At 52.6% G+C, this 141,036-nt stretch overlaps 2 protein-coding genes, 1 long non-coding RNA gene and 2 other non-coding genes across 10 annotated transcripts; 2 read left to right on the top strand and 3 right to left on the bottom strand.

Annotated features, from left to right (window-relative positions):
• Positions 1–5,285: 5,285 nt before the first annotated feature.
• Positions 5,286–5,414, bottom strand: LOC123636277. Its single transcript, XR_006734469.1, has one exon. It is a non-coding gene; the product is annotated as a small nucleolar RNA SNORA25 (small nucleolar RNA).
• A 6,216-nt stretch (positions 5,415–11,630) lies between these two features.
• LOC123636146 lies at positions 11,631–11,735 on the top strand. Its single transcript, XR_006734356.1, has one exon. It is a non-coding gene; the product is annotated as a U6 spliceosomal RNA (small nuclear RNA).
• A 30,836-nt stretch (positions 11,736–42,571) lies between these two features.
• Positions 42,572–65,427, bottom strand: KCNC4 (potassium voltage-gated channel subfamily C member 4). 4 transcript variants are annotated; one of them, XM_045546752.1, is made up of 4 exons: positions 64,423–65,427; positions 52,650–53,586; positions 50,329–50,532; positions 42,572–44,366 (listed from the first exon to the last, which is right to left on the bottom strand). In XM_045546752.1, the coding sequence occupies exons 1-4, from the start codon at positions 65,098–65,100 to the stop codon at positions 44,278–44,280; spliced, it is 1,908 nt and encodes a 635-aa protein (XP_045402708.1). In that variant the 5' UTR covers positions 65,101–65,427; the 3' UTR covers positions 42,572–44,277. The 4 variants fall into 4 exon arrangements, with proteins under 4 accessions (XP_045402708.1, XP_045402711.1, XP_045402709.1 ...); XM_045546755.1 differs by having other exon boundaries at positions 42,572–43,732; XM_045546753.1 differs by having other exon boundaries at positions 42,572–43,670.
• A 1,129-nt stretch (positions 65,428–66,556) lies between these two features.
• Positions 66,557–68,146, top strand: LOC123634588. Its single transcript, XR_006733965.1, has 2 exons — positions 66,557–67,419; positions 67,768–68,146. It is a non-coding gene; the product is annotated as an uncharacterized LOC123634588 (long non-coding RNA).
• Positions 68,147–76,659: 8,513 nt separating this feature from the next.
• On the bottom strand, positions 76,660–123,337 carry SLC6A17 (solute carrier family 6 member 17). 3 transcript variants are annotated; one of them, XM_045546748.1, is made up of 12 exons: positions 122,926–123,337; positions 107,042–107,414; positions 102,404–102,561; positions 100,499–100,625; positions 99,576–99,757; positions 97,835–97,945; positions 84,063–84,304; positions 83,625–83,817; positions 81,610–81,802; positions 80,667–80,826; positions 78,867–79,029; positions 76,660–78,386 (listed from the first exon to the last, which is right to left on the bottom strand). In XM_045546748.1, exons 2-12 carry the CDS (start codon positions 107,325–107,327, stop codon positions 78,018–78,020), a joined length of 2,184 nt encoding a protein of 727 aa, XP_045402704.1. In that variant the 5' UTR covers positions 107,328–107,414; positions 122,926–123,337; the 3' UTR covers positions 76,660–78,017. The 3 variants fall into 3 exon arrangements, with proteins under 3 accessions (XP_045402704.1, XP_045402705.1, XP_045402706.1); XM_045546749.1 differs by lacking the exons at positions 76,660–78,386; positions 78,867–79,029 and adding an exon at positions 79,090–79,642; XM_045546750.1 differs by lacking the exons at positions 76,660–78,386; positions 78,867–79,029; positions 80,667–80,826 and adding an exon at positions 80,994–81,117.
• Positions 123,338–141,036: the final 17,699 nt, after the last annotated feature.

Here is a 141,036-nt window from a genome sequence, read left to right as displayed (position 1 = left end):
CAGTCAGCCAGGGGACAGTGGGGAGTGGGCCGGGGATGGTAGATAGAATTGCTACATAAAATATAGGATAACCAATTAAATGTGAATTTCAGATAAACAATGAATAATTTTTTAGTACAAGTATGTATATTCCATGTGACATAATTATACTAAACAATTATTTGTTGTTATTTGAATTGCAAAGTTAACTGGCCATCTGTATTTTTATGTGCTAAATCTGATAACCCTAATGTTGGGGAGACGACTGGGAGGTCGTGGAGCAGTGGGCTGGGGATCACGGGACGGTGGACCAGAACTACATCCGCCCTGGACCTTTAAGGTGGGCCCTTCCCGTCGGGGGGTTGTGAGAGTTGGATGCTGAGAATCTATTTCCTATCCAGGCCATCTCCATGAGACTTGTTTCTGCCTCCCCTAAAGTCTCAGGCCCTCAGCTTCTCTCCACTCTGCGCCCCCTCACTCCTTCCCTTGGGGTTTGTCTCCTCAAATGTGGCGGAGACGTGGGGTGCATTCTCCTCCCAGCCTGTAGCCACCAAGCACAAACACACACAGCCCCGTCTGAAGGGCTTATATGCTCGTGTCGCAGCCACACTGGCCTGTGGTGTGAACCTGAGCCAGTCATCCACTAGCTGTGCATCTGGGCATGTAATTAACTACTCTGTGCCTTGGTTTCTGAGAAATGGGGCAAGAAGAGAAACGACTTATTGTCATCATTTAGTGGGTTAATGTTTGGAAAGCTGTTGGAACACAGCACTCAGTAAATGATAGCTTAAAAATGCCTAAAGCCCTTAAATCACTATAGGAAACCAGGAAATGGATAATAAAAAATAATAAATGTGGGGAAGTGACCCAAGTACCCGATTCTTTCAAAGCTGTCACTGACAGCTCTTACCCTTCTTTTAGAAATAATGGAAACCATCAGTCCTGCATTCCCCTTTTGTACCTAAGACTAGAGCTCACTAAATCACTTTTCTTCCTTTAAATCTCTCCTTCCCCAGGACTGCTCTATCCAGTGTTAGTCCAGATGGCAGGCTATGCATTGGGGTCCGTTCACTCCTGGAGCCAAGGGGGCAGTGTGCATCTCATGGAGACCACAAGCTGGGGGGCTCTTCACTCATTCAGTGAATTTTTATTGAGCTTCTCCTGTGCATACTGGGGGTAGACTAGTGAATGAAACAGAACTTGTCCTTTCCTCGTGGAACTTACAATCTAGTTGAAGATCTCATCTCATTGCCTCTCCCAACCCCTGCCATCCTCACTTGGATGGTTCAGAGAATGCCAACTCTGATTAACTGGAAGTGGCTATGTGGACGGCTGTGTTCAGCCGTGCTCCAGCTCAACAGGGAAAAGTTTTGTAACTGACTAGCAATGTCTTCCATGGGTGCAGGAAAGAGAAATGATACCATCGTCCCACTGATGTGCATATTGAGAATTTCCTTGCATTCAAAATCCTGGACTAAAAGCCCACAGCTTGAATCTCGAGGTTCTGTCTAGGACTATGAATCCAAGCCTGGGGTGGTGGTGGCAGTGGTGAAGAACTTCAGTCCCCAGCTCTGGGGAAGGTGGATCTTCAGAGCTGGCCTACCTAAGTCCCAAAGGAGGAAAGCAATAGACACGAGACTGTGCAGGAAGATTGCAGCTGGGCCCGTGACATGCTGACAGGCGTGCTGACAGATGGGAGCAGAGTTCACCAGATAATGAGAGAAACCTGGCAGTGAGAAAAGCCCAGTGACAAGTGACAACCCAGCGGACCGATGGACTGATGCCACTGTGGACTCTGTCCCCACTCCAATCAAGTTTCTCTAACCGGGAATGCTTTGCTTGATGACAGATGTTCTGCTGACCCTGGGCGTGGCAGATTACTTGGCAGCAGGTGGCCCTGGGTCTCTTTGGCATGGAAGGTGAGCTCAGGAGGTAGGCACAGAAAGAAGCAAGATGCCCTCCTGGTGCCTGAAACAAGTGCCCTGAGATTTGCCACCCAAACTCAGAGGTTCCAATTATACATGCTCATGTGAGTTTTTAATACTCATGCAAAAGGGAAGGTATTTTTATAGCTTGAAGGGAACTTAGAGATCCTCTACTTCAGGGTTTCTTAACCTGGGCATAATTTACATTTTAAGCCAGATACTTTTTTGTTATTGGGCACAGAGAGCTTGTGAGTCATAGGCTATTTAGCAGCATCCATTGATGACAGTTGTGCCACACACTCCCTCACACTGTTACTACCCAAAATATCTCCAGATGTTGCCAAATGTCCCCTAGGGAGCAAAGCACCCCTTGTCGAAAACCATTGACTCAAGTCATCTCAATATATGGATAAAGAAATTGAGGTACAATGAATCAATCAATTAATAAAAATTTAAAAAAACCTGAAGTCCAGAAACGTGACCTGCCCAAGGACACGTGGTATGTTTTTTGGTGACTCTTCCTGGAGAATTGTTCTATAACACCCCCATCCACAGAAAGGATCTTATAAATACGCACTTGGTGTGATCATAAAACATAGAGTACAGCTATATAAAAACCTTTGGAGCTAGCCTACATTTCATTAGAGGAGGGCTCTGCTCCTGTCCAGCCTCCTGGGGTAGCTGGGTCTGGGGCCTTCCACAATGTTGCTTTCCTCTCAGACGTGCCTGGAATCTGGTTTAGAACAAAATGTACCAGGCTTTGGAGATGGCAGCACTGTCACTCTCAGCTCCCATGGCAGTGCTGCTGACTTGAATGCCAGACTTTACAGGTCTTGGTATTGAAAGGGGATAAAAGACCTAAGTTTCTTCCAAAGGGGAAGAACTTCAGGGCTGGTAGCAATGAGCTATCTCAGGAACAGATAAGGTGGCAGTAAGAAATGTGGTGGGCTGTCCATTTCACCAATAAACCTTATTTTCTTTTTCTTTAAAGAAAAGAACATCCCACTGTTAATTTGCTAGAGCCCAGAGTTGCCCAGGGCATTAGAAGTGGCACAGGGAGTAGCATTACATTTCTATTATCTTTCTAACGCAGGCATCCAGACCTGCTCCCGAGCTGCTGTTTCACATCTCCAGCTAAAAAGCAAGCAATTTCAAAGGCATTTTGCTGGCCCTGAACATTTTTAATGATGTGTGTTCTTTCTTGACTTCACTTATAATATCACCCCTATCAAGTAAGCCGAAGTCCCTGTGATTACTGAAATAGTGAAAGGAGATGGCTAAATTTAGATTTCGGCAGGATGTGGGGTAGTAGACAGCAGAGGCTTCAGAAGAAAAGGACAATTACAGGTCCTTTGCAATTTAGTAAAACTTGACTCTCAAACTGATTAAAAATACATGGGTTACATTGGTAAATACGTAGGACGTAGGTCTTAGCACTGTTGAGAACTTTTTGGGAGAACTGTCTGTTACCCACTCATTTTTGCAGTTTTCCTCCTAAGATCCACGTTTGTCAGTCTTTAGTTTGTTTCTGGCTCGGTGACATGATGCACTATTCCTGCGTGAGACACTAAGCTGTTGGGGCTGGTAGGACACTTGTTTCTGGGATGTGTTGAACACAAAATGTCCTGCTCTCTCTGCCCGAAGACGATGCTCTTGCATTTAGATGCACTATAGGACTAACACATGCCGACCAGCCTCCTGAGAGATTGATGGTAAATCGGAATCGTTATGAGAAACGTAACTCAAACAACCCGGAATCAGGAGTGGACTGGATGGTGCTGAGGCAGAATGTGGGGTGCAGGAGGTTGATTTGTTTTTAATGATCACTATATTGTATGATGAGAGCCGGGTACCTACATCTCCACGCCAGAAAAATTCCTGCCTGGGAGTCCAGGGACACAGGGGGCTGGTGAGGGCTTCCTCTCCTCCTGACAAAGCTAGAGACACTGATCCTCTCCCTCCTTCTCTGTCTGATCCAGATGTCCTATTTCTCTGGACGCCATGAAAACCACTTTTACTAAGCCATTCCTCATGTATAAAGGTCACAAAGCACACATTAAGTTCCTAATGACATTTTAGTCCCAAGGAAGTATCTTATGTCCCTGGGTTGGTCATGAGAGTGTCTCAGGTCCTCTATACCACCAGTGCAGACTCTCAAGTGTGGGGTGACTCCCTCAGAAAACTCAGAGCATCCAGTGAGCTTTGGGACGACTGAGGTGAGTGGCTTTATCTATAAGTCCCAGGGCACCTCCCTATAGACACCACTCACGCACTCCTGGTAGGCGTGTGCTTTGGGTTCTTCCTCCAAAGTGGAGTTGAGTGGCTTCACCCTCATTTCTCAACCCTACCTGGGCTCCCCCTGTGATCAGGAGCACATATTTCCATGATTTGCTGGTCAGGGCCAGGGTCGCCATCAGTGGCCAGTACAAACCCACAGTCTAAACCAATTCTAAGTCAATTCTCCAGTCACTCTCTGAGTGCCAGGCTCAGCACTGGTCTCAGTGAAGGGAAGGAGAGATGATAACTCAGGGTCCCCGTTCTTTCTGGACTCTTCATCTCATAGACGAGACCTGCACAGACATAAATAACGCTCATGGAAGGCAGGCCATAGCAAAGTCTTAGCTGCTATAACAATAAATGATAAAATGTCTCCCTCACTAAACCATGAAAAGAAACTGTGTCTTATTTAGGTTTTCTCAGCACCAAGCTCAAGATCAGGCCCATATCTGTGCACAATAAATGTTTATGGAATGAGCAAAGGAACCAGTTGAGGAAACACAAAGCACTTTCTCTCTAGGGACCACACCAAGTCAATGAAAGACACTTTGCAGCTCTAACTCCATGCCCTCTTTTGGCTCCCAAGCTCATTTTCTCCAGGGAACTTTATATGCAGTTACAGAGGTGAAGCTTTCCTCCTTCCTCTCCTCGCTCAGCTTCCTAATGGTCTTTTGTTCTGCCAAGGCCAATTGTCATGGGAACTGTGGAGACTTAGACACCACCACCAACTCCAGGGCCATCCCTTGGAGGTTGGGGAGGGATCATTTTTATAATAAAAGAAAATCAGATTACATGAAGATAAAGGCATTTTAGGATGGATTTACTGAATGCAAAGGACAGAAAAGCACTCATGCAAGCCAAAATAAAGGAGGTAGTTATTGTAAGGATCTAGGGCAGCTCATGGAAATAAAGCACAGCCCAGTCTCTTAGAAATTGAATCTGGGAAATCTGAATTGTTAGGGCTTGAAGTAGACTCTGACTCTCTCTCTCTCTCTCTCTTTCCTGCTATCTCTTTCTTTTTAAACTTTGAGACATCTATTCACTTTCCCAGATCTCCAATCATGGATTATTAAGAATGAATTGCCATGAGTGTGAGTGGCTAAGTCTTGTACCTCCTCAGGAAAACAGCACTACTGAATGATGATGGCATCCTATGGAGAGCTTCAGTTTCTGACCACGTAACATTTAGAGCTTGTGGTTTCATAGTCATACAAGCCCTCTTTGAAATGACCTATAATCCCTCTCCTTGATACTCTTTCTTTGGGGCCCCCATGGTGTCTCATCTATTTAAATGTGTGGCCATTTTTCTCTCTGCAGCTTACTCAAGAAGCTTCTCGGTCTCCTGATAACCTCAGCCTGTTCTACACCTTTGACTGTGTTCCCAATTCTCAGAAACCTCTGACCTCTGATCAAGTTCTGGCTCTGTAGCACATAATTAAAATTCTTGAGAGGGTGAATCTGATTAGTTGCTGACCAGCCAATAGATTGTTCAGTATTGAGACAGGATCTGATTCTGTTCTAATCAGCTATAGCTGGATGGTCACATGGAACAAATATGGCAGCTGAGCCTGTCCCTGCAGTAGGGCTTATAGACCAAGACAGATCCCAGAGACAGACGGAGCGGGTCAGGTACCCCAGAACAAAATTAATATGTGAGGTCAGTTTTGAGATCATCTAAAAGGTCCACAACGTTAGGGAAAATTGTGGCAGGAAAAGGGGATCTGTCCATCATGGTGCTGATCATTTAGATGAATATAGGATAATTATGGGTTAGTGTATAGAATAAGCTTCAGGTTACTTTTAGCCTTTTATGTGTGAGGAGAGCCTCCTTCTCCCAGAGTCACTATACAGCTTGCAGCAAGAGGGAAGATTCCCGAAGCATGTGGTGGAGACAGTCTCCCCAAGTCCGCACCTCAACCCTTTCTGCCATACTCTACACTAGAAACAGTCCCGTGTCATTATCTGCTTCCTAGTGAAACTGTGTCCAAATGTCTCCAGGAGCAGCTAACACACGTTTTGTTGCAATGGTCTTCTAAAGAAGGAGAAAGCTGTCACTGGTCTGCACTTGCAAGTTTAAACCCCCGTAGCCAGAGGCTACACAAGTGCAGGTACTTCAGATAGGAATGAACCAATCCAAATAGATCTGCCTTCAAATGAGTCTTGCTTCCCATTTTTAACTTTTTGCTCTTTAAGAGAAGTCTTCTAGACTAGATTTTCCTGATGAGCTGCCAGGATTCTGGATTCAAAACTAGTCTCAAAAGAGTCCAGACATCTGGGTTCCAGTTTTATCTCTGATATTAACTAGCCATGTGACCATGGGCAAGTCCCTTCCCCACCCCAAGCCTCACATCTCTCTCCTGTTGAAATGGAATTTGGATAGATGATCTCTAAGGCTCTTCTCTTCTCGACCATCTCTTACCCAGCCTTTACCCAAGCACATCGTCAGCCCTCAGCTGTCCTCACCTCAGCAGGGACATGCCTTGAACTCACATTCCCACCTCTGAATGTTGTTTGTTGTCTGTTTTTACAATATAGAGTCTTTATTCAACAGCAGTTGAGAAACCATGCCTCAATCCTCCGAGAGGATGCCTTTCCCCCTTGTTCTACTTTACTTCTTTCCCGTGCATTTCTGCACAGGCAGGTGCCTGAGGACCAGGGCACAATCTCCACCTGGGCAGTCTGGCGCTTTAGGACCAGCTGGTGGGCCAGGCAGCCTGGGAAGGTACCCAGCATGAACTTGCGAAGGAAAACATTCCCCACCATTCGCTGCAGGGTGGTCCTCCCCATCCAGGTTATGGGTAATGTGGTGCGGCGCATGCGCCTCCTTGTAGCTCACTGGCCTGTACCCTTTGCTGTCGCAGATTCGCAGCATGTGGTTCTTGGCACATTCACCGGAGGTGTGCAGGGCGCGCCAAGCCTAAGGCCACCCTTGGCTCTGGGACCGCACCTGTGGCCCCAGCAACCAGCCGGCACCGCCAGCTTGGGCCACCTCTGAAGGTTTCACTTCTCTTTCCTCTCTGCTCAATTTCTCCCGGATCTGGTGGCGAGAGGAACTGAATGTCCTTAACTCTGGAGTTATTCATTGTTTGTTTCCTATTTCTACCCTCCTTCAGAACTGTGGTTGTCAGGATCCCGCCACTTGCCCCCAGGCCCTTGGGAAAAGATCCTTCTGGTGAGTTCCATTCAGCCCCCCAGTGTCTAAATGTACTGTAGGGCTGAACTTCCACGTCAGTAGACTCCTCCATTGTCCTGGGGTGTGTAACTGCAGACGATGACAGATGCACTGTGGCCAGAGACTAGGCCAGGCATCCTGTGGTCAGGCCCTCAGGCCCTGACTGGCCGCTGGCCTCCCTGCGGTGTGGTGGGGGCAGAAGGGCCAGGCCTGCCCCGCAGGTGATCCCCTCCCACCTTGCTGCCTTGCTTCCCCCAGCACTTGGTGCTCCTGCTCGTAGTCCTCACCCTGAGCTCCCTCTCAGCCATTCCTTTCTTGGAGCTTGTGCTCACCCTCCAATGAGCAGCTTATCTCCTTAAAGAAGCCTGGTAGCCACACTGTGGGGACAACCTGCAGGACTTGCAGTGCACGTGTGCATACAGGGTCACCAGGCTGGCTCTAAGTCCACCCTGAGGTTGTCAGTATATCCTCATCCAACCCCTGAGCTTTGGTTTGAACCTTCCAGGCAGAAGCAATTGTGCTTCATAACAGTTTCCTCTCAATCCCTTGTATCTCTCCAGTAGCTTGTCCCTTGGGATCCACTGGCTATAACCTGACACTGGAGGGGAAGGCCCTTGCTGCACTCTGTTTATTCCCTAAGGAATGACGCTCATGGAGCAGGCAGCACCCAGAGAGAAAGGACCCTGAGAGGAGGGTCTGAGGGCGGCATAACTTCAAGAAGGGATGAGAACATGGGTAGAGCAGGAGCTGCCCTTGACTGAGGGAAGTTTGTTGGACTGAGATGTTAATAGCATAGGAGGTGGGCCTTGGGTACTTACCTGTCCGAGCCTTGAGCCAAGCTTAAGTCTGCTTATAATACTGAACACAAGCTTTGAAAATGATTAACACCCACCTTCAAGAGAAGGTAGTTCTGCCTTCTTTAACAGGACATGGCAACCATTGGAGCAGGGGGCCACCGACCCCAGTCAAAGCCAGCACAAACTGGTTACTGCCGAGATTAAGCCCAAAGCTGGCCACTCATAGACCACTTGCCTCATTTTAATGCTAAAACTCACACTCAAGGGTGGAGATTTAACATGCTAACGAAACATGTGATATATAAAGAAGCATGATCGCCAAATAGGCAGCTGCCAGCAAAACTCCACCTCTACATGCTATGATTTCAAGGCTGGCACTAAACTTTCTCCCTCTACCCTTTAAAAAGTCCCCAGCCCTTTGTTCTGAGAGCCAGTCTGGTTGCTCCTTAACCAGCACCGTCTCCTTTTTGTTCAAGCAAAACCCCACCCCCACATAAAGCCTTGCCTGTATAAATTCCATTTTCAGTCTTGTGCCAAATTCTGTCCCTGAGTGGACCAAGAACTGTGAGGTCAGTAACAGGACCTCAGTGCTTTTCCAGATGAGGAGGATGGAGCATCAGTAGCTCTATCCTTTAGAAACTGCGAGGCAGCCTGCAAAGCTTCCTTCATTCGTTGATAAATATGATAAATATATATACTGAGTTCCTATCTTGATATAGTCTGTGTAGGCAATCTAGAAATAAATCCTGTTTCCTGCCTTTCGGACTGCCACCTGAGGGAAAGAAACACAGGTCATTACAGTGCCATGTAGCACATCGTTAGAAGGGAGGGAGGTCGGAATGGGGGAACTGCAGTGCCTAATCCTACTAAGGATGTGGAGTAGTAACTGGATCTTTCCTACATTGCTGGTGGAAATGCAAAATTATACAGCCACTTTGGAAAACAGTTTGGCAGTTTCTTAAAAGTTAAATATATACTTACATTACCACTCAGAATCCCATTCCTAGGTATTTACCCAGGAGAAATGAAAACATATGTCTGCATAGAAATCTTTACAGGAATGTTTATAGCAGCCTATTCATAATTGCCCAAAACTGGAAACAACTCAAATGTCCTTCAGCTGGTGAATGGGTAAACAAACTGTGGCACATCCATACTCTGGAATACTATCTAGCATTAAAAAGGAAGGTGCTGTTGATGCATGCAGCAACATGGGTGAATCTCCAAAGGATTATGCTGAATGAAAGAAGCCAGACTCCAGATTCCATTTATGTAACATTCTGGAAAAGGCAAAACTGGAGAGGAATAATAAAACCAACACAGACTGGTGGTTGTGAGAGGCTGGGGATGGGGGACATTGTCAACTTCAAACGTGAGGGAACCGTTTGGGGTGATGGAACTATTTTGTATCTTGGTTGTGGTGGTGGTTACACAACTGTATGTGTCTGTCAAAAATCTTAGGCTGTATTTTACTTTGTGTAAATTATACCTTAATAAACTTGACTGGAAAACAAAATATTATGTAGTTTAGATACTAGGCTCTAGGAAAGTCTGGGGGGATTCACTTCCCCAGAAAGTGGACTTTTCCTGGGGGTGAGGCATGTAGGGAGTGGGGCAGGGATAACTAAGAATGACTGGTGGCCAGGCAGGTGCAGTGGTGGCTCACGCCTGTAAGCCTAGCACTCTGGGAGGCCCAGGTGAGAGGATCGCTTAGGTTCAGGTGTTGGAGACCAGCCTCAGCAAGAGCAAGACCCCATCTCTACTAAAAATAGAAAAATTAGCCAGGCATGGTAGTGCATGCCAGTAGTCCCAGCTACTCAGGAGGCTGAGGTAGGAGGATCACTTGAGCCCAGGAGTTTGAGGTTGCTGTGAGCTACAGTGATACCACTGCACTCTACCCAGGGCAACAGTAGATTCTGCCCAAGGCGGCAGAGGGAGCCTGTTTCAACACCCCCGCCCCCCCCCCAAAAAAAAAAAAAAAACGGCAACTGGATTTAGAGGGCCACATCCTGCTAACAGGGACAGCTTAAGATGGTGGCTAAGGGCATGCAGGGCTTAAAGCTAGGAAAGGCTGAAATGAAGTTTTACTGGCCAGGGAAGGAGGCGGGAGCCAAATTCTCAACGTACTTACAGGTGTGCTTGCGTAGGGGGTGGAGGCGTAGGGGGATCAATGGCCTCCGGAATGTACAGATTCGGGAAGGACTTGGAGGCAGCAGGGGAGTAGGGACAGGCCTTGTCAGCTGCATCTGCGTGTGTGAACACAGCACCGAGCCAGGAAGGTACTTAATGTGCCTCCTGCCTGGAGCTTACCAGTTTGCTTCAAACTGCAACTGCAGAATAAATAGCAAACAAGCAAACACACGGCTTCTCTGCATCAGAATGGAGCAAAGATGCGCCCAAGCAGCCTGAGGGCATGATGAGTCCAGCAGCTGCCCCACTGCGCCCCAACCCCTCCCAGTTGCCCCTTGGCTCCCAGAAAGCCAGTGCCCTTCCTCCCAGCAAAGCCCACCCTACACAGGCACGTGGGCCACCTGCAGCCTAACAAGTGAGGAACAGCAGCCCTTTCCCCAGGGGCTCTGCCCACAGAGGCGTGCAGGCTGCCTGCCAAGTGGAAGCTGGGAGACCGCTGGGGCTGCTGTGGTTTGTCTTGCTGCGGGCCCCTTGGCAGATGGTGTTTGCTCAGCCTGCCCAGCAAGCCAAGGTAGGAAAGTGCGGTACCCCAGGAGAACTAACCAGGAGGTGGTAAGGAAACATCAAAAGGAGCGAACACCCCCATGACACTGTCACATCAGGGCCCAGGGAACACATGACCTCAGGTCTCTCCTGGTATTGAGGTCCCTTGGGGTACAAATGCCAAGGACTTAAGTGGAAGAAACGGGGCCCATCACCAAGAGTGAATGTTAGTGAGGGGCCAATCTGGGCCAAGAATGGCAAGAACAGCTGTGGCAGTCGTACAGCTGGGAGCAGAGACTAGAGCTACACTGCTTGGGTTCAAATCCCAGTCCAGCCACTTACAGGTTCTGTGCCCTTAGGCAAATTAAACTCTTCCTCATTTGCAAAATGGGAATAGTAATAGGACCTACTTCTCAGGGATGCTGGGAAGACTAAGTGAATTATCCTATGTAAAAGCCAAGCCTGGCTGTTTGTAGTGATTCAGTAAGGGTTACCAACGGGGGTCTCCATGGAGTTCCAAGAACCTAGCTGAATTTTTGCTGCTCCTCAAGAGGTAAGTGACTGTCTGGGGCTGGACTTACTTGTTGGACCAGGTGCTCCAGCCCTGCTCCCTCCCAACTCAGCTCTCCAGGGTGCAATTTCAGCCCTGTGGCTATGAATATTTCAAGGTCTGTTCCTTTTATTCTGCTGAGACTCTGCATTTGCATCCCTGATCACCCACTTAACTTGCTTTCCTGCCCATTATTTCTCCCCCTCCTCCCCTGGGCTGTTTGGGGATTGAATGAATTGTACTTAAGAGTGGTTCCGTGCTCCCTTCAGCAGCACAATACTAAAATTGGAACAATACAGAGAAGATTAACATGGCCCCTGCACAAGGATGACACGCAAATTCGTGAAGCGTTCCATATTTAAAAAAAAAAAAAAAAAGAATGGTTCCATCTAGTAAATGCTCCATCTTGCCTCTTCTGTCTTCGTGGAGCCCTGGGAACCAGTCCTCACTGTCCCTAGCTAATACCCCTGCACCATTGGTCCAATCTCTCTGTGTTTTCAGCAGAAGAGGGTTTAGGCCCCACCCTGTCCTGTCCACCTCCAGGGGCCTCTCCTCTGAGTTTCTCTTCTGGGCCCCAGAACAGGCTCCTTGGTGCTAAAATCGAAGATAACTACTTGGGCTTTCCCCCCAAACCAAAGAGGGTTAACATTTGACTTAAGTATTGTTTTAATCCAAGGAACTCAAGCAGCAGGGGAGAAGAGTGTGAGAGTGTGAGTTCCCCAGTGTTGCCTGGGGACAAGGGCCCAGATGACCTCTTGGGCCCTCTTCTCCAAAAGCTCTTTTGGGCTCCTAGCCGTCTCCTAGCAGCCTAGGACCTGACTGCTAGGGGCTATCATCTGGGCAGGGAATATTTTATTTTATTTTATTTATATTTTATTTCTGCTGCTGGAGAGTCAGGAGGACCAAGAGTTCTACTGTTCACTTGTAAGCCACTTGCCAACCTGTTTCCCAAGACCTCCAGCCTACCAGGAACCTAAACACTATAAAGAAGAGATTTTTCTGGAGATACTCGAAGAGTGTGGAGGAAGGAACAGAGTAAAAGGAGTTACCAGTATAGCATCAATAAATTATGTTTTGACATGGCAACTCTTTTTGTACTTTATTTTCTTTCTCTCTTTTACCTTTCCTCTTCCTCTCCTCCTCCTTCCTCCTTTAATGTGTAAAGTCCCTTTTGAAATCCTAGTCTGCTTTAGTTGTACCGAAGACAACAGGGGAAAGAGACATTTCCCCCAATCCATTTGATCAGGAAGAATAGGGGAGCTGTGTACCCAGGGGGGAGGCAAAGCCAGAGAGGAGGAGATGCTTGAGGACTCTTCTCAAATGAAGACCCCATTCCAACCCCCTGCTCACTCAAAGCTTGGGACAGCTTGGTTTGGTTTTAGAGAGGGAGGTCATTGCCTTCCAGGACTCTATCTGTTCCCCACTGGAAAAGCTTTTTCTTAGTCTATATATAAAATTGGATTTTGAACTTATCAGTCCCCAACATGAAATATGCCCCTCTAACGTGGACTCCTTTATGTAAGGACCACTTTGAACCCCAGAAACTACTGTGGGTCAGATGATGACCCCATTTGGAGTTGCCCATATATTTCTGGGCGTCTGTCTGTTGTAAGGTTTTTGGATGGTCGGTGCCAAAGAAAGAAAGACGAGCAGAGTTGAAAGGGGTAAGCAACGAGGCTTTATTTGAGCGCTCCCGGGCGAGGGTAACAGTCCCAAGAGAGGGGCCCGGGCGAGGTTCATGGGTCCCGAGAGAGGGGCCCAAGAAGTCGCGCCGCCCAGTTTTGTGTGGGCTTATATATGTTTTAGAGCTGGGGGATGGGGTTTTTTTGGCCCCAAGAGTTAGGAATTTTCCATTACAGTTTTAGGGTGGGTATTGAGAACTAGGAGGGGCTGGTGGTATGTATGGATTCCAAGAACCGAGACCCTTATCAGGGTAACCATCCAGGTGTGGCTATTCTTTAACTTAGCTGGGCCTAGCAGGCATTGTTTTCAGCAGGTCTCGTGGGCTTCTTCTTTTTTTCATTAGGGAGGGGAGGGATGCCTGCCACCAGCCTTACATTTGTGTTGTCCAAACATGCTCCTATTTCCCCTTGATAATCCTTTCTGGATGTAGGATGCCAAAATATCAGTCATTCTGTCCCTAGTAGCAATCTTAGATGGCCAAGGAAATGTTAACCTTAGGAAATAAACAGCCCTAATATTAGCCTAGATGTGTGGACATGTTTCCCCAGCAGGTGTGGGTAAAAAAACTCCTTAAATTCTCATGTATTTTTAAAGCATGCCTCATGCACCAAAATCTCCCAGGATGTCACTAAATGTATTTTGGCCCAGAATAGCTGCTATTACCGTAACTCGTACCCAAGGGACGAGTCAGCATCCAGCCCTCAGTTCCCTGGGCTCAGTTCTCTGAGAGCCGGCTGTCCCCAGAACAAGCTGAGCAGCCCCACCCCTCCTGACCCCACATGTCCCCTCTGCCACCAGGCAGACAGCAATTCTAAGGCCACAGCACATGGCCACTGCCTCCACCTAGAAAAAAGTGCAAATGACAGATGTAAACAGCTCACCAAGCAGACGTCAGAGGTCATGCTATCACCAATGAGCATTTTCTGAATGAGGCCTGTGTATCGCACGCTCTGCTGTTCACAGGGCTGCTCTCAGTGCTGGGACGACAAGGAGTCTCTCAGTCTGCCACTCGCAGGTTTGACAGGTGGAGAGACAGGACATCCTTCTCATGATAAATACTTATTACAGTGCCTGATTGTGCAGGTAAGTGCTGTAGGAAAGCACTCAGAAGAGGGAAAGCCAGAGAGGATGGAGGAGGTCAGAGGGCTGACGAGGAGCAGGAAGGAAATGGGACCTGAGCAGGATCTCGGCACAAACTTAAACCTCAAATAAGTAGGAAGAGGAAGTGCTCCCGGAGAAGAATCAGGAAAGGTGAGTTCGACAATGTTGATAGATACCAGGTGACGCAAAAGCACAGCTGTTTTGCAAAGAAGTTTTGAACTTATCCTATGGCCTTCAAGGAGACAGAGTAGGATAAGTAAATAGGCCTCCAAATGTTGGATACAAGACAAATCCTTGCTGGCCTGAACTTTAAATTCATTTTCACAAATGCAGCACCTGTAGAACAAAGAGGTAGGCACTGGGACAGGGTAGGGTGCGGGAAGTCAGGGAAGAGGAGAGGAATGGAAAGAAGAATAAGAAATAGTCACCGAGCTTCCAGTCCCAAGACAAAGTGCTCTGTGATAAGAAGTGAGCAGTCTAAGGCAGTATACAATAAGTGTCATATAATTGTTATAGTACCAAAAGTCTGTTCTTTTAAGCAAACAGAAAGATTTTTATAACTATATATTTTATAATTATTTATTATGTAATTATTATGTTATTCTAATTTTAATAAAATGGAATCAAAACCTATGGTGACTTTCATTTACAAGATTTTAAAACAAAGTAGAAACTTCTGTTTCAATTATTTTTTAAGTGTACGGGTATGAGAGATTTAGAGGTATTATAAAGCAGGGTTTTGGGCAAAATTGTGTAATGATGGAAACATCCAAACATCTGTTATCAAATGTTCTTTCGTTAGCATGGGTTTAATTTTTGAAAGATGATAAAGCTTCATCTTTATCTTGAAGGAACGAACAGGTTAGGAGTGCTTTTTAAAAAAAACTGACATGGGCCGGGCATGGTGGCTCACGCCTGTAATCCTAGCACTCCTAGATGAGGCAGGAGGATAGCTCGAGGTCAGGAGTTCGAGACCAGCCTCAGCAAGAGCGAGACCCCGTCTCTACTAAAAATAGAAAGAAATTAGCTAGACAACTAAAAATATGTAGAAAAAGTTAGCCAGGCTTGGTGGTGCATGCCTGTAGTCCCAGCTACTCGGGAGGCTGAGACAAAAGGATTGCTTGAGCCCAAGAGTTTGAGATTGCTGTGAGCTAGGCTGATGCCACTGCCCTCTAGCCCGGGCAACAGAGTGAGACTCTATCTCAAAATAAATAAATAAATAAATGAATAAACAAACAAACAAACAAACCTGACAGCCATTTATCACCACAGAGAAGGATAATGAAAATGGAACACTTCTGTCTGATTCTGCTGAAAGAGGGCAAAAAGAACAAAAAAAGGAACACTTATCTTTTTGTATAAGACATACATGTAACTTACCTTTCTTTGTCTTTTTTTGTGTGTGTTTTTGGTTTGTTTTTTCTTTTTATTTATTTTATTTAATTATTTTTTTTTCTTTTACATGTAACTTATCTTTAATTTTGGCAACTCTTTTAAGTACTTGCCATGAGAAAGCCAGTGAACCTCTATGTGAGTCAGAAGATCTTCCTGGTCACTCTATATCCCATTACAAAGTGTTGTAAGGATTCTATAATATTACATTTTACAGACTTTATTTTTATAAAATTAACAACATGAATGACAACACAGTGTTTTATGAACATTTGAATTTAACTTCTTTGCTGCCCAGTAAAGGAATATCAAGTGTGGTTCTATTTCCGTGGTTACACCAGACCCCTGTTTTTATTCCAGTCAATAATTTTCCCATAAAGCATTTTATTAAGGAAGTCATTTGCTCTTCCCCCTCTCATCTTTCTTATAGTGGCTCAAAAAATAGCTCTTAGCTCTTTGTCGTATATTTCTAGTATTTCAACAAAATCTAGCAAATTCCATTAACTGAGATGTTAGAAATCCCTATAGTTTAAATCAAATATATAGCAAATTTCCTATAAGGCATACTTTGTCCTAATATTCATTTTTCATTTTTCAGCTATGTTTTCTATGCATCTTTCAACAATGCCTGCTGACAAAAGATTGCATTTTTTAATTGCCATATTGTTTTTCATGTATTATTTCAGCCATTTTTCATGGTAGAAAAAGCAAGTGTCCCCCTAAGGGCATATGGCTTTTTGTGTTTTGCAATTACTAAGAACGTCAAAAGATTCTTGTATATGTTTATCATTAGATTTAATGAAATGTTGTTAAATACTGAATTAAGCATTGTAATGACTTTAAGCATCAATGAAAAAATTGAGAAAATTTATCTTCATGGTCTAGATGCTTCTGCTATCATTAACTAATATCTCAAGGGAAAAACTCCTAGGACAATAACCATCATTAGCAACAATAAATGTCAACTGTATTTCAGGGAATTATTTTGAAAATGTTGAACTTTTTGTCAACTTCTTTTCAGATCCAATTAGATTGTCATGGCTTTTGCCTTATAAGGTGACAAATAAAGAGCTTCTAAAGAAGGAAGAGGGTCATTCCAGATATTTTCTTAGTGTATTTCTTATGCTTTCATTATCGATATTAGCTCCAATCCAGATCTCTTTGCAGGAATCTTTTAAAGACAATTGTTCATTTTGTGAAGGTTATATAGACACATAGTAGACACTTAAAAAGATGTTGATTGATTGAGAAAAATCTGATAGATGATATATTCATCATTCCGTCTTTACAAAGCCTTAAGATCTTATAGATCCCAAAGGATCGAGATCCACGATCTGTGGGGTGGTCAGTGGGAAACATCCTTATGCCCTCAATAGTTTGAAAGGGGGAAGGAAAATACTGTGTTCACGGTTTGGGAGGACCAAGTTTTTAATTCTCAGCCGGGTAGGCGCAGTAACTGACGCCTGTAATCCTGGCACTCTGGGAGGCCAAGGCGGGAGGATTGCTTGAGGTCAGGAGCTAGAGAGCAGCCTGAGCAAGAGCGAGACCCCACCTCTACAAAAAATAGAAAAGACATTAGCCAGTCACCTAAAAATAGAAATAAAAAATTAGCCGGGCATGGTGGCACATGCCTGTAGTCCCAGCTACTCGGGAGGCTGAGGCAGGAGGATCACTTGAGCCCAGGAGTTTGAGGTTGCTGTGAGCTAGGCTGATGCCACTGGCACTCACTCTAGCCTGGGCAACAAAGCAAGACTCTGTCTCAAAAAGAGAAAAAAAAAGTTTTTAATTCTCAGAGACTTCTCAGCCAAGTGTTTTCCTGTGTGCCACATTCTCTCCGGGCAGGAGTGAAAACAATCCATGGGATTTTATTCTTCACTTTCCCCAGAGTGATAAACACAGAGGAGCCATCAAGGAAGAGCTCAGCCCTGTCTGAGGTGCACGCCCAGGCCTGTGGGGACTTCTGCTGGGGGAATTCAGCCGGTCCAGGTTCTCACGGCAGAGGAAGTCCCCCTGCGGACAGAGCCCGGACAGGAACTGCCGGCGGTTGGAGAGTCTGCGATCACACAAACAGACACCCCCTCTGACAGTTTTTAGGTGTCAGTGAGGCCTGCATTTGGCTCCCTGTGACAGAAACCCAACCACACTGGCGCACCCACATGGGGCTTTTATTTTCGTCACATAATAAGAAGTCAGGAAGCAGCCAGTCCAGGGGTGTTGTCAGGAAGGTCTGAAGGACCTCAGATCCTTCTGGCTGCCTGCCCTGCCATCCTAGCACGGAGTTTTCCTTTCAGGAGTATGAGGCAGCTCTTCATTCCCAGGCTTCTCCTCCTCCAGGCAGGAAGCAGGGGAAGGGGGAAGCCAATCGCAGTCTTCTCCTGTTGGCCCTTTGCCTTTTTATTCAGGGACAGACATCCTTCCCAGAGACCTTCACCTATATGTCATTGTCTAGCGCTGTGAACATCTGCAGGTGAGCCTGAGAGATCAGGTACTCAACTGAGCCCATTATGGCCCCAAGTGGAATTGGTGTCCGTTTAGTAAAGAAGAAGGGGAGAGAGGATTCTGGGGTGACTAGGAATGCCTGGGCTCATCTCATGAAGGAATCACCCCTGCTTCAATTCCATATCGAATAGACGGATCCTTGGTTTTTCACTGTCCCCTCTCAAAAACCTTTTCATCATGTCTTGGACAAGCACCCCACTGGGAGAAAGTCTTGGGGTGGGCTCCGTGTGCACCCCAGCCACACCCTGTAGCTATTTCCAGTGGGGTGGCAGGGGTCAAGGGGCCCAGGCCCAGGCTGTGGTGTACTGTGGGGAAAGGAGACTCCTCCATGTCCTTGGCCTACTTGATGGGTACTTGAGGAGGACACCTGTGATTCATAAGTGACTGGAGCCATCTGTGACAGGCTGTGCAAAGGCAGCACCTCACTGGCAGACCCACAGAGTCCGCCCCTGCTAGCAGCGTGACTCCAGACAGGCGCGCAGCCCACGGCCCTGAGGCCATTGGATTTCAGGTGGAGCAGACCTTGCCAGGAGCTGGGGGCTGGTGGAGGAGAGGCTGGGACGGGGAGCCGGCCAGCTCTCCAGCTGTTTGGTGGATTCGCCACTTCTGCTCCGTGCCTCTCCCAAGGGTGATGTGGTCTGTAGTTTCCCTTCAAACTGAATTGAATTGATATTAATGTTGCTCAAATACTGCTTTAAAAATTTTTGTGCCATCTGTAGTATTTCCATACAGTTCCTAGCCAAGTGTCTATGGCAGAAATTGCTGGTTGCTCCCCATATGATTCTTCTTTTATTTATTTATTTATTTTTTGAGACAGAGTCTCACTCTGTTGCCTGGGTTAGAGTGCCATGGTATCAGCCTAGCTGACAGCAACCTCAAACTCCTGGGCTCAAGCAATCCTCCTGCCTCAGCCTCCTGACAGGCATGTGCCACCATGCCTGGCTAATTTTTTCTATATATTTTTAGTTGTCCAGCTAATTTCTTTCTATTTTTAGTAGAGATGGGGTCTCGCTCTTGCTCAGGCTGGTCTCAAACTCCTGACCTTGAGCGATCCTCCCGCCTCGGCCTCCCAGAGTGCTAGGATTACAGGCGTGAGCCACTGCACCTGGCCTCATTCTCCTATTCTTTATTCCTATCACAAGCCCAGTTTTATTTAAGGTAGTAACGTGAACAGGAAAAGACAACATTTCTTAACCTCCCTTGCACTGCCAGGCACTAAAAGGTTATACATGGAACTTAGATGAGTTTGCAGGGAGATGTCTGGGGGTGGGCAGGCAGGTCAGGTATGCATGTCCTTTGTCCCTCTCTCTTCCCACTTTTCCTGTGTAAATGTGGAGGTAGTGGCCAGAACTCCAGCAGCTATCTTGGGCCTGCGTGCTAAAGACAGTGGTGCAGAAAGCTGGAAGGAGCCTGCATCCCTGATGACTTGGCAAGAGCTAACATACCAGCCCTGGAATGCCTGCGTCTGGACTTCTTTTATGAGAGCGAATACACCCCTACTTTGTTTAAGTCACTGTGGTCAGGTTAATCACAACTGAATGTAATTCCTGGCTGACTACTGCCTGACAAAGAAGGAGTGTCCAGGAGAAGTTTGGGGCGGCACGTTTCTCTGGAAATAGGCTTGGGTGACAAGAAGAGCAGGCAAGAGAATCTTAGTCCTGCTCCACCACAAGTCTTTGGGTGACCAAGTCACATGCTCTGTCTGGGCCTCAGTTTATTTTCTGTGAAGTGTGAGGGTCAGACCAAGTACTCTGTAAGAGCTGCTCTGGGCTGTTATCCCTCTGAATCTAGGGACCGGACACACCTAGGTACCCTTCTGGTTCCATCTCTTACTAGCTTTGTCACTGCAGGTGGGTCGCTAAGCCTCTGACAGCGTAGGGTTTTTCATCTCAGTTGTCTACCATATCGGGTACACAGGAAATGTCTGTTACGTGGAGATCATGCCACTTGGCTTAGCTGCTTTCCTGGATGAGAGAAAGGATAGAGTAAGATAATCTTGTACAGTGCCATCCAGGAGAGTGGACTATTATAATTCTAATGGCTCCAGGACTGAGGTGACCTGGCCTCCCCCAGCCACATGCAGAGCTTGTGTTCTGCTGTTTGCCAGAACTGGTCTGTACTACAAAATGGCCCACTGCTTCTTGGGTGGCCTAAGCCCTATGGGGAAGGAAGGTCCAGAAAGAGAACTAAACCAGACCCACGGCAGGTATGAGTGAGAAACAAAACCAACCCCTCCCTCCCTGAATGCAGTTCCAGAGACAGTGCCCTCCAGCCTCTGGCTGACCCCTCTGAGGGGCCAGAAACTTCTGCCACCATTTGCCTTCAGGAGAGCAAGCTGTGGCCATCCAAGGAGCTCCTTGATTCCCATTGGCCCAGAGCTCTACCTGTGCCGTTGCTTCCCAACAGGAAGTTCGGTTGTTCTGGCACTCAATCTCCATGGCAACCCCTGCTTTTGAGACACTGAATGGAAACTGCCGGGTGTGGGGAGGCCAGCAGCAGAATACTGATTTGCCGGGGTGTCTGTAACGATGACTGCATCTCAATACCTTTCCAGATACCCAATGAGCTAAAAATACACTGGCTCTGTCAAGGGCTCTCCAGCCCTGCTAAGCATCTTAAAGTGCATCTGCGCCAACTCTGACCTGCTAATATTAGTTATCTTCAGCAGCATGGGCTTGGGGGACATGGAATGGGGTGTTGAATGCAGAATTGCAGAGCCCAGGTCTGGAGGGGTGTATTGCAGAGGTGAAGAGGTGAGGAGGACCTCCTGAGAGGAAACCGAGGGGTTTTGGGGCGACAGCCAGCACCAGGTGAGAGTGTATTGAATCCCAACTCCCTGCAGAGCTCTGGAAAACTTGCTGGTTCAACTCAGACGATCTAGGCACTTGCTCATTCGCTCATTCAGCAAACGTGTATTAAGCACCTACTCTGCTCCAGGCTCTGTGCCAGGCACTGGCATTACAGGTGCGAATAAAAGAGCCTGTATGTTTCCTGCTCTCACTAGAGTTTACAGAATGTTTAAAATCGGGATTAGCTCTGCGAGTCCAGAAACACCACCTGTATACCTGGATGTCTCCTCTGCTACACAGTGAGCCTCGTCAGCCTCAAGATTATTTTACTTATAACCTTGGCACCATTTCCAGAACATAGCAGGTGGTAACCTAATACAGGACCGAATGGAATGGGATGGGCTGGAATGGAACAGCGTTGCTGCTACAGCTCTCTCTGGGCCCCCCAGAGGCTCCGGCGGATGCTGCAAAGTGAGTGCTCAGGCTGTGAGGATTCAGGATAGACGAGGTGACTGCTCCACTGACACCTGCTAAGGGAGCTCAGTATAGAGTGACAGATTGAATTAATTCCTAGTCTCCTTGGCAGGATCTACAGACAGTCCTCCCCCCACCCACCTCCTTCTTCCCGTAATCGCTGCACATGTCATTCAATTAATTCTGCATTTCCCAGAGCAGGAAGCTGTACAGAGTTTAGAGCAAGCAGCCCGTGGCAGCCCCAGTCTCCAGCTCCAACCCAGCCTCCTCCACAAGGTAGATAAACCACAAGATGGAGAAATAGAAAATGACCATGACTCCTTGGATTGTTCTTGGACACACAGTAGGTGCTGTGAGGTGCAAATGATACAGTGGGTCACATAAGGATGCCACGATGACCCGGACTGCCCTCCTGAGCTTCAGGGGTCAGATCCTGTGGCTGGCGGGTTGGCTTGCAGCAGAGAGAAGGGGCTGGGCTCCTGGATGCACCCTGAGTCCTTCGGGCTGTCTGGCTGAGAAGGAGAATGGTTTCCATGCAACCCAATCCTTCTTTCTGGCAAAGCCGCTCCAGATATGTCTGAAGGCGGGGTTGGGGGGGGGATCCACAGCAGGGCTGCTTGGGGTTCCCTCCTGGAACTCTGTGGGCAAAACAACAACAGCACCCCCTTCTGTCCTCTTTCCTCCTTCACTGAGGCAGGCCAGGTGTCTGGTGGTTTTTCTTTCCCTTCCTGCTAGAGGAAGGATCCCGTGGCTACCTGGGGCTTGGTCTGTAACTGATCACCTGCCTCTATTTGTGGCTCCCTGCATGGCCATGAGGTGGGGCAGGGACCCTGTAGACACAAGAACCCTTGAAGGGGCCTGGAGGGGTCCTCTCTTGACCAGGACCTCCGCCTGGCCAGGTGGCTGGACTCACTCAGAACTTCACCTGAGATGCTTTTACCACCCCACCCTCTGGCTTCAGCTGCCCTCAGAGCCAGTCTGACGACCCTCCTCACAGGCTCCAGCGGGGCCCTTCTCTGACTCTGTGGAGGATGAAATAGTGCGAAAATCAGCTGATCGGGACACGGTCCAAGAAACTGTTGATTATCTGTGGCCTCTGCAGAGGAAAAAGCCCTAAACTCAGGATGGGAAAAGCTGGGTCCCAGTCCTGCTCTCCCACTAACCAGCTTGTCACCTTAGCTAAGCACCTCAGAGTCTGGGCTCCCATCTCAGAACTCCCAGGAGGATCCATCAAGGCAAGGGATGTTCAAGGGCTTTGCACAATAACACAGAAGTGTAGAATTCACTCAACACCTGCCTTGTGGTTGGCACCGTGGCAGATGCGCAAGGGGTGGCCTCCACCCTTAAGAAGCTCGTATGATCTGGAGTTGACAGCTCAGGGCTGTGAGCCATGTGACACTTTGCATGATTGTAGTTATTCTTTAGGGAAGACCAGAGTGGGCAGGAACAAGGTGTACACACCAAACGACAAGAAGACACACAAACAGACCTGAAGTGCCCACACAGTCAGTAATGCCACTGGAGACTGGCAAGAGGAGAGTGGGAGGGTCAGCATGGGCCCAGGTGCAGGGAAGGCCCAGGTGCAGGGAAGTCCCCCTGCAGGGAAGGCCCAGGTGCAGGGAAGGCCCAGGTGCGGGGAAGGCCCAGGTGCAAGGAAGTCCCCCTGCAGGGAAGGCCCCAGGTGCAGGGAAGGCCCCAGGTGCAGGGAAGGTCCAGCTGCAGGGAAGGCCCAAGTGCAGGGAAGGCCCCAGGTGCAGGGAAGGCCCAGGTGCAGGGAAGGCCCAGGTGCAGGGAAGGTCCAGCTGCAGGGAAGGCCCAGGTGCAGGGAAGGCCCCAGGTGCAGGGAAGGCCCAGGTGCAGGGAAGGCCCAGGTGCAGGGAAGGTCCAGCTGCAGGGAAGGCCCCAGGTGCAGGGAAGGCCCCAGGTGCAGGGAAGGCCCCAGGTGCAGGGAAGGCCCAGGTGCAGGGAAGGCCCCAGGTGCAGGGAAGGCCCCAGGTGCAGGGAAGGCCCAGGTGCAGGGAAGGCCCCAGGTGCAGGGAAGGCCCAGGTGCAGGGAAGGCCCAGGTGCAGGGAAGGCCCCCTGCAGGGAAGGCCCAGGTGCAGGGAAGGCCCCCTGCAGGGAAGGCCCAGGTGCAGGGAAGTCCCCCTGCAGGGAAGGCCCCAGGTGCAGGGAAGGCCATTGGAGTTGGACTGGGAAGAATGCAGGCTCTAGAGCACTGGCTGGCAGGAGGGGGGTGGGGAGGGTGCTGAGAGTGGAAGGGACCTTTGAGCACAGAGTGGAGGCCCCGCTAAGGACCTGGTGAGGGAAGACAGCCTGCCTGAGAGAGCAGGGAGATAAGACCACACACAGGTTGTTTCTGGGCTCCAATTTTAGGTCTGTCCCTTAGGTAGCAGTTGTCTGCCTTGTGGCAAGCGTAATTAGCCTATCTGAGTCCCAATTCCTTCACTGATGAAAAGGTGATAACAAGACCCACCTGAAGTGACTGTTGTGAGGCTTACCCTAGATCCGGGCCATGGTTCTGCAACGCACTAGCTGCCTGACCCAGGCAAGCCAACTTCCCCGAGCTGCAGATTTCTTTTTTAGAGTGGGGAGAACACCTCCTTCAAAGGGTGGTAATAGGATTAAACGAGATGAGATATGTAAGCATTTGGCACAGGGGAGATGCCTGATGAATGCAATACTGCACCAGACCCACTCTAGGGGGGCAGGGCGTTGGGAAGTTTCTTGAGCAGAGGGGAAGGGTTTGAGCTGAGCCGGCCAGCCTCTGCCCTGTGGCCAGGGGAGAGCATCTCTGAGTGCTCCAACCACACAATGTTCCACCTGTGCCCAGGAGGGAGGGCCCAGTGGGGAGTTTGGCCTCTCCCTACCTCCTCTCAGGCTTGAGTCACTGAGTTAACGAGGACCAACCACACCCTTATGGGGCAGAATTTCATCCCATGAAACCCAAATAACCAATTTAACAGCTATAACCAAGGCAGGGAAAGAATTTGGAGAGAACTCTGCTCTGAAAACCAGGGATGGGTTGTGAACCTTATTTCTTTGTTGGAAGGCAAGAGAAATCATTTTAGTGCATTTATTTTCTTGTGGGCACACTGACTCACAGAACCCCTGCATCCTCCCCTAGCCAGGAAGCTGCTGAGCTCCCCAAGCCACCATTCCAATGCTTGGTAAGATAAATGCACTCAAGTTCCGGGGTCCCCGGGTCCTGGGCACCCTGATTAAGAGTGGGGGTGTGGCCGGGCCTGGTGGCTCATGCCTATAATCCTAGCACCCAGGAAGGCCAAGAGACAGGTGGATCCTTTGAGCTCAGGAGTTAGAGACCAGCCTGAGCAAGAGCGAGACTCCATCTCTACTAAAAAAATAGAAAGAAATTAGCTGGACAACTAAAATAATATATATATATATATATATATATATATATATATATATATATATATAATTAGCTGGGCATGGTGACACATGCCTGTAGTCCCAGCTACTCGGGAGGCTGAGGCAGGAGGATTGCTTGAGCCCAGAAGTTTGAGGTTGCTGTGAGCTAGACTAACGCCACGGCACTCTAGCCTGGGCAACAAAGCAAGACTCTGTCTCAAAAATAAATAAATAAATAAAAATAAAAAAAAAAGAAGCGTGGGGGTGGATGTGGTGGGCTGCACAGGCCCGAGGTGACTCAGAGCCTGTCCCCTTCCCCCAGCTGCCTCCTTGGGCCCATCCTCAGAAGGGCGACCTGGAGCAGCTGGACAGCTCACCACTGTGGGCTTGCTCTCAAAGCCCCCCTAATGTGGGGCTCCCACTGGACCCGTGCAGTCAGGGAGCAGCCTGGATGGGCAACGACCCCAGACCAAGGACAGAAACATTGGGGTCAAACCCCAGCTCCTTTACTGATGAACTGAGTGGCCAGCAATGGCCTCAACCTTTTGCTGTCTTGTTCCCTTTGCCTGCATAATGGGATAGTTGTTCCTGCCCGGCTCATCTCATAGGGTTGATGTGAGGACCATCTGAGTTAATGTTGTCAGCCTAACACCTTAGCAATAATCCTGAATGACCAAGTCACTTAACTGCCTCCTCTCTGGGCAAATAATCCCAAATCCTCGCCCTTTGATCAGATTCAAATTCTGTCTCTCTCTGCTACACATTTCATGTTCTTGGCTTGTGGAGCTTGAAGTCCTGTAAATAGACTCTCTAAGCCAACCTGGACTAGGGTGCAGTGGTAGGCAATGACCTCGTGACCCCTCACATGGAGGTCCTCTAGGGACTCTGCCCCTGCTCTGCAGGCACTCCCCTGTCACCCTCTGGTGTAAGCAGCTGCCACACAGGATACCTGGCCGTGTTTACCTGTGGCCTCATCTCCCTTGTCTGCCTACTGCTTGACCCTCGTGCTGTCCTCTAGTCCTCACATCGAAGGCTGGACTGCTAGCTGAGCCTGCAGGAGGCGAGGCCAGGCCTTCCTGGTAATCTAGGGGCTTGGCTTCAGGAGCAACCACCTGCTTCCCTGACCAGTGGGCTTGGCCTCCCCTCCCCTCCCAGCCTCTCCTGTGTATGAGCACACACACCTCAGGAAGGGATCTCTCTGTCCTCTTTTCGCTCACGTGTCTCACGGGTGCCCCACTCAGAGCAAGCGCCACTGTGTGTTTGTGGGATGACTCGGGGAAGGAAGGAAGGAAGGAAGGAAGGAAGGAAGGAAGGAATAACTGTGCTAAAGGTCACAAAAATAATTCATCCCCTTGGGATTTGCTTTTCCTCAGGACACAGATCCCCACCTACATTGAAAGCACCCCTGCCCCTTCCTTAGGCCGACCACGTAGGCATGTTTCTCCCAGAGGATGATTCCATTGCTTTTCCTGGGAGTTTCCAACCACAAAGTGGCTCAGGCTTGCACAGTGGTGCCAAATGTGGCACACAGATTATTCTAACAACTCAACAGCCCGGTCTTACACAAACAGTGAAGTAGAGGAGGGTAATTCTGGTTTTCTCTTTCTTTGTTCCTGTCCTCCCTACTGTCATTGATTGAGTGATTCATTCATTGATTCATTGACTCAAACTGTTACAGAGCGTCAGACATTGGAAGGGACAAGCTATACAAAGGGACTGATGTGACCTGTGCCCGTGGGGAGCACAGCCAAGAGCCAGGCCTAGAAGTCCAAGAAACCGTGGGGGAGGGTCCCCTCCTGGGGGCGCGTCTGGACTTCTGGGTGGAGATGAGGGCCGAGCTGAGCAGGCGTTAGCCTGGTGAGTGAGGGAGGCCTGGTGATGTGGGGGGAGGAGGGGTGGAGAGCCTGGGAAAGGGGAGCCGGGTCTGGGAACCATCTGGAAGACAGTGTTTCATTTGGCATGAGAAAAGGGAGTGATGACCCATTCTTGTTGTCAGCAACTAATTCCTGCTAAGGTGTTAATTGTTAATTAAGGAAAGTGTTAGCTCATAACAGCATCAAGGTGGGACTTGAAAATTACACGATTCCCCTTATATGAAGTCCTTGGTCAAATGCATAGAGACAGAAAGTAGAATGCTGGCTGCCAGGGACGGGGAGAAGCGAATGTTTAATGGGTACAGAGTCTCAGTTGGGAAGATGGAAAGAGTTCTGGAGATGGATGGTGGTGACGGTTGCACAACAATGTGAATGTACTTAATGTCACTGAACTGTACAATGAAAAATAAGAAATTTATGTTATGTATATTTTACCACAATTTTTTCAAAAAACATTTTTATTCTCCTCCAGAAGCAAAGCCTCTACCAACTTTTAAGGAAAGTGAACAAGGACAGACTCAGTGTGACACTTCTAAAAGGTCACCAACCCTGAGCTTGATGCCTAAGTATCAGCTGGTCCTGCCCAGACCCCCAGAGGGGGGATCAATGAATCAATGTTCTGTCCAGGCCGAGGAGTCTATACATCAGGTGCACTGGAAGGAAGCTGGCACTGGGGCTGGGGTTGGGCAGAGGGAGGGGGAGGCAGATTAGCATTCACTAAGCATCCACTGTGCACCAGGCAATGTGCTAACCAGGTGCCAGGCATACAAATGAAAAGCTTCTGCCCTCAAGGAATTTGCAATCAACTTCCACCCTCAGTTGCCATCCCCCATTGTTGAGATGTCCAGGAGGGTAAAGGGGAAGAGACAGACTTCTGCAATTGTCTGCCAGAACTCAGGACCCAAAGAAATTTTTCTAGGGCCCCCAGAAGACCTGGCTTCTGAAGCCAGCCCTGCTACCCACCTCTGACAACACAAGTGCCTCTGTGTCCAGACCTTGAGAAGCAGTTAGGGCTGTCTGACAGAATCTTTATAGTGCTGTAGTTGGCAAGAGCCCAGGCTATGGGGCAGGAAGGGACAAGAAACCTATCTGGCCCCCACTTGGGGCAGCACCCTGGATGGGTGGGCAGGGCCAGGAGCCGGGAAGGGCCTCACCCTTGAGCTAACAGAAGGGACTTGCTTTGGCCAGCATCCCCTTGAGATCACAGGGCCTAAGAATTGGGGACCCAAACAGTGTGAGGTCCTGAAAAGAAGGTTTCGAACTTTCCTACATCTGCCACTTTCCAGGTGTGTGGCCGAAGGGAGTCCCACTGCAAAGTGTGGTTGGCAGATTAAGGTCCCAATTCCAAACAAGTGCTTTTTCTTCATTCAACATTTATTGAGCTCCTACTTAACACTAGATATGTTAACAGTTCAGTCTGTACCTTCAAGCTGGACAGGAGACAGAGGTCTGTCAAAGTATAATATCCAGAAAGTTAAAAACATGAGTCTCTCATAGATATGGAATAAATATGTGCGAAAGGTTTTACTGAACTCATTAATTAACAAGGGAACCAATACGATGATAAAATTGGTTCAAAGAGCATTTGAGAAACTGGGATTTAAAAGAAAAGCACACCAAAATAATTTTTGTTTTAAGTTAAAGACAAATCTGAGGCCAGGCCCAGTGGCTCACGCCTGTAATCCTAGCACTCTGGGAGGACGAGGCGGGAGGATCGTTTGAGCTCTAGAGTTCAAGACCAGCCTGGGCAAGAGCAAGACTCCATCTCTACTAAAAATAGAAAGAAATTATCTGGACAACTAAAAATACGTAGAAAAAATTAGCCAGGCATGGTGCCACATGCCTGTAGTCCCAGCTACTTGGGAGGCTGAGGCAGAAGGATTGCTTGAGCCCAGGAGTTTGAGGTTGCTGTGAGCTAGGCTGATGCCACAGCACTCTAGCCAGGGTGACAGAGTGAAAGTCTGTCTCAAAAAAAAAAAAAAGACAAATCTGCTTAATGTCCTACAGGGCAATAAAACTGGAGTTATTTTTCCTACTGGACAGAAATCACTTGAATCTCTACCAGACCAGAAAAATATACAAGTCGATATGTAACTTCACAGTCTGAGCCCCTAATTGATAATAGCAAATAACAAAGTCAGACAATTATACAGTCTTCTAGAGCAGCACTTTCTAATAGATACACAATGTGAACCATGTGTGCAATTAAAATGTTTCCAATAGCCACATTAAAAAGTAAAAACAGACTGGGCGCGGTGGCTCACCCCTGTAATCCTAGCACTCTGGGAGGCCGAGGTAGGAGGATCTCTTGAAGTCAAGAGTTTGAGACCAGCCTGAGCAAGAGTGAAAATAGAAAAATTAGAAAACAGAAAAAATTATCCAGTCAACTAAAAATAGAAACAAAAAATTAGCCGGGAGTGGTGGCTTGCATCTGTAGTCCCAGCTCTCGGGAGGCTGAGGCAGGAGGATTGCTTGAACCTAGGAGTTTGAGGTTGCTGTGAGCTAGGCTGACGCCACAGCACTCTAGCCCGGGCAACAGAGTGAGACTCTGTCTCAAAAAAAAAAAAAAAAAAGTAAAAACAAAGAGGTAAAATTAATTTTAATAATTTATTTAAGCCACCATATCCAAAATATTGTCATTTTGACATGTGGCACTAGCCATGTTCCCAGCACTTAACAGCCGTCTGTTGATAGCACAGTTCTAGAGAATCAAATAATCTTCCTGTGGGTCTGTAAGACAGAGCTTCAGTATGACACTGAAGGGACATGCAGTCACCTTCTTGGCCTTATCTACATTTCGGATCATTTTTTCCAACATATCTACATAGGTCCCTGTGACCTATTCGGCCGGGCCTACAGGAAAGGTGAGTCCAATCTACGGGCCTTGAAAAGGTTGTTCAAGGCAGTCGAGTAAACACGTCGTGCAAGAAATGCTCTTGCAAAGGCATATCAGGGCTGTGAGGTGCAACATTCTGCTCGTGGGATGGTTGGATTAGAAAAGACTTCACAAAGGAGAGGTAGGTTCACAGGATGGAGGAAGGGGTGGGGGAAACTCCAAGCAAAGGGAAGAGTGTGACCCAAAGCAGGGAAGTGTACAAGTTCAAAGAACACTCACGTGTGCTTGTGGCTGGAGTATGGTTAGGTGGGAGTTAGAGGCAGGGACTGACAGGCCTGAAAGACGGGCCGGGACCAGATGGGGAAGGGTCTGGGGAAGCCATGCTGAGGCATCTCACCCTTATCCAGCAGGGAGTCAGCGAAGGGTTTTCAGAAAAGGCCGGAGCATGACCAGACTTGTCTTTTATTAATAGCAAGCTCCTTCAAGGAGCTATTAGCCCTTTGGCTGGTGGAATCTTCTCCACCTTCCCTACCTATCCTCTCTTCACCCCAGTTGTGAATTGGGATGAAGTTTGTGTCATGGTTAGTAGCTAAAAATATTTTCTGGGCATCAAGTGACAGATGGGATGCCCAAATCCAGGATGAAGAAAGCACTGGTAGAGGACACAAGGCGGCTTCTGAGGTCAAGACACAGCAAAGACTGCATGGGGTCTGAGGAAGGCTGCACAATGACTGTTACAGATTGGTGACTGAGTAGCTGATACTCTGGCAGCCTTTAGGGCCAGGTTAGTGAAAAGTAAGAGAAAGCTGTTTGGTATAACTCAGCCACTGGCCAAGTGAAGCAAGAAACAGGCTTGGACTGTTTTTATCCCCATCATCGGGTGGAGATAAGAGCCGGCTTTGATTTCACTTGCCCTTTACATCTGAGAAGCCCAAGAACTTTATGGGCATTCCCTGGGATGCTGGGCTCTCATTCCTGCAAGAAGCAGGTCAGACAAGGGCAGGTAGAGCTGGAATAGACACAGAGAGTAGGAAGAACAAAGAACCCCTTAATTCTCTGACACATCCTCCTTGATCCCTACCCCATCAATGTCAGAAAGAGGAAACTGACTTGCTTTACCTCTAGTTCTACCTGAAAACAATAGATATACATGCACAGGGCAAGCTCCTTTAGGCCCAGAGTTCATGGCCAACAGGAAGGGAAGAGGCAGTGTGGAGGGGAGATTCCAGGACAGCTCTGCAGTCAAGCTGCCTCTCCTGGGGGTACGAGCACGCACGTGCATGGGGTCGGGGCCAGGGGTCTTAAATCACTTCCTTAGGGCTGATGCTGTTTCTAGGTGGCCAGTCTGGGAAGGCCGTGGACTCCCACTTGGGGTTATACGATCACCGTGTGCAGGACTAACCACCCAGAAACAGGAACATTCTGATCTGATTTTCTTAGAGATAAGACTTCCCCTGGCTTCGTGCGAGTTGATCATGAACTGATCACGGGCTGAGGCTTCCTGGGAATGCCTTCTGATGACAGGAGAGGAGGGAAAACTGAAGCCCAGAGCAGCAGAGGGAACTGAGTTGGAACTTGGGGACTAGACCTAGGCCCGCCGGCTCCAGCCTCGGGTTTAGAACCGAGCTCCACAAAATGTCAAATATTTGGTTAGAGCCAAAATCCAGTCTGATAGCCAGCTGTGTTCCAAATATCACATATGGGCTCGGTTGCCGCTCTGCCACACAATCCCTCGCACTTTCGCTGAGACTTTCTGATCACTCATCTCTCCCTCTTCCACCCTCTGCCAGATCTACCCCTCCCCCAGGCCCTCGCGGGGAGGCTGGGGCTGGCCTGTGCTCTTTCTCTCCCCAATTTAGCTTTTCTCAAAGGTCCTCTAGTGCAGTCTACTTATTAAGTTTGGAAAGGGCCTTAGAGTTGGTCCAGGAAAGAAGGAAGAGAGGAAGGAAGGAAATGAAGCTTTATGAAATGTCAGTTACTGGGCTAAGCAGTAGGGACACAGGATCTCATTTGAGCTTTGTGAGAACCTGCTAAGATGGGCAGTGTTGTCCCCAGTTTTACAAATGGGGACCTGCAGCTCAGCCAAGTTAAGCAAACTACCAAAGGTTGCACAGCCGGTGCAGGGCTAGAGCTCAGGACATCTAATTCCTGTCCACATTTGGTCCCAAGTAGAGCTGATTTGAGATCTAGAGAAATGAGCGATGGAGCAAAAACCCGAGTGAGGACTCCTTGGGATGGGCTAAAAAGGAGCCATCAGGGGCCACCTGGCTCCAGCTATGTCCGTAACCTGTGTGGCCCAATGTCTAACTTCTAGGCTGACAGTTCTTCATATTGTGGGGGACACACTCCTCTGAGACTCTGATGAAAGCTCTCGGTCCTGTCTCTAGAAAATGTCTATTTACCCACACATACATACAACTCGGGCTGTGATTTTAGGGGGCTCCTGGGCCCTAAGAGTTAGCAAATTCTCTTTGAAATCCAGGAATCTCCATGAGGGCTTAGGTGGGGAAAGAGAGAGAAAGCGAAGTGGAGGAAGACAGAAACAAAGTGCTACAGGAGGGGAGGTGATCAGGAGAGGAGCCACCGTGGCAGAGCCTCAGGTGGCCTGGGCACCTCGGGGGTGGAGTGTGCATGTCATGCGAGGTCATCAAAAGGCCTGGCGCAGCTCTGTGGGGCTGAGAGAGGCAGGTCCCCCAGGCCAGTCCCGACCCACGTGGGGACTGGGCTTTGTTCTAATAAGGGAAGTGGTATTCCATTACACGGCTCTGATGCCTAAGTCTCCATTTGGAAAGTTGATTAAGCTCTTTCCCTGAAGCCAGTAGCATCTGCAGTTGGACTAAAAGCGCAGAGTGGTCTTGGTCTCAGAGTATAACCCAAACTTTCCACCTGCCAAGGATGGGGTGGTGTCAGGCTCATCCAGCCACCAAGCCGGACTATTAAAAACGGTGATCACATAAAGAAAATATCTCCAGGAAAAGAACCCTGACTGCTCTCTGCTGGACTGGAATAACTGCCGCCTGTTCTGACCGACCTCTGGGGTGACTGGTCCGTTCCTTCCTCGAATTGTCACCCCTGTTCTGTTCATTCACGTGCTTGCCCAGCAGACACCCAAACAGAGCGTTCGGGATTCGCCGGCTGTTCTATTTCCAGCCTGTTCAGTTCATTTTAGGCCCCACAGCCTCTGCCCACAACCGGGCCCAGTCCCTCCTCCTTCCCTCCTCCTCCCGCCCCTTCCCTGCCTGCCTTTTCTCTCACTTCTCCTCCTGTTCCTCTATCTGCCATTCTCCCGCTCCCCTCCGACTCCTCCCTGCTCCCTCCTCCCTCCTTCCCCCCTTCCTCTCCCTCCTTCTGAGGTCCTGCAATCAGTCTTCTCTTGGGCCTCCTCAGATCCCACTCCCGTAGCTCAAGGGTGTGTGTAGAAAGGTCTTGGGGGCAGCTCCTGTCCCCAGGGCCTTGGGGAAGGGAGGAGGATTGGAAGGCGGGACGGGGCATCCCAAGCACAGGGAGCAGTCTTGGGGGCAAGGCCGCTGTGTGGGTCTCCTCTGAATTCTCACCGCTTCAGGAAGCAAGCACACAGGGTAGCACTGCTTCTGGGCCACCAGCGGGAAATGGCTATGCCACTGCGTCATCTCATGAGCATTAATGTTCCAAGGCCCTGCTTCAAGCTGGACATGCTTCCATCCCATCATCCCACAGTGAACGGGACTAGCAAAGGGTTTCTGAGAATGGTTTCCGCTGCTTCTGCTGTGAAAGTTAGGCCTGCCATCCCCTAGCCCCTGAGGTGGAAGGACACACATCGAGCACTGTCACCTGTCTGGGCGTGGCTAGCTGTTTCACGTATTCCACCTCCCTTTGCTCCTCTTGGCAAAATCTGGAGGAGATGTATTAATTATCCCCATTTCAAAGACCATGCTCAGAGAGGTTAAATCACTTGCTGAGGTCACTCACACAGCTCAAAAGCGGCAAAGCCACTGGAGCCAGAATGAGCTACCTGGGCACGGGCAGTGAATTGGTGGCAGCGGGGGTGCTGGTGCTGAGGGGCCGGCTCCCATCTGTGCCATGTCTGGCCGCAGAGCCAGTGGTGGAGCGTGGTCAAAATTGGCCTGTGAAATCTGTGAGAGCTCCATCAAGTTACTCTCTGTGCCTTGGTTTCCTCATCTGTAAAATGCAAGTAATGTTATATACACAGCACTTACCTCCTGGGGTTGTTCTGAGGATTAATCCATGCAGAGGGCTTAGCATAATGCTTTGGCCTGTCGTTAGCCCTTGATCGATGTTAGCTATTATTGCTTCCAGAAGCACCTGCTCTCTGACTCTGGAGGAACACCCAAGTCCCTAAGAGAAGGGCAGGGGAACGATGACCCCTACTTCAGGTGGTGCTTTAGGGGTTCCGGAGGACCCACCTGTCCACTTACTCATTTAATCTTCATACCACCCTTGGATGAAGGCAGGAGAGGTTTAATTCCCATTTCACAGATGTCAAAACTGAAGCCCAGCAATTATCACAGGACCGGCTTGAACCCCTATGGAAATAACCCTTTCCAACCTTTTTCTCTTCTCTTCTCTTCTCTTCTCTTCTCTTCTCTTCTCTTCTCTTCTCTTCTCTTCTCTTCTCTTTCCTTTCCTTTCCCTTTCTTTCTTTTCTTTCCTTCCTTTCTTTCTTTCTTTCTTTCTTTCTTTCTTTCTTTCTTTCTTTCTTTCTTTCTTTCTTTCTTTCTTTCTTTCTTTCTTTCTTTCTTTCTTTCTTTCTCTGCCTCTCTCTCTCTCTCTTTCTTTCTTTCTTTCTTTCTTTCTTTTCTTTCTTTCTTTTTTTTGACAGAGTCTCACTCTGTTGCCCGGGCTAGACTGCCGTGATGTCAGCCTAGCTCACAGCAACTTCAAACTCCTGGGCTCAAGCAATCCTCCTGCTTCAGCCTCCCGAGTAACTGGGACTACAGGCATGCGCCACCATGCCCAGCTAATTTTTTCTATATATTTTTAGTTGTCCTGCTAATTTCTTTCTATTTTTTTAGTAGAGACGGGTCTCACTCTTGCTCAGGCAGGTCCAGCCTTTCTTTCAATGGTCCACTTATGCAGTGGCGACACTGTCCAAGAGCACAAACCCAAGGACCTGACTAGCACTCAGAGAGTTGGGGAGGGCGGGAGGCTCATAGACAAATACCCTTAATGAAGACTGAGAAGGAAGAAGATGGAGAAGGAAAGGACCCAGGACATGAGCCCCTGGCTATTCCCAGTGGACTCTGATGCAAATCACAGCCACAAATACCAGGAAAGAAAGGCCCAGATGGTTGGAGTCTGGGAAGCTGGGGGAGTGGGGGGCCTTGGATGGGAGCACTGACGGTGAGGGTGGGTGGGTGGGAGGAGACTTGGCTGGCGCATGGTGGTGGGGTGGTGAAGTGAGAGGTGCAGCATTCCAGGGAATTATTCTGGACAAATTCTGAGACCCAGACACAGGCCGGAATGACAGGTGTGAACAACAGAAGTCAGCGGTGGGCAGTTAATTCATTCACTACCTATTCACTCATTTCTTCATTCCCTCGTTCACCACTGAGCCCCTGAGCACTGAGCAGGGCTCAGAGACAAAAGTATTAATAAGCGCAGCATGCATAAATGCTCTACTTGTAAACAGGCACCAAGTTATCACTGGGATAAATGCTATAATGGGGGAATATACAAGGTGCTGTGAAAGCATAAAGGAAGGACAGAGAAATTCTACCTGGGAGAATCCAGGAAGGGTGCTCAGAGTAGGTGACAGTTGGGTGGGCCTCGAGGGATGAGTAAGTGTTCACCATGCTGAGGACGCCATAATGGAATGTGAGAAAGGGACAAAAAGGAGAGGGAGGATCTTCCAGACAGAGGTAACTTCTATTTGCCTATCACTTCCGATTTCTCTTTTGTGCTCCATTTTCTTTTTGTTAATCAGAGCCAGGATAGAATTCCTTACAGAGCTCTGGACTCTAATTTGACCCACGCAAGGATCAAAAAAACTACCTGCCCTGCTTGGACTCTGGTGCTAGGATTTCCTGTCACAGAGACTAAGGCTCTTGCTCCATAAGTTGGGAGGAGGCCTAGCAATCCTTTCTCCTAGGAAATAAAATATACATGGACCCTAATTCATACTAGAGTGTTGATGACTGACAAAGCATACTTTCTTGTGTATAGATTGGAAAACGAAGAGAAAGTGAAGAGAGCAGAAGGCCCCTGGAAATGTGTGTGTATGTTTGGGGGGCATTAAGGGGGTGGTAGGGACAGCCCACTGGCAGGGGTGGAAAGAACCCAGGAGGAGAGATACAGAGTATTAGAGACCAACTTTCCAGTCCTGTCCAGTCACAGTCTAGCACTGAGGCCCACAGGGAGACTGGCAACACTGGAGCCTTCTTACCTCCCCCCTACCCTCACCATAATCCCCCTGCTAGGCTGCCTGGGAGCTGGCTGCCACCTCTAGTGGGGTCCTGAGAGAAATAAGGTCCCTAATCGATTTGCCAGGAGTGCAAACAGTGTTGTCTCCTCAGGGGAGGAGGAGGTCTTGGGGCACAGGCTGGACGTCGCTGGGGTGCTGGGAAGAGTGCTGGTTCTGACTGCTGTTCCCTGGGGCTGCGGCCGCCTGGTGCACTGGGGGGATGGCACAGACTGTGGCTAGTTAGGATTAAGGAAAGGGAGCAGCTTTGCCGTGGTGGCAGCCCTGGTGGTGGTGGTGGTGGCAGTAGCACAACTCTGCTCTCCATGGCAACTTGGGAGCCGCCACCCCAGGGAGGGCCACTGTGGCAACGGCTACTCTAGAACAGATCCTCTGGGCCTCCGATCCTCCTGGGCTCGCCCCCTGGTCTTCCCGAGGGGCAGCTGGGCGTGAAGAGAAGGCGGGAGGCCTCTTCTCCGAGCCTAGCCTCTGGAGGCCCGAGGGCTAAGGGCATGGAGGAAAGTCTGTTTCTGTTTGTTTGCTCTGAACATTTGATCCCTGATAATGAATTTGGAGTTAACTGGCCTTGGACCAGGGGCTCAAGCTGAGGAACTGAGGGCAGAGGTGCTAAGGGAGTCTCTAGGGACATCAGCCATGGAGCTGTGCCTTGAGTTAAGGAATCCAGGGCTCTGGTCCCTGCAGAGGTCTCCTCAGGGACAGTCTTGCCCGCCCCGGGGTCTGTGAGCCCAGAGCTCAGGGTGGCACAGCAGCCCCGCTGCCCCCCCCCCACACACACCCTGGGGCCTGGGCAGACCAGGAGGCTCCATCCAGGAAGGCTCTGGGCAACGCTGGGCCAGGCAACCCCTGGCTCTGGTTCTCTCCCTCTTTCCCACTCCCCAGCCTCAACTCCCTCCCTCCTTTTTTGTCGCTTAGCCACTCCCTTTGTCCCCCTTCTCTTCCTCTTTCCTTCTCTGCTCCCTCACTCTTCCTTCTTACTCATTTCTGCCCTTCCCATCACCTTCTTCATTCACTTAAAAATTTCACTGAGCACCTACTATGCATGGAGCACTGGGCTGGAAGGGGGAGCCAGGATGAATCAGCAGCCTGGAGCAGGGGAACTTGACAAGTACCAAAAATACCAGGTAGAAAATGGTAAGTTCTAAAGAAGAGGAAAGAGGGAGAGCTATGGGAACTCTCTCTCTCTCTTAGCCCTCCTCATTACGCTGAAGGTTCTCAGGCAGGAAATGCACAATATAAAAAGAAGAGCTTTCACATTATTCCCCAAGGACTCCCAGGAATGCCCTAGAAGTGAGGAGCAAAAGCCAGCTGGAGGCAGAGCTCGGAGGGATGAGAGGGCAGAGTTCGGCAGCCACCCGTGCCAGGCCCATCTCCTGCCCATCCATCCACCCATTCATTCATTTCTTCATAAAACATTCATTGAGCCCGGCACAGTGCTCGGCCCTAGCTACTTTCAGGGAGGCAGGCAATAAACAAATATATGTTACAAAGAACAAGGAGTACCGAGAAGAAAAGACTGGCTGCAGTGACAGAACATGACCCGAGGCAGAGGGTGGGTGTGGTGAGGGGAAATGGCCTCACCAAGGAAGTGACATTGACAGCCAGGCCCCAAGGGCAGGACTGAGCCGGAGGAGGAGTCGGTGGGTGGGGCTGGGTAAAATGGTCCACCTGGGGGCATCGCATGGGCAAAACCACGAAGGTGAAGGAAAAGGAGCTGCCGGTCCCAGAGGCTGAGGGCAGGGGCTGGAAGGGCCTTAAAGGCCCCCCTAAGGAGTTTGGGTTTTATTCGAAACGCAGTGGGAACCGAGCCAGCAGGGCTCTAAGCAGGGGTAACATGATCCGGTTTCCATTTTAAGAAGCTGTCTCTGGCCGCCGCTGGGTGGAGACCGGGGTAGAAGGGCAGGTGCAAGCCGGGGGAGAGCAGGGAGGAGGCTCCGCAGGCATCCAGCTTCCGAGGATGCAGAGAAGAGAGCGGGAACGGAGAGTACGTGACATATATTTCAGAGCTAGAAACGCAGAACTTGTTGATGGGTTAGAAAGTGGGTGGGAGATAATATATTTTTCATCTACTGGCCTTTTGCTCTCTCCCCGCCATTAGAATGTGAGCTCCATGAAGACAGGGGTCCTGTCGGTTTGATCACGGTTGTTTCCCTAAGGACAGAGTACAGGTGTTTAATAAAGATCTAGTACACGATAAATGAGTGAATTAAGGAATGGCAGGGTGGGATTCACAATGACACCCTGGTTTCTGGCTCAGCCCCAGGGTGGGTGGTGGCAGGTGGTAGGACCAGGAGGCAGAGGGTGATATCAGCACTCAGAGTCAGGGAGGCGCAGCCAGGCAGGCGCGCCCGAGAGCGTGGAGAGCCCGAGGGGCAGGGGTTGTCTATTGGGGCCCCGTCGCATGCTCAGCATGTAGAGCAGTGCCTGGAACAGAGGAGACTCAACACGTGCTTGTTGAATGAATGAAATGAATGAACGAATGAAGCTGAGAGGGGATTTCTGGACTGGAACTATAAATGCAGATGTCACTAGCACATGAAGAATGTCGAGGCCATGAGAACAGATGAGGTCACCTAGGAAGGTGTGTGGAGAGAGAAAGGAAGCAACCTGCCCCCCTCTGCCAGCAACCAAAGATCGCTAATTTAGGAAGCAGGGACCGTCACTCAGCAGAAGCCCCGTGCTGAATAGCCCTAGCACATGCTTGCTAACCACCACCCTTCCAGGAATCCCTGGAGAAGCGGGCAGATACAAGGGGCGTGGGCCCACAAGCCCCACAACCTTGTGGGGAAAGGAGAGGCTTCCAGGGCCAACATCAGAAGGCCTCTGGCCCCGGTGACTTCGAGCCTCAGCCCTCCTGTTGGCTCCCTCCCCTCAGCCTCTGATGCTGGGTTGGCCCAGCTGAGGGTGTCCAGGAGTGACCCAGGTCCCCGCAGCCCCTGGCAGCCCTCTGGAGTGATGCATGCTGTCCGGGGCCTGGGTGTGCTCACCGCAGCCCCAGGTGACTGAGCCAGCTCACGTGCCACCTGTTGCATGGGTGTCAGTGTGTCCATACACAGACAGGGCTTGGAGCTGGGAAGTGAAGGAGAGTGCGCACTGCAGCGAAGCCACAGGGGCGCCAGGAGGGTGGGCAATGGATTGCATCCCAACCCAAGCCCGCCCCTGATGGGCCGGAAAGAGGCAGGGAGGAGTCTGAGGAAGACACAGTTGGGAAAGGAGCTCATCGGGGCCCTGCGTCCTGGACCTGCCTCCGCACTAACTGGCTCGGGGGGCACAAGTCAGTCTTAGAACTGGCAGAGGCCTTCCAATCCCTCCTACCGCACTGAGCGGAAATTCTCCCTACGCCTGGCACAGCACGCTGTCATCCACTGTCTCTGAACACTTCAGGGACAGGACCTCTACCCCCCTGCAGGGCGGCCCATTCTGATTTGGTAGTTTTGTTAGAAAGCGTTTCTTCTTCCAAAAGCCAGGAAGGACCCACATCAGATGCTAACAGTGTTACCTCCCAGGAGGAGAGTGGGATTGAGGGAGGGTGACAGGGGCTTCCCTATTGACTTGGTATGGGATGCTTTCCAATACCTTGTATTAAACTTGGAATAGCCAGGAAAACAACAAAAAATAAGGTTCTTCTTTACTTAAACCCCATGTGCTTTCCTGACATTTCTGCGTATTGGCCCCAGATCTGGGATCAGAGAATAATCCAAACACGCTTCTCCCCTGGTGCCCTTCCAGCACCTGAAGGTGGGGATCGGGTTTCCACCCACTCTTCTCGGGGCTGAGCCGTTTCTCACGTAACTTGGCTTCCAGACTAGTCCAACCCCACTCTCTTCCGTGTGTCAGATAATAAAACTCCAGTGGGGTCACAGAGCGAAGGAGCCCCTCACCCCCTGGGCTGGGTGTTACCTCCCACTTTTTGATTAATGAAGCCTGAGGAGACATCCTCTTCCTTTGTGTGTGTGTGGGGGGGGGGGGCGTGTGCACACAAACATACGGGAGAATGAGTTTAATCATTCACTTCCCAAGCCTTGGTTTTCTTTCTTTCCTTCCCCCCGCCCCCCCCCCCCCAGACAGAGTCTTGCTCTGTCGCCCGGGCTAGAGTGCTGTGGCCTCAGCCTAGCTCACAGCAACCTCAAACTCCTGGGCTCAAGCAATCTTACTGTCTCAGCCTCCCGAGTAGCTGGCACTATAGGTGCATGACACCATGCCCCACTAATTTTTTCTATTTTTAGTAGAGATGGAGTCTATGCTCTTGCCCAGGCAAGTCTTGAACTCCTGACCTCAAGCTATCCTCCTGCCTCGGCCTCCCAGAGTGCTAGGATTACAGGCGTGCGCCACCGCGCCCGGCCTAGATTTTCTTATCTATAAAGGGGAAGAACAATATCTCTGTTATGAGAATCAATTAAGATCAAGGAAATGAAAAACATTAAAGGCACAACCCCCTACACGCGGGGTTATGACTCATAAGCCCTATTCAGTTTGCACAGTGGCTAAGCACTGGGCTCACAGAGCCACACTGCTTGGGTTTGGATCCCAGCTTGGCTACTGATTGGCTGTGTGACGTCGGAGAAATGATCTGACATTGCTGTGCTGCGGTTTTCTCCTCCGTGAAACAAAGGTAATGACAACACCAATCTTGGAATGTGTTCTTCCGAGCATTAAATGTATTGCCGAGCACTCAATAAATGTTAGCTGTTTGGTATCATCACCCCCACTCTTCCTCCTTCACAAGGAGGTAAGTAAGGGCTTCACTGAAATGAAGGTGATTCCTTATAAAGTGGGGACATGAAACCAAGCTGGTCACCCGTTCCTGGAGAGCGCTGCTCCACGGTACTCCCCACTCCCTACTATCTGCAAGCAGTGATTACATGCCAGGCACTGTGCTAACGCTCTTACAGGCACTTGCTCCTATACTCCCAGCAGCTCAAGGAGGTGGAGACTGTTATCACTCCCACTTCAAAGCTGAGGAAGTAGAGGTTCAGATAGGTTAAGTAACTTGCCCAAGGTCACACAGGTAGGTGATGGAGCCAGAACTCAAACCCAAGTCTGCCTGACTCCCAAAGTCTGTCTCGATCACCACGGTGTCCTGTTCCGTTAACCAGCTCCCCACCTTGGGCTCAACTCAGCTTCGGGGGCCAGAGGAAGTCAGAGCTCTTCTTCCTGGACAGCACTGCCTGCTGCTCCTGCGAGGTGGGGAGGAGGGGCAGTCTGCTTCTCTCGCCGCCCTCCCCCCTGCTGCACACGGCCCTCTGCTCCTCTAGGGGTCTTCGGGGGTCACTGGGGACCCCAGCTGTACCCTTCAGTCCTCTCAGGACCACTGTGGCATCTGGTGCCCCCAGGCTGCTGGCCAGGTTCTTAGCCCCTGACCACGAAATGGTTCCACATTGATCTGCGAGGAGAACAGCCATTCTGGACGTGGGCCCTGATGCGTAATGTCATTACGGAGCCAGCAGCGCATCCCATCCCATTATCGCCTGGCCAAGCTTCTGCGAGGCGAGCCTGGCTGCAAATGGCTTTCTCCTGTCTGGGGGGGCCGCAGCCTGTTTGCCCTCCACTGCTGGAGGAGAGATTTTATCTTTAATTGACACTGGCTGCCTGCCACCGCCTTGCCCTGCTGCCCAGGCTCTGAGCCCGATTCTCTCTCACGCTTCAGGAACAGGCTTCCCCGGGCTTCTTCCCTCTCCTCGGCCATGACATCCTCACCCCGCTGTTCCACGGGGTTCTATGCTGTCTTCCTCTACCCCGCCCCAGACAGCTCCCGGGTGTGCTCTTGTCCTTTCTTGGTGTGACTGCACGTGGAGATCTCAGACATCTGTGGAGAAAAGCCCGAGAGCTACAGGGACGGGGTGGGACATCCGCTGCATGTCAACTGCAGCAGCCGACACTGCGCCAGGATCCTCACGCGCGCTGTCCCCGAAACCGGTGCTACCGTTAACCCCGCTGACACACAGGGAGACAGGGCTGGCGAGCGGCTTCCAAGTTACCCAGCCACCAAGTGGCAGATCCAGACTTTGAACCGGGGCCCCTGTGACTCCAAGTTTATGCCCTGAGTGAGAGAGTGGGGAGTAAGATAAGGATAAGGAGAGACAAACATGCACGCAGATCTGGCAGAGACTGGTGCCAAATGAAAATGCAGGGCCCCGTGTTCAACAATTATTAATTTCATGATGGCGACAGCTGAACATTAAATCCAACATGGGGCTCTTCTGAGCAACTGCACAGGTTGCACACCCACGAAGCCGGCCCTGTGTGTGCCCAGCGTCAGTGTGAGAGGGACAACAGGGAGGGTCATGACCCATCCTATCTGGGCCCAGGATGTGTTCATTCCCCATCCCTAAGTGGTCCCGGGTCGTGCTACGGGTCCCTAGTTGGCCTCAGTACCTCAGCCATCCAGTCACTGCAATGACTTCGGCATCCCCAGGGCCTTGGCCCACTTAGAACTGGTGCAACTGCAGGGAGGAGGGGAGGGCTCCTGCACAACAGGCAGGGATACAGAGTCATTCCTTAAACAGAGAACGCTCTTGTCTTCCACGTTGCGGCAGGGGTTCGTTCAGGGGCAGCAGTGGAGATCGGAACACTGCCTGGGAGTCAGGGGTCCCGTGTGGCCTTGGGCAGATGACTTTTCATCTCTGACACTAGTCTCCAGTTGTAAAATGCAGGGGTGGGGCAGGGTTATGCTACGAGTGTGTTGCATTCCTCAGGTGTTGAGGGTGGGGGCCCAGGGAGGTCCCCACAGACACAGAGCCCGAAAGGAGAGGCGGAGGCAGGCGCTCACACAGCAGGAGCGGCAGGACGCTCCGGATGTCTTTATTGGGGCTCGAGCACAGCATGACAGCTGAAGGCATGCGGACAGGGCGCGAGGCCCGGCCTAGGCATGCCTCGAACACACACAAGGAGACAGCTTTAGAAAAGGACTAACCAACACCAGGCGGGGGCAGGGAGGAATGGGATGGGGAGGGAGGGCCGAGGGAGGGGCAGAGGCCGAGGCTGAAGGGGTCGCCTGGCCTCTGCTATTGCACGCATCCTCTGGCCACCGGCCAGGAAGTACAGTATTGCAACTGGTCTCCTCTCGCCTGAGGCTTCCCCTTCTCAGACCCCTGAGCCAGAAGGGCAGACAGACCCCTTCCCTGCCCGTCTGCCCAGCAGCATCTTTGAAAACAAACAGACAAAGGAGACAGAAAAATAAAAAATAATAAAAGACAAAATGCCCTCCTCAGTCAAGGACACAAATAGGGGTGGAGGAGTCTGCAGAGGAGTCCCTGGAAGTCCCCCCACAACTGGGGTGCAGCTGGCTGAGCAGTGACCCTGGAGGGCAATCTGGCCTTCAATAGACTTCAACAGGCCACCTGCTGACAGGGTAAACACCCCCAAGAGAGAGTAGCCTGCGGCCACCCGCTGAACTGGCAATTCCCAGGTGCACTTTTCCTGGGACATTCCACACACATGGTCAGGAGAAACAACAAGGAATCAGAGAAGGGGAAAGGGATGGGAAACTAAGGGAAGGGCAAGGGATTGGAGAGACACAGCCTAACAAAGACAAACCACCAATAGCACGTGCACTACACACAAGAGTATAGTATGTATGAATATAGATACTATATGTGCATATATATCTCTTCAATGTACAGTAGAACATCAGACCCAGATGGCTCCAGGCCCCGAGGGTTGCATGGGAGGTTTTCCACCAGTCCTGTGCAAACAAGGATATCTGAGTCTTTCCCAGCGAAAGATTCTTGCCTGGGTTCCAGAGTTTCCCTAAGCCTCTGGCTTTCTGTCTGTCTGCCTGTCTCTCTCACGTTGGTGCCGCTTTAAGAGAGGGTGAGGACTTCAGCCTGGGCATAGTTGGACGAGAGGGCGTCTTGGCAGGTCTCTGTGTTTAAAGAGCACAGGTGTGAGACACTGGGACGCACACTTTCGGCTCAACATTGCCTTCTGGAGGGGGGGTAGGGAGTTCAGCAAAGGAAAGGTAGAAACAAAGAATGAGATGTTAGAAGGAAGCCAGCTGCTGACCCACTGGCTGTGGGCTAAGGACAGGCCAGGAGCAGAGCTGGAAGGCATGAGGAACCCAGGGCTAAGAGGCCAGGAAGAGCAGGGATGGGTCAGGGAATGGGGTGAGCACTTCATCACCCCTCTGCCACCCCAACTCTAGGCCAAGATGACTTGGGTGATGTTGCAGCTCATCTCCATACCTGTTCAGGTAACCTCTAGCTCCAAGAACCACTAGCCTCTCAGGTCTTCAAAGCTCCAGTGCAGTGGAGAGAGGGACCACAGCCCTGCAGCCTGGCATGGAGGCAGTGGGGAAGGTTCCTGATGTGGCCTGTGGCTCATCAGCCATCACCCCAGCGGGTGCCTGTCCAACTTGTGCTCTCCCCAAAATAGCTCCATCTGCCATTACCACCCTGGGATATTCCATTGTCCCAAGGAGCTGCTGAAGAAGGCTCCTGAGTATGGTGCCATGTCGTGCCCAGCCCCCTTCCTCACTGTGGCAGGAACAGAGTCCCAGCAGCTGGAGGGCATGCAGCCTCAGGTGAATGCTGAAGGGGAAGGTCACGGAGGACGAATGTGCCTGTCTCAGGAGAGAAGGTCAGGAAATAGCATCTTAGTGAGAAACCGGACTCCTCAGAGAGCTCTTATCGGGATCCCATCCTCAGCCTGGGATGTGTGTGACCTGGGCCTTCCCTTCCGAGACCTCCCCAGTGGGGCACAGGCAGGGCAGGTAGGGATGCTGCTGTCTCAGCCACAGAGCTGGGTCAACAACACGGGTGGCGGTTTCAGCCCCCTCCAGGTCACGCTGGGACAACCCCTGCAACCATTAGGTCTGAGGTCCAGGGCCAGGCCTCCCGTCCAGTGGGGCCAGATTCGGCATCCAGACCTCACAGCTTCCACCCTGGCTGCCTGGCCACCTACGTCACTTTTCTAGGGAAAGGGTACTCTCATCTCAGGGCGATGCTGTTTCCATCTCCTTCAGACTGTGTGCCCCAGCCACCTCCTCAAACCCTGCCCCTCAGCCCACTGGTGCTGTGGGCCTCTGAGTACCATCCTTGAGGAAATCAGAGAAGTCTGAGGTTCTTAGAGCCCCATTTCCAAGGACAAGCAGCGAGAGCTGTGGTCTTGCCTTGTACTCCTAACACCAACCTGTCTGCATAGGTTAAGCAACACCTTGTCACCACCAGGGGATGGAGGGAGTGCCTCTGGCCTTCCTGCTGGCAACTAGAGCCCAAGATGCACTGGTGAGAATGCCTGGGCTACTGAGGGGTCTGGGATGGGCACGAGCGAGGCAGGAGTCACAGCAAGGCTGTGAAGTGCTGGGAGCTAGGGAGCAGAGCACCCCATTCTTGCTGGTAATGGCCTTAGGCTGCCTTTTCACTGGTGTCCATGGACTCCCCATCCCCAGGGGCCTCAGAGTTGGGGAGGGGTCTTCCTAGGAATCAAAGGGTGCGGCAGGGATTTCAGAGGGTGAAATCTCTGGCCAGGGCAGAGGCCCTCCTTCCCCAGGAAGCTCTGTGAAAGGGCAGCCCTGGCCCAAGGGCTGCCTTCCCTCTGGCTCCTGCAGCCCAGGCCTTAGGCTGCAGCCTCCTCCCCTCCAAAGCCCTGAGAAGTGGCCTCTAGGTTTGTGCAGCTCTGGTAGACTAGAAGGTGAGGTTGTGAACTCCCACCGGGCTGCCCCCCTGCTCTGTGAGAAGGGGCCGGGCCCCAGCTACAGGGAGGGACTTCTCCAGTGCACTCCAGTCCAAGGAACACAAACCGCACTCCCAGATGGTGGGTGAGAGAAAGCTTCTCCCAGGGAGGGAGGCCGGAGGCCCGGGTGAGCCCGAAGCCTGTGCAGCAGCCCCCTCCCTTGCAGAGCCTGGTGTACAAGGGGGCTCTGTAGTGCCAGGACTCACTGACTCACTCCGCCCTTTCCCAGCGCCCTGGGAAGGCCCTACCCAGTTCTCCCATTAGCTGGGTCCCGTCTCTCCCCTATGAAGCCAGGGAGCCGGGAGGGACGTGTGAGAGCCCACCTCCCCAAGGCATTAGGGGCTCCAGCCTGGCACTGCTGCATCTTGTCGCCCAGGGACATCTGTGCCCACCACAGGGGTGCTGTGAGCAGGCCCGTCCCTGTGGGAGGGAAGGAGGCGGTGGGTACCGTGGAAACTTGGGCTTCTGACAACTTGAAGGCTGCCACAGAAATAGCGGCCTCAGTTCCCCGAACCAGAAAGGCAAGTCAGAGGAGAAAATAGCTGTGGTACCCGTGCTAACCTGGAGGCCTAGCTCATCGTGTCCCTGTCAGGGCCAGGACACCTGGCTCTTCACGTCCCCGTCAGGGCCAGGACGCCCGGTGCTAGGGAGCCCTGCAGGGGCAGGACTGGGCCTGTCAGCTGTAGGGGAGAGAGGCCCATCGTCCCCATCGTGCTCCACAGGCTTCCCCATCCCTGTCACTTAAAGGGGCCTGTTCCCATCTGAAGGGCAGCTGCATAGAGGCCCCTGTATCCCCCCTTCTCAACTTCGAGGGGTCACTTCTTCCTGAGAGCAAGAGGGAGGCAGGCCTCGCAGACCGCAGCAGGGCTGGGGTGTCCCAGTGCCCTCCCTGCACAGACCTTCCTGGAAGGGACATTCTTGTCTGCCTAAGGCCGAGGGAGGCGCTGACAGGGGGCACAGGCTCTGCACAACACCCCCAACTGCATGAAATAATCTGATCTTTCTTCCCAGCTCACCTTTTGGGGTGGCCCCAGATTTCCCAGCCTCTGCTGCCTCCCCGAATGCTGTCCTGCCGTCCTGTCTGTGCCCACCGTGGAAGGAGCAGATATGGACCTTACTTAGTCATTCCCTCCCCAAAGTTGCATAATCTGACTCTAAAAATTGCCAGGCGCATGGCTCTGTTGTCAGGTCTAGTTCCCATCAGGTGAAACAGGCAATGTCTTGGCTGAGGCACTCCTCCTTCCTCAGGCTGGGAGGGCCCCTTCCCGGAAGTGGCAGCACCAGGTGAGGGCAGGACAGCTTCTGTTCTCGCGCGTCCCCTCAGCTGCCCCTGCGCAAGGTGTACCCCTGCTCACCCAGTGACTCACAGACCTGTTGTGCTCCGGGCTCGTTAGGTAAATGAATACACTTAATTATAGAAATTAGATGAGTCTCCGGTTCTGGCAGGAATACAGAGCACAGAGGCTGGGTGGGAGCGGCAGGTGACTCAGAGGCAGGGCGGGGAGTTTGAGGGAGCGGGAGAGGGAAGAAACACTGTTGCGGAAGCAGAGGAAGCAGTGTGGAGAGAGATGCCGCAGCTCGGGGCACAGATGGGAGGCCGGGCGCCACCGCTGGGCGTCACCCGCTGACTCTAGGCAGGGGCCCCTGAAAGGGAGGGCCTCCCATGTCTAAGCAGTGTCCCCATGGCTTGCACCAAGCCTGGGGCTACAACTCTAGGGACCCCCAGCTGCGCCCTCGGCCAGAGCTGGAAGACATCAGGCCTTTTCTCCCAGCAGCACTGCCCGTGAGCGCTGCCCTTGCAAGGAGTCAAACCTCCTTCACACCAGCAGAGATGCCCCATGTGACAGCCTTTTCCTTGCTGGTCTGGGTGTGGGGTGGACAGACAGACAGACAGACAGGCTGTTTTGTTACTGATTAAAGGCCACGAGGAATGGAAGTACATTTGCAGTGATTAAAAATATTAACGCAAGCGTGGCTCCCCAGCAAGGCTGACCGGTCCCGGGCGCAGTGTGTACCGCCACATACGCGCCTGGCTGCTGCCGTCGGCCCTGGTGGGACCCTGAGAGACAAGCAGGGCCCAGACACAGGTCCTGGCTGTGCTGGCACCTATGGCTCCGGAAGAGGCCGGTATGGGTGGGGATGGGGTGGCAGCCCTGGGAGTAAGCTCCTCTTGCTCTCGGGCTCCGGAGCTGAACGCTGGGAGGGCTGGGTGCTGCGGGGGAAAGACTCAGGGGCCTGAATTCGCTTCCATCCCTCCCGCTGCTCCCTTCAGGGCCCAGGAGGAAGGAGGGCTGGGAGGGCATGTGAGTGTGCCTGTTGGTGTGTGCGCGCCCGGAGGTGACAGAGCCCAGGGTGTCGCTAAGTGGCAGAGTGACCGGGGGGTGGGCTGGTGAGGGGGTGGAAGGGGTGGGCGAGCAGGAGCTTTCTCGGAGGGTAGGGTGAGCTGTATCGCGATGCCAGTGGAGACAGCCCCAGGCTGGTTCCAGCTGCTCCAGCTATGTTGTTTAGACTCCGGGACTTTTCACAGCCTTGGTGAAGAAAAGGCACAGGGGTCAGTGAGGCCCAGCTCCAGAGATCCACGCTCCAGGGGACCCTGCAGGGCAGGTGGCCCTGGGCTGGGCTAGGGGGGTCTGGCCCTCCTTGACTCTCCCTGACCTCTGGGTCACCTGGGCTTCTGAGGACAGACTGCAGGGTCCTATCTCCAGTTGACCTTTTTCTTGTGCCATCCCCAGGTAAGCTTCCCTCCACCTCCTTCATAGCCCAGCTGCACAAAGACCCTGCAGCCTCCAGCATTGGCCTTCTTGACCCTAGAAGCCCTAATTAGCACCTGGCCCACCTTCGTCCCAGGGAGCGGACACCGTGACACATGGGCAGCTACAGGTTAATGATGGGGTCTGTGCCGGTGGCTGGCGGAGGCCTGGGCCCACTCACTCCTGGTCCTAAATGTAGCCCGAGAACAGAGAAGGGAGGCATGGTGTGGCGTGGGGAAAGTTGTCAAGTGCGCACTGGGAGTTTGGCGATGTTAATTGCCACACTTGCTTAGCAAGGCCTGTTTCCCAGCAACCCACCTGTTCCCTCACGAAGGTCACTCTAATTGGCTGAGCTACACGCTTGTTGCCAAGAAGCAGTGCAGAGGCATCTTGAAAACAGAGCAGCCGGGGCCCACAGGTACCCCAGAGACGGAGGGTGGGGGAGCGCAGGCGCCCTGCCCGGTGCACACACACGTGCAGCCCCTTCCCCAGGTGCGGCCCACTCCTAGTACCTCGTGGTCCCACACAGCCTCTTCCACACCTACCTCCACTGAGCCCGGCAGCTCAGGGAGGAGAGCAAGCGAGCCCGGCACTCAGCTCTGTGTGCTTGAGTCCTGTGTGGGGATGGGGTCCCTTCCCCGCCTCAATCTAGGTTGTCCGCTTAGCGTGCTCCAGCCAGAGCAAGGCTCTGGGCCTGAACAGGCGCGCAGTAGAGGCGGGTAGGGAGGCAGAAGAGAAGGCCACATCCAGGGCCCGAGGATAGGGGCATGGCGGGGAACAGGGGAACACAGGCACGGTACAAGGTCTGGGCTATTTGGCTGGGGCCTCTGGGCCACCTGTTTCCCGGAGCCCGATCACTGCTCCTGCTCCTGCCACGCCATGGAACCCGGGCTCGGCACAGCTGGACACACGACTCTCGGGGCCTGGGTGGAGTCAGGGTGGTCTAACCGTGGGAATTGTGGTGCTGAGAGGGCCAGGGAAAGGGCCTGGGAAGGTGCCCCACGAGCCCACATGGCCTGGGCTGGCCAGGGGACATCTTTTAGGGGACACAGGGATTATAGGCTATTCCTGCAGCTGCCACTGCCCCTGCATCACTCAACCCAGTCTGGGATTTAGGGTCAGTGGGGAGTGGAGATCGGAAATCTGGCTGGCTAAGAAGTGGCAGAGGACCCGGGAAGAGCTCTGTTCGAGGGAAGATCAGGGTCTGTCCTGGAACAAGGCAGATGTTTAGGTAGGTTAGGTCACAGGCACAGGGCAAAGGGCAAGAAAGACAAAAAGGTGATCGAAAACTGGGTAGAAAAAGCATCTGGTCTTAAGGCCCTGGTTCTCAGCCGCCACGGGCCCTTGACCATCCTTGATCACTTCTATGCCCTTCCCCAGGCCAGGAACCCCTAGCTCCACAGCCCAGCTTCCGCCCTGTGCCTGGCACAGGCTCGGGGCTGGTGACGGGACTTCAGCCTTCCCTGACAAGCAGAGAATGGCTGCTCGTTTTACCTCTCCAAATCCTTCGGAACATCCCTCGGGTGGGACCCACTCTCCCTGTCACCCTGCCCCCTGGTCACCCTGGCCCTGCCTCAAGAGGACAGGCACATCCCAGGGGCTTGCAGATCGGGGTCAGCCCATCCTGGGCTCCAGGACCCCCCGCACACGATGGGAGGATGTGGGGCCTGTGCCAGGCTCCCTCACTCCCGAGTGCTGCTGTGTCTCCTGGCACGACTGATCGGGAAGCCTTAGCCGTGTTGCACGGGGGCCTAGGGAGAGGCCGGCAGTGACTCTGTGGAGCAGGGCCTGAAGGTGGAGGAGGTGACGGAAATGGAGGTGAGGGGCAGAGGCCCCTGTCATGGTGTCCCCTCAACCCTCTAGCACCACTCTTCCCTGTGGGCACCTGGCGGGGAGGGCTCCGGGTGCCCTTTTGGGATGCTGGCGGCCTTTCTAATCCAGGGACTGGGAAATCAGGTACCCATTCTAAAAGTAGGGGCACACGAGACGGAGGAGATGGTAGCCACAGTCTTAGGGGTGGGAGACCTCAAGCTCTGTGGGGGGCACTGGGGAGCCTTAGCTCTGCAGGGACTCCCCACCTGCCGGCCCAGGGAGCCATACCTTTCCGGACACTACCGTCAGCACAAGCATAGTCCCCAGCGCTGAGCAGGAAGCAGGCAGCTGCCTTCTTGTTTCTGTCTCGAGTGGCAGAGCGTCGCAGGGCCCGGCGCTCCTCGGGGGTGGGGGCAGAGGCCAGGGGCTGGGTTAGGCCGGCTCCCTCCTCGTCAGACAGCACTGCATTGGCATCACCATTCTGCTTAGAGTCTGGAGGGGCAGACAGAAAGGAGGCTGCATGAGGGGCTGCCTGGGCCTTGCTCACGGGGTCAGCTGGGGTCTCTTGGGTCTCAGACCCAGGGTGTCACTCCCCAACCTGAGCAGGATCTACCTGGGAGGGCGTGTCACCAGAGCCAGGGAGGAGGCTCGTGCCTAGGGGCAGCGGCAAAGGGCAGGATGCTGTGCTTGGTCTGAAGGTTGGCTTCCCGCCCAGCCTTGGCCTACAGCCATTCCTAGGGGAGGAAGCCACAGCACAGATACCCAACAGCAGGGACCCTTGTCTGCCTGCTGAGGACTGCCCCGTGAGATCAGCCCTAGGCAGGTGGCAGACCCTACTTCTTCCTCAGATCTGGCTCAGGCTGACACTTGGACGAGGGTGTGCTCCCGAGGAGAATGTGGGGCTTGCTGGGATGAGGGTTAAACCTACAAAGCGGTACCCATGGCTCTCTCTGGACCGCCTGGAGGCAGTAATTCTTGTTCACTAGGCATTTAGACCAGAGTCCACTCCCCAAAGGGCTTAGAGCCCCTGCTCCCAGGGCCAAGCTGTCTCTGGGGAAGACACGGTGGGACGAAGCCGCAGTTCAGCTCCCCGCTGCTGTGGGCGTAGTCCCAGCCCCTTGCCTCTGTCAGGCAGCAGCGCGGGTGAAGCTGGGCCCTTGGATCCGGAGAAGGGGAGCCTACTTGGCCTGAAGACAGTGGCCCTGGCACTGGCCAAGCAGGTCCTCAACGTCGCTGAGCAGTCAGGGCCAGCCCAGGGGTATGGCTGATGGAGCCACACACAGTTCCATGCACACTGAGGAACTGACCCGACTCCCACATTTGGACATTAGGATTCTCTCTAAGCTCTGAATGGGCCTCAGAGTATAGCTGAAATTCCCTGGGAGAGTTATATTCGGGGATTAGGAAGGGGTACCACTTTGGTGGGGGAGAAGAGGAAAGCCTGACCGGTGCTGTTCAAGCAAGATCTTTGGAAGATCCAGGCCCCTGAACGACCCCAGGGAATGAGTGGCCCCCAGCATGTATGATGGACACATGCCAATAGGCCACCAGTGGGTGTCCCCAGTCAGGCACCTCCCTGGAGGACCCTTCCCACTCTGCCCCAGAGCTGAGCCAGGAGCTGTTGTCTTAGTCTCCTGGCCCCAGCCCAGCTCCCCAGTGGCCTTGTCCTGGCATCCAACGGCTCCCCATACCAGGAATCCCATGCCCTCCCCGGGAGCCCAGCCTGTACCCAACAGCCAGATGCCTTTCCCACTCTGCAGCCTAACTCCATGCTGCTGGGGATTCAGCTGATTTACAATCTCTGTTTCTGACAAAGGTGGCAGTGGGCTTTCTTGGGGTGGCCTTTCCCGTCCTTGAAGGACAGGATTCAGATGCCCAGGCCCTCTCCTTCCAAGATGCAGATGCCAGTTTTTTCCACCTTCCTCCCTGTCCTAACACTGTCTGGGCCACTCCGCCCTTGGTCCCCTTCCATCCCATGTCACACCCTGAGCCCAGGACTCGATCTAGCTTGTGCTGAACAGAAGGCAGCCTCCCACTGCTGTTACGTTATCACATTTATTAGGCCAAAAGACACCAGACTTGAATGTTTGGAAAGAAGTGATTCATGTGTTGATGTACCTTGGAAGAACAGCTGCCCTGCTCTCTGGCTAATAATGACAGTGCCTGACATTTATAAAGTGGTTTTAACTTCTCAAGATGCTTTCGTATCTGTCATTCATTGGGGTCTCTCAAAGTCTGGGGGGTAAAATGTTGCTATCATTCCCATTTTGCAGGTGAGGACTCTGTGCCGAGGGAGGGTGAGGGACTGGCCTCAGGGCACACAGCACAGTGGCCAAGATGGGATCAGAAACCAGGGCGTCTAATACAGAGCCCCATGCTCCACGCGTCACAGCCTACACTGGGTGGCACACTCACTCCACAGATCCGATGTTCAGGAAGCTATCAGAGAGCCAGCCAGAGGACAGAGAAATTCGGCCTCTATACTTTATCCTCATAAAGGCGCATCTTATACTTAGGAAAGCCCAGCACAATAAAGCACACCCCCAAGCTCCAGGGGCTGAGGTTCACCTGGGGGAAGAGGGGCCTTCCTTCCCAACCCCTAGTCTCACCTGCCCGTTTCCTCTCGACCACACCCTCCTCCCGGGCAGGGGGGCTGGTGTCACTGTAGGTGCTGTCCCGGGGCGAGGTCTCCTCAGACTTGCAGTACATAGGCGACTCGAGCTGGGCTGGCCGCGGCACGTGCTTCTTCCGTTTCTTGGGCAGCTTCTGCTTGGCCATGGCCAGGGAGTAGTACATGCCGAAGTTGTTGACAATGACGGGCACCGGCATGGCGATGGTGAGCACGCCTGCCAGCGCACACAGCGCCCCCACCAGCATACCCGACCACGTCTTGGGGTACATGTCCCCATAGCCCAGCGTCGTCATGGTGACCACGGCCCACCAGAAGCCGATGGGGATGTTCTTGAAGTCGGTGTGGTCATTGCCCCGCGGGTCGGAGGGCCTGGCCCCGATGCGCTCAGCATAGTAGATCATGGTGGCGAAGATGAGCACGCCCAGGGCCAGGAAGATGATGAGCAGCAGGAACTCGTTGGTGCTGGCCCGCAGGGTGTGGCCCAGCACGCGCAGCCCCACGAAGTGGCGCGTCAGCTTGAAGATGCGCAGGATGCGCACGAAGCGCACCACGCGCAGGAAGCCCAGCACGTCGCGGGCCGCCTTGGACGACAGGCCGCTCAGCCCCACCTCCAGGTAGAAGGGCAGGATGGCCACGAAGTCGATGATGTTGAGCAGGTTCTTGACGAAGTCCAACGTGTCGGGGCAGCACACGATGCGCACCAGGAACTCCAGCGTGAACCACAGCACACACACGCCCTCGATGTAGGTCAGGATGGGCTCCGTTTCCACCTCCCGCCGGAAGCGCACGCTGGTGATGTTCCCCACTCGGTGGATCTCTGTCACGTTGCGGTCGATGTTGAAGGCCTCGTGGGTCTCCAGGCAGAAGGTGGTGATGGAGACCAGGATGAAGAAGAGAGAGGCGAAGGCCACCACCTGTGGGCAGGGGAGGAGAGCAGGGGCTAGCTGTTAGACAGGGATGGATGGGATAGCTGGGGACATGGCCTCTGCACGAGGGTCACCAGGCAGCATGTTCGAGGGTGAGAAGTGGGGTTAAGGTACAGTCAGGGGCTGGAACCCCCTCTTCAGAGGGGCCTTATCCACCTGCTTGGGCGCTCTAGGGCAATGCTTCGCAATCTTTGTCACGGTGCACAGAAGACAGAGGCTGCTCCGGGCCGGAAGCAACCGGCCAGGGAACTACAGCTGCCTGGCCCTGCCTGCGACAGCTCTGCCCACCTCTAACCCATTCACGTAATGGGTGTACAAACTCTCTTAGAATCTTGTTATGATTTTGATCCAAGAGGTTTAGGGCAGGGCTTGTGATTCTGCATTTCTTTTTTTTTTTTTTTTTTTTTTTTTTTTTTTGAGGCAGTGTCTCACTCTGTTGCCCGGGCTAGAGTGCCGTGGCATTAGCCTAGCTCACAGCAACTTCAAACTCCCGGGCTCAAGCAATCCCCCTGCCTCAGCCTCCCGAGTAGATGGGACTACAGGCATGTGCCACCATGCCTGGCTAATTTTTTCTATATGTGTTTTTAGTTGCCCAGATAATTTCTTTCTATTTTTAGTAGAGATGGGGTCTCGCTCTTGCTCAGGCTGGTCTCGAACTCCTGACCTCGAGTGATCCTCCCGCCTTGGCCTCCCAGAGTGCTAGGATGTAACACTGCATTTCTAACAAGTTCTCACTGAGGCTATTTGTCCACAGACCACAGCTGGAGTAACCAGGCCTTAAGGCAGTGGTCCTCAAAGTGAGGTCCTGGACCAGAAGCATCAGGTCCTTGGTTAGAAATGCACATTTCAAACCCCACTCAAACCTACAAATGAGAAGCAAGAAATCTGTTTTAACAAACCTTCCTGGTAATTCTGATGCATACTGAAGTCTGAGGTCCACTGTGGTAAGGTAAGGACGCCCAAGGGCAGGCAGCCGCGAGGAAGAGCAGGTTGAGCCTCTTCCTGCTGGCTGAGCCCATTGGCCACAGCCCCTTTCTCCCACCTCTCACCTCGGGATGTCCCCGTGACTGCCTACATAAGCCCCTGAAGGAAGACAACAGGCACCATGGCAGGAGGCAGGGTGGTCTGCCCAGAATAACCAGTCCCAACCCTTCCCACGAAATAAGATTTCCTGGGACTCTGAACTCTGAAGAAAAATGAACCATCCAGATCAGAGAGTGGCAGCGGCTGATCCGGACGGCTGCTAGGATCTCGGCTAGAATGATGACAGCAGCACCCGGCAGAGGAACGGCTGGGTTTAAGTGTGCAATCATTATAAATGGAGATGAAATGCATGTGTAATAACACCAATTACGCAGCCTTCATCTATTATTCATGCCCTGCCATTCATCATGGTCAGGATGCCCGCTGCTGGGGTCCAGTCTTGTGCGCCCTGCTGCTGCCTGTCCTGCTTGGTGGGTGGGGCTGTGCTTCCTCCCCCACCAGAGGGCTGAGCCTAAATAGGCGTGGGTAAGGGAGATCTGTGGCCCCATGATCACCAGCAACTTCCATACTTGCCCCACCCTGATTCCCACCTGGCTGTGGCCTTAAGGGCCCCCTGTCCAAGGAAGACTCAGAGAGGTTTTCCTCCCTGGGAGTCTTTACCAGGAGGAGAAGGACACACCTTATTCTTAGTACCACAAAACACCAATGAAGACTACAGGCGGATCTGGGAAAATGAGGCAAGTAGCAGCACCTCCAGGGCTTCTGGAGCAGGAACAAGTCTGAGAAGGGAACTTTGGGAATGAACACTCATCAGCTGTCCCTTCTGTGCCTGGCACTGTTAAGGACTCTGTATATGCTTCAATTGCCTTCAGTCCTCCCAGTGACCATGGCGGGCCTCATCAGCCCATTTTATGCAGGATAAACTGAAGATCAGAGAAGCTACATACTTGCCTAAGATCACACAGCCTGGAAGGGGTGAAAATAAGATTTGAACTCAGAACTGTTTAACTTCAGAGGACGTACCCTCTTTTCCTACTACTCTGTCTTTACCACCTCCTGGGCTAGGTTAACTCACCAGCCCAGGAAAGCTGTCTCTGAATTGTTGATCTTGTTCCCAGTCAGTTCCCTGATGCCTGCTATTTTACCCTTAAGGATGTGCGTACCTCATTTACACTTGAACTTGGATGGATCGAACAGAAACAGCTGGGGTCAGGAGATGGACAGCAGACATACTTTCCCTACATTACAATTTTGCCTGGAGCTTCTCCTGCCTGCTTCTCCCCAATGAAGGTAAATTTCACGTGCCTTTCTGGCCTCATTTTTCCTCCTCTGATAAGTGGACTGCTGAGATAACACAATCTGATATGGACGTTATGCAAATGGCTCCAGCCCTTGGGCTCTCCAAGGCCATACAGAGATGAGCTGGTGAAAGGCGTGCCCGTGGCTGTGGCAATGCTGGGAGTCCAAGTCCTGGCACCACCCCTGCCCGGAGAAACAGAAGGGGCTGGCGTAAGGGTGGGGACAGCATATCCCAATTCTGCCAGGAACCATGGGAAGCAGGAGCTCACCCTCTGAGGAGAAGTTAGCCAGGAGAGTTGGCCCACCTGGGAGCCTGAGCGTGAAGTTAATTAGTGATTTGGAAAAACAAGTTCAGGAAGAGCTGCCAGAGAGCTGAGCACAGAGAGCAGAGGGAGGGAGGGAGGACGGCCCAGCCCCAGCCACCCTCACCTGCAGGGCAAGGGGCCTGCCCGGCTGCCAAAGCCACTTGGGCTCGCTCTGCAGCAGGCAAGAGAATCCTTCAGGCCCAGTGGGTACAGACCACCCTCCTGGACTATGAAACGACCCCTGTATTCCTGCTTTTCACTCAAGTTTGCTTTTTTTTAAAACACAGATCTGTTCCATCTATTAACTTCTAAACTTCACATCCACCCTCTCAACAGATGAGAGCAGGAACATGGCAGCCACACGTGCCCAGTTTCCAAGGGAAATAAAGATACAAGAGGGCAGATGACATGCTCAGGATCAAACTGGGGCCAGGTCTCCTGACTCTTGGCTCAGAGCTCTTTCTCCTCGGTCCCTCTGGCCAAGCAAGCGGGGACAATCCGTCTCCCTTCTTGGTAGGGCCTGTCCCTGCTGTGCCCTCTCTAGGGCTGGGCAGCAGGTGCCCAGCAGGCCCCAGGAAGCCCTCACTCTCCAGGGAGATGGAGCTGGGGCCGAGCTGTGGCATTTCCAGTGGCCTGGGCTCTGGCACATTGACCTGGGTGGGTCCCGAGCTCACAGGTTCCCCTTCAGGGCCCAAATCTTTCTTTTCTCCCCTAAGTCATTCCCCAAACTGAAATATTTTGTAAGTGGTTGACCCTGCTTCCAATGGTGCTTTTCACCCTCTGAGGGCAGGGATGCTGCTTTCTTTCTCACATCTCCCTTGATCAAAAAGGACAAAAAAGGCCCAGGGAGGAGGTGGCTGCAGCAACACCACTCTGCTTAGAGGTCAAAGCCTCCGGCTGGAGCCTTCTATTCAGGCCGTCCTGCAGAGCTGGCAGCGCACATCCGAGGCTCGTCCATCCATCAGCCACCGCACTGACAGCCTGAGAGCAGAGAGCAGCTGGAGTCCTGGGCTAGAAGCCTCGGCCCTGGGGTCAGATTTCCTGGGTTCCTCATCCTGGCCCTGTCACCCAACCAGGTAAATGGTGCCCTCTGTACTGTCTCCGTGATAAAAAATGGGACAGTACTAGTACCCACCTCTAGTGGTACTGTAGGATTAAATGAGCTTCTAAATGGCAAGGGCCTGGCACCCAGTAAGTGTCTGATAAAATGGTGACAGAGCTGAGGAGGCTTGGGGTCCCCAGGGGGACCCATGCATGCAGCTTCTGAAGGTGAGCTGGATCTGAAGCCAAAACGTCACAGAATCCTTGCTTTTCAGAAGTGAAAGAGACTCAGAAGTTTACCTAGTTCAGCTCCCTTTCTGCTGTTTGATAGATGAAGAAACTGAGGCCTGGGGAGAAGTGACTTGCCCTGGTTTCCATGGCTTAAGCTGTCAGTTCTTTCCACTGCAAAGGGGATGGAATCTGCTGGAAGTCAAAACTGCCCAAGCAGAAAACTACCGGTATACACTGGCTCTGCCCGTGGCAGCTCCTGCCCTGCTGGGTGGACAGGCGGGTCTCGGCCTCTGTGCAGGAGTGCGCTTCTCCTCCATGCTCCCTGCTCCGCTGGGCTCCTCAGACACACGCTGCCTGGCTGTGTCCTGTTCGGGACCCACCCACCTCCAAAGGCACAGGTGTTTCAGCTGCTGGCTCAGCCCTTTCACTGGCCTCCTCCACCAACTCCACCCTAGAACTTTCCTTGTGGAAATGTAAAGTCACACACTTTGGGGTTCAAGCCGGCTTCTGTTACTAACTGTCTGAGACCCTGGGCAAGTTTCTTAACCTCTCTAAGCCTCAGGATTTTTATTTATAAGATGGAAAACTGAGCACCGACTATGTACCAGACACTGTGCCGAGGAACAGCAGGAAAAAGCCAAACACCCTTGCCCCTTACATTCTAGTGGAGACAGACTTGCAACAAATAAACAAGCAGAAAACATAGTATGCCAGAGGGTGTAAGGGTCACAGAGTGTGAAGAGAAAAAGGAGATAAGGGGTGTGAGGGTGGGAGAGTTATTTCAAATAAAGTGGTCAGGTAAGGCCTCAATGACAAGGTGACACCTGAATAGAGACCAGAAGGAGTGAGGCAATGAGTCATATGAAGATCCAGAGTGTTGAAGAGGCAGAAGGAACAAGCAGTGCAAAGGCCCTGGGGCTACAGTGTACTCGGTGCGTGTGAAGGGATGAGAGCAGTACCTACGTTATAGGCTCGTTTTGAGAATGGAAAGATACTTGTAAAACTCCGCACAGAGCCTAGAGTATCTCAGGAACCAGGCACAGGCTGGGTGGAGGGGAGATGTGACAGACACCAATCACCGGGACCGAATACAACCAGCGGGGGCAGGAGGGGAGCCCGAGGAAGAAGGGCCAGGGAGACAGATGGACAGATAAACATAAGGAGACTCATGCCCGAAAACCTATATTAAGGATGAAGTGTAGGAGAAGGGAAAATTGAGAACACAGCCAAAGACACTTGCAGAGTAAGATCTGTGGGGATGTGGTGAAGGACTGAGCCTTCTGGCGAAGCGAGATCCTAGTGCCCAGGCAGTGCTGGAGAGGAAGTGGGGCAGCCCTGGGGTAGGAGGCGGAAAAGGAGAAGGTCTGCCAAAAAAAGGCATCTCTGAGCTGTCCCCGGGCTCCTGGGATAGCTCCCGGCCTGCATTAGGGCCCAGATCCCAGCAGAGGGACATCTCCTCTTCTCACTCCTATGGGCTCCCCTAGGAACAGAACCTGCCCCTGCCCCACCTCTGGCTTGTGTCCGGAGCCAGCTCCTACCTAGCTTGTCCTCTGCTGAGCTGACACTTGGGGCCTCTCTGGGCCACTGGGTTGCCCAGAGTGAGTCCCAGCCCTAGAGAGACTCCGGTCAGCCCAGAATGTACTGTTCAAATGGAATTCCTGGTCACTGCCCATCTGCATCCCACGCTGTCCTATCTCTGCTTGGGCAGGTCCCCTGGCCAGGAAATTCCCCCTTTCCCTAACTCTGCATGGTTTAGCACTACCCACACTGGGAACTTATTTATTTATGTATTTATTTATAACCTGCCTCCTTCTAAAAATTACTTAAGGGAGCTAAGACATTATCATACAAGGCCCACCCAAGTCAACTTCTGTTTCCTTGCCGAAGCGTCCCTGAATGCCCCCACACCCCGACCCCATCCGACGTAGGGGTGGGATTGATTCCCTCCACTTACCTCCTATTGAACTTTATTTGTTGTGACTACTGTGGTACCTCTCATGCCATTTCTTGTCACTTAATTTCCCTTGACCGCCACCTACTCCACCTGAGCTGGCTCTCTTCAGGAGCAGGGACCACCTCTGACTCATCTTTCGATTTCTAGAACACAGCATGGTGTCTGGCATGTAGTAGCTGCTCAGCAAATGTCTCCTGAATGACAGGAGCCAGGGTGACCTGGTCCTGGTAAGCCTGTCATGGGGAGAGATCAGGCCCACTGATAAAGGTATTCCCAGTAATACCTCCAGGTAGGGGGGCCTGGAACCTTTGCTGCTCTCTGGGGTGGGACAGGCCCACTTCCTGGTAAGGTCCCCCTGCCTGGTGACAACCACCCCCTAGCCTGAAGAAAACCACAGCAGGGAGCCGGGCCAGAGGTTGGTTGCACCCAGGGCACAGGCGTGGCAAAGTGCTCCGTACCCAGCATTCCAGGCTGACACTGGCCACGGGTGGAGGTGCATGGCCTGGGGGTCTCCTGGCTCCCAAGGCCTGGCTGCCTGACTCTGCTCCTCCCTGCACTTCCCCCCATGCTCCAAAATAGCCCAGGTTTACCTTATCCCCCTCCCCCACTCCACACCCCACCCCAAATGCTGACAAACAGAAACACCTCATCATCCAGAGACAAGATGTTCAGAGGCAAATGTTGGTCTGTTCAGAACAAGAGAGGAAAACAAAACACTTCTAGGAGGAAAACTGGGAGGTTGCCTAAGGGTAGGATCTGCAGGGAGGCTTGGCCCCCCTCCTGCCCTCAGGAAGGAGGCAGAGGGGCTGCCTGGAGCAGGCTGGCACCGCCCTGCAGGACACAGGCCTCCCGGGCTCAGGTTCCGGCTCACCCAGCTCAGAGGGCACAGGACCAGTAAGTCCCCCTCACTGCAACGTCTGTCATGATCACTGCCCGGGGCCCCAGGCAGCGCCTGGACCAGCGAAGCCAGGGAAACTTCAGGAGGGCAGGCAGGAACGAAGCCCTCGTTTCTTTCCTAGAAGGCCTTGGTTTCATTCCTCTGCCTGGGCGGGGGAATCCTGGCTTCCACTCCTAACAAAAGCTCCCTTCTTTTTTCCTATGAAAGACCCACAGTGAGAAAAAAGAGAAAGAGTTTAGACTTCAGCAATTCTAGGGAGTGAGGAGAAGTGACGGTAGGGGTGGGAGGAGAGTGGAGGAGGAAGCTTTCGAGTGAGGGGCTGCGCTCCGAGCCCTCCGGAACCAGAGGCCCTCGCTGGGCAGCAGCTGAGGGAGGCAGCGGTAGGAGCACAGACTCGGACTCATGAGACCCGGGCTTGGATCCTAGTTCTTCCATCAGCTGTGCCACCCCGAGCAAGCCCCACTGGGCCTCGGGGGCCTCGTGTGTAAGTGGAGGTCAATGATGCCTGCCTCACCGGGGCCAGATGAGCTAGTGGTCAAAAGCCTAGGTCAGGCACCCGGCACACGGCGGCCGCTTAACAAAGGCAAGGACCAAGCTCTAGCTGCCTTCCTGGAGCAGGGGGTCCTGCGGGTCACTTCCTCTACTCACAAGGCAACATCGTGGGAAAAGCAACTGATTTAGCCAAAGGACTATAATCCTGAACAAGGCTGATCACTCAGCTAAAGCCAGCCCAGCCTCTGAGACCTCTGGAAACTGGGGTCAGGGAGGGGAGTGCCCCAGGGCCCCATTCTTCACGCCTCCTATCTGCTCTCAGAAAAGGAGGAAGGCAGGATTCTATAGCTCTGGGTGCTGCCAAACCTCCACAGCTCCCCCTCAAGCTGTGAAGCCACCCTGGTGTGCACTCACTATGGCCTGGGCAGTGGGAAGGTGGGGGCAGGATCAGTCTTCCCCTCGTGCCTGGCCCCACCTCAGAAGCACAGCGGCAGCTGCCCCTAGGCCGGCCACGGTGAACAGAGCAGGGTGAGCCTCCCAGCAGGGAGTGAGCCTGAGCCAGGCAACAGGCCCTCATCACCAGCCCAGCTCACTTTGCATCGTTACAATGCACCACTCAGATGACCATGTTGTGTGTTGGAACACAACCGTGCTGCTCCTCTGCCCTCCTTAGCTCCCCACCCCAAAGCAGTCCCCTGGGTGCCAGGGACCAGGCCGGGCTAGGAGGGACAGCACAGTCCCAGCACTCCCATCACAGCACTGTGCCCTCAGGCCTGGAGGGGTGGCAGAGTAAGTGTCCCTTCTGATGTCCCCATCTCCCCCAGGGTTTTCTGATGCCATCCACAGGGGGCACAGAACCTCAAAACACCTCTCAGGCCAGAGTAAGAAATGAGCCACCTCTCCACCTCGAAAACAGCCTAGGTTCAGTGGAAAGAACATGTTGTAATTGCAGGAGCAAGGGCTTGGGAGTCACAGATTCTGGCTTTGATTCAAAACCGGCCACTCTCTGGCTATGTGATCTCAGGCAAGTTGTTTACTGTCTCACGGCCTCGATCTGTTAAGTGGGGATAAAGGCCCTGTTTTAAGTTTATTGGGAGGATTAGAGATTAAAGCATATACCGCAAAATACCTACATGGAGTGCTTAATAAATAGCAGTTACTAATTCATTTTTAAAACTTATGTATTTCCATCTGTGTGTCCCAGGCTTGACTTCACCTGTGTTCCTAGGCAGGTGGCAAGTCCTCTTTTGGTGCCTGTGCCAGCCAGCGCCCTACACAGCTATTCACATCAGTGCTAACAACCAGAGGCCGCAAACTAGGGTTGGTTGCAGATTCTGCTATTAGTTAAGTGTGTTGACAAATCTTGGTTTCTTCATTGCTTAAATGAAAGAATTAGCCCTGCCTCACCACAGACTTTTAAGACCTAAACTGAAATGCCCAGGCTGATGATTCCACATCAAAAGGGAAAAGATCTTGAGTTCCTGGAGGGCTCCAAAGGGCAGGCCAGGCTGTGGGCTTACTCAAATAGAGGCCATTCTGCATTGAGTTGAGAAAATAAACTCACTGATGGTACAGCCCCTTGGAATCCCAGAGGGGAAGAACCTGAGCAATTGTAAAGTCCCCAGAGATCCTAGAGTGTTCAGAAATAGGGGCTCCCAACCAACCCATCTCATTCCTGCACCCCTGGCTTGACCCCTTTCCCCGTCTCTATCAAGCTGAACCCACCTACCCCGCCCCCCCCCCCCCCCCCCCCCCCCGCCAACGTTGAAAGAGTCTGAATCATTTGTGCTCGTCTCCCTCCCCTCCTGCAGACAGCCAAGCGCTAACACTAGCAGCGTGAGTAAACTGCACGAGAAGCCCATGGAACTCACAGCAGACTCAGGCCAGGGGTATTACTGTGCCCTCACCTTCTGAGCTGGTCTCAGGGCTGCAAGGAAAGAAACCAAGGCAGCTGAACTCTAGCTTCATTCTCAGTCCCAAAAAAGATTCCCACCTTCCAGTGGCTGCCTGCAGCCCAAGCTTGGTATCCTATGGCCCTGAGACCTCTGCTCCTTCCTTGTCTTCCAGGCAGGAGATGCATCTGCCCTGGTCTGGCATTTCTGCCAGCCCGGCCCCTCCCTGCAGCCCTACTCCCCAAGCCCTTGCCCTCCCCTGGGTAGAGAAGTGGAACTTTTCCTTTCAGACTAGAATGAGGCCCAGCACAGGGAGGCTGAGGGGTGGGGTTACTGAGACTCATTAACACGGTAACTTAGGATGCCAGAGGTACAACCAGCTTCCATAGAAAAAACCGGTCCCCAGACCCAACAAATTACATTGCTCTTTCCCGTCTCCCAGACAGACCCCAGTCTGGCTTCAGGCTGCCAGCCTTGAGATCAAACACCAGCCCCAGGGGTTTTCTTTTTATAAACAATCTAAAGCCATCCTTCAGGGTTGTTTTTTTTTTTTAAGCTGCCCACGCATAATGGGGGCATCCCCCATCACCCCCTTTCACTTAATGGGGTTAAGGGAAGCTGGATCTGAGTGATGGACCTACTTATAACTTTAACTCAAACTGCACAAAAGTAATTTATGTAACCAAAACGCTTGTATCCCATAATATTCTGAAATTTAAAAAAATAAATTAAAACTCATTAAAAAAAAAGGAAACTGAATGAATTTGGGGAGGGGGTGATGGGAACTGGATCTTGCCTAAATCTGTGCTTCCTCCTGCCCCCCCCCATACACCCATCTCAAGCAGTAACCTGAACCAGGGCTTTCTGGGAAGCCAATTTCTGCTGCAGCAGAAGGAAAAGAAACGGCAACAAATCTGGTATCACCAGGAAGCCTGTGGCTGGCCGCGGGCTGTGGGAGCCCGAAGGGCCTAGACCGGGGTGGGGAACCTGGGGCCTTGGGGCCATATGTGGCCTTCTGGATCCTTGAGTGCAGCCTTTTGACTGAATCTGAATTTTAGTCCTTTCTGTCTAAATCTCCTCTTATCCCGGCTGAGGCCAGGACATCACAGGTGTGCAGGAAGCCTTGGGGCATGGCATGCTTCCTGAAAGAAAGGAGGTCTCTCCTAGCCTGGACAGGAGGCTGGGTTCTGGCCTAGGCTTTGCCTCTTGCAAGCTGAAGATGCTGAAGCCTATGCCCCCCACCACTAAAATGCAAACTTGTCAGCACACCGAGCTGCTGGGAGGGTTTAAATGAGGTGGCCCAGCATGGAAGCATCTAACACAACACACCCCAGTTGTCAGTCCCCAGCAGAGGGCCAAATTCCAGCTGCCCAGGACTGTGGTCCTGGGGAGGAGTGGAGAGAGCTGAAGATTGGGCAGCCTGTGCAGACCAAGAAGAGGGTGGAAGAGCTGAGCTAAGGGCACCCCACTCACTGCTAGGGGATGCGGCAAAGCAGGCAGCTGGGATTGGGTCCAAGTAGTAAGTCAAGTGTGTGCAATCTCCTGATGGAGCGTGCAGGAGAGAGGGTGGGAGTGTGTAATTCCCCTGAGAGCCATGGAGGGGAGTTGAGAGGGAGGCGGGAACAGCCTGCTGTGGTAAGTGTCGGTCCGCTCCTCCCCGCCCCTACCCATCACTGCTACGCGACCCTTGCAGACCCAAAAGGGGGAGACCCGGGCTGCTGCACTCACCCTGGCTGCCCGAGAGGAGTAGGGATCCTCGAAGAGCGCCCACATGCGGGGTTGCCAGCCGCGGCAGCCCCCGGACCCGGCGCCCGAGCCCGCACCTCCCTCGTGGGGGCCCAGGCGCTGCAGGGCCAGCTCCCTCTCGTCGTCGCCAGCCTCGTCGCTGGGCCCTGGGCCGCCGCCGCCTCCGTCCGGGCTCTCAAAGATGTCAAGTGCTTCCTCGGCGTCCCGGTGCTGCCGGTAGGTCATCCAGCAGCAGGGCTCCACGTCGGTCTCGTCGATGCCCCAGAAGGTGAGCTCCTCCTCGAAGAGCGGCCCGCACACGTCGGCGGGGCAGTGCAGCTTGCCCGTGCGGTAGTAGTTGAGCACGTAGGCGAACACACCCGGGTGCCTGTCGAAGAAGAACTCGCAGCCCCCGCCGCCGCTGCTGCCGCTGCTGCCCGCACCGCCGCCATCGGCCTCGGGCCGGCCCCCGCCGTCGGGGTCGGCCAGCCAGGCGAGGCGGGTGCCCGGTAGGGTGCGCAGGGTGCTGCGGTAGGTCTCATGTCGCGTGCCGCCCACGTTGATGATGATCTTCTCCGACGCCTCGCCCTTGGCCATTTCTTCCTTCAGACATGTTTTGGACGGAGGCTTGTTCCCCGACTTGCGCCCGCGGTAGGAGGAGACACACACCGAGCTGATCATAAGAAGCGCTGCGGGGCTCCGGCTTGGGGCGGCCGCTGCCCTCCAAACACCCTTCCCGAGGAGGCAGCGTCAGACGGGGGAGGGGGAGGAGACGAGGAGGAGGCGGGAGGCGGCGGCGGCCCCTCTGCGGCGTGGCCCTGCCCCCTGCCTACCCCCCCGGGGCGCGGAGCCCGAGGAGTTGGATTTCTTGGGTGCACAGGTGGTTGGGGTTAGGGCAGGCAGCGCCGGGGAGGAGGCAGGAGGCGGGAGAGGAGAGCCAAGGGCCCAAGCGAGGGTCCCGGGGAGGTAGGGGCAATCGCAACACGGTCCCCTGCTAGGATGGGACACGCCCCCCCCACCCCCTAAAAGACAAGGAAGCGCACAGTCCGGGCGCGCTGCGAGGGTCCGGGGCGCGCGCGCTCACACTCACACGGGCCACCCGCTGGCTCCCAGACCGCGCCGAGCCCCGGGAGCAACCGGTTTTCCCGCGGCGGCAGCGCAGCAGCAACAAGTCCACCAAGCGGCTGCCGGGACCGGGCCGACGCTCTCACGGCAGCCGGAGCTCCGCGGGCCCGGGCTGCGTGCAGTCAACACGAGGCGGCGGCGGAGGCATGTGGCCTCTTCCCCCCATTCATAAATCCAGCGCAGGACAAGGATGGCGGGCGGGGCCGAGCTTAACGCGGCGGACAGGCGGGCGGGGGCTGCGCAGGGCCAGGCGGCAGCTGGAAAACAAGCGCGCCTGCAGGAGCGAGCCTCGGGTCCTGCGTCCGCGGCCGGGAGCGGCGCCGGGCCTGGCGCAGCGCTGCGGGGGCCGCGCTGGGGCGGGGGGGCCTCAGACGGGGCGTCCTGCGCGGCGCCGAGCCGGGGGGGGCGGGGCCGCTCCGGGCAGCGGGGCTGTGGGCACCGGCGAAGGAGTCTCCCGGGCGGCGGCCGAGCGGCCAAGGACACCTGCAGGCTTCCCGGGCCGCGCGGAGAGGGAGCCTCAGCGCAACGCCCCGGCGCCGGGCTCCCGCGATCTGGCGGCGCTGGGAGCCACGCCATCTACGCGTCTGCCCATCTCCGGGCGGGGCGCTGGCCTGGGCTCGCGGCAGGGGGCGGGCGCGAGGTGGCCTAGGGGAGGGGGCGCCTCGGCACTGGTGGGCTGGGGCTCTACGGGCTTTCGGTCTCCCTCCGGCGATGGCCGCGGACGCTACGCTCCAGTGGCGCCTTTTCCTCCGGGCCCCGCCTCGCCCCGGCGCGCCCTTCGCGGGGCGGGGTGGGCGGGGCGCGGCGCGAGGCCGACTCGGCTCCCTGCAGGGCCCCGGGCGGCCGAGCTCTGCCTTCCTCCGCGGAGCCCAGCGCGGCCGAGGCGCGTAACCCGCTCGCCGCCGGCGCCCAGCCCAGCGCACCGCCCCTGCGCGCCTCCGCCACCATCCGCGCCCGCGCCCCGCTCCCCGCCTCCCCCGCGCCCGCAGCTCCTCCCACTGCAGCCCCGGCGACACCGAAGCGCTCTGGACCCCTGACTTCTAACCTCCGCCCGCTGCTGCTTGCTGCATCCGTCGCCCCCTCGCCGCCAAGCTGGTCGCATCGCTGCCGTTTCAAGAGGCTGACTGGAGGCCGGCGAGGAAAGAGAGAGAGACGGCGTCGCGAGGAGGCGGCTGCCCACTCCTTCCCCAGACACCGTTTTGGGGCCTCCTGACCACCCCGCCCCATCCTGCGCCTTGGACTGGGCCCACGACGCCCACGGTCTTGACGCTTTCCGCCTCTGAAACAGTCACCAAAGCCCCTGCAATGGAATTGGGGGACCGGTTGGCCTTGGGCAGAGAAGCGGCTCCTGGGCTGGGTGGAAGGAAACCGTAGCCTTGGGGTTGCCACCAGAAATATGGTATGGGTGTGGGGTGGGTGGCCTGTGAGATCAGTAGGTTAAAGCCCTGGCTCATCGTTGCCCTGGGGCCACATAGGAAGTGCGGGTGCCCGGCCTTGTGACCTCCTCTTGCAACAGTGAGTTGTTCCACTCACTGTAATTTGACTTTGCCTATGTTTATGTCCTCTCCCTTCTCTGACCCTGTGCTCCTCCAGGCCATTGTGCTTTTTCATCCTGATGGCTCCCACAGTGCCTGCCTCTGAACCTGTTTGCTAAGTGATCGAGAAGCTGCCATACCCCGAACATTAGGCACCAACCAGACTTTACTGGCCCTATCCCAAGAGCAATTTCCAGATTTATTTGTTTTTGTTTTTAAGTCCAGAACCTCTTTTACATCTTTAAATTAATCCCCACTTTTTTTTTTTTTTTTTACAGCTTCAGGCAGCCTCCATGTCTCTCTGGATGATGTAAGGAGGATTTTAAGGCAGAAATGCAAGGTAACTGACACACCTGCCTTGGACAGTTGTGCACCAATTGATTTCTAGATCAGGCAGTACTTAACCATCCAGGGGAAAAATAAGACAAGGGCCTATGTGTGCTCTCAGAAAAGGTTAAAAGCCCAATGCAAATGCAAGGGATTTTTATAAGCGAGATTCTCATCATTAATGAGGTCAGAAAACCAAATGACAGTCTTTGGTGATCTGCACTAATGCACAGGGGAGGTGGGGCCCATCCTGGACTGAGTCAGAAACACACATTTGCTGGAGCCCCCTTTGTGCCCAGCTCCTGCTCCTTAAATCTGATGTCTGCATGTCAGAGTTTAGCTGGCTTTGAGTTTGTTACAGCAAAAAGAAATATCCCAAACGTGACTGGGAAGAGAAGAGCCAGGACTGACCAGAAGCTGGAGTGAAGATGAAAGAACCACAGGATATTGAAGAATTGGCCGTAATGAATAACTTTGAAGTCCTGTCTGGTCTGTGTCCTCGGACTCCCCTGGGGTCTCTCCCCTGCTTTCCATTCGTCAAGCTGGCTGAACTCAGGCATTCAGAGCAAAGGGAGAGGTTGGTGGAGGTGAAGTAGGTGAGGGAAAAACATCGCAGTATCCCACACCTGATTCATCTGTTCACTCAGCAAATATTTATTGAGTACCTACTACATCCCAGAAGCTGTTCCAGGCACTGGAATACATCAGCGAATAAAACAGAGTCACTTGCTCCTAGCAAATCTGCCCTACTGGCACTTCCATTCTGCAGTGCTTGTGTGTGGTGATGTGCACCTGGGGAAGTAGGTGGAGGGAGGGAGAAAGCTGCCAGGGAAAAGGAGGCCAGGAGGGAAGGAAGGGGGAGCAGAGAGCTGGGGTGGGGGCAGGGGAACCTAGGAAGAGGTGATGAAAACAGAGGGCCCAGCCTGGGACAGGCAGCCAGGTGAAGGTGCATGGGACAGGGCCCAGCTCAGCACTCCTGGAAAGGACAGCTCAGCCTCAGGCCAGAGGACTCCAGAGTAGGCCTCATCACTTGCTGAAGGTTTTATTCTAGAGCTTTGGACTAACCTGTTACCTGGGCCTTTCTGGGATATTCAGGGGGAGTCAGTGTGCTGCAGTTGGCATCATGGGGCTTATCCCATCAGTTCTGTGTGTGTGAGGCCGTGCTATACACCCAAAACCCCGAGCCCAGGAAGGAGGGGACCACCCCCTGCCCAGCTGGCTGTGTGACAGCCCACTGTGGATGGGAGGGTGCTGCCCCCTGGTGGTGTGAGGACATCCTGGCTCGGGACCTCACCCTTAGCTCTGGGCTGCGTTGCCGAGCAGATGGTCTGGGGTGGCAACTGATTCTGGGCTTCCTGTTGATTCCAGGACCTCAGATATCTTTCCTAGCATGACGCTCCCATCCAGGACTCTGCCTGCTCTCTCCTCCATTCCTCCAAGACCTTGATAACCAACAGGCTTAACAAGACTGCAAAGCAGCCACAGTTGGCAATTCCTAATTCCCCAAGCTTCTTTCCCACAGTCTCACCTTTTCTGCACCTTCCTGTCCAGGTGCCCTGGTTTCTTCTGGATGTCAGGGAAGAGCATCCATCTGAGAGCCAGTCCACAAGGAGTGTCAGCCACGGTGGGTTTCCCTCACCAGGAACAAGGATATGGCAAAAGAACAGGAAGAGAGGGCCATGGTTGATTCCAGAGTGGCACTGATGGGGGCTGTTGAGCACCTGTAGACTTTCTAGAGCCCCTCCAATAAGACCTTCACTTTCTAAATGCATCTACCCGTCCCCTCTTCCCACTGGGGGCCTTGTGTGGGCTTAGCATCTTTGGGCTGACACATCATCCAGTCTCCTCTCTACCCTCCTTCTTCGGACCCTCCTTGTTTTGAGGGTCTCCAGCCCTGGGAGCAGACCCCATGGCTGCCAAGGCTAGGTGCTATCCACTGGTGCTCACACCTTCCCCTTGCGGCATTCCAGCTCCTGTCAGGGACTGACCCCTCCTCCTTCAGGTCAAGGCCAAGGAACTAGAATCCTTTCCCAGTATGCCTTGCTCTCTCCCAGCCCAGGTAATTGAATTGCTTTATCAGACATCATCACTGGGGAAGAGGGTGATAGGGCCTTTTCCCTCGTGGGGGAGAAGAGAAGGAAGGGGAGAGGATGGCTGGCAGCCTCCTGTGTGCTTCTCAGCTCATTTCATCCTGCTTCCCACCCCACCCCACCCCGCCTGCAGAGATTTGCAGGCTCCAGATCAGATGTGAGAGCCTTGCAGGGGTGGCCGTGGGGTGTCTGGGGGGAACCCAGCCATAGAGGACAGCCCAGAGCAACCCAGACCTTGTGAAGGTCAGTAGAATGGCTCTGCCCAAGGGCTGAAGGCAGGGTGAGTTGTATTTGGGGCTCTGGGGCACTTCAAAGGTGGCCTTTGATGGCCCAGCTTTTAAAGAGAAGAAACCAGAAGCAGCTCGGACCTGGCCAGGACACAGGGCCTCTTAAACCATGGATTTGGAGTCATAGAGCTAGAAGGGACCTGGGTGCCAGCTCACAGACACATTCCCCTGGAGTCTAAGCAGGAGCAGTGAACTAAAAGACTGAGCTAGGAGGTTGGGCCCAGGACAGAATGATGTGGGGACCCACGTAAATGCTTGTAAAACAGCATTCGTGGGAATCACAGGACCACGCAAGCTGAGTGGACCTGTCCATTGGTGGCCTCCTTGCTTAAGGCTGCTGGGCTGGGGACGCAGCCTGGGCCCAGAGAGCACCCCGAGCCCCTCACACACCCTAGCTCAGAGCCCAGCTGGCAAGACTTCTTGGCACTCAGCGTTTCTCCATCTAGAAAAGTACAGATTCCACCCATCTGGGCCAAATTCCAGCAAAACTGGTTCATTCCATTAGGGTAGTTAATTAGTCCTGATGGGTCCAGTCCCCTCCAGCAATGTCCTGGGGAAAGGGGAAGCAGCTGTCTGGGGAGGCAGACCAAACTCAGGCTCCTCTTGGGTGCTCATGAAACCTGGGGATCCTTCCCTGCTTGGATCAGCCTGGGCAGAACGGAGAGACCCAGAATCCAGCCAGCTCGGACCCAGGGAGCCAGAGGGCAGACCCCCTCTCCCATTGAGTCTGCTCCGCAGCTGGCACTGTGCCTGGCATGGAGTAATCTTTAGGTTTGTTGTTGCATGACGGACACTGTCTTCTCCCCATCTTTTAGGTTTCTTCCTGCCTAAGACAATGCACATGAAAAAACGCAGCAGTGTGCTTGACACCAGTGGGTGTGCCAGGGGGGAGAACACTCCAAGTCAGATTGTGACTGCCTCTGCAAGGCGAGGCCCCCTGCTTGGTCCCTCTTGGTGTATTCTCACTGCTTAGCACGATCCTAGGCACTGGGAATACCTGGTTTATGCTGGCGCATGGAATGAATGCAGCGGGAGAGGGGACCAGGGTGGGAGAGGGTGCCCTGGACTGGGTGTGAAGAAATGTAGGCTTCAGCCCTAGTTTTCTTCGTGCTTCGTTGTGGAAATTCTGGTTAGATCTCTTCCCCTCCTGGGGCCTCAGTTTCCCCAATTGTTATATGAGAGGTTGGGCCAGATAATCACTAAGGTTTATTTTCTGGTCACTATTGCCATGAACTAACTTACCCCCAATATCTACTGGTATAAATCCAATGGCCATTTCATTTTGCTCATTTTATTGGTGAGCAAGTTAGGAAGGGCTAAGCCGGACAGTTCTTGCTTGGGGCCTCTCATGCAGCCACAGTCTGATGTCAGCTGGGGCTGCAAACATCTGAAGCTCAGCTGGGCCAAATGTTCAATATGACATGTCCATGTGGCTGCCAGTTGACACTGGCTCCTGGCTGGAAGCGCAGCTGAAGCTGTCAACCTAAGCATCCACAAACATACAGCGTCTCTAGCACGGCAGTCCCAGGGTGGTGAGACTTCTCACACGGCAGCTGGTTTCCCCCAGAGCCAGTATCCTTAGAACACCATGTGGAAGTGGCGTGGCCTTTCCTAATCTAGCCATAGAAGTCCCGTAGCACCACTTCTGCTGTACTTTTTTGGTCAGAGGAGGCATTTGCTCACCCAGATTCAAGAGGAGGAGCATAGACTCCACTCTGGATGGGAGAAAGGTTAAAGAATTTGGGGCCTTTTCTTTAAACAAAACAACAAAAAAGCAAAAACAGAAGAACCATATCCCTGCAGTCTGTGGCATCCTGCAGCCTGGGCCCACGTCCCAGTGGCTGGAGCTGGATGAGGTGGTGGCCAGAGTGTCTGATGGTGGCTGCTGGGGGAAGAGGATAACGTGCAGGATCAGTGAGACCCCCACACTCGGAGAGGCCTCTTCCCTGGAAAGGGGGCCTTCTTTGCCCTCCTTCCTTGGCTTCTCTGGATTTTAGGCTGAAACTGTCCTTCATGAATAGCTCTAGGAGATGGGTCATTGCAGGGGGTGTTGGGGCCCCCAGAACGAAGCAGCCCCGTGGGCTCGCCAGGGTTGCAAGGAGGGAAGGTAATATTTAAGGAGCACCTGTTGTATCCCCATGTGGAAAGAATTCTAAACTGTATTCCAATAGGTGTTACAGATGAAGTTCACTTTTCCCTCATAACATTACTCAAGGAAGAGGTTTTATTGTCATTCTCTTTTTACAGATTAGAAAACAGGTTTTGAGGGCTAAATGGCTTGCCCAAGGTCATCTGGTTGGTGACAGACCCAGGATTCAAATTACCGCATGTCACCTGCCAGCGGGACAAATGTGAGGCAGACGAAGCTGCCTCCCGTGTCGTCCTGCATGCCCTTCTCATCTTCCTGCCTGGCTGCTCCGTCCGCCCAGCGCCCAAACTTAGCCACTCACATCCCCATCAGAACGTACCTGTTGTGTGTCCCAGGTCTGTGTCACACTAATTCTTTGCCTCCCCCCGCACTGATAAGTGGGGTCTGCCTGCCCTCCCCTTTATTCTGGTGACCCACAGCATATGGTGGAGGTGACATGCCATTTTCCAGGCCTAGGCCTTAAGAAACTGGCAACTTCCATGTTTTGTCTCTTGAAATGGTCTCTCTGGATGCCCTGACCCATGAGGTAGGAAGTCTGGCAGGTCCCACTGAACCGTCTTCCAGCCATGCTCACTGAGGTGCCGGACATTTGAGTGACTGTGCGAGCAGCTGCCTTGGACCCTCCAGACTAGCTCCTCTGCAGCTGGATATCACTGAGTGACCTCAGTTGCCACCAGAAGTATTGCTCGGGCAAGTCCTGCCTGAGTTCCTCACTCACACAACTGTGAGATGTAATAGATGGTTGTTTTAAGCCACTAAGATTTGGGGTAACTTGGAACACAGCAGTAGATACTGGACCAACATGCATTATCTCATTCAATCTATTCATTATCGCTATTTTACAGACCAGGAAATTTAAGCTCAGAGGGACTAAGTAACTTCCCCAAGGCCTCCCAGGAAGCAGGAGGCCGTGCTGGCATTTGAGCTTGAACTTGGGAAGTATGACTCCAGAGCTTCTTCACACCAAAGCCCTTGTTATACCGCTTCCTGGTTGGTCTGTGTGCCCATCCTGGCAGGAGTGTTGGCTTTTCAGCCGAAGGATGGAATGACTTCCAGTGCTGGGACATTGGCCTGAGAGAGATGTTGGGAGATTTGGAGTCATGGGGGGAGGCTCCTTCCTCTGCCGAGCTCAAGATGCTATCTTGGGGCTGATTTTCTTATGTATCTGTAGCTAGCATGGAACCTATCCACGGTGGGTGCTTAGTAAATGTTTGTTAAACGAATAAACGAACCCGTGAGGAAATAAGTGACACAGTGGCACAGGAGGGTAAGTGGCCTTAAGACCTGAAGAGAAAGGTTTTCCTGCCATCTGGTGGCTGCTCCTGGAACAGCACTTTCCTCTCTGTGGCAAGAGAGGAAAATGGATGGTTCCTTTGGGGACGTGGGCAGTGTCTGAGATCAAGCAGCATTATTGCAGCCGGGAGGAGGGTGGAAAGGGGTGAGGTGTCCCCGAGGAGCCAGACTTATTTCCTCTCCCGATGCCTGTGCTCCTTGAGGGCGAGACAGGAAGATCTTCCCCTGCCACCAGCTCATTCAGTTCTTCACGGTGCTGAGCGTTCAGCAGATGCTCAGTAAATACATACTTGGGACTGAAATTTGAGAAGAGAGGTGATGTCAGATCCCACAGTTCCTCTTTACATTCTACTGGGGGTTGCAAAGGAGATAGCTACCTTGAAACAAGGGACGGCGCTCTCAGAACTCAGAACATGGCTTGTTCTGGTGGAACCCACCTCCCCACCCTGAGTCCCTGCTTCCCCCTCCTCACTCTCAGACCTCTGGACACGGGCACCCTCCCTGCGAGGGGCCCCCACGCCCCACCCTTGCCAAGCTGACAGGCATAGCTTTTCCCTGCGGGGCCCTGTGCAAGGACGCCAGACACCATCCTCACATCGGACGGCCTCACCTGGGCTAATGCAGACAATCAAGGGTCTCCCGCAGAGACTTGTTCCAGAGATGACAGGAGATTAGATGTATGGAGTGGCTGGAACCCAACAAGGCCTACAAGTGTGCGCATTACAATAATACTTAGGACAAATCCTAGGAAAACACATGTCTGTCCCTCCCCACCCTCTTCAGCCAACCGTGCTGTCCCGTCCACCCAGCCCAGCCCATGCTCCACACCCCCCGCCATCTTCCCTCAGGATCCCTGGCTGCCTCCCCCTTCTCCCTGATCCCAAGAGCAGGTAAGAAAGGCAAGATGGTTTGGTAAGAACAGACACTTTATTGTACACGATGGTGGGGGAGAGAGGAAGGAGGGGTTCTCGGGTGACAGTGCCTCATCCCCTCCCCTGGGCTGAGCAGGCCTGACCCAGGGCTCTGATCAGCCGTGGGACGCGTGGACTTGGATTGTTCTGAACTTGAGCCAGGACCCAAGTGACAGCCTGGCATGTGTGCTTGGGTCTGTGTGCACGCAGAGTTTTCAGTGACAAGGGGCCCTGGGCCTTCCTCCCCGAGCCCCAGGCATTGGGCCCCTGGGAGGGAGCCGCAGACTGCACGTTTCAGGGCCTGGTGATGCTCAGGGAGTCAGGTGCTTCTAACCTGTTCAGTTTCACATCTCTTTTCGCAGCAGGGTGTACTGGGGGGCGGCTGCGAGGAAGGGCGGAAGAGCAGTCCCTGCCTGTAATACTGCAGGCCTGTGCAGGGCAGGGACCGTGGCTTCCAGCCCCCAGCCTCACGGCCTGTGCAGGCGGACAGGGAGGGCTTCTCCTGGCACTAGGAAAGCAGCAGCCTCTGCAGATTTATTGCTGGAGGACAGAGGCCAACCTCACTGGCATTAACTCGCATGCCCTACCCGTCCACCCCTCCTCTGGGCCTCCGGAAAGGACGGAAGGCTCCCTGAGCAAGAAGCTGGTGGTTGGGGCTGGAGGGCAGGCAGGAGCAGGGGACCAGGGCACTCTTTTAGGCACGCCCCTGCCCTGTCACTAATTTAGTGACTCATAACCCTGGAGTCCCCTCTGCCTTCTGGTGGGTACTGCACGGACAGCACCAAAGCCAGCGGGGGTGGGGACCATGTGAAGGGACTTAGGGGTCTGCCCCTCCCTGGCTTTCCTGCTCCTCCAGGCTTCTGGGGCTGGATCTTAGCTTATCGCGTGACCCCACCTGCCCGTGACTGCCCTGAGGAGGGAGCAGAGTGTCAGCAGCACAGTGGAGGGCAGGCATTCCTTTCTGAGCACTGTCAGGACTGTTTCCAGGGCAAAGGCAGGACAGAGGTGCTGCGAGATGCCCTCTTGGGGTCTCATCACCTTAAGAAATCCAGTCCATGTCCTCTGGAAGAAGAGCTCTGTGACTCCAGTGGGAACAGCAAGAGGCTGACTAGAAAATACATTTGGGGGCTTTCTTCCCCAACACCCTCCTTCCCTGTTTCTGGCAAACCCAGTGGTGTGAAGCCAGTGAGTCACCAGGAAGAAATACATGTCTTTCCCCACAGCGGGAGACTTCCTGAGGGACCCTGCCCCAGGCCTGGCCCAACAGAGCCCAGAGGAGGAGGAAGAGGCGGGGAGGGCAACGTGACTTGAGGAAGGTGGAGAACACTGGGAGTCACAAGCCAGCACCCTACACACACACACACTCACACGTACATATGTGCACACGCCACACACACACACGCGCGCACACACACACCAAGCTCCAGGCCCTGCGTCTAACACACAGCAAAGACAGCGGGACAGGGCCCAGCCTACAGCAAAAGGCTACGAGGAACACTACTGAGCCCACACCCAGCAAGCAGACAGCCCAGCTCAGCCCCTCCCGCAGGCTCATGGGCTGGGGCCTGGCCCAGCCACACGCTACAAAATTAAAAATATATCAAATATACAATGAAAATAGATCTGTACAGCACTGAGGATGAAAATAGTCCACCAGCCACAGTATAATATTGGGTTTGTCATTTAACAGCATTTACACCCACATGTACAGATTGAATATACAATAGAAATAGAATATATAGAAGAGTATATATAGTAGAGTGTCTCTCCTGGGGCCTTGCTTTTCCTGTTGCTAATTCTGCTTGGGATCAGGCATGGGGCCAGGCAGGAGGTGGTGTTAGGTGAGGGGGCCTACGGCAGGTTGTTGTGCCCCAAAAGCTCATCTCTTTGGGGAGATGTGGGTCTCTCTCCCTCGCTCAAATGCTCAGGAAGGACAGGTGGGGCCAAGAGGGCTAGAAATGGGAGCTGTGGGGGAGGGATGAGTAAGGGAGATGGCAGGGTGGGGGTGGACCCCCCAGCTATGGGGGAGACCAAGGGACTCAGAGGTAAAGGAGGGAACCCTGGGCATAGTCTGTCCCTTCTGGTGACTCAGGACCCTTTATAAAGGTGTCCAGGCCTAGCACTGTGGCCTGCTCCTGCCCTGCCCACCAGAGCTCTCAAAGATGGAGCCAGTCTGCCTTCCTTCCATCCACCCATCCACCCATCCACCCACCCATCCACACATCCATCCACCCATCCACCCATCCATCCACCCATCCACCCATCCATTCATCCACTCATCCACCCATCCACACATCCATCCACCCATCCATCCACCCATCCACCCATCCATTCGTCCACTCATCCACCCATCCATCCACCCATCCATCCATCCACACATCCATCCACCCACCCATCCACACATCCATCCACCCATCCACCCATCCATCCACCCATCCACCCATCCACCCATCCATTCATCCACTCATCCACCCATCCATCCACCCATCCATCCATCCACACACCCATCCACCCATCCATCCATCCATTTCTCTGCAGGCATTTATTTTCAGGTCAGGTTCTGAATCCTCCCAGGCTCTGAGGACATTCCCTCCTCCAGGCCCTGGAGGTAACAGTGGGTGGGGATGGAGCCTTCAGTCCTAGCCTCCTGCAGGGGCAAGGCCTCAGGACAGAGGCTCAGCCTTTGCCCTTGGCAGCCTCCTATGTCCACAGCACTGCCTGCCATCGGCCCAGGAGGCTTGGGAAAGGTTTCCTAGGGGTCTGCACACGACATGCACACTGGGGGGCTGTGCTTGTGCAACAAGGAGTGAGTGGTGGCCCAAAGGGGCAGTGAGATTATCTGTCTTTCCCCAGGAGCGAGGCTACCTGGGGATGAGCCCCTGAACCCCAGGGACCTCTATTCCAGGGGAAAAGCTGCCACTAGAGAGAAAATTGGGCCACAGGTGAGGGGAGGAGATGTGTGCTTCACAATTGTGCTCCAAACCATCTAAATTGTGCTGGGAACCATCAGTTTGTACTCTGGAAACCTCTCTTTGCATTGTCCCTTTCTCTTTCCAGGAGAGAGGCAGAGGCCACCACTCTAGGCTCTGGGGGTGGGAGGGCAGGGAGATGGCTAAGCCCTAATCCAGGTGGGGAAGGGTTCTGGGCCCAGTCACTGCCCTCCCAGGCAAGATGCAGGAACACTCCCCACCCACCCCAGGCAGGGGCAAGGACATCTGAATATTCCACCAGGAGCCCAGGAGCCTCATCCCTGATGCCAGGGCTCTTACTCAAGAGGGCCCCCCCCAAACTCAGGAAACGGAACTTGCTGGCTTCTGCATACCCCTCCCAAGTCTAAGCCCCGAGCCCTAGCGCACCTGTTCCCAGGCTCAGCCTTCAATCAGGGGCTCTCAGCCCAGGAGCAGCCTGGTCTGGGCGTGGCAGACTGAGCTAGAGCCCACCACCCATCCCCAGCCCCAGTGCCTCTCACCACCACTACCTGGCAGCACAGGGGGACCCCCAAGCCCTAAGAACTGCAGACGGCAAGTCACAGGGAGAGGGGGAGGGCGGAGTGACTCCTACAGTGGCCACTTGGAGTCTCCCCTGCCCTGGGAATCAGGACTTCTGCAGTGTTCCGACGACAGCTGCAGTTTGGTGAGAGGCTCTCAGAGGGTTAGATGGGTTGGGGGCTTGAACTGGGGGACAGAGCTGTTCCCGCCCCCTGCTCAGGGCTGGGGAGCAGAGTCTGCTGGAACTGAAGGAGGGAATGAGGCAGGGCGGACCCCCTCTCCTTGGGCAGCAGCCTGGCCTGGGCCCAGTGGGCACCATGGAGGAAGAGGCCAGGCCTGGACAGGTGGGTGGGCTGGATGTAGGGGCAGAGGTGGGTGGGGTCCGGGCGGTGGTCACAGCTCCGACTCAGGGGTGCTGGCCAGGAGGTAGCCGCTCCCATAGCGTCCATTGGGGTTGCCACTGTTCTCCAGGGGTGATGTGCTGCCCGGTCCTAGGTAGGAGCGGTGGGTGGGCATGGGGGAGGGAGCCTCGCTGGGCACCTTGCTGAGGATGAAGCGGGTCTCGTCGTTCTCCTCCAGGTTGGAGATGTCCTTCATCATGCGGCCCTTCTTGTACGACACAGAGAGGGTGTTGGAGCCGTCGGAGAGCAGGTGGAAGTGCCGCAGGATGAACACCACGGGGATGGGCAGGGTCGCCACGACGATGAGGGTGATCAGGAGGGCCATGGCCCAGTTGGGGAAATACAGGTAGCGCTCGGCAGCCTGGAGGTGGGTGGCGGTGAGGGCTGCGGTGAGCCCTCCCCTCCCAGCCCTCCAGGACTGCCCTCCTGCCCTCACCCAGGCCTTCCACTCCTCTCCCCTCCCGCCATCCTGGCCAGGCACCGGCAGAGACGGGGTCATCAGGGGTTGCTACTTGAGTTTAGCTGGTCACCTTGGTTAAGGGGTCTCAGTTTCTACACCTGTAAAATGGGCAGGTAATTCCACTCCACACACACGAGAGAGAACATGGGTTAGAAAAACTGGACAGGTGTGTTAATCTTTCTGAGCCTCAGTTTCCCCATTTGTGCCACAGTCATAATGCCACCTCTCTCTTTGGGTTGTTGTACAGATTGTAGATTAGGTGTGCAGAGCACCTGGCAGGGCCTGGTACTGCCCCATAAAGGTTAATCCCTATTGGCTGTTGCATTAAGTTAGGTCTGGGAAGATGAAATGTCCCTGCGGTTCGGGGGCCCCACCCCTCACCTCCTCCTTGATCCAGGCACTGTAGCCCGGGGGTGTGACCCCCAGCTGGATGATGCTGGCGGTGGTGAGCACTGCCATGCACAGCGGAGACACAAACTTCCACATGTAGAAATAGAAGCGATAGGGTCGGAAGCCCAGCATCTCCGTCAGCTCCTGCATGAACCTGCCAGGCATAGCAGAGGAGCCAGCAGTTGCCCCCCGCCCAGCCCCTGCCACCGTGCCTCCCTCTTCCCCCACTGCCACCTCCTCCAGGAAGCCTTCACTGACCAGTCCCTCCCTCCTGGGTTCTTCTAGTCTTCAAAGTCCCTGGCTCCTCTGGGAAGGCTCTGCCGTCCTCCTCTATCCTCCTCTGACTCCGTCACATCATGCCCCACCCAGGGACGTGACAGAGCCATCAGACACGCCCTGAGCAGGTGGACAAGCACCAGAGGGCTTGTTTGTTTACGGAACGCCCAGACCCCCTCACACTGGCCGAGCTCGAGACTCCCCCTGCTGGAGAAGGTGAAGTGCACGTACGTCCCTGGCGTTTAAAGGCAGAAAGCTGCCCAGACTCAGGGGTTTCTGACCCCTGGGTCCCTGAGAAATCCCTGAGGCGGGCAGGCTATGTGCTTGAATGGCATACCGAAAAATCCTCTTTACCTCAATAACACCTAACTGACACCTGGAATTTCTATTATAAATGCAAGCAACCACAGTAGCATTAACAATATCCGTGGTGTTGTCACCAGTAAATTAAGTCACACATTTTCATATCACATTACAGTTGTTGAAGATACCTAGAAACAGCATTTATATTCATTAGTACTTCAAAATTACCATTGTTATTAGATCCACAGCTAGATCTTGTAACTTAATGCATTAAAATAAAGTGCACATACATTACTACACGTTTTAAACAATATTTTGCTATTTTTCAATGTAACTAGTTTCTTATATAACCCTATATATTTTACCTTATTCATTTAAAATAATATTCTGAGAGGGAGTACAGGGGCTTCGCCAGACTGCCCAAGGAGCCTGTGACACAAAAGAGTCACGGTCCCTTCCAGCTATGCTCCCAGCCCCGGCTTGCAGCCGGGAGTGCTCCTTTTCTGCCCCTCCCTGCTGCCCTCTCTGCGAGACAGGCCCAGGGCACGGCCAGGGCAGGCACCTGGAGCGTTCAGACAGAATGGGTTAGCGGAGGTGGGTCTTGCCAAGGACAAGGGCAGTGTGGCCACAGCCAACGCTGACTGAGTGAGAGGGACCTAGTCCTGGAGCCTCTTGGGGACACATATTTGTCCTTACATCAGGGATGAGGCCAGGAGCTGACAGTGAGTGTGGGTCTGCCCTAGGCTTAGGCCACGAGACCTTTCTTACTGCTGAATCCTCTTCTTCCGCGTGACTCCAAACTTGGGGCTGAAACCATACTTCATCTCACGCCCCTATCTAGGTCCCCTAAAACTGCGAAGGCCACCGAACTCTACAAGTTAAGGGCAGGGCCTCTTACATGCCCACTACGTGCTTAACAAGCTTAACAAGCTTAACAGAATCCCGAAGAGAGCCGGTACCCAGGAAAGGGTAATTGAAAGATGACGCCAGGAGCTGAACCCAGGACTCCCAGGTCCTCAGCCTGGCTTTCTCTCGCACTGGACAATTGGCCTTGGGCAGCCATGTCCTCTCTCTGTGCCTCAGTTTCCCTAAGGGATCTATAAGGGCACTTTCAGTTCTGCCATTCTGATTCTATGATCTCCTGTCTCTCCAGGGAGTCATGATGCGACAGACCCCTCCTCCTGTCCCCACCTCTCCCCATGTCCCCCTTACTTCTTGGTTCCATAGATCCAGGCCACAGCGATGTTCTCGAGGATGACGATGAGAGTGAGTGGTAGGGTGGCCGAGTAGTCATCAAACATGGTGACAAAGTAGTTTCCGGAGCGCTGGACGAACAACAGCCCCACGAAGAATGCAAAGACACAGCAGCCCACTACAGAGAGCCGGGAGGCCGGTGTGGGGGCAAAGGTGCAGGGTGGGTGGGGCCCTGGGGATCTTAGGGGCACCCGGGCCCCTCCCATCTCACTCCTCCCCGAAGCAGGTCTGCAGCCCACCCTCCAGCAGGCCCGGCCCTGCACAGGGGATCCGGAGGCTGAGGATCCGAGCCCCGACTCTACCAGGCAGGCAGCATCCTGAGAAAGGCATCGTGGCTCCTTCCTTCTCCCATGCCCCGCCCCTGGCACAGTGCCTGGCCCACAGCAGGTGCTCTATTTAACTGCTGCATCTAATTTAAATGATTCATCTGATTGTTCCCAGAGTTTTTTTCCAGCCCAGTTTCCCCATTTGAGAACAGGAGGATACTCTGCTCTGGGGATGCAGGGGACAGCCCAGATCAACTCAATAGGGACTGGAAACAGAGCCCGGAACTGGGAGGGACAAAGGTGGAATGGGGTGCAAGGCCAGTGCTGGCAGAGGGCAGCCCTGCCCAAGACCACCCAGCAGGCCCTTGGGGAGAGCGGCAAGTGACCCAAGGAAGAGGCCTATCTCCCTATCTCGGGTTTGGCCCAGATTTCCAAACAGCTTTCTCCTCCTGGCTCGTGAGTGCCTGTCGCCGAGCGGCACTGCCAGGCTCTAGCTGCGTGCATGGTGGAGCCTTCTGGGCATGGGGTCATGAATGACCCAGTTGGGACCCAATCTGTCTCAAGTCAGCCAGAACCTGACTGTTGTTCACGTGGGCAGCCCGCAGGGCCCAGTGGCGGCTGCAGGGAGGAGTTACCTGTGAACATCTCCTTGGGCACCTTGAAGGTGTCGATGATGGGTGTGGTGATGCCCGCCATGGTCCCGATCATACTGCCCAGGCCCAGGTTGATGAGCATCAGGAAGAACATGACGGACCAGAACGGGGAGGCGGGGAAGTGCGTCATGGCCTCCGTGAAGGCGATGAAGGCCAGGCCTGTGCCCTGCACGGACTGAGGCGGGCAGAGAGCAGGGCTCGAGAGTGAGCCCACCTCCACCCCAAGAGCCCCCTGCTTCCTCACCCTCCCCCGGAGCTTTCGGAGTAACTATTCCCTCTTTCCTGGGGATCCCCACCTCTACCTAAATCCCGCTGGTTTGGGCAGGTGGGTCTCAGACATTAGTGGGCATCAGAATCTGGGGGGAGTAAAAACACAAATTCAGAAGTTCACCTGTGGACCTGGAATCCGCAGGCTGTACCAGGACCCAGGTGATTCAGATGAAGATGCTCACATTTAGAAACATGCCAGCTCAAGACCCTCGTCCCCTAAGATGTCCTCCCTGATTGCTCCAGCCACACTGTGGCTGTGCCCAGCTCCGAACTTCGGAACTCCAGATCTCAGCGCTCTCAGCACACTAGAGCCTTTAAAAACACCGCTGCCCGGGTCTCACCCCAGGGACGATGATTTGATTGGTCTGGTGTGAATCTGGGCATTGGAGTTTTATAAAGCCCCCCAGGTGACTCTAAGGGGCAGCCACGGTAGAGAGCCACTGCCTTAATGCTGGGGCCCCTGCTCATGGGCAAGTGACCACATACTGCCACTGACTTCACTTATATTTTTCTTGTAATGTTCAGTGATTGCGACGGAACACTGTATAATCTTGTCATTCTGGTGCTATTGAGGTTGTATTATATGGAAAAACTGCTATGATCCCAGTTTTATTGAAAGGACCAGGCCAAGCCCATGAGCATGGGGCAGGGTTTCCAGGAACATGGAAGGTGGCAGTCCTTTACGCCACCAGTCACCTGGGGAAGAAACCAGGGCAGGGGTCCCCAGGTTGGGCTCTTTGGCTCTTGATCACCCGGGAAGGGATCAGGGCTGCAGGATGCAGCTCCCTCAGCATTAGGACTGTGCCAGTCTGGTGGAGTAGACTTTTTAACACGGAACTCAGCCATCAGCTCAAGGAGTGTCCCCTTCCCTGGTCCCAGGAAGAAGGGCAGGGTTAGCCCAGGCTGATGAGAGCTGGCTTTGCCCCATGTGAGCCTTGGTGCCAGTGGGTTCCCAGGACACTGTGACTGTGTCTCCTCCTCACTATCCCTTCTAATAGAACAGTCGTTTGGAAGCGTCTGGCTATGCAAATATAAATAGAAGCAAGGTATCCACACCTGGCCGGAGCATTAAGGAGGAGGCAGCAGCCCCCTGCACCCCCCTGCCCCAGCTGGGGCTAAAGGTCATCATGGCAGAGGGAGTAGGAGTGGGCACAGCTGGGGGAGGGGACAGAAGCATCAAGGGGCGGTTCAGAGCGTGGGCTCCCAACCAGACTACCTACATGAGAACCCTGGCTCCCTGACTTACTACCTGGGAGACCTCGATCAAGCCCCAACTTACAGGCTACTCATCTGTAAAACGGGGCAATGTTAATACTCAACTCACAGAGCTGTCATGAGGGCCCAAGGAGATAAACAGTAAAGGGCACACACTAATCTCAACGCTTACTTTACGCACGCTGTGTACAAGGCACTGTTCTAAGTACATTACATATGGCAGTGACGGGTGCACAGGGAGCCCACTCCAAAAACGGGAAAGTCGTCCCATACACTTATTGTGACTTCTGTGACCCATGTGTCTGCCTTGTCTCCTCAAGCCTACCCCAGGGCAGCGGCTTTGGCTGATACTTTCGTCCCTCCTGCTCCCTCCGGGCACATGGTAGGTCCTCGCCTATTAAGTGCAAGAATGACTGCCCAACGGCTTTCTAAGGCCTGTGCCGGAGCCCCAGACCCTCAGGGCTGTTCTTTGGTCTCTGGCCTGTCCAGGGAAGGGCAGCCTGTCCCCACACCTTGTCCAGCTCGTCCTCCAAAAGGCAGGGGTCTAGGCCCAGGGCTGGGAACTGGTCCTCCTTCACGGTCATGATGACATTGTACATCTCCATGTAGTCCTTTGTGGTCAGGTGGGAGAAGTTGACGTGGGGTGGGATGAGGTCCCGACTCAGCACGTTGGTGTTGAGGTACCCCAGGATTTTCTCAGCATTCCTGCAGCACAAAGGGGAGAGGGCCAGGTGAGAAGGCAGGGGTGGGGCGGTCGCAAGATCCTGGAGGCTGCTCCCAGGCCCCCAGGCAGGACCCCCCCAGGCCATCGACAGACCCATCTCTGAGCCTGTCCCTGTGGTCCAGGGCTGGGGACAGAGAGTGCTCCCCCGATCTCCATTCCTCTCTCCATGCACAGCCCACCTACCCACTCCCAGGTAAGGGGGGACAGGAGGAGAAATGCCACCTACTCGACCACACACTTCTCATTCATGATGTTGGCCTTGAAGCCCAGCACAGCAAACACCACGAGGGTGGCCAGCACCGAGGTGAAGAAATTGATGAAGGAAACCAGGGCAGCATCAAAGTGGCAGTTGTTGTCCTGCTTGTTGTAGCTGGAGAAGGCAATGACGCCACCAAAGCCCAGCCCCAGAGCGAAGAAGACCTGTGTAGCTGCCTCCCGCCACACCTGGGGGTCCAGCATCTTGTCCAGCTATGGGGGAGGACCAAGGCAGAAGGAAGAAAAGAGATACAGAGACGATGGTTTTATTCACGTGCACTGGGGTTTCCCCTACATCACTGTCCTCAGCTTCAAGAGCGTTTCAAGGTAGCATGGCATGGTGGTAAGATGCTGTGTGAACTTGGCAATTCCCCTAACTCCTCTGAGCCTTGATTTTCCCATGTGTAAAACACAGACAACAAGAATATCTATAAACCTCACAGAATTATTGTGAGGCCTAGGTAAGATAAAATAAATGCTAAGTGCTTACATAGTAAGTTCTCAGTTAATTTTAACTGCTATCATTACTTATCACGGAGCTATCATACTAAGGAATATGGCCAAGGCTATCAAGTAGGAGTGCCATTCACTTAGACTATGGTGTGAATGGGTGCCTCCTAGACTGATGCAGTGAACATCCTGCACAACAGTACAAGAGAACAGAGAACTCTGGCACCTCTTCCATCTCAAACTGTGGGGGTTGGGAAGAGAATAAAAAAAACAGCTTCTTTATTTTTTTTAATTTTTAAATTTTTATTTATTTACACTTTCTTCTTCCTCTGCCTACTTTATTATCTCCCCTTTCCCACAAAAAGAGGCCTGAAGTTCATCTATACACATCTACCTGCTCCAGGTCACAGGAGAACCCCCATTGAACTTGAAGTCCAGAACCCAGATAATCCCTGGAGAGAAGCAGCCCCTGCCTAAGCCTCCATCTGCCCTCGGACCTAACAAGAGCCTGAACCGCAAAAGCATTTGGATGGCATGGGGCAATTTCCAAAGCCCTTTTCACATCCATTTTCCTTTTACTGTTTGTTCCTTGAGTCAGGGACCAAAGTCTCATACAGACCTAGGTCTCAATCCTGACTCCTACCTTTACATAGCTGTGAAGCCTTAGGCAAGTGGCAGTGCCTGTTTTATGAGCCTCAGTTTTCTCATCTGAAAAATGGGAGTAATAATAGAGTCCCCCTGTCAGAGTGACTGTGAGGACCAAATGTAGACCAGTAAGTAATGCCTCATACATAGTAGAGCTTAATCCTGACAAAATGATGCTGACCTAGTCACGACAGGGTTTTTTGCTTTGTGTTTTTTTGGCAGGGGGCAGGGATTATGATTCATATTTTGAAAGGGTAAACTGAGAACCAAAGATGAAATTACTTGCTGAAAGTACTGGAGCTGGTTGGCTGGGGCAGGGGGTTACTAAACTACAGATCTACCGATGTGGGCCATGGTACCACCCTAGCACCAGCTGCCGACTGAGTTTGCCTGTCACTTATACTCCTCAGAGCACTTTCCCCTCCACCTTTGCTGCTGAAGTGGACCTAAGTGACCTCACTCTAGACAGACTAGGGGGGCAAGGAGCACGTCAGAGAACTCACCACCCTGCGGCCTCAAGCCCCGAGTGGGTCCTGTCCCGGCTGCCCCTTCTGCTGCCTGTGGGTGGGTCTGTTCCTCATCTGAACAGTGCGGTGCTGGACTGTGGGGCCTGTCAGGCTCTAATGTCACAGCCCGAACGTCCAGGACAGAGGCCCCTGCCTGCCATCTCAGCAGCTTCCTACGCATGTCAGTGCATCAGCTGAGGTGTCAGCAAGCTTGGAGGGCTGGCGGAGTAGTGAGGCTGAGCGAGGTGCCCACATGCTGACAAGCGGAGGCGGGGGTGGCAGTAGAGCCTTCAGCCTTCAGGGTCTGGGCACAAATGGAGACCCAGGGGGACTGTCTCTTTGGCGAGTACTCCAGGGGAGGTTAAGGTCCCCACCCCACACAAAATGGGTAGAGCCATCTTTAGTCCACCAAGAGAGCGCAGAACCCGGGCCTTTGAGGATCTAAGAGCCCCTTGGCATCCGTGAGGAAAGCCTGTCCCCATGCCCCTTCCCCACGTACTCAGCAGGTGGAAGGTGTCGTGGCTCCCTGTGGCTACCACGTGCAGCCACCCATCCATCAGTCCTGGAGCAGCTGCTGTGGGCCAGGCCCAGCACCAGGCAATGGGGAGACCCCGGGGAGCAAAGGCAGCTGGGGTCTCAGCTCCTGTGGAGTTTACATTCTAGCCGGAGAGACAGACATTAGCCAAATATCCCACAAAAAGATGCTAAATTGCAAAGGCAACAAGGGGCGTGTGTAGGCCAAGCATCCAATGCTCAGAGAGCCCGAAACAGGGATCTGAGCGAATCAGGAGGCCGGGTAGGCTCCCCAGAGGAAGGGATCACCGAGCCGATGTCTGAAAGCTGATGAGAGGTAGGCTACAAGGGGAGGGAAGAGCATTCGGGCAGAGGCCTCGAGATGGGACAGAGAATGGTGCATAATGGGGATGGAAGAGGCTGGTGGCTGAAGCAGAGAGGACGAGGCGGTGGTGTACAGGTGAGGGTGGGATAGGAAAGGTGTCAGATCGAAGGCCTGTATATATCCTTGTCTTCACCCCAAGAAAGCATCTAGTCCGAGAAGCCACCAGGGGTGTGAAGGAGGGCCACAGTCAGAAAAGAAGTGAGGGGGTGCAGCAGACCTGCGAGAAAGTGCCTTCCAGGGTCCAGGTGGGAGGAGTGGTGGCTTTGCCTAGAGGTGGGGTGGTGCTGATGGAGAGAGCTTAGTAGGAGAAACCAAGGAGACCTAGGGATGCACCGGAGCTAGCAGATGCTGGGCAGGGAGAGGCCAAGGTGACGGCCACGTTTCTGGCCTGCTTACCTGAGCAGGTGGAGATGGGAACGGTGGGAGAGGAACAGGTTGGTGGGGTTGGGCAGGGAAGATCAAGACATTAGTTCTAGAAAGGTTGAGTTGAATGTGTCTTTAACACATTTAAGAGGGGATTTCAGGTGGTCAGCTGGACAAATGAGTTTGGGGTTTAGAGGAGAGAGCTGAGCTGGAGATAGAATTGTGAGTAGCTTGGCCGGGTGCGGTGGCTCACGCCTGTAATCCTAGCACTCTGGGAGGCCGAGGCGGGTGGATTGCTTGAGGTCAGGAGTTCGAGACCAGCCTGAGCAAGAGCGAGACCCCATCTCTACTAAAAATAGAAAGAAATTATCTGGCCAACTAAAAATATATATAGAAAAAATTAGCCGGGCATGGTGGCGCATGCCTGTAGTCCCAGCTACTCGGGAGGCTGAAGCAGGAGGATCGCTTGAGCCTGAGAGTTTGAGGTTGCTGTGAGCTAGGCTGATGCCACAGCACTCACTCTAGCCCGGGCAACAAAGCGAGCCTCTATCTCCAAAAAAAAAAAAAAAAAAGAATTGTGAGTAGCAGGTGTGCCAGCAGGGACATGGGAAAGCCAGGTGATCAGAGAAACAGGGCACTGCAGAGGGCCCACCACACTTACTCAGGTGGATGTCTGGTTTTTAAAGTAAGATGAAATGTCGTCCTCTTTACAAGGTAATGTGGGCCCTGTTTCCTTATCTAAAAGCCCTGGGATCAGACCCGTTTTAGAATTCAAGCTTTTGTTTCTAATTTTATTGTAGAAAGGCAATATGGTGCATATGCCACTTAATTACATAACACCCGCCGCGGGGTCTGGGGCAGCACCCTGCAATCAAACATATTAGTATTTCTGCAGCAGAATATGAATATTCACACCGAGTGAATCAATAAACACCATAAATAGCCTCACATCTGTGCAGGTCATTTTGTCTTCAAATGAGTTCTGAGGGAGCCAAAAAACAAAGCAAGACCAACTTCTGGTTTTCAAGGCTATTTGGATTCTGGCACGTGGATAAGGAAACACAGGCCTGTACTGTGCCTAATAGAAATCTGAAGATATAGAAAAGGAAAAGAAAATAATCATAGTCCCACTGGGAAAGGGCTTTTGTTAACTCCTCTCTCTTGGGTGAGTTTTCAAAAAATAATCCTCCCAGAAGGCTCCAGAAATTAGCGAGGGATGACTTATGCCTGGGTAGCATGCTGGCTGCCCTCCACTGGTGTTCAGGGATGCCAGTCGTGACGGGTCTACCACAACCCGCTGGAAGCTGGGACTTCTCTCAGGCTGGAAATGAGGCCCTGGCGGAAGGGCTCTGGGCAGTTTGGTGAGGAAGTGGGAGACTATGTAAGAGAGGGTAGGCTGAGATGAACACAGTTCAGGTCATGTCCTTTGCATGCTGAAAAATCTTTGATGGTCCCCCATCGTCTTCTAGAAAATCTTTTCCATTTCTCTATTCTCTGAATACTCTAAATGCAGTTAACTTGCTACTCTTCAAAAGCATCATGGTCTTTCACATTCCTGGCCTTTGCCCAGGCTGTTCCCTCTGCCGGGAATTCCCTTCCCTCTACTCACTTCCGGGTGAACTCCTATTTATTTCTCAAAACCCTGCACAAATGTCACCTCCTTTCTGAAGATTTTCCTGACTTTCCCTGGCCAAGCTAGTCATGGTCCCTGGACGCTCACAGCTCACGTCAATACCCACGTCACAGGTTTAGGGGTGTTTCCTTTCAGCACTCTGTGCTTAGGGGTGGAGCCCACCTCCTGCTCATGTTTGCAGGAGCAGTACCCGGCACGTGGAAGAGAAGGAATGAGTGGGGAGCAAGAGAGACAGAGACAGAGGGACAAAAGCTGACCTTTTTCCTTGAGGTCGTGAGCTGAGCAGAAAGGAGCAGACAAGGGGCTGGGAAGCGGTACCAGTGTTTTGGGGCTAAGATGCTGTCTTCTAGGACAAGAAGATGGTCTTAGGATTTAAACTTGTACTTTCTAAAACATGCCTATTTTAATGCTGTCTTCATCTCCTTCCCTCCTCTCCTCTCCTCTCCTCTCCCCTTCCTTCCTTCCTTCCTTCCTTCCTTCCTTCCTTCCTTCCTTCCTTCCTTCCTTCCTTCCTTTCGTTTGGTAACTATTTCCTTTTGATCTAGGTCAGTCATCACTAAAGTTTTTACAAAAAGGTCCAGACCATCTGTGAGACCCAAATACATGCCATCATTAGGATTCTCATCACTCCTTCAACCTAAAGGGTTTAGAATAAACAAGGATGTGGATAAATTCTTTGACCTAGTCATGGTTCGGGGCCAAATTTCATATGTGGAGGCAGCCACCCCAGCGAGGATGCCACAATCCCAAACAGCATATCAGAGCTGGCCCTATAGCTTGGGGGCATTTCTTGGAGGATGAAATATGCACAGCTTTGAATAAAAACAAAAGTTGGGGTTTTTTTTTTTTTTTTTGAGACTGTCTTGCTTTGTTGCCCAGGCTAGAGTGAGTGCCGTGGTATCAGCCTAGCTCACAGCAACCTCAAATTCCTGGGCTTAAGCGATCCTCCTGCCTCAGCCTCCTGAGTAGCTGGGACTACAGGCATGCGCCACCATCCCCAGCTAATATTTTCTATATATTTTTAGTTGTCCAGCTGATTTCTTTCTATTTTTAGTAGAGATGGGGTCTTGCTCTTGCTCAGGCTGGTCTCGAACTCCTGACCTCGAGCCATCCTCCCACCTCGGCCTCCCAGAGTGCTAGGATTACAGGCATGAGCCACGGCACCAGGCCCAAAAGTTGGTTTTTGTTTAAGATTGCTCTTTTTCCATTTTTAAAAAGTATGGAATATTTATTATAAAATGTGCAAAGGCAGTGAAGATAATGTCATGAACTTCCGTGTACCCATTACCCAGCAAAGTGACGGAGCCAGAGCTAACATCAGTAGGCCCTGGGAAAGCATCTGGGAGTGCCAGACCTGACCCTTGAGGAGAGACGTGCCCGGTGTGAGCGGTACCCGGGCACACTCCCTTCTGGCCCGCAGCCTGCGGGAGTGTTCCTGCTGATGCAGAGGACCACAGATGCTGATCTGGGGGTAAACTGAGTCGGGAGTCTTCAGTAGAGAATGCCTAGTATTCATTAAAGGGGCTCTTTGCAAGATCCCTGGGTGATGGCGTATGATTCCAACACGTGTCAACAGAGGATGAACCCATGGCCAGACTCAGGAAGCCCCACTGCCCTTCCAGGCATCAGGATGTGACCACAAGACGAGAGATGGGCAGTGGGCTTTCCCCTCCGAAGCAAAGGCTCAAGCCCTCCTCTGGTGTCGGCCCCGAAACAGCTTCCTGCCATTTCTTTGGCACGATGGCTGAGTCACTTCCTCACGCAGGGGAACAAGGTGTTTCAAGGCATTTGACTCACTGGCATGAAGATGCTTCTGATGCTGCCAGCAGCTGCCGAGTCCCAGCCTGGGCTGGTGTGTGACAGGCGCACACACCCTTGCTTCTCAGCACTGCCGTGCACCTCCCCGTGTGGAGCCAGCCGGGGCCATGAGACGCCAGATGGCACTGGAGCGCCGGGTTCCAGCTGCCCAAGAACAGTGTCACCTTCACAAGGGACGAGGATAATAATAGCTGACGCTCACCCTGCGCTCTCCACTCACCAGGAGCGGGCCTAGGCACGCTGCTGACAACCCTGGGAGGGAAGTGTCACCATTCACGCCATCCTGCTGCCAAGGAAACTGAGGCCCTGAGACTCAAGGAACTTGCTCACTGGCTGCCAACTGAGGAGCAGGGGTCTGAATCAGCCCGTCTGGCTCAAGGGACCACCCTCTGGTAACAAGGCTGGGCCACCTTCAGCACCCTGCTGAGAAGCCCCTGCTCTGACTGTGGGGTCTAGAAGTTCCACCACTAACCTCTGCACCCGGCCTGTAGCCCTGCAGGGCTCCCACTTCTCTTCTGCAGAGTAAATGCACACTCTTGATCCTGCAGGCTCCTTTTCCTCACCCCCGTATCCCAGACACAACCATGACATCAGTTTCCTGTGTACCCCGCCAGTGATATTTTATGCATATACCAGCACCATATACACACGTATATTACACACACATACACACATGTGAATATGTGTGTGTATGTTCCTCCTTTACTTTCCTACCATCCACACCAAAGTTGTCATGGAGCTCTCCACATCCCAGGGCCACCGCCACTGGCCCCAGCCTTGGCATGTCCTCAGCGTGTTGAGTTGGGAACCCGCCGTGTCCCAGAGTCTCGGCAAGCTGCCCCCTCTGCCCTTGCCACTCACGCCGCATCCCTACGGTTATCCAACTTCTCCACGTTTCAGCGTCTGCATTTGGGCAAGGGGATGAGTCCCTGCCTCTGGGGTTGGTGGGAGGTTTAAATGAGCTAACGAAAGCAAGGCGTGCATAGCAGCACTCGGCACGAAGCAAGCACCGCCCACTGTAAGCACACGCATGTTCACGTACCTCGAGGACTGTTGGAAACAGGCTGCTTTCAGAGACGTTCAGATGTGAAAAACTGCCCATCCTGGTGTGGCTAAAGTGCTGGCGGAGCTCCCCGCACCTGAGCCCTAGCCTCGGTGGCCCTGAGTGCTGCTCCTGGCCACTCGTGCCCCCAATCTCTTACACGATTACTTCATACTCGCTCCTCCTCAGACCTCCACCCCACCCCTCCATGCTTACTCTTAGCTGATCACCTCGCTTCCTGCTTTGCTGAGACAAATGATGCAATCAGAAGAGAACTCATCTGCCAGCCTCAGTGCCACGGGCCGGCCCTTCCCTCCTGCTCCTGTGGGCACTGTGTGTGCCCCTCCCTAGATCAACTCCTCCACTTGGGCACTGGAGCCTCTCCTGTAGCATCAATTTCACCCTCTTTTCTGCATTTTTAAGTGCACAATTCAATAGTTTTTAGTATATCGCAGAGTTGTGTAACCATTACCATGATCAATTCTAAAACCTCTTCGTCACCCCCAAAGAAAGCTCATACCCATTGGCAGTCATTCCCCACGTCTCCCCAACAGCTCCAGAAGCCCAGTCCTAAGCAACCACTAATCTACTTTCAGTCTTTATGGATTCACCTATTCTGGATATTTCATGTAACTGGAATCATACAATTTGTGGTCTTTTGTCTCTGGCTTCTTCTACTCGGCGTAATGTCTGCAAGGCCCTTCCATGCCGTAGCATGTACCCGTACTCCTTCCTTTCTATGCTGGATGATATCCCATTGTGTGCATATATCACATTTTGTCTCTCCATCCTTCAGCTGATGGACATTCGGGTTGTTTCTACTTTTCAGCTATTATGAATAATGCTGCTATTCATGCCCAAGTTTTTGTGTGAACATATGTTTTCAGTTCTCTTGGATGTGTGCCTAGGAGTGGAATTGCTGGGTCACATGCTAACTCTGTTTAACCTTTTGAGGAACTGCCAGACTGTTTTCTGAAGCGACTGCACCATTTCACATTCCCACCGCAGTGCATGACGGATTATTTTTATCATCCTGTAAAGTTCTGAAGTAACACCCTTGACCCCCAGGGCCCTCTCCAGCTACCACCTCATTTCTCATTTCTCTGCTTCCTTTTATAGCAAAACTGGAATAAGTGGTCTCTATCACTTGTCTCCAATTCCTTACCTCCCATTTTCCCTTCAACCCATTCCTGTTAGATTTGTCCCCAGAACCCCATCAGAACAGCCTTTGTCGAGGTCACCAGTGACCCCTCTGTCGCCAAGTGCATCAGTCCTTTCTGAGTCCTTATCGCCTGACCTCTCAGCAGCTTTGGACATGGCTGACGATTCCCTCTTTCTTAAAGCATTTTCTCCACTCTGCCTCTGGGATGTCTGTCTGTCTGTCTGCCTGTCTGCTCCTCCCTCACCAGCTATCCCTCTCACCCTCTAAATGCTGGGGCTCCAGCTCAGTCCCCGTCCCTGTGTTCACTCTCTGGGTGATTGTAAACTAGTCCACGGCTTTAAACTCTGTCACCCCAGACTCCCAAATTTATCCCTCCACCCTGACCTCCAGATTCACATCTCCGGCTGCTTACTCAACATCTCCACTTGGACATCTATTAGACATTTTAAACCTGCCATGTCCCAACAAGTACCCCATGTTCCCCACCAACTCTGCCCCTCCCACTGCCTCCCCCATCTCCGTAAATGTCAACTCCATCTTTCTCGCAGCTCAGGTAAAAGACCTCAGAGTCACCTTGACTCCTCTCTTTCTTACACATCTCACATCCAGTCCGACAGCGAATCCTGCTGACTCTGCCCCCGACATGTATCTTCCATCTAACCACCTCTAACCGCTCCCATTGCCATCACCTGGGCCCAAACCCCAGCCACCTCTCACCTGGAGGACCCTCCTAGTGGGTCTCCCTGTTCTGCCCTTGCCCCCTCAGATTCTCTGTGGCAGCCTCCTAAGGGGCTTTTGGTGATCCTCCTAAGACAGAAATCAGATCGTGTCACTCCTCTGCTCAGAACTCTGAATGGCTTCCGTTCGACCCAGGGTAAAATGTCAAACTCTTTACCTAGCCTGCAGGACTCTCACGATCTAGCTCTGCACTGCCCCGGACCACATGTCTTACCCCTTTTCCCTCCTGTTCCAGCTACAATGACCGCCTTCAATATGCCAGCCACGTCCAGTCTCAAGCCCTTTTTACTCATAGTTCTCTCTGTTTGGAATGGAAGCCACATACCCACACGGTCTGTGCCCCACGTCCTCCGGGTCTTCATTCACATGTCACATGTCACTTCTCAGTGAGGCCTTACCGGACCACATCATCTAAAATTGCAGCTCTTCTCCAAAATGCCCAATCCTTCTTTCTCCTCTTTATTTTTCTCCTTAGCAACGCCAGTCAACAACAATTCTTTATTTTACATAACTCCCTCCACCAGAATATAAACTCCACGAGGGCTGGGAATTTTGTCTGCTTTCTTCACTGTTGAGTAACAGGATCCAGAACAGTGCACAGCACATAATGACATTGAATGACCCTTTGCTGAATGAATGAATAAGTGAACGATGGGCATCTGGGTTGTTTTCAATCCTTTGCCTCTAAAACAAATGCTGTAATGACCAATATTGCACACTGATCATTTCGCTTATGTGTCAACACATCTGTAGGACAAATAGTGGAAGTGGAATTGCTGGGCCAAAGGACATAAGCATTTGTAATTTCTCTGAAAGTTTTTATGGGGAGAAAACCCACCATAATCCATCACTTTATGTTGAACAAATCACATGAGTAATTGCATGGTACCTCATGCTGACCTGGGTTTTTAACTAGGTGGAAAGAGTAACCAGGAGAAAAGTGGCCCAAGGAATTCAAGAAGTTCATTAGCCATTGACACAGGTTACTGTTGCAACAAAGATGCTAGAGGGTCATCACGGTATCCTGGCCACATTGCATTCCTCATATCCAGTAACTGCTTGAAGATAGTGACTGAAAGTTCGGTCCGATAGCCTGGATTATTTCTAATGTTGAAAGACTTTATGGAAGGGAGGACCTTCCACGCCATTTAGCGTAACCCAAGGAGAGCCTGTGCTTCTCCCACATGGGTTCTCAGATGCCCTGGCCAAAAACTTCCTTGGACTCTGCCAGGCTGCCAAATGGCATAACCCCCTGGGATGTCATTCACTTTGTGATCTATATGAATGGAGCTGTGCACAGCCTGGGCAGCTGTGGGCAGTGACCAGGCACGCGACAGCACCATTCTAGGACAAGAACATTAACTTGCTCCCCCACGGCCCCTCAAGTCTCCCCAACCCTGTGATGAAACAGTCACAGCTCTGCAACATTAGTTTGCCACATATGAGCTGTCAGACAATTGTTTCTGAGAGTGGGCCCACCCTTTCTGCAGATGACTTGGAGGGATTTGTAAATAGGAACCTCACCCCAGCCATCACCATTGGCATCACTTGCCTCAAGCAAATAGTGGCACAGGCTGTTTAGGGGTGTCCTTGGTGGAGGATTTAGCCTGTGAGGCCCTTCAGGCCTGCCCTCCCTATTCAACATCCCTCCAGAGTCAAGGGCAGGAGCTGCTCCATGTTAAGTAGCAGTGGAGTCACACAGTTTCCTGAACATCCAGGAAACAGTTTTAGAAAGAAGCGCCCCCTGTTGTTCAAAGCGCACATCAACCATTTTGCACCCATCTGATCGCAAAAATTAAAGTCTGACAAGTGTGGAGCAACTGAGACTCTCACACGCAACTGGTAGGAATGTTCACCAGTTTGGAGACCAATTTGGCCAACAGTTAGAGAAACTGAAGATATGTATACCCTTTGAGACAGCCATTCCCCTTCTACACATACATACCCTAGAGAAACTTGTGTACATGAAGAGCTGTGTAATAAGGTTTATTGTAGCGTTATTAGCAATAGTGAAAACTGGAAACAACTTAAAACAATCATCAACTAGAGAATGAATAAATAAGTTTTAGCTTAGTCCAGCAGTGGAATACTATACAGCAGGGAAAACTGGTGCACTAGAGCTACACATCAATACAGGTATATCTCAAAATATAGTGCTAAGCAAAAATAAAAGCAAGTTGTAGAAGGATATATATAATATGATGACATTTATGTAAAGTTTAAAAGTATGCACAAATGCCATACGTTATTTATGGATACACATATTTGCATAACAAATTTCAAAGAATGTGTTAGCAGGATAAATCCCAAATTCAGGATAGTGGTTGCTATGTTCTGAATGTTGGTGTCCCTCCAAAATTCATATGTTGGAACCTAATCCCCAGTGAGATGGTATTAAGAGGTGGGGCCTTTGGGAATGAGATCAGTGCCCTTATAAAATAGGCTTGAGGGAGCTCCCTTGCCCTTCCGCCATGTGAGGACGCAGAGAGAAAGTACCATCTTTGAAACAGAGAGCCCTCACCAGATACCGAATCTGCTGGCATCTTGGTCTTGGACTTCCCAGCCTCCAGAACTGTGAGCAACACATTTCTATTGCTTATGCATTACTCAGTCTAAGGTATTTTTGTAACAACAGCAGGAATGGACTAAGACAGTGTTTATCTTTGGGAAGGGAAGGTAATGGGATCACATGCACTTTAGTGGCGTCTGTAATATTTTATTACTTCAGGATGCTTATTATGTTATTTGATATGTGTTCATATGGATTAGATATTTCATAATTAATAAGACATTTTAAAGAGTGTCTGAAGCCAGTGGGGAGCAGCACTGTGTGTGCTGAGACTGGTAGCTGATCCTGGTGAATCTGTTCACTTGCTCGTGGAATTACATCCTGGGGACTCTTACCACCATCAAGGGCCCCATCTGGAGACCTTTGTGAATCTGCACATTTATGAACATCACCAGAGCATATAATTTCCTCATAAAATTCAGTAAAGTAGAAAGACTGAAAGACTCAAGTGAACACTTTGCACTGATCATGATCTAGCGATACAGTTGAAGTAATTCACTGAAAACAGTTGGCTTCCTTCTCACGGCCATTTCCCCCAAGGAAACCAGGTTTGCCTTTTTTCTTCTGTGTCAGATCTCACGTGTTCACAGGAACCCTATGGCCAGCCACGTGGCTCAGGATTCACACTCATGCCTCAGGAGATTCACTACGTGCTTCATAAAGTGGACCTTTGTAGTTGTTCATGTAGAAACCTCAGATGTTATGTCCAAGATCACCAAGGGCCAACTTATGACCTGTCTGGTGACCATGGAGTGGTGTGTGACCCGGCCAGGGCCACCACCCTCCTCAGGAGCCGATTCATAGCAGCAGGGCAGGGAAGCCAGGAGCGAATGGGGATTTCAAGCCCTGCTGGGTTCTTCCCGTGTCATATGCATGAGCTATCTGTGTAAGGATTAGTGTGTGTGTGTGTGTGTGTGTGTGTGTGTGTGTGTGTGCATGCACACATGAGAGGTGGCATCAACGAGCACTGAGGACCTCAAGCTGGCCTGGCTGAGTTCTGACCCTGTGGGCTGTTGCCTCACCAGGCCCTGATGGTTGCTCATTGCTCAGCTGGCGCTCAGAGGCGACTTCTCAGCCTGACCAGCTGGTTACGCACGCACAAGGCCTGGGGCAACCTGAAGGGCATGTCAGTCTGCACTGGGAAATCTCCTGTTCCTCAGTGGACGGACTCATGCCAGCTGTGCGCAGTGGTCTGAAGGGTCACAGAGAGGCAAGGCCACAGGCAGGGACAGACCACCGTTAGGGAACCCGGGGGCACATCCTCAGGGCGCCTGTGCCTCTGTGAAACATGAACAGTGATCCTGCCTGTCCTGCTTGTCTCCCACCCTGGGCTACTGAGAGCATTGAGAGGAGGCGTGAATGGGTTCCGTAAGGTTAAAATCACCACCCACATGGTCTATTTTCTGTAATAAAACAGTAACTTCATCTCTGATTTGGGTACAAAGTGGGATTCCCAGGAATTCCCTTCTCTTAGGTGTCTTCTTGGTTCCTGCTGTCATGCAATGAAACCCACCATGAATGGATGAATGAATGAAGCCTCCTGCCCCTGTGCCCCAGCCAAACCTGACTTCCCATCATTGCCTCAGGCATGCCCGGTGTTTTCTGCACCCTTGCCCATGTGATTCCCTTTGATCACAATGTCCTACGGCTGCTCATTGCAATCCTACCTGCTTCATACGCTCATTTCAGATGTCATCTCCTCCCTGAAGCTTTTTCTAAGTTCACCCAAATTGATGTGATGTCCCTCTCCTTGGAACCTTGAGGGCAGGGCCCATTCCCCCTTCCCTGTGCATCCTTCCAGGGCCTGGCATGACATCCAACACATAGCAGGTGTTCAGTGCGCATTAAATTGCATGAAGCTGACCAGATCCGATGGACCTGTCAGTGTCCCCTGGAGTATAGGAGCCCCAAATCCTTACCTTGGGAGTAAACATGTGTAGGATGCCATCGACCGCCCCTCGCAGTAGCAGCCCTCGGACCAGGAAGCAAGCCAGCACCACGTAGGGGAAGAGGGAGCTGAAATACATCACCTGCAGAGAGGACAGGGACCCACCGTCAGGCAGAGCCCCTTGGCAGCTGGCATTCCTCTCCCCATTCACAGCTGGGGCACATGAGCCTCCTCTGATGGCAGAAGAAAGCAGAGCCCTGGACCCCTGGGCACGGGGCCAAACCCAGCACATGTCAGGCACTGAGCCAAGGCAGAAGCAGGAGCAGGACAAGCTGGAGTCGGCATGGCTGTGCCTGGGGCTGGTGTTCTCCTTTCAAGGGCTGCCAAGGGGGTGAGGGAGCCCTTTGCTCTCAACTCCTCATGTTCCCACGTCTCATGCCTCCTGTGGACCCCCAAAGGACTCCCCTGTCTTTAGAGCTTCTTTGACACAAGACATCCAGGAGGTTACAGACATGGCTCCCAGGCAGAAAAGATGTGACGCAGGACCTGGCCCCTAGCGATTATAAATCACGTGCTGTTTTCTAGAATACACAGTTCTTGCACGTCTCTGCATCCCTGTGTGCCTGGTGCAGAGCCCCACACAAAGGAGATGCTCACGGAATGTCTGCTGCACTGAAACAAATCAAGGGGGCTGTTTGGGCCGAATGCCGTAAAGGTCAAGAGAGCGCATGCCCAGAGCCAGGCCGCCTGAGTTCTCATCCTGGCTCTACCATTCAGCTGCCACGCGACCCCAGGCGATTCACTTAACCTCGATGCGCCTCTATCTGCTCACCTCTAAAATGGGTGTAATAATTCCTAGTCCATAAGGTTGTTGTGAGCCAAGTGTGTGCACACAGGTGGCAGTTCCTGAGAAGTGCTGTGAAGCATCAGCTCTTGTTCGGGCCTCTGGAGGGGAGGATGGCAGCTGGACGACTGCCTTTCTAGAGCTTCGCTTCCTCGCTTGCCAAGTCCGGTAAAGAACCGGGAGCCTCAACCAGCCAGAGCTCTAGTTCCAGCTGTGAGACCGGCTGGCTGCGTGATGGTAGGTGAGGCACCTTCCGCTCTCTGGGCCTCAGTTTCCTCATGTGTGAAATGAGTATTAATAAATTGGGGTATCAGATCTCTAATGTCCTTTCTCTAATGTCCAGCCCATGAATGCAGACATGTGACAGGCGAGAAAGGGCTCTTATTTAGAAGGGATCTGAACTGCTGGGAAAAGCCTGGGGCTTGGCTGGTCTGCCCCTTAGAGACTGCGGTGGAGCTGCCCCCCGAGGCCTCCCAGGTGCCCTTCACTCCTAGCACCCACCAGCTCAGAGGCTCCTTTAGCTGGAGGCATGGAAAGCTGTTGGTTTTCACCAAAAATTTCTTAGAGCAGGCTCTTCTAGGGCTTTTGCTTGGGAACCTGAGGCGCCAGAATCTAGGCAGATGTCCCTGGGTTAACACTTTAATGTTTGCAGGGCAGGCCTGAGCTATCCGGGCGTGGAGGTGGCTGCAGGTCGGGACAATGACTTTCCAGAAGGCTCCCTCCCAGCGCACTCCTGGCAGCTGTCTGCAGTGAACAATCCTGCAGCAGTCAGACTCCCACCCCCGCCTCTGGGGGCCTGTGTCCTCTCTGGAGCCCTCCCGAGCCCGAGCCCACCTGAAGGACCCTGCATGGGGGTGACCCGGGACTCTCTGCCCTCTCTGTCCTTCTGCTGCCCCCTGTTTGGGTCTTGGGTGCCCCCACCACTCACCTTCCCCGAGGACTGGATGCCCTTGACGACAGCCATGCCCACAATGCTCCAGGCCACGAGGAGGCACAGGGTCATCTTCCAGTTGAGGCCCCCACTCTCCGAGATGGAGTCAGAGATGTCCAAGGCCTCTCGATACCAGAAGTAGGTGGTGGCTGAGCTCTTTTCGCACTCTGGCTCCACCACTGAAACAGCAGCAAAGGCTACAGGGCCCCTGTGGCAGGACCTGTGGGGCCACGTCCTCTGCCGGAGCCCACTCAGGGCAGCAGCGAGTGGGGGGGAGGCTGGGGCTGGGCAGCCGGGAGGGGCTGTGCTCGTTCTGGGTTAGCTGTGGTCTGGCAGGCCCTGGGGAGTCCTGGGCTCCTGATGGGCCTGGGGGGCTTCAGGACACACTGACCCAGCTGAATTCCCACCCACGCCACCCCTGCCCACGCCTTCCATGGAAGGTAGGAAGGGTTAGGCTGAACTGGCCTAATGTTCCTTGGGAACTGACCTGGGAGCTGGAGACCTGGGTTCTCATCCCAGATCCTTGATTAAATGGTGGTGTGAACATGGGAAAGTCACTCCAGGCCTCAGTTTTCCCATTCGTGAAGTGGGATAATCATCCAGCCCTTTACAGGACTGGCATGCACATTAAAATCGTTCCCAGAAAGCATGGTGTTAGAATAACAGAGTAATTCATAACAACTAAGCAAAGGTCACAGCTTCCAGAGTTTTACCTACTCTGACTATTTTACTCAGTCCCCATAAGAAATAAGCCAGAAAAAGATAATTCACACTGGGGAATTATCACACTGGGGAAATGAGGATCAGAGATGTTAAGGTGACGCAAGTCAATGAAGTCCCAAGTCTGTGCATCAGGGCTGACAGACCCCTTCCTGGGACAAGGGCTAGCTGGGCGTCCCCAGCGGGGGCTCCATACTTGCCTGCCAGGGTCCCATTCCTGATGACAGGACATTCACTCCAGGGCAGCGGGTACTGAAAGGACTTGAAGAAGTAGAAGATGCTCCACCCAATGATCACATTATAATACAGCCCCACAAAGAGGCAGACCTGGGGACAAGGGCCCGAGCAGGGGTCTCAGAGGCTGAACCCCTACCCCCACTCCACCCCACCCCCACACTCTGCCCCACCCCACCCCCACACTCCACCCCCACCCCCACACTCCGCCCCACCCCCACACTCCAACCAAGGCCCAGCAGCACCAGGAATGACAAAGAACAGAGTGGCACAGCCTTGAAGAAGGAAGAGGAGGGATGAGATGTGGGCAGTTGAGGGCCTCCTTTCAATCCTCCATTCATCTGGTATTCAGGGAATCCACAAAGGAATTTTTCAGATATTAAAGTTCTCTCCTTTAAGCAACAAACTCTTAAAACGTTAATCTTTTCCAGTTTGAAACTCTTCTGAGATACTCAAAGCACTTCCCCATCATTTCCGGATGACTTGGGCTCCTAATCACAGCGATGCCCTGCAGGACTGGAGGCAGCACAGCTCTGGCCCCTGCACGGCTTTGGCCCCCAGACCGCTGCGCTTTTTGAGATTTTGCAGATGCTTCTGATTGGTCCCGTGTCCTCTCTTCTCTCAGGGATTCTACCTTCTCTTTGGTGCTGTTAGCAGCCTGTCTCTAGAAAGATGTCAGTTTTCATTTCTTGGAAACACAATAACTAATTAACCTTGGTAGAATTTTATTTAAAATAGGAGTACATGGAGTCTGACTGAGGGTCCAAGGGCTTTCTTTGAAAGCAATGTTTTTACAGGATCTGCTGCATCCACTCTGGATGCCAAGGGCTCCCTTCCAGGGGCCTGGCTGTCTCCAGCATCCGTGGATGCTGCTCAGTCAGTCTCACCTGAGCACCTGTGTGCAGGCAGACACACATAGAGCAGAGCTTAGCGGGAAAACAGACAGACAGACACCTGCTTTTACTCAGGTGCTTTCGTCCAAGTGGGAGCCCACACACACACTCCTGCGTATCCACACGTGGCCAGCGCCAGCAGAGCACACTGCCTTTGACCGGTGCAGAGGTGGTGGCTGGCATGAGAGCAGGGGCTGCAACAGCCCCCCAACCCCCACCCCCGCCCCAGTCTCTGCCTGAGGCAGGTTTGGGCTGTCCCTGCTGCCCGGCCTGAGAGAGTGCTTAGTCCTTTCCAGCAGCACATTCCAGATTTTACCCCTGGTGTGAGCATGGGCACCTGCGGGCTATGCCCTTAGTTTCCTCACCTAGAGTTCCGTGCAGAGCCTCACCTGCGGCCTTGTGGACGAGCCTGGAGCCTCATGGAGTTCCTCATCCTGGGTCAGTGGGGTCTCCCTGTCACCCACTGTTCCAAAGACTCACCTGTCCTGGGTTGACCACAAGGTTCCTTCCTGTTTGAGTCCTCCAACTGCTCATCGTCTCAGCAAAATGGCAAGGGGACACTGAGCCCCAGGTGTGCCTTTTCCTGAGCGACCCACTGGCCCAACTAAAATATTCTTTGACCAAGGAAAGAGGAAGGACCGCCCTCGTGGGGAGCTGCTGGGCTGGTCAGCAGAGAGGGGTATTTGGCGTAGCCTCTATGTCCCCAGAGAACTCCGGCTGAGATGTCCCAGCTTCTCCTCCTTAGCACCAGCTGCAAATATCACATGCTGTTACAGGCCGTGGGTCAGCTTTCAGTTCAGGAAATCTGTGGACTGTGGTCCCGAGACACAAGCCGGAAGCAATTCTCACGTTGAAGATCCCCGTCCTGCCCTGTCCTGGCCCCGCACTCTGGCCTGTGAACTCGGAGACCTCCTCCCCAGTACCCAAGAGCAGCCCCCCTGCCTGCCGCTCGGTGCCTGCCCCCAGCCCTTCACTCACTATGCAGCTGGAGAAGCCGATGCCACCCAGGCGGGGGCACACGTAGTGCCACACACCGATGCTGCCGCGGCGGATTCTCTGGCCCACGGCCAGCTCCAGGAAGAAGAGTGGGATCCCGATGATGATCAGCAGCACCAGGTAGGGCACCAGGTAGGCACCTGTGGGGAGGGGGCGGGATGTCAGTGGGTGTCTAGAGCACAGCAGCTGGGCAAGGGAAGGGGTGGCAGCCGTGGCCTCAGCCTCAGCCCAGACCCGGTGCTCCTCCGTGAACGGTCTGACCCACAGGGGACCTAACACACACTGGCCCACCCAGACCTTCCTTCTGCCCCTTGACTCCCCAGACCTGAAAACGCGCTGGGAGGAGCCATATATGTCTGTCAACGTCTCCCACTCACGAGGCTCGGCTCAGAGACAGACACCACACCGCCACTCGGGAATCCACATGTCAAGTCACATGCAGACACACGCAGTCACCTTATGAGGTGCTCTGTGGACACCTGTTCACACCCTCTCCCGCCCACAGAAAAGCAGCCCCAGATGGCACGCGGCTCGCTGGGTGTGCCCGAGCCAGACGCTGACACAACACACTGGGCAGCTCCGGGGAAGCAGAACTTGGATGCTTTCCAGGGAGAGAGGGTCTGACCAGCTTCACCACTAATCTACAGCTGCTAATCGGGAGGAACGGGAGCGAAATGAGCAGTTCAGGAAAGCGTAGCCAGGAGGATCATAAAGGATAGAACAGATCTCGCTAAAGATTCCAGATGATAAATTAATCTCACTGTCCTGGGCCTCACTGCAGACACAATCTCGATTCCAAGTGACAGGGCATTTAGCAGGAGAATTAACACCACAGCCGGACACAGATGAGTGCACCTCGCTGACAGCTGTGCCAACAACCTAGTCCTATTAGCAAGGCCCTGTCTGTCTGTCAAACAATGTCAGGCCAGCCCAGGTCACCAGGACCCTGATGGTCACCCAGCACTCCCAGACCAAGCCTTGCAAGTGAGGAGTCTTCAGAAGCCCCCCAGCCACACTGCTCTGCCCCCATACCATAACATCCCACGTGCTGCCCAACGTGTGCCCAATCTGCCAATGAACACTGGGGACCAGGCATCTCCTGGGCACAAAACCTGGCACTTGGTGACAATCTGCTGTTTAATGAGGGTCTACTCTGTGCCAGGCAGGGGCAGCAGGGGATGTGGAGTAGCAGAAGGCACAGACACCCTCCTGGGACCCATTCACCGGGGAGACAGGTCCCTCAGATTCACATGAGCAATGTCAGCATTCATGTGTGCGCACACGCCCCCCAGACTAGTCACACAGACCAAGTGAGCACATACATGCTGAGGGAGGGCCGGGGTTTAATGCAGCTAATTAGGAAAGCCTTGCCGGGATGCAACCCACTGAGCCTGATGCAACAGCATCTAGTTCATTATACACACACACATGCACGCATAAATTCAACTGGTCGCCAACAAACCGCCCCATCAGGGTTCTCAAAGGAGGGAGGGCCTCAAGCACCACCACACTGAGGCCCCCGGGTCTGTCTTTAACTCAGACTCTTGGTCTTGGGTGCAGGGAAATGGAAGAAGAGAGAAATGATTCGCTCTAGGAAGGCAGAGACATTCACAGCCTTGGTGGTTTTGTATTTTTCCCCAGTGTCTTTGGGTGGGGCAAGATGTGTGGGGAGATGGGTTTCAGGGTGTTGGCATCGCCTATGGACGCTTCTCTCCTCTCCCCAGAGAACCAGGGAGAGCTTCCAGCTGAGTGCTGTCAAAGAGTGATTGGAGGCAAAGACTAGACACTGGCCCGCTGCCACCCAGGCCCTGTCCCCCTCAGCCAGGCCGCAGGGCACTGACCTGGCTTAGCTCTCCCACGCCACGGTCAAGCTAACCAGAGTGCTCACGGGGCTACAGTCAAGGTGGGCAGAATTTGTGGTTAATCAGAAGCACTTTTTCATATCAATCTTTGTTGAAATGATTTGGAAATGCAACCACACTCTCTTCCACCTTAGAAAATACAACTTGGGGACACAACTGGATTTTCTTTGGTATTTCGGTGGCTTTCAGGAGCCCCAGGTCATTCATCTGAACCGCTGGGAGCACCATTCAGGGACTGGGAAATGCAGTGGAACACAGCACTCGGGGAGTACAGTCCAGGGTCGCTGAGGTCCCCTGGATCTCTAAGTCTGTCTCAGTCAGCACTCTGAGCCTCGCTTCTGTAAACCCCGAGGTTATTCCTGAGGTTTCAAAGACCACCTCGGCCTCAGCCTGTTGAGATGTAGACTGAATAGGAGCTGAGCTCCAAATCCTGAAGTCAGACCTCCTGGGTTAGAATCCCTGCTCTGCCACTTACTAACTGTGTGACTTCAGGCAAATTACTTGATCTCTCTGTGCTGCTATTTTGTCATCTGTGTAAAGAGAATGAAAATAGTAAAATTTCTGATATTCATCATTGTTGACTTACAAAAATGGCCATTTCATAAGCTTCGACCCTATACCCATTGCACTGCTGTGAAGATTAAATGAGTTACTTACCCATGTAAGCACTTGATGAACATTTGCCTCTTTCTCGTAAGAATAAACAGAAAAAAAGACAAACTAAGAGAATACAGAATAAAGAAACAGTCAGCATCCAGTGGAGCTAAGGAGAGTTCCAGAGTTTCCATTCAGAATTAAGCAAAGTTCGACTGGATCATCCATGACAAGCACATGGAATCAACTCTCAGACCAAACAGCTGTCTCCTTCCTGTGATAATTCGCCTCCTTCTAAAAAGTATTTAAGATGACTTACGATAAAACCTGCACTATACAGGACAGTTAAAGGCAGAGATAAAAAGGGACTGCAGGGATCAGAGAGGATGGAACAATGAAGGCAGGAACGTGGAATGGAGGGCTCAGAACCCTAAGGGGTGACAACACTTTCCTTCTAGGGGAGGTTCCGTCTGGTGCGATGGCGACTGTCTGCCAATGGGCAGACTGTGGCAGGAACACTGCCCCGGGTGTGAGTGTGAGTGGGTGTGTGTGTGTGTGACAGAGAAAGGGACTCTGTGATTCAGCACCAAGTGCCCAGGCAGAACGGATCATCTAAGCCAGAAGGGACAAAGGTAGAGGTTCCCAGTGAAATTCCCAAATGCCACATGTCCTCTGAAGCTGTTTTGGGTGCCTTGGAGCTGTTCTTAACATCTCATAGGGCATAAGAAAACTTATATTTATATCTTTGCTTTGGGCTGGTCTTATACCAACTCAGTGACCATGCCATGCAGACCAATTACTTATTGGGGAAAAAAAAGATCTTTCAAGCAAGGAGACCATGTTGTGAATATACTGTGCTATGGTGGGGAGATAGAAGCCTCTGGCCTAACTCAAACACACAGGCTCAGGTGGGCATTCTCGCTCCCTGCCCTTCAGTGGAAACTGGAAAGGAGGAGAAGCCCCCGGCCAGGTGTGGCCTTTTGAACCAGGCAAAGATGTATCCTGGAGAGAAGAGGAACGAACCTGAAGGAGGCTGCATCTTGGGAGAGGCTGCGTGGCGAGAGTCCCACGGAGCTGGGAGGGAAGGAGCTAGGTTGAAGTGCCTGCAAAGCTGTGGCTCCCCACCAGGCTGGAGTGTGCAGTCCCAGGGCACAGGGACTTAGGTGCACAAGAGCGCTCTGCTGGGTGACTTTCTCAGGACCAGAGGTCTAGGCTTGGAAATGTCATTGTTTCCAGCCTGTTGGGGTTTTCTTTGTTTATTTTCGGTTAGTTGTCCCTTCTTTTCAGAGCAAGCTGTCTTTGGAAAATTCCAGCCTACCTCAGAGGTGCCAGGGAGACAATGCCTGGGGGCTTCTCCCCAGCTGGGGCTGGACGTGGTGGTAGTGGTTTGATACTGGAGGTTCACGAGGGATTCAAACACAGGGGGCAGCGTGAGGGCCCCCCTGCCTGGGAGGCAGTAGGAGTGGTGGTTGAGTGCCCAGGCTCTGGGGCCAGGCTGTGCAGGTTTGAACCCTGACCTTACCATCAGCTGTAACTTTAATCACAGATGACCCTGAACAAGATACCTAACTAATCTATACCTCAGTTTTGCAGTCTCTAAAATAAGGATGATAATAACTCCTTCCTCACTTAAGGAGTGAGGTTGTTGGGAGGATTCAATGGCTGAACTGTACGAAATTGGTACTCTGGTTGTTCCAAGATGCTCAAATATCAGCAGTTTCAGGCATTTAAGCCTAATGTCCATTATGCCCATAAAATAGGGCCTAGCACCTGGTAAGTGTGTAGTAGTAATGGCCAATAAGTGCTCTTTACTATGTGTCAGGCATGTGTTATGTGTGCTGCAAGTAAGGCTATATAATCCGCCCAGCTATCCTGTGAGGCAGGAACTACACTATCCCCATTTTGCAGAAGAAGCACAGAGAAGTCAAGCAACTTGCACAGGTCCCAGCAGGCGCTGGGTCTGAACCCACCTTCTTACCATCATGCCCTACAGTCTCCTGACAGCTATTAGCATCACTGCAGCTATTCCTGGCGACCCTTACTCTGGAATCCTGAGCTCCAGCCTCTGAGGGCCCTAGTTCTGCCCCAGCAAAGGGGTGTTCTTTTCTACCCTTCAGTGCACTCATTTGCAAGGCACCCTGGTCCAGGTGGGGCTCCCTCTCACCTCCTCCATTTTTCTGGCACAGGTAGGGGAACCTCCAGATGTTGCCGAGGCCCACGGAGAAGCCGATCTGGGCCAGGATGTACTGCAGCTTGCTGTTCCAGGCCGGCCGGTCCTCTGCGTCCAGCTCCTCCTCCACAGCCTTCTGCTTGCTGCCTGCCTCCCCGGCCACATTCAGCACGCTCTGCTTATAGTCCACGGGCTCCTCAAGGGCCAGCAGGTCGGCCACTGACTCGGTGACATGCTCACCGCTGTGCTCACGCTGGGTCACCTTGCTGTTCTTAGGCATTGATGCCACTTGGGCCGTGCAGCCCCGCTCCCCAGCACGCAGAGAAGGTGGCACTCAGCTGCTGTCAGCTCTTTCTCATCCAGGGACCTGCGAATCCAGGGGAGGAGGAAAGGATTAGCTGACCACACCATGCAGGTGGACACAGCCCACACCAACTTCCCGTCACACACTTCGAGGCTGGTCGGGGGCCGCAAATGATGAGCGTGCCTTCTCTCCCCATCAGGAGGTGCCCACGGAGGAGCTTTTCCCACAGGCCTTCCCTGAGCATCATTAGAAGGTAAACCAAACGGACAAAATAGGCAAAACCATACACCAAGCCCAAATAAAGGGTTATCCATGATGACATTTCTCTCTTTCATATTGCAGGGCCTCGAGTGTTCAAGACATTTTGGAGGTGCCCACAGCCTTCCCCTTCCGGGGTAGCCAAGGTTGTGGCCAAGACCTAGCCCTTTTGTGTTCTATTTAGCCTAAACCACCTGGCGGGAGCCAGGGAAGCCAGTGTCTGCTTTCTCTGGGGTCTTTTTATTCAAAATGCAGTTCTTGTACCAGTAGCTTCACCAGGAGCTTGTCAGAAATACAGAATCTCAGGCCCATTCCAGACCTACTGAATCATTCTCTGCCTTTTTACAGGATCCCCAAGCTATTCAAAAGCACATTAATATTTGCAAAAAAAAAAAAGCCTCTGGAGCCCTCACTGTGGGGCCCCAGACACCAGCGCCTGTGGCCCCTTGTTCCCCTGGCAGGAGCAGCTGACCAGGCACAATTAAGGATTCTGGCACCAGAACCTGGCACTGGTTTTGCTCAGTGCCAGCAAATCCCGGGCCATTGCTCAGCATTGACATTATCTGAGGGCCACTGCAGCCAAGAGCTGATTCTCCATCCTTCAGCGACAGTTTTACAGCAGATAATGTCTGCACAACACGGGCGGGGGAGGCAAACCCTCCTCTGCGCCTGCCAGCCCTCATTTGTCTTTCATGCTTTCCCTTAAAGAAATAAAGCACCAAGAAAATGCATCCTTTGAAGAATCCCAACATTCCGTTACATTTCAAGGCACTTCCTCATTAAGGGGAGGTTGGAGGATTTAAAATTAAACACATGCACACCCCCGGCCCACAGTTGCCCTGCATCTTTCTAGGGATGTAAGTTACCCAGCTCTGTAATTCCTTTATTAAGGGAAAGGCTGTCTCTGCAAGCCGGGCTCCGTTTGTTCTCCGCGTATGCAAGTACCACCTGAACGGCACGGCAAGGTCGCTGTGCAGCAGAAGGGCACAGGCTGCCCTTCCTGCTGTCCTTGACCCAACCTCCTGCCTGACTCCAGCAAAGGCCCAACCTTCGAGGGGACCTGGCCAGCCAGATGGTGCTGCCCATGTAATGAAGCTGGGAGGCCTAGCAGATGGGGCCAGCCGTCCACGCAGGCTTGTGGAGTTGGCCAGCCCTCCCCAGACCAGGCCTCGGACCCCATTAGTGGGTAACACCTCCCCTCGTCATTCAAGGGGGACAGTGGGTCTTTAGTGACTGCCCCCTCCCACCCAGGAACAGTCAGGGTCTTGGGCTTTGGAGTAACTAGGACAGAGCTAGCCTGCCTAAAAGACCACAGAATTCCCTACAAGAAGCTCTCTGCTGGGACTCCCTTCACAGTGGGCCAGCTAACAGCCCACTGTGTCCTGGACGATGCTCCAAGGGTGGCCCTTGAGTGTCTGTGGAACTTGCAGGCCTCAGCCTCCCCCGGGGCTGCTATGTTGCCCACACTACACGAGTGAAGGGTGGCCCCAGGGAGTTATGCAATGGGGAGGCCTGTGTCCTTCCCTGGGCTGACAGATGAGCCCCTGCCCCACTCAGCAGGTCCCAGTCCCCAGGGTGCTCAACCGCAGGAATGGCTGCTTGTCTAGGCACCTCCTCCTTCCCTACATCAACAGCTTTTATTAAAGACTAGAGCTGGGGATTAGGGCCTGGGTCCCTCTGGAGGCTGCAATCACTAGGGTGCCTTGGCTCAGAGCCTCCCTCCAGCTACTCTGCCTGCGGTGGGATTTGATCAGAACAATCTGCAATGCATTAGGTGTGATTTACTGATCATCGAGCCACAACTGGAGAAAACCAAGGGGGATTCCTGCAAGTCTGCAGAATTTATCTTAATGCTGACCAAATGGAGCCCATATTTCTCCCTAAATAGCCTGGTGAGTGGCAGCTCCGGTCACTAACATGAGAAAGGGCTGGGAGGAAAAAAGGCACCTTTTTAAACTAGGAGAACCCAAGGACAAAGCTAGCACATTCTGGTAAAGCCAGAGAAGGATGACCACAGCAGCGTCACAGCAACCGCACGGCATCAGCTCAGTATGAGCTTCCTCCTTCTTCCCAAGCTGTCTCTGATGCATATGAGCATCCTGCATCACAGGATGGGACCCGAGGACCCCCTGTGCCATCAGGTTTGCAGGATGCCGAGTGCTGGTACAAGTCTGCAAGCTGAAGCACTGGGCTGAGCTGCAATCACAACTGGAACCTGTCCCCAGTGAATATGCTCCAGTGACAGCAAGGTCAGACTCTTAGAAATTAAGGCTTAAAGGACCCCTAGCAATTGCCCTACTCGACATTCCCATTTTACATTCAAGGAAATTGAGGCCTGGAGAGAGGAAGTGAAGTGCCCAAAGCTATAGGTTCTCCTGGCACCCTGAGCAGAGTCTCGTCTGGGGAGACTGAGTGGGACTCAGTAAGCAGGGGGGACACAGGGAGAAGCTGGGCATGGGGGCGTGGGGCATGAGTTTTGAAGTCAGAGAGGCCTGGCTTTGAGAGTTCCCATTTAATTCATCCACCCATGCACTCACTCACCCGACATGCATTTCCTGAGTGCCCCCTGCACACCAGGGTCTGTTCCAAGTGCAAAGAATACAGTACGGAACAAAACAGGCAAGGTGCCTCCTCCTGCAGAGTTTACGTGTTGTACGGAAGGGCCAGATACTAAAGAAATGGATGTATCATGTAATAGCCAGTGGAGGGTCAGAGCAAGCCGGCCCGTGGCTCTTTTATGCCGGGTGGGTGGGTGGGGGCAAGTCAGGAAAGGTGTCTCTGAGGAGGTGACATTTGAGCAGAGACCTGAATGTCATTTGAGAGGCCATCGGCAGAGGAGACATCAGACACAAAACTCCCCCAAAGGAAGGAGCACTGGGAATTTCAGGAACAGCAAGGTGGCCAGAGGAGATGGGGTGGGGAGAGGGCTGGGGAGAGCAGGCAGGGCTCTGAGTGAGGGGCAGCCACCGAGGACTTGGGCACACACTGGCTGTGTGCTCTTGGACAAGGCTCTTTAATTATGCACGCGTCAGTCTCCCCATGAGTGAAAGGATCTATTTAATGACAGTTCCCGTCTCCCAGGGAGGGCTGCTGTGAGTGGCTGCATATGGAGTGCCCAGCACAGAGCTCGGCACGCATGAAGGATGGGAACGGCAGCGGCTACATGGAAGCCTCGTGATGTTTACCTTTATGCACTGCAAATTATGCAAATCCCTGTATTTATATTTGGTCCCACAAATTCCATTTCTCCCCAGGAAGGGCCAAAGTGAGTTCACTGCAGGAGTAGAGGTGGGAAGTAGAGAAAGTATTTTGCGCCACCTCAGGAAAACCCACTTGTGTTAGCCAGAACTGGCAACCTCTTAAGGCTGCTGGGTGGCACCCTAAAAATCCTACCACTCACCCCACCCCAGTGTCTGAGGAAGCCAGGCAAGAGCCCGCAGCTCCAGGCTTGAGTTCAAAAGATCAGCAATACTATTATCAACAAAAACAAGGCCTTGTATTAAAAGTTTAGCATTGTTATCATTACTAAAAATATAGGCCGTACTTGTAATAGTTTGAAACCATTTTAAAAAACATTATTTACATATTCTACTGGTACAATATGGGGTGGTGATACTGCTCAGAAATCAGATGGCCTGGGTTCAAATCCCAGGTTCACTGTGTACCAACTGCCTGCCCTGGGCAAGTTTCCTCACCTCACTGAGCCTCAGTTTCCTCATCTGACAGAGGAGGATGCCAACAGCGCCCACCTCTCAGCGCTGGGAGGAGGGTATGTCGCAGTGGTCTGAGAACTCAGTGAGCAGCCAGGAGGTGCTCACAAATGGAGCCTCTTCCTGTGCGGTCACTCCATGCACTCCCTGGTCCGGGAAGTGAGCGGGCAGCCCCAGGGCACAGATGGGGTGCTGAGGCCAGGGCGGCACAAGGCGTGGCTCAGGCCCCGCAGCTGTCAGCACTCAGGTCTCCTCTCCTGTGCTCACTGCATTCTCCAGGCCGAAAGACTTTTTAAAGGCGAGGTGCAGGCAGCAACTTGGAACAACCCTTCCTCCTTCACCCCCGTTCCCTGAGGCCTGGAGCCCAGGTACGGGTGAAAGGGCAGCTTTCAACCCAGAGCCCTGGGGATCCAAAGTGCCCCCAGCCAATGATCCCAAAGCATCGCCTGGGACAAACACTAGGACCAAAGGACACAGAGAGGAGTGACTCCTCTCTGCCCCTGCACCAGGTGAAGCCAGCCAGGATCCAGGTGTCAGGAGGCCAAGTACTGGTCTTGCCCAACTGTGCAACCCGATGCCATTGCCCTAACCTCCCCGGGCCTCAGTTTCCCTGTGTGTAAAATGGGTGTGAACAGTCTCCAAGGCCCCTTTCAGCTTTAGCACATATCCAGCGAGAGCCCCTCCTGCCTGGCATGTTCTGTCCCAGGCACCAGGGGCAGCAGGTTGTGCAGCCTATCTGTCCTGCCACCCCCGTTGGCCAAGAGCCCGCTGGGGCATTGTGGGGAATGTGTTAACAACCAGCCCAGCCACACTCTCATCACCCCCCTGTAGTAGCTAGGGTGGGCTGGAGGGTTGCTTTCTCGAGCAGCGCGTCGGACGCTGAAGCCGCATGGCACTCTGAAAGGAATGCCTCAATTACTGAAAGCACAAGGCACAGGGGCTCGAGTGCCGAGCAAGCCCTGGGTGCCAGCTCGTCACTTAGCAACAGATGCTGCTTCCAGCTCAGAATAGCTCATGCGAGAGAGGCAGGACTGAGCGAGTGAACTGTGAATCTTCTTCAAAGGAGAAAAAAATAGTGCGACTAGGAGGCAGACAGGTAAAAATATCTCCTGCCAGAGGGCTGGTGGCTCCACAACAGCTTTTCAAGCACAGCATCAGCAAGGAGCCCAAGGGGGTGGGAGATGGCTGCTCTCACCCTACGACCTGGAGCCTCTCCAGCCCACAGCAGCCAGAGAGGGGGCAGGGGAGAGAGGCCCTTCTGGAACGCTGAAGCCAGCCCTTCTGAGCCCTTCTGGGGCTCGGGTGTTTCTTGCTCAGGAAGGTTGTACCAGTAAACTCAAGGGATGAACGGAATCACTGACTTTCCAAGTCAGACTCCCCCGGGGAGCTGAGTGGAGGAGCAGACAGTCACCTTCCGTCTTTGGGGAAGCAGGCAGTCACCTCACAGACCCCGCGGTGCCCCGCCCAGCCAGCCACGCTACCCGTGGGTCTCGTGGCTCTGGAAAGGGTTCTGTGGCCAGGCCCATCCTTGAAAAGAAAACTCTGCAATGGGCAGCTTGGAGGGCCGTGAGGAGAGGAGAGCGGGGAAGGGGGCCCCGCTCCCAGGCCCCAAAGGCAAGTCCAACTCAGGTATAACTGGTGCTGAGGAGGCAACGTGGCCAGGTCCCCTGCCCTCAGAGGATGCTTCACAGCTTCCTGGTTTCCATGTGACAGGCAGTCGTGGCCCAAACTGTTCTAATTACCTCAGAGCCTCTGGGCTTCCGCTGAGCCCAATACAGGTCAGACGGTTATCAGAGACACAAATTGTCCTCCAAATTATTTTTAATTGTTTTATTGAAACCTCTGACAGTCACCTGGAGCAAATTGCTCCTGACAGGGCCTGGCCTTGACTTCGTGGCTGCTCTCCTGGGACGTTTTTGCCCAGGACACACCGGCCGGGACCCTGCACCATTCTTGACGTCCCTGTCCTCCACCCTCTCCAACTGTCACAGATGTGTCCTTTTCCTACCCGCTTGCCCGAGTTCAGGCCTTCTCTCTGGCTAGATGCCTGCGGTGGCTCTCAACTCACTTTCCCGCAGGCCACCCTGCACATTGCCTCGTGTCACCCATTCCCACCGCCTACTGAAGGTAGCCCGGGCCCTTCCGAGGCATTTGGGCCCCTCCGCCTCCTGGGCCTCCATGTGCCCCCCAGCCCATGCCCACCCTATCGGCACTAACCTCCCCCTCCTCTGCCTCCTGAAGCCTCCGGGCCCACTGCCTGGCCTCTCTGACGCCTGCAGCAACCCCAGGAGTGAGCAATAACACCCTCCTCCTTTGCCCTTCTCAGCACGTTCCTCGCAATATTACTTTACACTTTCACCATCCGACTTCCTGGTACAGCTAACTGTTTACACGCCTCATCCCTTTGCTAAACAGGAAGCTCCTTGAAGGCAGGGACCAAGGTGTATTCAGCTTTGTGCCCACCCTTCACCGCTCCCTGCCCGCCCAGTGCTGGCACACGCAGGTTATCCTATAAATTTCTGTGGGTGGAACCTGGCACTTACAGCTGTTCCAGGCTCCCTGCCTTCCCATCCTCTGAGAATAACCTGCTTCCCATGTTGAAATCCTAACCACTGCCTCACCTTTGAAACAAAGAGGCAGGGGTGACATGCTAGCGGGCTGACCAGGGAGACACTTAGACCTACTGGAAGTCTGCGTGCCCCAGCCGGGTGCAGACCTGCAGCACGTTGGGGAGGACCCAGGACTCGTTCCTCATTCATCTGTAAAATAGAGATCCGCACTTACCTACCAGCTACATCTGGTTACCACATGGATCAAGGGAGAAAGAGAAAGAAAAGCGTATCGAGAAGTCAAATAAACAGAGTGGTAATTCTTTTACTCCATTTCACAGAGTTGTGTTTTTGTGTTTGTGTTTTCGACTTTCCATTCCATGTCGCAGTTGACACCACCTTTACTTCTGCAAGGCCGAATCCTGATGTCCTACTGTTATATGAGCTCAGTAAGTATGATACGAATGAAGTGAATGAGCACATGAATGAACTGGTGCATTTTGAACTCCCCAAATTTTCTGGAGTCTGGTGTATTTTTCCAGCTTCCAGTTTTTCCCATTTTCTGATGCCAAGAGCATCCCATGGCCCAAGGGTACCCCAAGTGACAGTTTGAAAGCCAAGGTACACTAAGAAGCCTGGCCATCATTCAATGACTTTTTGCCTCTTTTAAAAGAGTCAGTATTTGCGCTCCACTCTCCCTGCTTTGTAGACAGGATCCATTGTCACCTCAGAGAGGTAACTTTTGGGTGGGCACAGTCTTCCCACGGGACTAGTGGGACCGTTCCAAACAACAAACCAGGCCAAGGAGCCAACAGGGTCTTCTGCAACCCCACCTCACCTTCGCGGTGCATTTGCTGAGCCTGTTCTCTTCAGTCGATATTTTGTTTTCTCGTCAAGAGGAAGGGAAGCAGGAGCAGGGGCAGATGGCTCAGAGGGGGAGGAACTGGCACTGGGAAGCGTGGGTAGGGCCAGTGAGACCTCTTGGTTCCACCTTCCCACTGCATGTGGGGGGTGCACGCTCAGTGGGCACGTAAGCAATGGCAGCGCCATGCCCCCCACACGTTCTCTCTTTACCAGAATTCAGGGGCCGAGGGATCTACTAGGGGAAGTTCTGAAGGCACAGTGGGGTGCAGTAACGATAGCAATGACAACAACAGCACACAGGCCATGATCCTGAGTACCCCTCTGTGGCAACCACTGTGCTGAGCACTGCACAGATGTAATCTCCTTTCACTCTGCCAGGAATTGGATCAGGGAGGGGCCACTGTGATTCCCATCTCACAAATGAAGACATGGAGGCTCAGAGGGATTAATTACCTATATTTCATTGATCCTTTGATGCTGGCACTTTCTTGAACTTAGCAGAAAGGGTCAGTGGGAGGTTTTCACCAACTAGGTCACTGCTGCCATAGTCCCACAGCCATTTTGATTGCACGTCATGTCCCGATTTTAAGATGTGGCAATGTGCAAAAATAGGCATCTTGGAATGGATGAAATAAGGTTACTCATCATGGGCACACGGTCAAAAGGTGGAGGCCTTTGGATCTGCACCGACAGTCTGACTCTGGGGCCTGACTCAACCTCGACGCTATCGTGGGCTTTAAGATCATGGTTCGGAGCCAGGAAACCCTAAATCTGAGTCCTGCTCTGCCATTTACCAGCTGTGCGCTTTGGAGAAAGTACACAACCCTCCTCAGCTTCAGTTTCTGGGTCGGGAAAGATGGGGATGAAGCCTCCCACCTCCCGGCGTTGCCATGAGTATGAACGGAGGCAACACGAGGGCTGTGCTTACCTCAGGCCCTCAGAGCTCACCACGAACAAGTGCCAGCTGCCCCTTCATGTGAGAACACGGGGGAAATGGGCGCAAGTGGGAATCGAGGTACACCCACCCCGGTCCCACGATGCCCGGGACCTGGTGGAATGAGCATCCGGGAGCCCGAGGACACAGGGGCTGGTGGGGGGTGCTGGGCTCAGTACTCCAGCTGACTCCTCACTTCCCTCTTGGGCTGGAAGGAGAATGGAGCCCAGCGACTCCTGCAAATTAGGGGTACGACTGAATATGGGGTTTCAAAATATCCCTCTATTTTCATTCTCTCTTCCCTCCTTCCTTTCCTTTCCTTATTTCAACAAATAGTTACTGAACACTGCGGGCTAGGCCCTGTTCTAGCACAGCAGAGAACAGAGCAAACAATGCCCCTGCCCTGTGGGATTTATATCCTAGTGCAGAGGGATGATTAAAAAGCAGACAAATACATAATTTATAGTGCACACATAGACATACACTATGTCTGCAGTATAGATAAATACATCAAATAAATATATACACTAGAGAGCGTGAGGACATGGAGCGGGGCAGGGAGGCAGGCTCTGGTAAGGTGACACAAAGACCTGAGAGTGGGAGATGGGCCACGTGGACATCCTGGAAAGCATCAGGGCAGAGGGGACAGGGAGGGCAAAGGCCCCGAGGCAGCACCAGCATTGGTGAGTACAAGGAACAGACAGAGGCCACGTGCCTCAGGCACCCTGAGCAAGGGAGAGTGGCAGTGCCGTGCCAGGAAGACAGCGAGCGTCCAGGGAAGGCAGGACTCACAGGCCATGGGACGGAGGAAGAGTTTCTTTCAAGGCTAATGGGAAGCTGTTGGAGGTTTTTGAGCAGAGGAGTGATGTGAGCCGACTGCTTTACAAGGGATTCCTGGATGCTCATAGGACAACCAGTGAGGAACACGGAGGGTGGGTAAGTGGTGGTGGAGCTGTGGCTCAGGCTGTTGGATGAGGAGGTTTAGGTTTTGAAGAGAGAGGGAAACAGAGGGCCGCAGGTGCTGAAAGGCACACTGGGTCCTAGACAGATGGAGGACCCATGAAACTATACCAATTTGGAAAAAGGGAATTAAAAAAAATCAGATGTAAAAATAAAAATCCGGGAGCAACAAGTGAAGGCCTTACTCCGTTCTTTCCTCATTCATGGGGGCCCCCAGTGGTGACAGACGGGCCCTCACAGCATTTGCCCAAATCCTCTGACCTGAATTTTCTTAAAGCTACTACTTCCTCTTGTCTCAGAGAGAGAACCAAGGGTGTCCAATTACCTGAGTTACCCAACAGACTGCTGAAGAGCACTTAAAGGAATAATGATCAGAAACCCTTAATTACAGTCCCAACATGATGTCTCTTTCCTGAGAACAAGAAGGGTTTGTGTCTCTTTCCTCGCCAGGTTTCAGTGCAGCTTTGTGGAGGGCTGGGCAGAAAAGCGCTCCTATGGGGAACAAATCACAGGTGACCTACTATGTTTACATATGTTATTTACCCTCCCAACAACTTGAGATCAAATATAATCCTCATTTTCCAGATGGAGAAGCCTAGGCTAAGAGAAGGTAACTATCATGCGCGAGGTTACCCAGCCATGAAGTGGAAGAGGGGCCATTCGGACCGTGATCTAGCAAACTCTGTAGCCCATACACCTTCCAATGTACTGGTGCTTCCCAATCTTTTACACATCATGACTCACAGAGGAAATAACGCTGGTATGGCACACTGGGCTCCACCACCCTAGGCTACCCTAGGCTACTCCAAAGGTTGAGGGCATCATGATTTCTGGGCCACATGATACCCATCTGTGGCACTGGTTGGGAGGTTCTGCCGTGTACCATGTTGCCTTGCAAACTGATACACCTACATCTCACCCAGGAAGTCAACATTGGAACAAGCCCATCTACCACCATGTCTCCCTAGGGTCAGGAACTTCCTCATTCAGCCAAGTCCTTTCCCAAAGCTGGCAACATAATGCAATTTGGGGGACTGGTCAGCTGTTCTAGAGGAGTTCCCAGATTACTAGCAGGCAGATGGCCCCAGTGTTGTGGCAGGACCGTGGACAGCGCCCATGAGGCCATCCTGGGACAAGCTGGGATTATTAAATACAGGAACATCTGCTCTCCTTCCTTTAGAGCTGGGGAAGATAAGGAAGGAGCATGTCTTCACTGAATACTCACCTGGCAGCACCTGCTGGAACTACTCCATTGGATGACTGTTCACACCTCTTGCAAGGTAGCTTTAGCAAACAGCACTCTGCCCCATGTACAGCTGGTGAGGGATTTAAAACCATAGGAGTCCAGGGGTCTTGTAATTAAAGAAAAATGCAACCAGTAGGATTTTGGGGTGTGGACCAACGAATGTTATTTGTAGTTGAAAGAACAGGTGGTAAATTAGTGGTGCACTGAATCCAACAGGAATTCTAATTAGACCAGTAACTAGAAATGGTGGAATAGAGCAAGAAGCAACTTGCTATCTCTAAGTGACCGGCCAGGTAGGCTCTGGAAGGCAGAGTGGCAGCTCAGTGGGTCAACTGCAGCCAGTGAGGTGACCCCAGGGCCTGGGAGCTCCTCTGCCCCCACACGTGCCCCTCTCCCACACCTCAAGAGGCCACAGAACAAACAGAGCTTTAACCCTCAACTCCAAAGTTGGGGACTCAGGCAGCCTAAGACTCACCTGACTCCAGATTATTCTCCAACGAAACACAGCTGGTTCTGAACATGAGACTAGTACAGTAATTCATATCTCATCAGAGCTTATGTTCTCACATGTGAGTTTTCTGCACATAGTGAATATCTAATTATATTTTTAAAGATAACTGGATTTGCCTATAGATGAACAATGTTTTAATTAAAAAAATTACTCACAGGAAGAGGAGGAGGAAAAAGAATTATCAAAGGATGAACCTCCACAAAACAGCAGCCTATTAAGCAAGGGCTTCTGGGAAGTCCTCTCTGTCCGCTGAGGGGGAGGGGGTCATCAACACTCACGTCCCGGTTCCCCACCTCATTGACCGGAACTTCCCCACTGAGATCTCGGGTGATTTGGAGACGGCAGGCAAGCTAAGACATCACGGGCCTGTTCCTCTGAGGATGACAGATTCTCAGAGAGAGAAGAGACAGAGAAGCAGGAGGAATCAGATGCCAGGTTTCCCAGAGCGCCCAAGGACGCACGCGGCAGAGCTGCTGGGGTGAGGAGAGAGCGGGTCTTGTGGGACAAGACCAGGAAGCAAGCAGCGTCCCTCCAAGCAGCCCCTGCCAGCAACTGCTGCAAATAACCTTGGAGTGTCGGCAGTGTTGCTCTGGGGTACGGGGCCTCATCAGAAGCTGCTGCGAATCCCTGGCACACACCCTCCAGCGGAGAAACCTGACACACCAGGGCTCCCATCAGCGACTGGCCATCTTTGATTCTGCAGATGCAGAAAGTCTCAGGGCAACACCCACCCTGCTCCAACTCTCCTCTCACTGCTGCAGGTACCAGCCCCTGACTTGGATAAACTTGAAGGGAATGAGTTTGGGGGTGGCAGAGGTCAGGAAGAGAAAGAACAGGGACAGGACAAAAAAGCACCAAGACGGAGCCTGGGATCTTTTTCTGGATTTCAACCCACCTGGAACCAAACATCATATTCCCCAAACCTTGGAAGTTTGGGTATGATCATTTTCTACCCATTTCCCATTGGTACAGGCCCATTTCCCCCTTTCCCAGGGCACTAGCTTAAAAAAAACTGTACCCACATGTTTAGACAACCTCGTCTGGGTAAATGCCTAGGCTGTCGGCAAACATTTATTAAGAACTTATTATAGAAACATATCACAGGGCGGTTAAGAGCATGAAGGCTGACAGACTGAGTTCCAATTCTCTGGTTGCCACTCACAACCTATGACCTTGAACAAATTATTTAACCTCTCTGAACCTCAAATTCCACATCTACAAACTGCGGATAGCAATATCTGTCTCCTGGGATCGCAGTAAAGATTAAATGAGATGGTCTGGGAATAAAGCACTTAGCACAGCACAAAAGCCTCAGTAAAACCTGGATATTATCACTGTGTGCCAAGCCCAGGGTGAGCTGCTGGAATCCAGAACCGTTCTTGCCTCTCCTAAAGCACACAAAGTAGGCATTTCCCCATAGACCACTGCCCCGCTTGAGTTGGGATAGTGCTTTAACAATCAGGTCCACCCTTGGCACTGTGCTTCTGACCTCTGGCAGCCTGTGACATCAGTCAGGGGAAGCTGGCATAAGGGCTGAGATGACAGTTTTTTCCCATCCTGGTGCCCCAGATGTTTGGCTGTGAGGACTTCTTGCAGCCTAGCCTGGGAGCAAGTGATAACTCAGACCTGGTTCTAGGGGGAAAAAAGCTTAAATCCATCTTCCCTCTAAACCATTCTGCTGCTTATCTTAGCAGCTTTAAAGGAATTAATGATGAATTGTCCTGCTGCAGCAAACCTGGACCGGAAAAGAGTATGAGGGAAGGGAGGGTGCACAGACTTTCTAGAACCTGCCTCTCTAGAATCCGCTCATCTGTCTCCATCACCCTGGCATTTGCTCCCAGATCCAATGGGGAGGGCATGGATGCCAGAGCGAATGGTGAATGCGATATGCGCGCACGCGTGCACACACACACATACACACATTTCCAGTGGCAGACTGGAGTGCCCTGGGTCAGCATGACCTCTTCCTTGCTGCACTGGGGATCCCTTTATTTCCTTCACTTCTTAAGGTGCACACACCTTAGCTCGGCACGAAGTCTAGACATATGACAGAAGGAGGGAGCAAGGGCCCAGGATCCTTCAGGAAAGTACGAGACACATTCCTCCCTTTCCTCTCCAGGAAAGGCCAGCCTCACCTCTCCCAAACAGTTCTCTCACAGATGCCAACTCTATTACGATAGAATGGGTGGGGAGGGTGACGGCAAAACCTGGTCAAAGAGAAGGGACCCTGGAAGTCCATCCAGCAAGTGCCACAGCTTAGACCAGGCCACAGTCATGAATGATTCCAAAGAGCCAAGGTCTGTGCTGGAGTCTCACCCCGGAGATATTGCAGGTGGCCGAAGGCAGCTAGCAGACCCAGCACAGCCAGACCACCCTACCCCGACGCTAATCCTGCTCTTACTCGGGCTTCCCCACTCAGGGTCTCTCAGGGAGACTTGAGGGCTGGAATTAGGTCTGCCTGAAGTAGACAGACCTTATGGGTCCTTCGTAATCACATGGGAAGCCCTGAACTTTCACTTTTCTCCACACCCCTCCTCATGCTGAAGCAGGGGCAGGGAGCGAAAGAATTGCCTCTACTTAAGGTCCTTAACGAAAGGGGTGAGGAGCTAACATGTAACGAGCTCCTGCTACGTGTCCAGCACTGGGCTCAAAATAAGCCTGAGGAAGAGGTCCCACAGGCATCCTTGTTTCACAACTGAGGAAACAGAGGCTCCAGAGGAGAAATGACTTGCCCAAGGTCACCCTGCTAGCACAGGACAGAGCACTGGGCTAAGTTCTGACCACAATCGCAGGGCCTTTCTCCAGCCTCCCCTTCAGTGCCTGCCCCAACCTGGCCCTGCCCACCTTCCCCGCGGATTCGGAGCTCCGGGACCCTTGCTCAGCAGCCAGGCAGCCTGAGCTGTGCTTGGCTCCCCCAGAGGACTTGCCCACCTCTGCCCAAAACACTTGGGGCTCAGGCTGTCCCTGCTCACGAGTCCTGCTAAAGAACTCCATTCAACTCACAAGCAGCTGACACACGACTCTGTGTGTGACTCAGGCCACACAAACTCACTCCAATCAGAGCTGGTGGGCACGATGCGCCTCCTGCACTGAGTCACCCTCCAGGCTGAGCTGCAGGGATTCGCCGAAATTCAACCACCTACTTAGCCACAGCTGCTCCTGAGAAAGAAAAAGCCGGCAGAGGAGCTAGTGCCTCTGATGGTCCCCATGGATGGGCCATGGCCAAGGACAACCTGGTGTGACCTCAGAGCCCTTCCTGCCCAGGTGACGGGTCAGCCTCACCCAGCAAAGGAATAATGTAAGCACAGCACGAGACATAAGAGCCCCCAACTGTTAACCTCAATGCACTCTGACCTGGTTCTCCAGACATCAATCAGCATGTCCAGCAAAGCTTTAACAGCTAGGCTCTAATTAAAGTTTTGGATGAATTTTTTTGGAGCCATTACAGGATTGTCTTAGTTCCTATAAGTTCCTTTTAACCAGGGCAGTGCCCTCAAAAGAATCATCTTTCTCTGCTCCACTCCTCTGTCTTCCCAACCCAACCCCATCTGCCTCATGTTCACAGTTGAATTGCCCCAAAGATACCTCTGGTTAGAGATTTCCTAATCCACAAGGCCCATTGAAATAGTTTTCAAAAAAAGGGAAAGAGGAATGGGATCAATTTTTTTTTTTTTTTTTTTGTAAAGCAAACTTGACAGCTACTAGGTCCTGTAAGGTGAGTGGTCTTGGGATTTCTGAACTGGAGCCCTGACAGGGCTGTTTGAGCTTTAAAAGGAAACATCACGCTTCCTGCCAAGACAGCGGCGCCCCTGGGGGAGCTCCGGCCCTCCTTGTGGTACTGCTAGCATCGCTTCAGGGCACGGCTCACACAGGTATAAATGTGGCAGAGGCCTCTCGACCGGGACGGCGCCCCCTACGGATCGGCACCCCTTATCTCTGCCATTCTGTTCCCAGACGCGCTTCCCTGGAGAACGGGCTCTCCGCTAGCTCGGAATCCTGCGAGGACCAGCCTCAGTACAGGGAATTAAATATTCATCTCGGGCGTGAGCGTTCTGCTTCTCTTGCCAATGTGACTGTCAAGGTCACGGGCCTGAGGCCGAGCGGCTGGGGCTGGGGTCTCCAGCCGCGCGGGAGCCTCCCCGCGGAATTGCGCCCCGGGCGCGCAGCTTCAGGCGGCGGGAGCTGCAAGGCAGACCTCCTCTCGGCTCTCCGCGGGCGCTTGCCTCCGCGGCTCCGCCCGATTACCTCTGAGTTCTCGGGCCCGCCTGAGCCCCAGAAGCTCAAGCCTGATGTCCAACCCGTGCGCGCGCCGCTGAGCACCCCGGATGCGCCGGAGGAGCGCGAGCCCCGGGGCTCCGTCGCCAGGCAACAGCGGCTGGAGCAGCGGGAGGAGCCCAGGGCTAGCGCAAGGCCGGGCGGCTGCGGGGACAGCGTCGCCTTGCACCTGAGTCCTTAGGCCTCCCTGACTGGGGCGGGGCCGGAACAGGGAAAGTTGCGGTGGCCGGCTCAGTAAAGCCCAGCGGGGCTCGGCCGGCGACTCACCTGTCCCGCGGGGGCCGTCGCGCGGACTCGACCGGTGCACTTCGGCCAAGCAGCTGCGGTCCTCGACGGGTAGCGAGCGCACAGCCCCTCCCACGGGCAGCCGGAGTCTGGCGGCCACGGGCCGGCCGGGGTGGCCCGGAGCTGCGCGCCGGCGCACGCGACTCAGCTCGCGACTCTGCTCGCTCTCCCTCCCTCCCTCGCAGCCAGCGCCAGCCCAGCTCCCGTCTGCCGCGCGCTCAGGGCTCAGGGGAGCGGCCGGGGGACCCCGGTCCCGCGGCAGAAGGAGCGCGTGGGGCTGCGAAGGCTGGGACCAAGGGCCGTCCTCCCCGCGCCCTGGCCGCGCCGGCTCTGCGGAGCGGAACAGAGCTGGGCGGAGCCCGGCGCGCGCTGTTCCCTCGCATTCCGAAAGGCCACCCCGGCGGCGGGGCGCCGTGACGCAGGCTTGACTCACGCGCGGGCCCGCGTCAACGCGAGGGGCCGTGAGCGAGGCTCTGATGGCCGACGCAAGCAGAGGGGTGGGCGGGGAGCGGGAGAGGGGAGTGCGGGGGACGTAGCTTCTTGAGGCCCCTGGTCAGCTGACCCCAGACCCTGGAGCCCTCAATCTGGGTTTCTGGCCTTGGAGGGGAATGGGGCCCCAGTGGCCAAGGCTTCCTAAGCCCAGGGTCTCACTTTCTTTTTTTCAGACTCATCTCTTTCGACCTGCCATCATGAACTCAATCTCACGCCAAGTGGTTATTCCCCCTGCTATAGACCCTTCCACCTCCATGATTCTGTTTGCTCTGTTCCCTTCCCTTGGGATGCCTTTTCCACGACACCGTCCTTCCATCCTACCATCATCCTGCAAGGCCATTCCCTGCGCAGTTCAGCTCTTCAGTACATCCCTCCTCTGTTGAGTGCCTGCTGTATGCCAGGGGCTGCAGAGGCTGAGAGGATCACAGAGGTGAGGGAATGGAACCTCCGGGAGAGACAGAGTGGGTTTACCCAGGTGGTCACAATACAAGGCAAAAGGACTGGAGAATCCTACAAGATGGGTAAAGTGGGGGACGGCAAGAGAGAGCGAAATTGTGACTGGGCTCTGTGCAGGCCTCTTGGAGAATCCTGGTCTCAAAGGGTGGACAGACAGAGGGAGCAAGGATGGCCCCTGTGGAGGGACAGCATGACAAGGGCTTAGATGCCAGAGAGTGGAGAGGTGTGCAGGAGGGTGGTCACCTGAGCTGGAGCAGGGGTGGGGTGATGAGAGGTGAGGTTAGACAGGGAAGCAGGAGCCATCCTGCCAGGGCCTTGGGGGGATTGTTTGGAGAGTCTGAAATAACTTATCTCTCCTCTAGGGGACACTAAGGGGACCTCTGGCATCAGAGGCAGGTGTCTGGAAGGGATAGGAGGTGGAGGTTGTCTCAGTTGTCCTAGTGAAAGGTAATAAGTGCCATTGTCAAGAACTCTGATTTTACCCTTGCAATCTAGCAAGTTCGTCCACCACAGTTTCATGGATGCTGGCAGAAGACAGGAAACTCTTGGGCTAGAGACAAAGGACTTTTATTACTCATGACACAGGCTACATGAGCCTTACATTCAAATCAGTTTCCCTTAATCCCCAAGTCCCGTGAGAGGGACATGGGGGCTGGACTACACACACACTGTAGTACACACACTGAGGAACTCCAAGCTTAGGAAACCCCAATCTTTTATAACAGGCTACAGGCAAACCTGCCCAATGTTTGCCCCAGACATATTTTTATTATATTGGAAAGCAAACAAAATTGCCCTCCACTAGTGGGAGACACGATCTCTATCTTCCAAGGCTGTTTGGAAGTTGAGAACAAAAAAAGCCATCATCCTACAAGACTTATGGAAATGAGAAACACCCATAGAGAATTGGCTCCCAATAGACATTTATCCTTTCACTCAATAACTATTTGGCAAGCCTAGTGTTTACCTGCCACTGTTCTAGGCCCCGAGGATATGGCAGAAAACCAGACAGACAGCGATCCCTGCCCTTGTGGAGCTTGCATTCTGGTGGAACCAACCAGGGAAGCAGAGCAGGGTGGAGGGGGCATGGCAGGAAGTAGCTAGTGATGCTGGAGACACAACAGAGATGAACAAATGGGATGTGACAACTGCCATGGTGTGGGAGGGTGAGAGGGAGGAAAGCATCAGAGATAGGCAGTTTAGCAAGGGGACTTGAAGGTGGTGTGGCGATGGGAAAGGAGAAGGACTTTGGCGCCTCACAAATCTAAGTTTTCCTCTTGAATGACATTTACTAGAGACCTTGAGCAAGTTACATAACCTCTCGAAGGCCCAGTTTCCACATCCGTAAAATGAGTAACACATACCCCGTAAGGTTGTGATGATGATCACATGAGATGATTCTGTTAAATATTTGGTATCACATCTGATATACCATGTGCTTAATGATTGATGGTTATTAGTGGTATTATTAGATGATTGTATTGTTATTAACCAAGACTGGGAATTTAGGAAGAGGAGCAGATTTGGGGAAGACAATAAAGAGACAATGGATTTGGGACATACTGAGAATGACATGTCCATGGGCTCTCAAGGTGATAACCAGAAGATGCCCTTGCCTCTCCGCCTTCTTATCACATCTACCCAGTGAAACCGCAGCCTTGAATGAACTCAATACCTGGTTTCTCTATGCCGAGTTCTTTAGAGAAAACCCCACTACTAATCGTTCTCCCTTTGCCTTCATGGCCGCCAACCTCAAGTGGGATCCTCACGCTTCCTAATGACCTCCCTATGACTCTCTGGTTAACTTACTTCCCCACTCTGATCAAGACCACTCCAACCTTCTCTATTCTCCTCAGACATCCCCCTACTTTCCCCCTACCCCCACCCCGTACTTCCCTGCACTCTTAGGAGCTGCCTTACTTCAATTGAAAGCCCCCCTGGTTTTCCACTGAGAACAATTAGACCTCTCCCCATCTGTATCTACATTTGCACCTGCCCTCCTCTCCTTCTTCCTCCTGATACAGCAAGGAAGGTCTCTCCTGCCCTCGGAGACCAGCTCCCACCTGTCCACTGGGTTCCAGGCCCCCCACCTTCCTGAGAACCTCAGCCACCATCAGCTATCCCATCTCTCCTAGCTTAGCAAGCTTTCCCTTTCCATTGGATCCTTCGTGGCAGCTTTTAAGCATCTTCAGATATCTCCCTTGGAAAATGTCACTAGGCTCTCATCCCTGATTTCTTCTACCTTCTCTGCCTGCATGTCCTTGCCCCCTACCCACTCATTTCTGAACACACTTCTGCCCCATCATACTGCCCAGATGGCTCACACTACAGTCACCAATGGCCACTGCCTCACTAAATCCACAGGCCATCTCACTAACATCTCTATAATGCTTGTCTTGGATTCCTTCCTCTTCCTTCTGATGTTGTCTTCTCTCCCTTCTGGAACCCCACACTACCCTTCTGGCCAGCCCTCAGTTTCCCTTGCTGATCTTTAAATGTTGGACGTCTCAGAGCCCTGCCCTTTTCTCACTCATCCTCTTTTCCTAGACTGTCTTCTACACAGATGACTTCTGCACTTCTATCTCCATTCCAGACAGTGTTTGAGCTCCATGTACTCACCCTCCCACTCCACCTTTCCACTTGGCTCCCACGGAACTACCTCCGACATGCACGTCCAAGACATGAGCTCAGCGGTCAAAGATCAGCCCTGTCAAGGGCTCAGCATTTTGCTTCTTGCCCATCCTGCAGTGTTCCCTGGCTCCATGGATAGTTGAGCCCGCCAGAAACCCCATAGTCTCCCTTGAGACTTCAGGCTTCATGAAATCCATCACTAAACCCTGGAGCTGTTACTTACTAAATGCCTCTAGAATCCGGCTACTTCTCTTTAATGCCGCTGCCACCACCCTACTCCAAACTATAATAATCGCTCACCTGGACTCTCACAATCCCCCCGTGATGCCAACTCCAGTCTTGCTCCCTGTTCTCCACACAGCAGCAGAGTGATCTTTAGAAGTACAAATATCATCGCACCCTTTTTAAGCTAGCATAGTTGTATCCACATCTTTAACATGTCTGTCAGGGCCCTTCCCCGTCCCCAGCCTCATCTCACACCCCTCTCCCTGCCGCCTTCCCTGAGCCCACTAACCACCCCGACCTTCTCCCAGCTCCTCTGGCCCTCCCACTCCTTCCTGACTCAGGCTCAGCCCACGTGCCGCCCTGCCAGGGTCCCATCCAGTCCCCTCCTCCTCTTCCCTCACTCCCTGGCTGCTCAGCCAGCAGAGTTCGCCTCGAACCCTAATCCTTCATGCCTCTCCTGACGAGGAGAAAAATTGGGTCAACCTCCCAGGTGGGCATTTCTCCTCCTTTGTTGCCCCGTCACAATTGCAAATTACATGCTTAATAGTCTGACTGGCTGCTTAGTGACGGTCTCCTGGGTTGACACGAAGGCTCCACGAGGACAGAGACCATGGCTATCTTCAACACACAGCAGACGACCCACAAATGTTTGCTAAAAGAGTAAAGTATAGTTAGAAATACGGGTATAAAGTCCAGGAGAGAGGGCTGGAGGCGCAGGCGTGGAAGCCACACCATGAAGGGAGTGGGGAGAGGGAGACCCTCCAGAGGAAGCACATAGAAGATGGTCAAGAGGATAGAGTTTTGGTGGCAAGTTCTTTCTTCTGAGGGCAGGAGGAGCAAGAATGGTCAGGACAGAAGACAGGGAGGAGAAACTAAGAGGTGAGAGGACGATGTGTGAGAGAATTTCAAGAAGGAAAAGGCAGTCTGCAGCGTTGAAACCCGCAGTGGAGTTAAGGGGGTGACGCCTGGGAGGCATCCTTGTTGGCAGCGCTCTCAGGGAGGTGCCGGGATGGACGTGAGAAGGGAGGCCTCCACCGTGAAGTCTTCCTGAACACTCCGGCTCTCAGTCTGGGCATCTAGAAAACAGTCTTCCTTTTGCATGGCATAGAGAAATACATTAAAATTATACAGCATAATATTACGAAGTAAGTATTATTAGTATTCCCACATTACTAATGGGGAAATTAAGGCTTAGTGTGGTTAAATAATCTGCCCAAGTCATACAGTGAGGTCCATCCTGGGTCTAATGTCCTCATTCTCAATCTTGACCTTTAGGCCTTGTAACATAGGTCTGCCTTCCTATGTCTATGCCTTTCCTCTTACATTAGAGGGTGACTGCCTCTAGGGCAAGGACCTTTTCTTACTCCTGTCTGCACGCCTCACATCCCCAGCACAGTGACTCACATTCAGTAGGTGCTCAGTCAGAGCTTACACGTGGGCAGCCCTGTCACACGTGGCCGGTCCAACACAATGACCTGATGCATCCATCTCCATACTGATCCTCCTTGGAAGAGGGGACATGTTTACTGGTTACTGGTTACTGGTTAACCTTCCCTCTCCAGCTTCCCCCACTTCCACCCAGGCCTGCCTTCCTGAAAAGAAAGACACTGAAATGATGCTCCTGATGTTTTCTCTCTCTACACAAATCTTAGAGATACCACTCCCAAATATGTCAAGTAGGAAGATGTAGGCAGAAGTATTGGCCGTGGCTGTTCCCTAGGATGCATGGAAACAATCCAAGTTTCAATTCAGCTAAGTTGTGTTCGTGTTTCAGAGTATATTAAACACACAGGTGCTAAGATATGACCGCTCCTTTTTTCTTAGTGGCATAATTATTAGTTTCCCCAGTGTGCATGTTTTCAAACATGGCCTCAAAATCCTTTGACAATGCTCTCTTTAAGAGGTGAAGTCTGTATTCCTCTCCCTTTGAATCTGGGCTCTGTGACTGCTTGAATAAGAGAAGTAATATTCTTATTTCTGGACACAGGCCATAAGAAACTGGGAGCTTCCATTATCTTTATCTTGGGATGGTTGCTCTTAGAATCTACCCTTCTGTGGGGAAGCCCAAGCAACCCATGGAGAGGCCCACAGGATAGGAACTGAGGCCGCAGCCCCTAGCCCTGGCTGAGCTCCTGACCTGCAGCCATCCCCAACTTGCCAGCCTCATGTGAGAGTGCGTCATCTTGAAATGTAAGCATGTGGCATTTCACCTGAAGGAAGAGGCAGATGCCAGTGGAATTCCCCAGGGACCTGGAGTGACAGCTCCACGTTTCTCCAGGGCAAACACACACCCATGGCACTTTTGTTTCTCTAATTCCATTTCCTTGCCCATGGCCACCATCCCTGATAAATTGTGGGATAAATTTTCCATCGAGACCCTGCTTGGCCTCATCATGTCACCAATCAGCGGGAGTCAGAAGAAAGGAAGCACAGTTGCCACCCCAGGTCGGGAAGCGAGGAGACGTGAGGCTCGGCTCTCAGAGGCGGGACGGGGGCAGTGTGGTGCAATAGCATGCTGAGTGTGTGGTTAACAGCTTGGGCCCTGGGGTCCAGGTGTCAGGCTCGTAGTCTCACACCGTTATTACCAGCTTGGGAGGACCTCTCAGGGCCGAGTGTCCTCACCTGCGAAGTGGAGGTAATAATAGTGCCCCCCTCACGGTGTGCTGAGCATGAAATGGGATTTTTCCAAGCAACACATTTATAACAGTAGCCTGGTATGTAGTGAGGACTCAATTCCTGTAAACTGCTGCTGCTGTGATGATGACAGCATAGTGACGAGGGAGGCCAGGAAATTGGAAGGGGGGATGATTCAGGCCAGAGCTCTTTGTCCTGGGGTCCTGTGTTGATGGAACAGAGCTTTGAGCCCACGGAGGGAGCTCTGCCTTAAAAACCAGGCTGTCCAAAGATGAGCCGTGTGTTAAGGGGGGAGCAGTGGGAACCTGGAGGGGGAACGGGACCTCCTGGGCAGAGTCAGGACAGAGCAGGCGGCTGCCCCTCCTCACCTGGCCCATCTGTGCCAACCTTGGGTGGTGACAGCCCTTCCTACAGCCCTGTGCCCACCTGCTCCCTCCTGCATGCAGTGGTCTGGGTTTCAAATCCAACTAAGTCTTATTTGGGGAAATCTACTCTGTCAGGCATGATGCTAAACTCAGTCAGCTCATGGAAGAATACAGAGGAAGCGTTTATGTAATCAGCCAAGGACAACTTGGAAGGTGTTAAAGAGCTAAACAACTTTCCTCTGTAGAGACCATGGCGTAATAGAGGCCCCCAGAGCAGCCCCAAGGTGAGAAGACAATGATGAACTTCATCCAGATATAAGCAAAAGCAAATGTTTCCTAACGCAGTGAAAAAGAGACTTTGTTAGCACCCACAGGCTTGTGTTCAGTTCAACTCTTGTCTGAGTATTATGTTGCTTGGAAGAAGGAAATAGGATTGATATTCTCTCTCTCTCTCTCTCTCTCTCTCAGTTCCATCAGAATTTACATGAAAAATACCTAGAGTTTTAGTTATATCAAGCTAATACAATGAGGTGACAGTATGAAATGGCTGCTAAAACAGCTAACTGAAGTTTGAGCTGCATTAATCGAATTGCCGACAAAGGGATGGCTGCAACAAGCCCGTCTAGCGTCCTGTCTGGAGTTAGGGGCCACTTTGCAGAAGCAGAGAGCAAGCAGGGATGAGCTCATGAAGGAATTCACCGTGTCTGCAACGTCACAGACCTAGGTCTGGATCCAGGGGGGCCATTTAGAAGCTGTGGGCTTAGGGGACAAGTGGGAGATAAAGCTGGAAGGCGAGTTTGATTCTCTAATGTGGAGGCCTGACATGTCAGGCTGGAAAACCTCTTCTTACGTCAGAGGATGATAGGGAGCCACTGAAAGTTTTATAGCATGATAGTGACATTGTGCAGAGGACTCCCTATCTGGGCCTAAGCCCTTCAGAAGCACCCTATTCCCTGAGAGGAGACCCCAATTCCTATTCCCAGGTTCCACCTCACAGCAGCTTCTAGGGAGTTCTTCATTCCTGGTCTTGACTCCTCAGTCTATAAAGTAGAAGCCTCTCCTCGGAGCTTGAGAAGGATTCCTGAGGCTAACAAAGCCCAGCGCTGAGCAGGGTCAGAGGAAGGGGCAGAAATAAATGGGGAGGAGTGTGAGGAAGGGGGGGAGGAGCAGTGAGAGGTCAGAGGACCAGAGGGAGGGCCTCCAAATTCTTTCCTGCACCTGCTACCTCACCACCCTCCACCATGACAGATGAGCCTCTGAACTGCTTTGTTCCTCATCTCGCCGGCAAAACGAGGCCATCAAGCCCACCGAGGGAGGAGGTGGATGGGCAGCTCCTTACAGGAGCAAGAAGTACCACACAGACACAGGTCAGGCCCCAAAGACAGCCCCGATTCTTTTGCTTATTGGAACTCAGTGGCACAGAAAGTTGCCCCTGGGGACTCTGACTCCATAGAGTGCTTAGGGAGCAGGGCAGGCGCGCCCCCAGCTAGGCACGCCCGTGTGTGAACATCCAGAATGAAGATCAAAACAGACCTTTGGAATGAGTGATTCTAAGGGACCCTTCACTTCACAAAAGGATTCTTGTCTCTCTTTCTCAAGACATCTGAAGTGTGATGTATATCGTCAGATAAACTCAGGTTCTGACCCTACACTACCTTGAAGGTGACCTTTGACATATCACTTAGTATCTCTGACCTTCAGATTCTGTATCTGGAAAAGGAAATAATAATCTTTTCTCTAGCCTCACGGGGTCATTGCAAGGATCAAATGAGATAAAACTCCGTAAGTTCAAGGCGGTATCACCACCGCTGATATTAGTGGTAGTTCACAAGATGTGCCAGGCACAAGTCTAAGCAACTTACGTTTATTAAGTCACCGAATCATTAAATAGCCATTTACTCTGGGGTTTTAAATTATAATGTGTATTCTCCCCTTAAAAGCTGAAAGCTTCATTTAAAACTAATTTACAAGTAAAAAACTTGAACAAGATAATTCAGCAACATGGTTGGATGCAAAATCAACGCACTAAATATCTATAACCTCCAGATATACAACAGCCACTAAGAAGATATAAAACTGGCTTCAGTTGCAATAGCAACAACAAAAATCCCTTAGAAATAAACTTAAAAAGATGTGTAGAAGATCCACGTGAAGAAAGCTTTCAAATGCTATTCAGAGATCCAAAAGAAGTTATGAACAAAAGAAAAGAAACGACATGTTCACAGAGTGGGAGGCAAAACACAACAAATATGTTCATTCCCTCTAAATCAATCCATAATTCTAAAATGACCCCAGTGAAAATAACAAAAGTTTTTTTTTCTTCTTTTTAACTAGACAAGCTGATTCCAATGCTCATATAGAAACAGAAGCAAGCAAAACAGAAGCAAGCAAAACATAGCCAGGGAAATTATGAAACAGGAGATTAATGGGTATCCTGTGAGGAATTAGCCTACCAGGTGGTAAAGCGTATATATATATATATATATATATATATATATATATATATATTTTTTTTTTTTTTTTGAGACAGAGTCTTGCTGTTGTCTGGGCTCAAGTGCAGTGGTGTCATCACAGCTCATTGTATCTCAAACTCCTGGGCTCAAACAATCCTCCTGCCTCAGCTGTCTGAGTAGCTAGGACTACAGGTATGTGCCACCACGCCCAGCTAATTTTTCTTATTTTTTGTAGAGACAAGATCTCTCTATGTTGTTCAGGCTGGTCTTGAACTTCTGGCCTCCTGTCATGCTGGTATTACAGGTGTGAGCCACACTGCCTGGCCCAATCAGGTAAAGCATATTATAAAGCTACAAGTTTAAATCAGTGTGAATCTAGTCATGAGAAATACACGAGGCAGAGCACAAAGTCCAGAAATAAACTCAGATGCAAATAGTCATTTAGAATATGATTAAGATTACATTTTAAATGAGTAGAGGAAAGATGGATTTTTAAATAAATGGTATTGGTTTGGCTATTTGAGAAAAGGTAAATGTGATAGCTTACTCTTTATATCAATATAAATTGTAGAGGTATCAATATTGATAAATGAAAACACAAGCCACAAGAAAATATCAAACGCAGCACTTAGAGGGATATTTATAGCCTTAAATAGATAAATTAGAGGAGAAGGGAGGTTTTAAATCAATGAACCAAGCAACCATCTCAAAAACTTAGGAAAAGAACTACAAAATAGAACCAAAGAAAACAGGAGGAAGAAAATGATAAAGACAAGGTAGAAATTAATGAAATAGGAAAGCAAACATATAATGGAAAGGATCATCAAAGTCAGAAGTTTGTTCTTTGAAAGGTCCGATTATTTTTAATGAAACCATCAAAGTACTAAAAGAACCCGTGGAAAATTGTTACATGTCGAGTGAGTTGGGTGGGGAAGACCTTTGTATTAGTACCTATGACATAATCACTGTCTTCCTTTGCTTTATTGTTCCCCAAATCACTTATCACTGTCAGCCATTTCACTCACTTTCTTGTTCATTTGCTCATAGACTAAGGCAAACTGGATGAACAATGTGTCCCCAGTGCCTAGAACAGTCCTGGCACATAGTAGGTGTTCAGAAATATCCACTGAGTGATTGTTAGAGAAGGGGGTTATATAAAAAGAGCTCCTAAAAACCATTAAGAAAAAGATAGAAAAGGACGTGAATAGAAAGCTCATAGAAAATGAAATACAAGTGGTGCTTACACATGGAAAAAGATGTTCAATTTCATTCATAACAGGAGAAATGCAAATTGAAAAATAATGAGATACCATTTTTCACTTTTTACTTTGGGCAGATAATTAAATGAAAAAAGGTTGACAACACACGTTCCTAATGGGAGAAGAGTTAAATTATATTAAATACGATCTCTGTGGAAGATAATTAAGCCATATTTATCAAAATTACAGTTACCCATCGGCCATTTGGCCATATCTATTAAAATTATGAAGGCACATACTCATTTTGCACGTGTTTGTTTAAAGACATTCATTTAAAGATACTCCTTGCAGCAGTGTTTGTAAATAGAAAAAATGGAAACAAGTTAGATATCTATCAACAAGGAACTAATTAAATAATTTATGGTACCTCCGACAATGAAATTCTTTGCAGCCATTAAAATGAACAAATCTGTTCTATATAGAATGTTCAGATTTGGAAACACCTCCAAGATATATTAAATAAAAAAAGATGCAGAATAATGTAGAGAGGGTGTGACCAGTTACGTATGCACATGAACTTGTAGAGGCACAGACTGTTTCTGGCATGATACATAAGAAACGTAACGGTGCTTGCCTCTAGGGTGAGGAACTGCATGACCGGGGGCAGGCATGGGCGAAAGTTTTATTTTTCATCATCTACCTTTTAAATTGCATACCATATGTCTGTACCATCAGTATTCAATGTATCCATACCTGCGTGCATATGCATATGAGATCTCCACAAAGGGAACACCTGAAACTGGCCACAATGACTTCCTCTGCAGAGGCAGACGGGGGCCTAGAGGACCCCGAGAAGGGAAACTTGGTATCAGACTTACTTTAATTTTCTTTGAATTGTTCCTGGACTATGGGCACGTGTTACCTGTCCACTGAAACAACAAAATGCATTTCTCCCTTCCCCTCTAGACTGCCGCTCTCTTCTCAGCCCATCAGCCCGGGCTCCCCTCCTGGCCCCTGCTTTCAGGCACACTCTCAGCCACTCTCTCCGGCAGGGCACAGTGGGAAGGGCACGGACTTTGGAATCAGAGATCTGGGTTCTCATTCTGACTCGGAACTTCCTGTCTTCATCTGTAAAACGGGGGTAACAGCGGTATCTGTGTCATAGAATGTGGTGAGGATTAAACGAGACAACACGTAAAGTGAGTATTCAACACGCAGCAGCTCCCATTGACTTGCTCTCCTGGAACACGCGGCCACACCCAGGAAGGGCGGGTGGCCGGGGGTGGCTGAACACTCGGCACTCAGAGGTACACTCCCTCCCTTTAGCATCGACCTCCGAACTTTTAAGGAAGAGAGAAATGGCAGAGGGTTTGAGGAAAACCGTATCTTCTAATATTTACTGGGAGCAGCAAGGACATTCTTTCTGTTTGTGCATGGGGAGGAGGTGGGGGAGGGTGTCCCAAACTGCCCACATGCCCAGCATCCTGGGTCCCCAAACTCCAGCCTGGGAGGAAGCGTTGTTCAATGTAGGCAGAACGGGGAGTGTGGTCTAGTAGGACCAGCAGCGGCTGGGAGTGGGGTCAGGGGACGTGCAGGGGACAGCAGGAAGGGGATGAGAACGTTTGCCCCACTAGGCAGGTGGAGAGAGAATCAGATGCACAACCCGCCCTGCCCCAGGGACAGCACGAAGTTTTAGTACCAGAGTCAGATATAGACCCGTTTCCATAAAGGCACCAGCCACAGCTTCTATAAATACCTCAGCCAGTTTTCCAGGGTTCTCATGTGACTTTGATGCCTACCTCCTCTGCGGGGATCCGTTGCCATGGTGACGGGCCACATGACCAGCCAGTCTTCATTCATGGCAGGTTGCAGTGTCCTGAATTGGGGGTGGGGTGGTGAAGGGGGGCTGGAGGGAGGGCCAAGGAGAGGAAGAATGGGGAGGAACAATGAATAAAGATAAAGTTCCCAGCCTTGGGGGAAACTGCGGAGCTCTAGCTACACTGCAAGGATGCGCTGACAGAATTATCCATCTCCGCGGGCTGGCTGTCAGGGGAGGAATATTTCTATTCAAGAAACAGTAGACATCCTTGCCTTTGAGTCAGAGAATCAAAGGTTCGGACCTGGAAAGCACCTTAACAGTCCCCTAAGCCACTACCCATGTTTGTACAGATGGAGAACAACAAGACCCAGAAAGGTAGAGTGACGTGCCCAAGGTCACACAGCAACTCAGTTGCAAAACTGGGGTGAGAACCAGGATGCATGTCATTGGCAGATCCCTCTCCATCTAATTAGGGCTCAGCTCTGGGCTGGGGTCTGCAGTAAGCCACAGAGATACAGGTGTGACTCTGAGGAGGGGACTTTAGGTGCCTTTGCTCCCAGGTTATTCCACCTGACTGGAGTCATAGGTCCTCCAAGGGAGGCGAAAACGGCTCGTGCAGTCTGTGCCAAGTCTCAGTCCTGGCCCCTTGGCTGCTAACTGCGGGGGAGAGTGGCTAATAAATCAGGAAAGGGCCTGCCGTGGTGAGCAAAGCCAGATGTCGTCCTTGGTGATCTATGGAAATCTCTTTTTGTTAAGAATGTCCCAGATCTGCCGCCATCCAGCTGAATCCCTCAAACATCACCAAGTCCTGCACCCTTCCTTGCCTGGGGCTGGGGCTGACATGAGGAGACAGGAAAAGTATGCTTCCTGCCTTCACAGAGCAGCCATGCTTAGATACATACAGACAAGTAAATAGAAGAATCTTGGTAACCAGCAAGCTGTGCTCTGGGGCAAGTTCTTGGGTCTGGAAGTAGGGCAGGCCACAGAAGTCAGGGAAGGCTTCCAGGAGGAGGTGGGGGAGGACAGAGCCTGGCAGGCAGATGGGGGGTTGCATTTTCAGGGGCACTGGGTGGTGGGGCGGGACCTGGGTCGGCAGGGTAGGGGAGAGTGGGTTTGACTGAGGTGACCAAGTCTTCCGCTAGGATGGCTGCCGCCTGCACGGCTGATTCATGCGGTGCAATCACGTGTGCTCGAGCAGCCGGCAGTGAGGGTCCAGAAGGAGATGGCTTCAGAGAAGATAAAGAAACACTTGCGTTGAAACATTCCTGAAAAAGACCAAGAACAAAAGCAGACGTCATCACAGGGCTGGAAGACTGTCAGCAGTAGTTGTGGGCACTGTCACCATCTGGACTTGGGACAGATGTCCAGCAGGCTCCATGGAGGTTAAAATCCCCCACGCTGGAGCCTGGTAGCAGCCAGAGTGGCCCAGGCTGAGTCTCTGTCTACCCCGTTCTTCACTTGTGCCATCTTGGTGGAGCTTAGGAGTAAGGGCGTGAGGCAGGGGGCAGAGTCCCCCCGCCTGCCCCCGCCCCACTGTCTGTTAGCCAGCCGAGTGGACTGACCACAGCAGTCCTTGCCCAGCCTGGCAGGGTGAGAGCACTCAGTGTGGAGAGGCAGGCCGTGCCGCCCGTGTGCACGCCACACTTCTGCCCCGCTTCCCAGCCAGCGAGCGCCCATGCTGCGTGTGTTTATTTTACCGGGACCATGGGCTGCCTGAGACAACGCCCAGCCTAATTCTATAGACCCCTCCTCTGGCTTGTAACACGGGGCGTTGGATGGGAGCACAAAGCCATTCAGAGTGGCCTGGGAAGCTTGGTATGTAGCATGATGGTGTAGACAGAGCACGCTTTGGAGACGCAGTTGAATCTCAGTCCTGGCTGTGTCACTCACTCTTGTGGCCTTGGGGAGCTTATTTAGTCTCTCTGAGCCTCAGTTGCTTATCTTCTAAAAGGGGATAATGTCACCTGCCTTGTTGGGTGGTCGTGAACGTTGGACATAATGATTACAAAGTGGCACATAGAACGTGATTTTAAAAGGCAGTCGCTTCTCTTATAACGGGTGGACGAAAGGAAGCGCATTTCCTCATGGGTTCCCAGCTTCCGTACTCACTCTCCTGGAATTCCTTCCTGTGCACCATCCTTTCTGCCTAGAAGATTCTCCTGCTTGGCTCTGCTCATCTGAAGCCTTACTGTCCTTCAAAGCCCATTTAAATGTCACTCCTCGCTGTCTTGTCTTATCACCTCCAGCCCACAGTGATGTCCCTCAGGCCAACTCTGCCAGCACCTCTTAGTGGCAAAGCACACCCTGCCTTGAGCAGCGGCAGCAGCGAGAACTGTCGCACAAAACGCCATCTACAGCACTAAGAACCTAGCATGTATGAGACTGAGAGAGGGTGAGTGACTTGTCCACGCTCACACAGCTAAAAGGTGGCAAAGGGGGAAGCTAAGCCCGAGTCTCCCGGCTCCACAGCTACACACTGCACGTCGCTGTTCTGACCCTGACCTGACCATCGACTCTTTCCAGCTGCGCTGCGAGCCAGCGTGGTGGGGCCGGGACACAGACCCTGCAGTCAGCTAGCAATGGCTGAAAGCTTGCCTTTGCACTGACAGGCTGAATGACCTTGTGTGAGTCGTTAACTTCTCCAAATCTCAGTTTCCTCAACTAGAGTTGTTGAGGGGGGTTCATTTAAATGATATGACATGTAGTGATGGGCCTGTCTATGACAACAAACATCCCCACTCACGCTTCCTGTTTGCTCTCAGGTAGCTGGGCAGACAGGAAAGCTCTGGCTCATACCAGCACCATTCTAAGGGCTCCTTATACATCCTTTCATTTTATTCCTTACAACCACACTACAAAGTAGATGCTGTTAGTGTTCCCATTTTACAAAATCAAAGCTTAAAAAGGTTAAGAAACTTGCCCAGTGTGACATAACCAAACAGCAGGGGTGGGATTTGACCCCGGATCCACCATGATCCCAGAGCCCAGGCTTTAAACCATGATTCCACAGGAACTCTCCACAAAGTAGGTGGTGGGCAATTTTGTGTCCATTTCTCCCGTGCGCTAGTTCAAGCAGGAATCACAAATTCCATCTTACAGACAGAGAAGGAAAAGCCTAAGGGTGTTAAGTGACTTGCCCAAGGTCACAAGCCAGTTGGTAGCAGAGTCAGTCCTAAAACTCGGGGCTCCTAAACCCTGTGCTCCACTTTCTCCCTTGCTCCCTGCTGCCTGTGGCTGAGGTTCCGGAGATGGAGATGCTAGGACTCTGGGACCTTGGCCAGGAAGTTGGCCACAGGCCCCAGCCTGGGCCCAGGAAGCGTCCAACCATGGAGGAATTTGCTTTGAAGACAAAAGATGAGTCCTGGCAAGGAAAGTCGTTCCTATTTCTGCTCCAGACAAACGGGAGGCTGCCGCAGATTACATGATAAATCCTTTTGCTAAAGATGATGCATCACTTTGAGCCAGTTATATGCACAGTCTTTGGACATTATACAAGTCAATTACTAAGACCAAGTTCTCAGCACTGAGCAGAGATATTTTCATCAAGTGGCTGTAACGGAGCCAGAGCCTCTCAGGGGATCTGGCTGGGAGGCTGCTCCACTTCATATTTGCTGCTGGGGGTGACTGCAGAGTTGGGGAGACCTGCCCACCTGTCTGGAGGGAACGGTGTCCCCAATTCCCATCATGATAGCCTCCTCGCGGTGCTTGCCCCTGAGGTCACCACAAGGCGGCTGGGCCAATCAGGACTATTCTGCTTATTCCAGAATCCCCAGCCTAACATGTCCTCACTCTCAGCTGCCCGGAGTGAAGGAAATAAGTTTCCATTCCTGGCCAAACCCCAAGCACGGATCTGCAAATTGGATCTTGCTTTCCCAGCCCCGAGTCTCAGAAGCACTTCCCCTATACCCTAGGTGTGTCCTTTCCTGAGCCCTGAACACCTCCAAGTCATCTCTCCTGCCCCTTAGGCATCACCTCTTGCCAAGGCCAGCCGCTAGAACTGGGGCCGGCAGCTCCAGCCTCCCTCCAGCCCCCAAACCCTAAATGAGAAGCATATGGCTGGTCCTCCAGAAGCAGGGATTTTGAAGCTATGAATATGTTTGTTGCACCAAGAGGGTCCTCCTCTGGCCTGAGTGTGGTTTTCAGTGTTTCAGAATTAAAGTTTGTGGTCCTGGAAGGAATACTGTAGGCTTCACCTACCGGCTGTGTGGTTTTGGGCAGGCCCTTAACCTCTCTGGGCCCCAACTTTATCCTCTTAAAATGTGGCAAATGGTCTGCCTGGCTCCAAAATGCTAAGATTCATTCTCTGGGATTCAAAGATGGCAGCTGGAGGTGGCTGGAGCATAAGCTGAGGGGGCTGGGGATGATGAGAAATAGGGAGACGAGAGATTAAACGGTGAGGGCAGGGGGTTGAATCATGAAGAGCCTGAATGTCACGCTAGAAAGCTTAGATTTTATTTTAAAGGTAATGGATAACCAGGGGAAAATTTTAAGCATGGGAGTGGAAGTGTCAGATTTAGCAAATCAGAATCCCAGACATCCAGTTAAATTTGCATTTGAACAGGCCACCCCACATGGGAATGACAGAGAAAGTCCCCTGGGCACTGAGTGCAGAATGTATTGGAGGGGACAAAGCTGAAAGCAGGAAGACCACTTCAGAAGTTATTATTATACTCCAGGCAATAATTACAAAAGCTACTATCTGTTGAAGTGTTTTTTGGCCAGACACTGTTCTAAACACCTTACATATATAAATTCATTTGATTCTCATAACAAGCCTTTGAAGTGCAGTATCCAGTATCATCCCCATTTTACAGGTAAGGAGACTAAAGCACACAGAGACTAAGTCATGTGCCCCAGGTTACACTGCTAGTTAGTGGCAGAGCTGGGGCTGGAGTCCAAAGCCCATGTGCTGAACCACTTTGTCATACTGCCGCCCCTGGGGGCCACGAGAGTCTGAACTCAGGCCAGGCAGTGAGAACTGGGTGACAGAAGCTGTTTTAAAGCCCCAGCCCCTGGGGGGGGGAGTGGTAGAGAAGTGAGAAGAGGGGGCAGGAATCCGGCTGCACTGCAGTGACATGCACATTTTCAGATCGCTTGATACTGTCCCAAGCAGGCAGAGGGGCTGCAAAAGGACTAGGCCTCCTTCAGCAGCTACCAAACACCAGGCACAGTGTGCAGTGCTTTCTGTCCACTCTCCCGCCTAATCCCCCTACCGCCCGCTGGGGTAGCTACTGGGCTCACTCCGTGCATGAGTGGGAAATACTTTTTAAAGCCGGGGGTGAGCTGGCAGGGGGAGGTGAAGCGAGAAGCCAGTCAGGTGGCCAGCACGCTCGCCAGGGCTGAGGGCAGTGTGTCTGCCGTGGGTTTCACTCAAGGTATTTAGGAGGCGCACCCAACAGGGCGTAGCGCTTGCCTGGTAAGAGCAAGGGAGGTCTGAAAAATGGCTCGGAAAGTTCTGGTCTGGGACAGCCAGGGCGAAGTTAACCAGCGACAGCATTTGGGATGAGGAGCAGCATGGGGCTTGGGCCCCAAGTGTGGGGTGCTGCAGAGATGTGCAGAGTCCAGGACACGCTCAACTAATCAGCACCAAGCAGTGAGGCACCTGAGGCCCAGAGAGGTTAATGACGATCCCGAAGACACACAGGAAGTGAGTTTTAGGGCAGACCCTGGAACTGAAGTCTCTGACAGTACGTGGGGTGTGTGGCACAGATGGAGCCCTAGTTCACAGATGGATGAGGATGGAGACACCCCAAGACACAAGCCACGGTTGGTATTTGAGGGCCACTGTTTGATGCAGTTCAGGCGCGCCTAGTGCTCGC

This window comes from Lemur catta, chromosome 3 (genome assembly GCF_020740605.2).
Source record: "Lemur catta isolate mLemCat1 chromosome 3, mLemCat1.pri, whole genome shotgun sequence".
In the NCBI taxonomy this organism is placed as follows: domain Eukaryota; kingdom Metazoa; phylum Chordata; class Mammalia; order Primates; family Lemuridae; genus Lemur; species Lemur catta.
The sequence above is the reverse complement of the archived record's forward strand: the minus strand, read 5'-3'. Positions and strand labels throughout refer to the sequence as shown.

Coding starts and splice junctions, on each gene's coding strand:
- KCNC4 (XM_045546751.1), bottom strand. CDS start 65,100: ATGATCAGCTCGGTGTGTGTCTCCTCCTACCGCGGGCGCAAGTCGGGG. Junction 53,587..64,422: donor ACTCCTCTCGGGCAGCCAGG/GTGAGTGCAGCA, acceptor CCCTGCCCACAG/GTGGTGGCCTTCGCCTCTCT. Junction 50,017..50,328: donor TGACGGTAGTGTCCGGAAAG/GTATGGCTCCCT, acceptor CTCCACCTTCAG/GCCCTGCTCCACAGAGTCAC.
- SLC6A17 (XM_045546748.1), bottom strand. CDS start 107,327: ATGCCTAAGAACAGCAAGGTGACCCAGCGTGAGCACAGCGGTGAGCAT. Junction 102,562..107,041: donor GTGCCAGAAAAATGGAGGAG/GTGAGAGGGAGC, acceptor CCCTCCCCACAG/GTGCCTACCTGGTGCCCTAC. Junction 83,818..84,062: donor AATGAGAAGTGTGTGGTCGA/GTAGGTGGCATT, acceptor TTTGTGCTGCAG/GAATGCTGAGAAAATCCTGG.